Source organism: Synchiropus splendidus, chromosome 1, assembly GCF_027744825.2.
Source record: "Synchiropus splendidus isolate RoL2022-P1 chromosome 1, RoL_Sspl_1.0, whole genome shotgun sequence".
NCBI classification, from domain to species: Eukaryota; Metazoa; Chordata; class Actinopteri; order Syngnathiformes; family Callionymidae; genus Synchiropus; species Synchiropus splendidus.
In genome coordinates this window covers 17,706,218-17,850,396 of record NC_071334.1, presented here as the reverse complement: position 1 = coordinate 17,850,396, position 144,179 = coordinate 17,706,218, and the positions used below count along the sequence as shown (strand labels likewise).

Here is a 144,179-nt window from a genome sequence, read left to right as displayed (position 1 = left end):
ACAAATGCGCTTCCCTCAGCACAGTTTGTAACTGTGACTGTGTGTAGGTGAATGAAATCACCGTGGACAAATGTCAAGAAGTAATAGCAGCTTCACTAAAGGTTAGTGTGCAATAAAACCACTGTGCTAAAAAAATGATAAATTAAAAAGTGACTTTCTGCAAGGGAGTCTTTCAAAGAGAGGAAACATAGCGTGTGCGCAACAGTTAGTACTTTTCCATTGAATATGTAGTGTGGGATCCATGAAGCGAAAATGCAAATGAACATATTTACCACCCGCTGTCTGGATTATGAAGCCACTGCTTGTACTGTGGAAATTGTGTTTTTATTTAAGATGTTCCCTAGATACGTGTCAACAATTTGTGTGTCATTGTGCGCACTATGCGCCAGTTAAACATTGTGCACACAACTGTAGTAAACAGTTGACCAACTATGCAAGAATGTGAAATGTCAGACTGTTGTACGAAAAGCTGTGCCCAGCATTATATAATAGTAAACCAGTGTGTTTGAATTTAGGCCCAACAATTGAGTAGGACTGTGACTGTGGGAGGCAACCAGAGTGCACGGAGGAAACTCACACTCGGACAACATTCACACCGAGAGGACACAGATTTCATTCAAACACAAAGTTGTTGTCTTCAAACCCTGAACCTTTCACAGTGCTTCCCGCTCCTCTACTATTGCGTGGACATTTATATATGCATATATATTCATGTAATAACTCAAACATGGTTATCATGGTAGTTCTCTGAGGAGTAGTTCCAAATTCAAGGCAGTTGATGTGCCATGCTTTGCAGAGTGGTTATGATGCGTCTGGACCTCCACCTGACCTTTTGGTGGTGTTGAGATATATTCATTAATTCAGTTTCATTCAAGAAATATTCAGTTATATGTGAAGTGGCATTCATAACCCAGTTAGAATAATTCAATTAATGAACCAAGTTACTGGAACAAATGAAAAAATGGATGGAGTGATGTGATGGAGTCAGAGAGGCGTGACTTACAAAATGGTACTGTTTTAACAAATTACTCATCTTCATCAGTTTACTGTGGTAGTCAGGTACAGTGTGCCATTTATTCTCATTTATCCAAACCTTTGCGTTTTTGTATTATCGAGACTATGTCACCTTCATATCCACCTCAATAATATTTATTTTTAAAAAACAACAGTGTCATCACCAAATGACGTGAAGAATGTAAAGCACATTTCTTTCATTCCGAAGTTCCATCATTGGAGTTTTGTTGCATTAGAAACATCAACACCAAATCTGAATAGCGACTCCCTCCCTTTGGTGGCGGACAAACCGGATGTTTCGAATGAGACAAAGAGAAAGAGCACGGTAGACAAAATCCAAAAAGAAACGTGTCAGGTTTGGGCTGACTCTCTCCAGTTGTATGGTATTGTTTCCTTCAACATTGGCTCTGACACTTTGTATAACATAACCTCACAGATTTTCCCTACAGACCTGACGGCTGCTGATCTCGGCACTATTTTCTGCTCCAGACTGTTAGAAGCACTTGCTGAGGTCCCACCTCAATACAAACATGCGTCACTTGCTATAAGACTCTCCGCACAATTGTACACTGCAGATCTCAGGGCTCAACAAAACCATTATGCTGCTAAAAGAGGGATTCGTCTTCCTGTGAACCACGGTGATCATGTGAAAACCAATTACCTTTCCTGTATTAGATTCTGCATTGCCAGATTTGCAAAGGACGCCATCCACATGCTAAAAATAATCTTTGAACTTAGGCTGACTTTCTGCACTCTGCTGTTCATCGCAGCATCCCGCACTTTTCAAATTAGAGTTAATCTTCTTAGAAAAATTCTGTTTACATGGATTTTTGCTTGCGTTGTTACAGCAACGTGGATGTCTGAGCCTGAGGCACTCGGCGGAGTCAAATATATCGCTGATATGATGCTGCAAAGAGACAAACTCACTCAGCTACTGTGGGAACAGGCATGACCTTTGAACCCTGACCTCAGAGCGGGGGCCATCTCAGCAGGCCTGCCTGATCACTAACACTCACCTTGGGCATGATGGACTGTGATGGATGGCGCTGGACCAGGCACGAGGTCGAGCAGGTCGGCACCTCTGCAGACCTCAAGTAGGTGTGTTTATGTTGTCGAGCGTCAGCCTGTGGACATTGTACAATCAACCAATGTTGCAGAATTTTGAGAAAATCAGATTGCTGGTATGTTGCACTTTTTTTTTCATCCAGATTTTTACCCCATTTTTTGTCACACTTTTGCAATGAAGACAATGTTTCATCTTGATCATCATACAAGCCACTTATTTTTGATTTGTGACTTACAGTTTTTTTTCTTTTAGTGAATCACTTATCTGTATTATCTTCCGATTGTCGTGGGGGGAAATCCATACATTGTTTTTTAAATCAATTATATTTACAGTTTCGACTGTCAGTTTACTGACCTGCTTTTTCTTAAAGTAAGCCAAACATTTCAGCCTCAAATAAAGTTTTAATCTCATCGGCCTCAGTGCGTGTTTAACTCATGGCCTGGAGTTCCTCTTGCAGCAGCGCACTGCAGTATCTCTGTTCTTCAATATGCAAAGCTCAACGATGATATCTTGCCTGTTAATCTTCAAAGTGAATCCCAAATCTCATGAAAATGTCCCTCGACATCAGCCCCACCACCCTTCCTGCTCTGTTCCTTCACAAGTGAGGAGCTTCACATGGACCTCTGGGAGGAGGAGGACGTTACATAAGTAATTTGTATTAGATGGAAAATGTGGCAAGAACATTCCCTGCAGTAAATCAGCAGGAGGTGGACGAAACTTTTCCTTAATAATATGCTTAGAAATCAATATACGCACACACTATTCTCTCACATTTTTGAGTAGTCGGCTGCAATGATTTCACTTCATCTAAGTCTGCTTTTCAGTCTCCAACCACCACTGTCTCTGGCTGATGGTTGGTCAGTGTCAGGACTTTTTACTGCTCTGTAAAATGATCTTTTAGTTTTTATATTCTCCAGCTTTTCCTCTGTGATACCTGTGATATTCTGAACTTGGGAAATGGTGACAGCACCTGCATATACGGGGTCATCTTTATCGATGATGAAATGAATATCTTTTTTAATTCCACATGTATTCCTCCGAGAAAAAAAAAAACAACACTACCTGAACCCCTAAATCATAATTTGGCTGATATTTGTTGCCTTGTGAAACTTGTTTTAAAGAGCTGTATTTTCAGAGTCATTTCATTCAGTTTTTGATTCGCAAATACAGTGGAAGATCAAATCGCTCTTTATGATAGAAACCAGCATTTAAAGATACTTACAGATTTAAAACCACTTTTTCTATGCATGACATGGATCAGTGTTGCAATTGAGCTCTCAAAGGGGTTAAAAAGAGCAGTTCTCACCATTAAACCAGTGATATATGAACCAGTGAGCATTGCTGGTGTCAAAAACATGACTTACAGACACCTCTTCTATCACTATTGTTGATCAACCCGACTTCTGATGTCACAACACATTGAAAATAGACCTTATTTTCTCTCATTCAGTCCACTCTCAAATGGAACACCAGCTCAGTTCTGAGTCACCACAATCATTTCAGCGGAGGGTTTATGATTCATCTCCAAGAATGAGCAATTATTCAAATCAGCGGTGAAAGTGAGAGCACTTTTAGACCCTCAAACATGCTGATTGGAGGCGGCTGTTCAAAATGTTCAGTGAATCAGAAATAATGGAGCAGCAGGCATTGAAAACATGACTCATACGTCAGCGCACACTCGTGAGACTCACGCAGGGGGGAACATGTATGCAAGTACCGCAGTGGTTGAAGAAATAATATGAGGTTCAAGGGTCCGTCTTGGGTCGAAGGTCACATATTGAGTCTGTCCAGCAGCTACGTTCATCTCTGACACCTTTGAAGAGTGGTCGTACATCACTGTGGGGAGTCCTGTGTGTCAAAGTAAGACCTTGTATAACAAGGACCATCCTTCCTGTCTGCACCGTCTGCATATGATACTGAAGTGACTGGGTTTTCTAGATCCAGCCAAATTGTAGCTTCTTCCAAACGGTCTTGGGAGAGCCAGCTGGCAGTGTCATCGTGTGACAATGTGTGTTTTCTGTTCTCTTCCAACATGCTTACTTGCTGTACTAGTGTCTGTTTGCAGAACTGCCCTGACCTCTGCAGTAGACTATGCTCATCCTTTAGTAAATACCTGCTGTAGTTCTAGCGATCTTGGCAAGTAGCCCAGGTAAAAAAAATAAATCATCATCATTTGTAAATAATTAGAAATTTTGTGGTGTTTTCAAGCAAGAGAAAAATCTTTCTGTTATCCATGAGTTTTGTGGACCACTTGGTTCTTCTTAAGTATTTTATTCATTTATTTGGTAGATTGAATTGGACCCACTCACACGCGCTTGCATGCACACATGCAAATGTAAAAAACAAAAAAAAAGTGGAATGGAAGAAAACTGCCGGCTGTGATTTAGATCCAAATCAAAGCTTTAGTTTTAAGAGAGAAAATCCTTCTAATTGTCAAATAAGTTTTTCTCAAATCCCCACCAAACATCTGTTTCATGTATTCATTGTTGTAAATGTAACTGGAGATCAAAGTGATCCTGAAAAGGCTTTTTTTGGCAGGAAATGTACATCTGCTAGAATGTTACAAAGAATTTGGGCGTTTTAAATATTCAAATGAGGAACACGACATCATGCCCACTTAAAGCCACGAAAAACTTTTGTGGCTAATGCGAATGAATCTTTTACCGGTCCCTTATGTGTGGCATATCAGCAGCAGCTTCATCTAAAGTGGATTCTTCAATGTGACAAGATGTTGTGACTTACTGTGTAGTTGCAGTAGGAAAGTATGGCTGACTGTATTTTAGCAGAGCGCCCCCTGGGCTGTAACACACGGGAGGCATCCTTTCCTTTCAGATAAATTCAGATATGATGTATTAAAATACAATCCACTCCAAACCAGTGGCCTCTATTGACCTGATTTATTATGTTTGTTTCCCCATCCCATCCAGCGCTGATGGATGGGACAGAATAATTACCCCGTCTGCGTACTCCATCATTCATGCACTTCCACACCACCTGTCAATCACTCCGTCACTCTCAACTCTCAACGCTCCTCTCTCCATGAGTGACTTTGTGGATTTCGCTTCTCTGTTACGCAACCATGCTCCAGAGACAAGGGCACTTCGATCGATACGTCCAACTGGCCAGTCCCAGAGGACTCACCACCACGTGACAACAACACGAGGATGACGTTTGAAGGAGAAGAGGGACGGCCCACCAACTGTCTGCAGCCACCAGCGATCATCATGTGGAAACTGAGAAGGAGGACAAGAGCAAAAACAAAGATTAAACTGCACCACAGAGAGGAGGGGTATCAGCACAGGCACAGAGGAGCGATAAAAACACACTGGCTTTGGGATTCTGTCCTCAGGCCATTTATAAGTCTCATCAAGATAAAAGCCAGACATACAAATAGAAATGGAATTATTCATCAGCCTGGCTACCAAAACTTTATTTAAAGAAGCAGGACACACTTGAAGGGCCCTGGAGCGGTGCATCACTGTTGTTGTCCACATTATAGCTTCTCAGTGACTGTTCAACTGTGCTTCACCCAGCAGGAAGGTGAACCCTCAAGGCTCGGCTAATCCGCTACTGTTGCCCAGTCACTGTTATTTTAGGCCTCCTCAGCCACGGAGGCTTCATTTTAATTGTGCATTTCTCTTGGTATACTCTTGTGAGGACTCTGTGTCCTCCGAAGCTCAGCTAAGTGATGAAAAGGCTGTTTGTGTAGGGATGTACAGTAGATGAAGAGGATGAACAAAACTACAGACAATCTTTTTTCATATGGAGTTGAGACAAACCATTTTACAGGTTAAATCAAGCAAAAAAGAAAAGAATACATGAAGAAAACAATAACAAGGTCAACATGGACTGATGTTGCATATCTAATATTTCTGGTTACTATCTTCAATTCTTGATGTTACTGAGTGAATTAGCTCTTAAAACTGTATTATTCTTTCCACCCCAAGTGTAGCCCATCAACAACAGATGGATACAGTGGCCCTGGATGAGAGCACAATCCATTCACACACAAAGAGAGTTTTCAAAAAAAGCAAACAACAACACATATTTTCAGCGATAACCTGGGCTTCGCAGGACTTGTTTGTGGGAAGTAATCTCCACTCACCAGTCAGAATTAACTCTTGAAGAATGTTTACATTTTCTCTCATATCAATTACTGTAAGTATTTTTTTGGACAAACCTCATTTTGACCAGTAATATTGTAGTCATGCTAACCTATAGCAAGCAAGTTCCAAAATATTCTTTGAGCGAGCCACTGCAGTATTTTTTATTTTTTATTTTTTACGTTGATATACACAATTAAGATGTTTATATTACTAGCTCTTGTTGATTGAAATCGTAATGTAGACACTTGGTGTAATGGACCACGTTTTGCAACACAGAACAATAATAAAAATAAATAAATCCAATCTCTCTCTCTTGCTCTCTCGTTCTCATATATTTCAATGTTTTGTGGGGACATGTCATTGACTTTCATGCTGTCCCCAGCCTCCCACCATAAACATAACCATCCAAAACAAATTTCCTTCAAAGGTCCTTCACCAGGACCTAAACTAAAGTTAAATTCAATGATAATGACCCAGTTATTTTGAAGTTTTAGTCCTCAAATTGAGGTTAAACCTCGTGGGGACCAGCAAAAAGGACCCCACAAGTAAGGTGTGCTTCCAAGAATTGGTCCCCCCAAGTATACAGAAGCTAGACAAGTTGGCTCACGCACAACCAAGGCTGTCAGTGCCCCTTGAGTGTCCTCACCACCCCGAGCCATTCTTGACTTTGTGAGGTGTACAGCTTAATGCTCAGTCTAATCTAATTCAGATGACACAGCCCATCATGTAGTCATTAGCCCCGGTTCGGACCCGCTTGTTGTCAGTATGTAATTCGTTTTTCAAGGATGTTTTTCTGCTGCCTTTTCTCTCAATCTACATGCATTTGTTGTTATTTTTAATTGCCTCACGACATTTATGCCCACTCATGCAGAGACAATCAGCGGAGAATTAAAAGTCCCGTGTGTGTGTGTCCAGGCCAGAAACTCAGCCGCTAGCTGAATATTAACGCTTCTCTTGGAAGATGTTTGACTCCTCTGTTGTGCTAAATTGATAGAACTACCGCTCATGGTGACTGGAAACTTTTCTAATGGAACCTTCATGTCAAGAAACATTAAACAAGAGCGATTATCATAAACATAATTTGAATGTTTATTGTTTGGATTCTCAGTAAGACATTTGTGTGGCTTGTTTATTCAGACAGTGAAACATTATATCACACGAAATTAAAAAGTAAAAAAAAATACCTGCTGTAAATGAACTGTGAATACATCAAACACATTTGGTGATGGACGTAAAAACAATGCACCCTGGAGATAAAAGCTGGACGCCTGTCTTAGATTCAATCATCCCGTAGTATTGTAAATCCTGTGATGGAAGTAGAGTCAAGGACAATGACACAGTGTTCTTCCAAGTGATCTGGATGTTTATTAATTTAGGCACCTCAGACTCTCTGTGGTGGGAGCTGCTTGTCCTTTACTCCATGTCTCCCAGAGAAGAACTGGATGCCTCAGGGACAAGGCACTTCAGTGCCCAGTGAAACTTACACACAAGAGGCAAACAGACAGGAAATGATATGAGAAACGCTCATACATTTCCCACTGAACCTTTTCTAAATCAAATTGTCAAAGCAAAAAGAAGACTTCCAATGCCTGACTCGCATAATTATCGCCCTCGTCCGCGTCACTCTGCCTTAATTCCAGTCGTTGACCTCACGGGCCGATCAATCAGCACTGACCTGCGTGGAAGTCATTCATCACTGCTGATACTGAGGTGTTTGTGATGGTCTCCTCAGCATGTGCGGCCAACGAAAACCTCTAGAAGACATTTCACCATTTCAACATAGCACCACAACATTAGCTCTCCACAGCATTTATAAAAAAGCCATTTATATGAAATTGTGAATGTTGTTGAGTTTGAAACAGGACAAACAGGAAGCATTACGTTTTAATTTTCTGTGTTGCAATATATATATATTTTTTTTGTTGGACACTCATCCATGCCTTCATGGAGACACATGCACGAGATACACCGGCTCTTATACGTGACTTGGTGCTCCGGCCAGAGACGACCATAGAACCATAGCCGTCCAAAAATATGACTGAAAAAGAGGCATAAGGTTGTGTGTAGAGCGTGTCAGTAACCGCCGTCAAGTCTCTTCCAGTCTAATGAGATCCGTGTGTGTTTTCTCAGCGAGCTTAATTATCACAGATGATGCTCACAGAGCTGGGGGAGTCAGCTAAACTGTTTGCCTGCATTTGGTCCCAGTTCATTTAGCTGCAGCCTGCGGGACCAGAGCTCTTTATTATGAATGAGGCGCAGATCATTGATGTGCCTCAAAGTCAGGAGCTCATTAGAAGTAAACAGTGTGTGCCGGCCGAGGTTGATGACTCCAGCAGTAAGTATACAACCATGATGTCCGAACGCCGTCACTGCGGAGCTGTAGTTGCTGTCTGGCAGATGGGCGCCAGCTGAACAATATCTCCATGAAAAGCTCTCTCTTTACAGCTTTCATCTCAGCATTTGCTGTGGTTTATGGATCAGATATCGCTTTGAACATGAACAAATCTGAAGGCGCATATTTGCTAAATGAACAGCATGGAGGTGACAGTCAGTAGCAGGCTTTACTTACAGCTGAGCAGCACAAATCAATAGCCAGCAATGAGCCAGTCCACCGCAGGCTAATTGTTCAGGCTGTTACAACTATCGGTGATTTAATTCCCCGAGCACGCGTGCAGGGTTACATAACCTACCCCACAAATGCACGGTGAGTGAGTTCAGAAAAGATAAATAGGGAGTATTACTCTACTTTATTTGGGTCAGCAGATGTTTACAGTTCAATGAAAGTCTTCATTGTTACTCGGTTGACTGATGTGTGCTACGGCTCTCTTTGCTGTTTGCAGAACACAGATGCAAATAACACAGACGCATTTAGCAAATCGTTTTGCTGGTTTATTAAAAAAATCTGATATTTTCTAAGCTGGTTGTGTTGTTTCCAAATCTGTCATATGGTATATCAAATCATTGAATCAGCTGCATTAAACTGGTGTATGCTTGAATATGTCTTTTTGATAAATACAGACCAAATGATAAGGAACCTAGTCATACACCAATCATTATTTTCAAATATCATTTAATAATAATAAAGCTTTATTTATAAAGCACTTTGTAGAACGCAGTTCTAGAGAAGAATGGGGTGATCACATATTCATGTACTGTATAAACATGCACAGAGACGCAAACCATAGTGGAACAGAAATAAGTACAACATTTGTATTGGTGTTTGATATTACATAAATGCAAATCTGTGAAAATGAGTTTCTAACGGAATTTTAAAAGCTGGAGGTACATGTTGGAATTGGCAGACTGTTCCTGAGTCGAGGGAGCCCTGACAGAAAAGGCTGTCACCTCATGATTTTATCTCTAGACTGTCACTGTCTCCCTTCCCTGATCTGGAGGTAGTTGTTGAGATTCTCGGTTAAGAGATTTGCAATATTGTAAACAATCTTTCAACATGTTTGTGGAGACACAACGCTTACATCAGGACAGTGCGAGGAGCGGAGGGTGCTAGAGAGCGACAAAGATAGAGAATGAGGAATAGAGAGAGAGGAAAGTGTTTATGGTGATGGGAAGTGAGGTTCCACACAGCTCCCTGGTGGGTTGTTAACATGGTTCTATGTGAACTGTATCGCTGCTCTTCTTTCTCCTTCACTTGACTCATCGATCCGCTCTTAATTATGTAACTACGTTGCCTTAAAGCGTATCTATACATGTTCTTGCCATTAGCATCCAGCAGAACATCAATCGCAGAAGAGCCGGATAAAAACCCAGGTTTTTTATAACTTTGCTTTTCCACTTGGGTCGTGACGTTTGAAGAACGGTATGAAGAAACTGAAGAAGTAAGGCAGTGACAACACATACGCTAAACAGGAAAGTCAGTATAGTAATGCAATTTTTCTGCCTCTATTTATGTTAGGTTCCTTTCCCAATCCTCTCAGCGACACTAACCTCCACGTCTGGGTGTCGTCAGAGGACATCCACGGGAAAGGTTGAAGAAGGAGGGAGAGGTAAATGAGATCAGGAAATGGCGCACGGAAGTGGACGAGGCAGAAAATAACTGTGAATTCTGGCCCCCACTTGACAGGCCAGTGTTAAATACCGTCACCTGGTTTTATGTTTTTTAAGTGCACCATGTTCTACCCACGTCGATGCACATTGGTGGTCCATTATCACAAGATTACACGAGCGAGTTTGTTCAGACGGGAAAGTTACTATTGACTTTCAAAACAGAAAATCCGTCTCTACCTCCTCTGAGTAGTCACTCAGTTCAAACCATTCTCTCTTTTTCTTCTTAAGAATTTTCCCCAGACGAAATGATTTATATTGTCAAGTGTACTCTACTCAAACTCAAATTCCCCCGCAAGTTGGGTAAGTACTGATTGAAAATCCCTTTTCAGCTCCAGGTTATGTACACCAAACACACTGTGTGTATTGTGCAGAAATGGCACTCGCATTTGGAGTCATACTCAAGGAAACAAAGACATATTGTTGCAGATGCCTGCGGTAAATAAATCACTATTGTCAAAAAGAGGACAAGAATTTTACAGAGCCGTATTGAAGGCAGACCATTGTCTGAATGGGAGACAAGAGGCAACACTTTGGCTGCCAGCACAGTGTAATCCCAAAGTTTTGAGTCGAAGAAGCTTGTGTGGTGTAGATGCACTAGATCAGACAACTCAGTTTCCTTATCAAGCTTCTTCATGTGGGGCTACCCAATAAGCCTGAGGCTTTTCTTTGGTGGTGGTGGTGTCTGACTGCAGCCTTCTCTGTGTTCTGTGATTTGAACCCTAAAACCACCTGCGTTGACCCCCTTACTGGGAAGTGTGATGCTGACATGGCGCTGCCCCTGTTCCCTATGTGCTCCTCCTAAATGTAAATGTCTGTATACTTCAATGTGTATGTTCATTTCACTTCCTCCTGACATTGTGTTCTAGTTCATTATCATCTCAACTTTGCTGAATGAACACAATGCACAGAAATATGCATTTTAAAATGCATCCGAGGTGCCACACAAAACAGGAATTATTGACTGAAAACAAACTAATTTATATGGTGACTGATGGGTCAAATGTACCAAGTTTATGCGCCCTGGTACAGCAGCCTGAATATATTATTATTATTATTTTGACTTCACATTTTTTTAAAATATGTCAAATGATCACACCTCTGATAGGAGGGGTTTATTTCTCCAAATTGCCAAATGCCATTTCAGGACATTTTGTTAGGTTTATAACATAAGAACCATATTTTATTTATATTCTATTTTAAGGCCGACCTTTTACTTTTGCAGTTGCACTTTGCTGCATTGATCGCAAACCTGAAATAATCTCTAACTATAATTTCCTTTTTTGATGTAAAATGCAGGAAGTGGGAGCAAAGCTGTGCACCTGAATGAATCTCAATTGTGAATTGTCCATTTGTATTTGCCAGTAATTGATCTGCATGCACACTCTCACACACACGAGTACTTTCACCTAAAATTGAGTGACAAGAGAATCTATATGAAAAAAAAAAGTTTAAAAAAATCTCGCGTATCTCGTACCAAAATGAATAATGTCCATTTCATTCATTCAAATGAATACATTTCCTTCCGATAAATATTAACATCTAGAAGCTTCTGTGCCAAGACTGTGTCCCCATGAAGCCATAAAATCGGTGGGAGATTAAGGTCCGTCTGCCGTCATCAAAGGCGACTTTGCCACAGGGGTCTGGACTGCAAAGCAGTCGCTGTGCCTGGAGGAGGGGACGCCGACCACGGAGACTGAAGTGGTCTTCCTGTGGAATCAGTAGCACACAGGAGCAGCAACGCACACTCGCAACAGTCAGCCAGTAAAGGGACCTGCAGCAGTGTGATAGGTGGGAACAATGAGCATGTCAGCGGAAGAAGCATGAAATTAGAAATTTCCATGGCAGCAGACTGAGCGATGTAATGGCCAGGACTCAGTGAGCGAGTGCTGCTTCATACTAATGAGATTTTATGAACCACTAGCAAATGTTTTATGCAGTTCATATTTCATTTCAATTGAAAGCCAACTGAATTCAGCTGAGAGACACACTGTTTTTTTATTTTATTATTAAAATGGATGAAAGGAAATGAGAACATATTGTTATGGACTATATGTTTTTTTGGTTTTTTTTTTACAAAAATTGTATTTAACTGCTCAAATATTTTCTCTACTTCAGATGCACAATTCCCATTTTTTAGATTTAAATCAACTAACATTGATCGTGTTGTTTCCACACAAGGTGCTTGTGACATCACGTCTGCGTGGAGACAAGCGACTAATGTCTAATAAACGGCTGAGAGGATTACAGCTCTGATGAATGACTCCGGCTGTTAACATTCTTGTAAGTCCTGGTCATCCGGAGCATTGCATCATAAGCCCAATTTAATCACCCAAAATACTACGAAATGATTGGTTCAAAGCCAGCGTTCGCCTTTTTTAAGTGTGTTCAGTGTAACCTGACACCATTAGGCAAGTGTGGTGTTATAAAATACAGGGGGAATTCACGTGAATATATTCTGTTCAGTAAAAGGTTTATTTCTCAGCGTACAAAGCGTAAAAGTTGAAACGTTCTCCATATGTTTTCATTATGATTTAGCATTCATATTTACCTATTGTATATGCAAACAAACACACACGTCATCAAGCGAATAAACCATACGCTGAAAAAAACAACGTCAATTCCTGTCTCTCAGCAGTTTTCTTTAACACCAAGCACGAAGATTTTATCCTTGTTACTGCAGAATAAATAACAAAAGCCTGACAGCTGGATCAAAGCACAACTGATTCTTTTTTGTGTATTAGTTATTCTTTTTGTCTTCGATTTGTCAGTGACTTGTTTCTACTCTGTTCATTTCTACCAGGCTATACAGTATATCTGCGGGAGAAAGAGTGAGTGAAGGAGCGATATTACAGGCCCTTCCTTCCTGCACAATAGAAACTGCACGAAATAATTCAGAGACCGAACACAGTACCTGCAAATATAATTTATAACTTTGATGTTCGTGTTTTAAATGTATTTTAGTGGTTAGCACTATTGCCTTGCAAAAAGGTTGCGTGTTTGATTCCTGGGTTGGACCGATGGCCTTTCTGCATGGAGATCTGTGCAGGAGGTTTTCTCCGGGTACTCCGGTTTCCTCCCACACTGCTAAGACATGCTCACTAGGTTAATTGGACACTCTAAAATTGCCTCTATGTGTGTGTGCATGTGTGAGTTGGGTGTGTGTGTGTGTTCTGTGATGGACCTGTCCAGGGTTTGTTTTTATGATACATTTTTCTTGGTGTACATTTCAAGCATTTTGCTCTGACTATGATCAGTCACACCAACTCACCTTGAGGCACCTTCTCCCTTGTCAGACGGGGTTGTCAGGAATCTCTGGTTTCCTCTCACGGATAATGAGCCTGTCCTACTGTTGCGCACCTGTGGCTCCGTTCGAACACTCACTTCACAGAGTCCACAAGAACAGAAGATATTTAATCTGAATATTTTGGCAGTCAAACGTGATTGATGGCGAGTGTATAAATGCGAGTGACTGTTTTTTTCTTGACTCAAAGTGTAGTTTTTGGCACTTGAGATTGGACACATTTATCTTCATCTTCCGGCCAGCGTTTGCAGTGGAAAAGCAATGCTCTACTTCCCTCCTGAGACTCTGAGCAACGATTTGATGCTGAACACTGAGTCAGATGCTCCACACGCTCCAAACCTCTCCATCCCCAGGATTTTTTTTTCAATCTGTATTCGGCTCAGTCTCCATCCTTCCTTCCTTGGTCATGTACAAATGTCTCCCCCTTTGTTGCAATATGCCGCCGTGTCACTGTGACATTTGACAAATCGCTTAACAAACAAAACGATCCATCTTTTACACTCAGAACAATGATATTCGCACCAAGCTCGGTGTTTACACTGAAGCTGTCAAATCAGCAAACTGTCACTTCAGTGTAAAGGGCCGAGCCCTCCCTGACACCCGACTAATGAGTCCTCCTTTCCAAATATTAGTTTGCCAAATGAATATTGATTGCGCTTCTTCACCACAAAGCTGTTTCCCTGAAACGCACACACAAAAAGGTGTTTTGAAAATCACAGTGCTTGAGTTTAATCACTGAGTTCCGCAGGGAGACCATGTTGCCAAGGCACCAACCCAACACACGAGCTGTGTGTCCGCGTTTTTAGCAAGTCCAGGTGAACGGAGAGTGATGCAGCACCACACTCCATTGCTGCTGTGTGAAGAAAGACAGAGCCGGGGGACAATTACACTTGTGATTTCCAGATGCAAGTCTGACTGTTAGCCTGAGTAACTGGAAGACAGAAAGTGTGTGACGAACTGTCACTTTCTAACCTCTGGGACGCCAGGATCCATTTCAAGAACACTATGGAATTTAAATTTTCTTTTCCTTTCCAACCAGGATTGGTTCAACCTACTCCATCCCACCTCTTTCAAAAGTCAAAACATGGGCATATGAGGGTTGCTGGTGATGCTGGCACTGAGACACAACGATCTGAATCAAGGCACACGACACTTCCTGATACATATTCTGATATTCAGATCATTTCTGATCTGGGATAACTTTAGACAGCAATATCCAAAAAACAAGTATCATCATGATGGGGGTCTTACAACATATCAAGCATGCTAAAGTCAACTCCACTATATGCTGTGGATGTGCGATGGAGGATCAGTATTTTAAACACAAATGTTTTTGATGACAGTCCCAATACGGCAACAGAGGAAAGCTGCAGCACACTTGAAAGCAAGCAGATCAGATTCACAGTATATTGTCTTGACATAGGGTTTTGCTGGGCTTCCACTCACTTGCAGGAAAACCAACTCAGGCATTGCACCCTACTAACGGTGGGAAACAGTCGTCATGAATCAGAATAGAACTTCTCTGTTTAGCCCGTGTAAGAAGCTTCTGGACATCCATGATATGGTGCTGTATCGAGTGACTTGTGAGCACATGAATGCATCCGCGATGGTTATTCACTGACATGTCACAGTAACTTTTCTTCATTCTACTTCCATTTCCTTCACGTTTTCTTCAACATTCTAGCTGCCAAAATTCTTCAGATCTTAAGCTGCGTTGACACTTTTAACACCCTCTTGTCAGGGATATCTGAGGTTAAGACCACATTTATCCAGGGTTTGAGCAACTATTATCACTTAAATTTTGTGGGGGTTTTTTTTGACAGTCACCTCAGATGAACGTGTCTGCTAATGTAATTAAAGGCCCCTTAAGTTACAACTTTTCCCACGTGCTTGTTCAATAACTGAATGCTCAAGGTTCTCTTCTCCATCCAGAATCATAAAAAGAGTAACATTCAGATGCCGTTTGGCTTTTGAGAGAAAAACATGCTGCACCAACGGTCATCCATTTTAGAGGTCCAATAGAAGGCCAGGAGGGAGGACGTTTTTCTCCAGATGATGGAGGCAGCAGGGTTGTGCTGGTTTATTAAGCTTCACGCCGCATATTCAATAATCCAGCGCGTTTGTGTCGGTACCTTGAATTATGCATGCAGCCAGAAGAAGGCAGGAGACAAAATCAACATTTCCAAACCTGTGAAAGCAGGAAAAGGAATCGTCAAAACAAAAGTGTATCATTTCACTATTATTCTGTGACAGTCTGACCTGCTTTCCAAATCTGAATAATGTCCAAGCGTATATGTATAATTGAAGGAAACCTGCTGAAGATGAAAGGATGCAGTGAGGAGGTGGTAATAAGAGAGCGGAGCAAAAGTGTCGTGGAGAGACTGAGGAGAGATTGGTTTCACCTGCACCACAGTGTTTAGATAAACTCCAGCAGCAGGGAGTTGGACGACTCAGCAGAAAGGAAACAGGATGTAACTGGACTCAGCACTTCCTCGAGAACTTTACAAACTCTTTGGGTTAACAGTGTTAAGAACGATGTTTTATGGACACACAAGTCCAAAGCATTTAGTTGAGGTTTGATGAGATACAAATGATGAATGATGTTGTGAGCAGCGTGCAGGTGCGTGGCAGCTCTAAAGGTCAGTGTGAGCGGAGATTTGGTTGTTCACCAGTGCTCATCCATCAAACACAGGGCCAACACTGGCATATGAAGAACAGCCAATACAGAGCTTTTCTAAAGCTTTGGTCCATATGCAGTGCCACGTTGTTTGAGTCCAGCTGGTTGCACCATTCAAGGTGGACCAGCGTGGAGTTTCAGTCTACTTGAGCTTAATCCCTCAATATGTAGAGGTTTGGTCTGTGTCAATGATTCTCCCCCAAATCACACTCCAAGTGGGTGGGATTGGGACAGGCCCCTTTAAATAAAATCAAACTAAAAAAAAAACATGCTTCACTGTTTTTTTTTTTTTGTTTTTTTTTTTTTATTGCAGTTATTAATAACATCTATATATTTGTTGTTTTGTTTTGTTTTTTTAATACGTGCAAATGATATGTAAGACGTGTATATGTAAGGTGTGTGATGTTCAACATGTGAGCCACTGAATCATAAAATAAATAAAAAATAAATAAATCATCTAGTGACAGGATTGTCATGGGGAAGGGATGAGGGTGGGTGGAGATTGAGAGGGAACATGGACATGTTTGACCTGCAAACAAAGGTTGTTTCGGCACAATAATAACTGGACCATTAAGCGCCAAATCAATTCTGTTGATTTCAAAAAGTCATGTATGTCCGCTGACAAAAGAAGAACAAGCGCATCTTAATTTTGCAGAGCTAAAGCCCCTGTCATGACCTTGATAAACTGTGAGGCCGAAGTTAAGAAGCTGGATGATAACTTACACTGGTGCGCATCACAGCACACATTTGTCTGACACCAGCTTTGAAGCGCGGGTTCACATGGGTGTCTATTCACAATGTGATCATACTTCTTTTCTACTTTACTGTAAAACTCAATTCTCTTCAAAAGGGACAACTACTGAGTGTCTCAGACGCCGGAAGAAAACCCTGGACACTGATTCAGAGCAGTCTGCGTCAGAGGGTGACTCATGAGTAATCATTGTCAGACGGAGTGAGATGAGTTTGTCAGGATCACCTGTGGTTTCAAATCTCAGGCTTTACAGAGCAGCAGAGCACAGGAAAAGCCGAAAGGTAAACCACATCAGAGAGGCACATATAACAGCAGTTTTGTTGAGAACAAAAGCAGCTATTGTTTAAGAGAAACAAAAACCCCTCAATTAGAAAGCCCTAGTGCTAAAACAGTTAATGCTGTATCTCCATCTGCAACGTCTCATTATTTACTCAGATTATGGGATCATTCGAGGATATCTGGATACCATAGTCACTGTGTTGTGGTCAGAAATATGCCTGACAAATAATAACCAGCAGATACTGTACCAATGTCTGGGAGGACAAGCACTGTTTTTATAGAAATAAATGGTTAGACAGTCATAATTAAACAGAGCTTTTTCATTCCATACTTCGGTCCATATTTATGCCATGTATTAATAAGGCACCAACCAGGACATGATAATACTTGGTTTGCAACATACTATCAGGTAAAAAAAATAAAGAAAAACATCTGCCACTACAAGTCCCATAGTGTGCCACAACAGTAAAAGCTGTGACGTTTGCCTCACTAGAGATGTTTTGTCCCTTTATTTGTTCATTCTTTTGCACACTCTGTGATTGAGTTGGCACCTCTGACACCCTAGTTATAGTGAGTTGCATTGATTTAAATCCATTTGTTAAGCAACACTACTATATTAATGTCTGCATCAAAGCTTTGTTTGATGACACTTATCCAGGTGCATTGAAGCTCTTCCATCGTAGTGTCTAGACGATGATTACGAAACAGTTACAAGAAAGATGAAGGTGTCTCTATATCAAGATATATACCATTTTTTTTCTCTTTGAGCACAGTGGGAAAAGACCTCTGACTGTCATTAATAGGTTGACGTGGTATATTATTCTTCAGCCTTGCTTTTTAAATAGTCTGCGTCGTCGGGTGTTTACTCTTTTTGGATGATACTGTCCAACCAATTACAGAGAACAGATGTGCTGTCGATTATATTTTGCAAGAAATGACTGATAACTGATTTCCATGTCGTTGCTCTGAGTCCACCTGAGCAGGTTTGGGGAGTTTTCTTGTTTACCTATTCCCAGGCTCCGCCTCCTCTGCGCTGCTATTTCCTGCTCACCTGCTCTGTTGAAGTTGAGCTCACACAGCTAGCTGCCCACTCCACTTCAGGTTGGGAGTTTTCCCTAAGGACCAACAGCCAGGTAACATTTCCTCACAGCAGAGAAGCAGCCAATCAGTGTGGTCGGTGACTGGGACAAAGTCCTCATTACTGAGGACTCACCTGCTGCCAGGAAGGTGTAATATTACACTTTCAACTAGGATCTACCTGCCCAGGAGAGCCGCACAGCTGAAGGTTACCTTGTTAGCAAAGTAAGTACATAACCTCTTAATCAACCAAATATAAACACATTTAGGTTTTAAACAAAATTGACAAAGACAAAGATAAAGCTTTTGTGTTCCTCTGTGTCATGGAACCCACTTCCAGTGAAACTCTCTTGCCTGCATGTTGATACTTGCGTGTGAAAGGAAGTGGTGACTTTTACTTTTACATGTCACTGCTGTTCTTCGAGCTTGAGCAGATGCCTTATAGCTTTACTAAATCACTGAGCCAGAATGGTATTAGTGACACACATCTGCCAGCAGATGTTCCTGAAGTGGCTAAGACCTACACTCCTACCTCTGCCCACCTAAATAATAAAAGGACAGACATTTGGAGAAGTAATCCTCAGTTTTAGTTCTGTATGTAAATGTACATTCAGTTATACATTGTCTGACAAGTTTAAAAAAACTTGGAGCTTTAAACTGCATAGCTTTTGCTACAAGCCCGGACAAATCATGTTTGAGTGTGTAAGCTTCAAAACATGCTCCTAACTACAGGCTACATCATGTTAACACCAGGAATGGCTGCATTCAGACGATGAACACGGTGACCTTCAGTAAAGTTCCAAAACATTAGTTTACTGCCCTGGAAGAAAAAAAACAATTTCTTTTTGTGTAGTGGAGTACTCTCGTATCTTGGCAGCCGTTGCTCATGCACCCATGTTGTTCACCTGCTGTTCTTTGTTCACGCTTTACACTAAGTAAATACACAATTACAAATAGCCATTTACTGTAGTAGTGCTGCCTGTCGGATGGGTTGGATGTCAGAACAGAAAACCACTTCATAATGCAGCCGAAACAAAGCTTTGTGCTCCAAGTCTGAATCTGAATCCAATGACAACATTCATCACGAAAAAAAAAAAAATATGTATTTTGTTGTTGCTAGTGTTGGATGGTAGAAAACACCAAAGTGCAGCCCCACTGATTTCAACATCTGTAGGCTGCAAAGCTAGAGTTTGGATCACAACTGGGCTAGATGTATAGAACTGTGTCATACAGCGCTGAGTTGCCACTGAAACACATTTTATGAAAGTAAACTGGTTGATCAATGGCCCAGGTTAAGAGCAAAACACCACTGTATGACCCTGTGTACTGACATCACTGAACCAGAGATCGACCCCGTGTTACTTGGTTGCTCTTTTACTAAAATGTTGGAAAAGACGCTGACTTTGCAGAACATTCAATTATAATTAACTTTCTTAGACTTGAGGGCAACTGTTTCAACACCTAATATTCTGCAATTTATACAACTAACTCATGATAATCCAGGTAGGTTAAGAGATGACTTCAGGTCAACAAGATTTCACTTTTATTCACATTTGGGTGTCGGAATGACTGTTTGTGATTCTGTCTTTATTATATGAGAGTAGAACCCGCCTTCTCCGAGGTGTGTCAACTGCACCCATGCAAATGTGTGTGGAGGCTTGTGTTTCTCAGAGCATGTGTGCACACGTTTTACTACCCAGGAAGGTCTTCTCACAGTGCCTGATGATTATGGCAACATACCTCCTGAGTGCTGCTGATGTTTCGTCCATCACAGTGCTAGGTTTACTCCTTTGATAGTCTTCTGATGAAAGTATGTCATTTTCTTCCCATGGAACCAACTTTTTTGAAGAATAATTTGCAGAACAAAGTGCTACACACATCCATCAAATGCTGCCATGAAGCTTCTTTCTTTCTTCCTGGCCAGTATTTGCTCTTTATTCTCCCCCAGAGTGGTGATGAAAGTGCACCGCTCCACGGATCAGACTCGACCTCAGAAGCAGCAGGTGCCGCTGCATGTGATGAATCAGGGTTGTTAGCGTGTTGTAGGGCGAAAGTTCATCTTTGTTAAGTCTCCTAAGCCTTTGCCTATTAGCCTTGGTCATCTGACTCACCAAAAGGGTTACAGACGCACCAGTCATATTCATCTTACAAGAAGAGTTTAGTTCCTCAGAGGACTAACTGATTACATACTGAAAACCTGCCTCATTGTATCTGAAGAAAGGAAATTGCCAGGCTTCTTCTATTTCGGAACCCATCCCTCATAGTTTCCACTAAGATGTCTCTTTTTTAGCAGACAGTTCATCTGGTTTGAGAACAAGAACATTCATTATCCAGAAAAACACTTGCCTGTCCTGAAATCTGTAGCTCATAATGTGGATTTCCAGGTGAAACCTAAAATAGATTTGCTTGTTTGTGCTTCTGCTCATGATTGAGCCAAGACCTGGATGTGAATCCAGAAACAGAACCTTGATGGAGCACTGATAATATGCCAAGGTGATGTGTGTCTGACTGGGCCCACCTGCTCGTGTCCATGTGTTGAAGAAGCGAGCCTGTTTGGGAGATGACGTGGACCCTGGCACGCTCCAGCACAGTCTACACCAGCGCAGCTACAAAGAAGTGGCATGTTTGAAATGGTGCCCCACGGTGGATTAGCACTGTTTGCACTGCAGCGATGTAAATGACTTCACAGTCTCTACAGATCTGATTTGGACGAATGTTCCGTCGTCATTTCAGGGTGATGTGATTTTTCGGTGAGCCAGGTGCTGTTAATCAAGATTGCAACAATAAACTAAAAATCCTTGTTACCATTTTCACACCCTGTAAGCTCAAAACTCTGAGTGATCTTTCACGCTGTTTCCATTCACAGACGAGCACCTGCTGCTCATGGATCCCTGAATTAAAACCCAAGAAGTTTGACCGCAGAGATGGCCGAAGCGTCGGCTCCTCCGTTGTCGCCATCTGATTTTGGATTACTGTCTCCACCTCCTGACCTTTGTGCATCGTGTGGTCACAGCCACCAGCAGGAGGAGAATCACGAGTATCTCTACAAAGAGGAGGTGGACGACGACCTTGTGTGCCACATCTGTTTGCAGGCGCTCATCAAGCCATTGGACACGCCCTGTGGCCATACCTACTGTCAGGAATGCCTCACCAGCTTCCTGCTGGAGAGCGACTTCTGTCCGGTCTGCCGGGCGCCGCTCATGCTACAGAACTGCAGGAAACCCAGCCTGCTGGTGCACAAGCTGCTGGACAAGCTGAGCGTCGCCTGCCCCTTCACTGACCACTGCTCGGAAGTCGTGCCCCGCGGTGAGCTGGAGGACCATATCAAAAGCAGGTATGATGGCGGCAGGGGTGAGTGTGTGCATCACTTGTGTCCAAATTCTCTGGCTGCATATGCATAGAGCATAGTCTACCAAGAAAAGTGACACCCATATAGTGGGTTTATATGCCGCGTCTGGGATAAACGGGCATATGCTAACGCAGCAATGGGTCCTTGTTGAGATGGCAGTTGTAAATGAGTGGAATACTTTTTCCGCTTATAGCAGACACATATCGGATGTCAGAATTGAGGGGCCAAATATTGGTTGCACATACTCATGGTTGGCTTGGAATAAAATTCTATTCTTACTCCATCTGGTACAATGTCCAAAACCTGACCCTTCACAATATATGTGACATCAGTGTCCCTTTGACTGACAGCTTCCCAGGAGAGGTCACAGAGGTTCCATTTTCAGAGACAGTTTTCCTGCAAGGGCGGATTATGACTGTCAGCATGTTATCCCACAGTGTGCGAGGAGAGATACTTAATCCATTAGGACGATGACGGAAAAGCGAACACATGTTGTACGAAACAAGGATGCTAACGTTCCATAGAGTAAAGAGCTCATATTACACAGCAGTTAAAGGCAGACTTTTGAACACAGGAATCCACAAGGAAAAGAATAAAGAAAAAAAAGACTCGCCTTTCTTCTTTTGCACCTTTGCTTCTGCTTCTTATCTCTGCATTGTTCCACTTGTCTGCTCGCAGTGTTCTAATAGGGTCTGGTGCTGCAGGGGTCTCTCCCGAAGGGGACAAAGCTGCTCTCCACTAGTTAGAGGGTGTAATCTGTGGATCTATGAGGCCAGCACCACTGACTCTGGGCTGAAAGAATGTGAGAAAATGATAGAAAGAAATTAAAGGCAACCTGAAAAGGCTTTCGTGTCAAATCCCTCCACAGTCCCGCTTGAGGCAATCCTGATTTGGCGGCCAACCTTGGTCCTTATCTGGCTTCTTCCACAGTCCAAAAGACTTGCTCGGAATTGTTGTTGTGTGTGTGTGTTACTGGTGATGTGTGGTGGGCTGGATCTGCAGCCTCACAGCAAAATGTTATCAGTTCTCCCTGTATCCCACAGTTCATTTTCATTTTCATTACCATGTTCATTTATTAAGTGATCTGGATTGAAGGGACCATAGTCTTCAGAACATTCCAAATCTATGAGATGAAAGTGAGTTTTGTGCATGTGACACCAAAATCAATATCCAGTTATGTCTTGGATTCTAAAAGGCTTTCAATGAGTCTAAGAAGTGGGGACCACCATCATTTCGTGATTGAGTAACTGAGCCTGCAGTTTTAATACTACACTTTCTGCATGACATCACCGCTCTCTGCTCCTCCACTTGTAAATGTGTGACTGTCATGACAGCTTGTCTGGCTGTATGCTGAATGTCGCAGCAGGGTGGGAGTTGTAATGACTGAGACAACTGAGCCATCTGGTCGCTGTTTTTCTAGTGATCTAATCATCCTTGACCTTTATTAGCTTTTTGGAAGGGTGGAATTGTTTCAAAGACACTATCAAGAAAAGATTATTTTCTTCATCAGTGCTGTTTCTGCTCTGGTTTGTTTGCTCTGTCGTTCCTGTTGAGACTTGCTGTGAATTCCTGCTCCACACCCATGCTGGCATTTTCACCTTCGCGGTCGACTCGTGTGGCTACATGAGCATTTTTAATTTGGGAATTTTTGATGCTTTTACTTTGGTGATAAAATATATACACATTTCAAAAGAAGCACATTTAAGCACATAAATATATTTTGTGCTAAAATAACAAAAGAGGTTATGTCTTCTAACAGAAGTGACCCGATTAAACTCTGGGTTTAAGATGGATGATTCTGTTTTTTTCAGGAGCTAAAAGGCTTATTAACTACATTTTGCTTTGAAACGGTCCAATAAACCGTCCTCTATCCTGTTTGATTTGGCTTGCACATGCCACGTCTTTCCAATAGCACATATCCGATTCCCCAAGACAAACACTCACAATGCCATTTTCAGCTCAATATTTGGCAGCTATTTCAGCAGAATCATGCTTTGGTTCCACTTCCACACTGGCTGATGGATGCTAACCCAAAATACATGCTCAAACAGGATGGATGGATCTATAGTTAGACAACATGTAACTGCTGTGTTCTTACTATTTGCCAATTCTCATGGCTCTTTTTTTTTATACGAGGCACTGATTGAGATGTATTCATTGCTGCGATCACATGCTGTTTTCTCATAAGGCCCATTTGTTCAGCATCTGTTCCCCTCTTGCATTTTCATGTGACGTAGAAAATGGGTTGCGATTCAAGTCTGCGTTTTACTGATGTTCTGCCTTGGGCTGAAATTGATTTCTATTCCGCCTTATATTTATGAACGTCTGCGTCTAAATTGTACTTGCAGGAATTCTTCAAAGCTAATGCGAATATTTGCACAGGGAATGAGAGTATCTGGTAGATTCCTGTCATTTACATTTTTATTACCTCTGTACACAAGTGTCGTCAAATCAGGGAAAACAAGCTTTGATTGATATTACAAACACATTCATGGGAGTCGGCAAATCACACGCAGCGCAGCTGTACATGCAGTTGTCCTCAGTAAATATAGACCCCATTACGGTTGGTGTATCTTCTGTCAAATAATAACCCTGTTTTTTTTTTTTTTTTTACTTTGCGTCAACGTGAGAAATTGGCTGCTGTGGGTGGAAAATGAAAAGGAATGATGAGGTGAGAGCATGTTACCATTGTGTTTTTCCAAACGGGAGTTAATGTATGAAACGGCTCCTGTGGGGCAGAATGTCCACAAACGACATCCTGTCACAATCCAATTACATTTCCATTTCCTGTGTGCCCTGTGGTCTTTCTGTGCCTACTGTTCAAATACCACAGAACAACTTACGCCTCAGTATACACGCAGACATGCATTAGCACACTTCCGCACACTTACACACTGGCTCACACGGAGCAGATTGAGCCTGTAACCGCACCGTAACCACCCAATCCATAAAATATTTATCCAGGCAGAGTATTTACACCAGTCGGGTGCCTTTCACTTGTAAAGCTGACAACCTGAAGGAAGTTTCGTCGGAAAGGAAAAGTGCAAGAAAATGTGTTCTGGCTTATTAATGAATTAGCGCCATAACTGTGGGTGAAAATATCACTTCTTTTCTTTTTTTGGTTTTACATTTTTCTTTGAGAAAAATTTAAACCTGCTTTATAACACAATCTTAATTCGAATCTCCCCTCTGTGATAAATGTGCTTTTGATAATAGCTGCATGTCTGGTAACTTTCAAACAGCTTGCTTCTTTCTTTGATCACCATTGCTGTTTCCTAGCTTGTTGAGTATCTGGTCTCATCTAGATCTACATGAAATGGAAAATAGAACTTGAACATTGTTTTTCCTGGCTAAACACGGGTTGTCTTCCTCTTCTCTGTTTACCTGCCAATAAAGTGGAATAATAGAGTTGACACAATTTGGACAAAATACTTGCGTCGTCTTTAACTTCAACTACTACTGTATGTGGTTCATTTCCTGTTAACTTCAGAAGTGCTATTAACGCCTCATGTGACAATGGAAGATGACATGCCTGCCATGAATATGTGGCTTTAGCATGGGTTTTAAATAAGTCACTCGTACTATAAACATACATACAGTACAAAGACTATGCTCTCAGTCATTACATCAATAGAGGGAATGCTGCCAAGTATATATGTAAGAGAGTTGGCTGACCAGACGTCCATGTGAGTCACTACTGATCGGAGGCTTCGCCTTCTTCTCCTCGCGTCTCGTTCATCCCAGCATGTCTGTCATAACCTGCCTCTTCACTGCAGACAGAAATTGTCTATTGGAAAGTTTTTCACCTTCATCTTCTGCTGAGCTTGTAGTGTATCTGTGTTGTATTTGGTGACCCATGTGCCTCTTCGAGGATTTTGTTATCTTTCCAATGGAATGCAGTGAAAACTGATAAGGCACATATAAATAATCTGAGATCCGCCTGCCTGGTTTATGTAGATAAATACCTGACCAATATGGAATAGGTTTTTCTCGACATTAGCACAGAATGCTGAGCTTTAAAAGCCACGATACAAACACAACTGGTGTTTCACATTAGCTACTGTGGCTTCATCAGATAACCACATAAGTGTATGGAAGTGTCAGTGGGCCACAACTGGAAGATGCGTGTGGTAAAAATAATGTAATGACCTCTGGCATTCCAGGTTTAGGTAATCATTCTCACGTGGACTAAGAAATGATGAAAATAAGTTAAAATTGTGAAAAGAAAAATCTGCGTCTGTGAGAATACAGGAATGAATCAAGAGTAGCGTGTAATGTTTATCTGTCTGATGAAAACATGAGCTTGATGAGTAGCAACTGCAGTTGTGTTTAATCACACACAGATATATCGGCGTGTAATTACCATTAATATGTGTCTGGTTCGTTAGCAGTGCTGTTTATTCAGAGCAGCTGAGCCTTGAATCAGTGGTGGTTAATTCCTTTGTTGATCAACATGTTTGTTTCTTGCCGTTGTGAATGAATGAATCGCACCTCACCACAACACTTTTAAAGCCCTGTCATTTTTCAAATTCTTCAACGGGATCATGCAAACTCTTCTCTTCCCTGTTACTGGATATTGACTGCCAGTGTGTTTTGGTCCTGCTGTCTATTTGTCTCTCCACACATGTAGGCAGATTCTTCTCAGCGATCAGACCAATCTGCTGCACAGAGATCAGTCCATGTTGAAGAGGAGGGGTGTCTGTTCCGAGGAAAGGCACCCCTTCCCTTGTTGGCACCTTATTCCTCCTCTCCCTTCCGTTGCAGAGGTTGTGTGCATGTGACTGTGTTTGGGGCTGTGTGTGCATTTGGGCGCTTTGCTCGTAGGATGCAGCCACTCAACGAAGCAGCAGGTGCCTCCCTACCCTGGCTGTTTGGTCTGTTCCATCTCCCCCCTCAGTGGTTTCTGCTGCAGTATAAGTCACAGCCTGCGCTCTTCTCTCTGACATATACGCACACACATCCACACACGCACACACCAAGAGAGACAGACATCCACACACACACACGCATACGAGCGCAAATCCTCTTACTACTCGCCGCTGCCCAGAGCAGATTACGGGGCTGAACATCTCAAATTGTATTCCAAATGTGCCACCTTTGCATGGGCTTCCTTCCTCTTCTTCTTCTTGCACTTTCTTCTCCTGCTCCTGTGCTACACCGGGACTTCTGCTCTGCACCTGCCTCTTCTTACGCTCAGACTTCAACCTCTGGCAACCGGCCCATTTGCCTCTGCAGCTGAGATGACCGGGAGTCCGCCGTGAAGAAAAGCCTGAGCTCGCAAAGGTAGACAGGGAGCGCAGAAGAAGGTTAGCAGAACGTAAGCTGCCTGACCTGAGAGGAAAGACAGGTGAGGTAGTGGGGTCAGAACGGCCAGGTTTAGAGCGCTGGTGGAGGGGGAGGCGGAGGGGGAGGAGAGGGGCGACAAAGAGTAGTGAGTACAGACACAAGAAAAGGGGAAAAGTGAGAAGAAAAAGGCAAGAAGAAACGAGCGGCGGACTGACCATGAAGGCTCTGCTGCTGTTGGTGCTGCCCTGGCTCAGCCCGGCCAACTACACTGATAATTTGGGCAACTTGCACATCCTCTATTCAGAGCTGTGAGTACTACACGCCTGTATCCTCTCATTCACATCCCTTCATCCCTGCTGCCATCTGTGTACTCGCTGAAGCATTTCCACATGCTGAGGGTGTGTTTTGTGTTGGCGTAATGTTTTGACTTCCCGACGCTGTGGTCATTGGCTGTTGCTGTGGGATGGTGTGGGGCTCGCTCTGTGCTGTCCAGTATAGTTTGGGGCACTACAGGGCAGCACTGCAGCGTCATGTTTCTGTGTGACCAAGTGTTTGCTACCTTTTTCTGTCTGTTGTGGATGGAATTTTGGTTTTAAAACCCGGCGACTCATTTCACGCATCCACTGTGATTTTACAATGAAGTGTAAGTACCTTTGAGGCAAGACATGGCTGGTGCGAGGCCATTCTAAAAGGGTGTGTTTGTATGTCCCTGGTATGGCTTAAGAGACATACAGATGCATTTTGGATTGAGTAACAGAGGGCAGCATGGCTGGGCTCTCAGTGTATGATGGAGTAGGTGGTCCTTGAATGAGCGTCAGAGGAGAGCTGCATTTGTGGTGTAGATCAGCAAGGTAGTAAGGGTGTTAGGAGCCTTGTTGAGGGGTTGTGGCAGTCAATGTTGTGATGAAATGGAGCAGGATGGGGACAGATCGAGATCAGCAATTGTATGTGGGCACACCACTCCGTCAGCATTCAATATTTTAAAACAGAATTCATCGTAGTTATTGAAGGAAGCACACTTCAACTTTCAACAGGCAAGAGCCATGTAAAGTCTAAAGATCAAGTGCCCATCAGCCTCTCAGGACTTATTTTCATACATATTCAGAAGCTCTGTGTGAAGCCAAGACTCTGATCCCCAAACAGACTCCGCTTCTCTCCAGATAGAAAAAGTGTCCCATTATACAGCATGATGACATGGAAGAATGGAGTGCCTTACAAATTCCCTCACTTTTCATGATGTCTTCTCTCTTCTGGGTCAAGCTTTAGCTCCCGCTGACTCCAAGAGCTCATAGTGGGAGCAGTGGGTGCCAAAAAGAGGGGTGGTGGTGTGAAGGAAATGGAGAATGAGCAGAGCAAAAAGAAGGAAAGTGAAGTGAATGATAGTCAGGGGAAGTTCAGAGGAGATATGAGAGGTGTCAGCAGGGGATGCAGCCACTTCCTGAGCTCACCTTTCATCTACCAGATAACTCCAAGACACTGACAACCAGCGGGCTGCATGGTTTTTTTGACAGCAGCTATTTTCGTTCCTTGAGTGTAGAAATGGAGCCCACATAGTGTCCAATTCAGCTGATTATGACATGACAGGGAGAGAAAGCCGTAGCTGGCGATCACGGACCTTGTGTTTTTCTGCCTGGCTAGAGAGCAGTGGCACACCATTTATCTTTATCCACTCCGTTGACAGCAGCAGCCTCCGACTCACCTGAATGACCACCGCCTCTGTTAGGCTTCGTTTCTCCACTCATCTTTCCTGCGTCCATTGCTTTCTTGTCTCTCTGTCAATTTCAGTGATTACCACAGTGAGGTTTGATTACATTGCGTGGGGAGAGATGAGAGCGAGGAGCAATCTGTCTTGCTTGCACGTTAATGTGCACGCACACGCGCTTGTACTGACTGTCATGGTGAGCTACAACTGCTAACTGTTTAATAGAATTACAGTCATTCTAGTATCAGAAGTCATTAAAAACCTGCACAAAACAAGAGCTCAGTTTCAGTTTGTCCTTGGACGGTTGTGACAAGCATCAAGCGATAATGACAGTGACTCATTTGGACGGAATGAGGAACAAAGTTTGACATGAAAAAATGTATGAAGAACTGTGGTGAGGGTTAATCCATGTAATTCTTCTCTAATCATCTCTCACGAACACTGAGGCAATGCCCTTTTCATCCTGCAGCCCACACCACCTCCCTGGTGGTCGAGTCAGAAAGCAGTCATGATTCATCCGAGTCACTTTCTGGTTTCAGTTTCCGAAACACAGTGATTAGCTTAGCCCGTGTCCATTCCGTCCTCATCAAGGAGGTGTTTGATCACCCCGAGCCGCGTGCCCTCCGAGTGCTCCGGACGCCTTCAGCATGGGCGCATCCTAACAGGATTAGCCACCCTGTTGCCACGCGCTGCCTGGATGTGAACAATCTGAGATATCTGTTATTGCCAGGTTCGCCGCGGCGGACCGTGACCTGCCCTCGCTGCCTCATGACTTCTGTGTGTCTGCTGCCTGCTTCACTAATTAGACTTTTGTTTGGATTTAATATTAATCCTTGCGCAGCGATGAGGCAGCTCTTCCTGACTCGCCGTACTCAGATGCTGAGATGCGTTGACTGAGCAATAGGAGACTGGCTCCGAGATCGACAAAGATTAGGAAACCAACCTGCTTTGTTGCTCCTGCAAAAATCGCAGAATGAAATCACTAGGCTGCCCTCAAGTGTTTTATTTTATTTAGTCAGAAAATCTTTGCTTTTTGTCATTCTGTTGCAAAAGTTATTATTTATTGAATTAGCAAAGCAGTTTCATTTTTTGCTCATTGTTTACTTAAAACTGAGAGTTATTTGACGATCTTAAGCATAATTTTTCTCACCCAAATTCCGTGTGTGTGTGTGTGTGCTGTTGGTTTAGCTGTACGTGTGCTGACCAATTCTTGGAAGCACATCTGCTTGTGATGCAATTTTCTTTGTGGGGACATTTTTGCAACATTAAGCTTCAATTTAAGGGTTCAGAATTGGGTTTAAATTGGGTTAAGAGTCCTGGTTTAGGTTCGATTAGGCTGGGGAAAGCGTGAAAGTTAATGAAATGTCCACACAAAGATAGCACACGCTAGTGTATGTGTGTAACCTCTGTCCAAGGTCACAAAACCAATGGAGTTAAAGGTGTCAAACCAAGTCTTGGGGACCATTTACTACACAGTTCCAGTTTCAGGCCTAACATAATTATTATGTATAAAGACACATAGTGTATCGAGACACTGTTTTCATCTGCTTTCACATGTCTTATCAAATGTGCTTCCTCCTACGTCTTTTTTTCTTCTTCTGTATATTTTCCAGATTAGATTAGATTATACATGAATCATCTGAGATGACAGAGAACTGTCTGTGGAAGAACTTGAAGTCGTGCCAACATGCATTGGTGGTAGTCCTGTTTGAAGTACACTTTAAATTAGTACTGAATTGAATTTGCACTTTTTAAACTCTCTCGCGCCACAATGAATGTCTTCAGTTTGGAACATGCATGTTAGAAGATTTATCATAAAACATAATACGTTTGGAGATGCATTTATTTTACTTTTTCTACGATTGTGTCCAATACATGTGTTACCAATTCCAGCTAATGTGAGAAGATGCCTGTTTGCCAGCTCAACACTTTTTACAGTTTTTGCCATCAGTTCAGATTTAGAGCGCCATCTGGACCCACTTCCAAAAATGACTAAACATCTACTTCAAAAGTGACGTTCATGCTTTACGCCGGATGTGCATTGTAACCAAAAGTTTCATTTTTATTTGGTATTTTGCATGAAAACAAGAACTGCAGCTGTTTGCATTGTAGACACCAGATCAAAACTGAAACAAAGCAAGGACACCAGGCTGTAGAGGACACACCAACCTCCGCCAACAAACAAGCAGACCTGCATGTAACACGGCGCTTTAATGCACATGAAACAAAAATACCCATTTACATGTGTAAATGAACATGTGTGGTCTGCCCAGCGACTCACAAAAGAGCAGATGCATTATGTATGTATTCCTTTATTCATGAAGAGAACTGAGCAGCAGGTCGGAGTGTTTAGTTAAGCAGAGCATCGCTGTCAGATGTGTTGAAGCAGAAATGCTGCAAGGTGAACAGGAATTAGTGTCAGCAAGCCAAGAGGGTTTAAAGTCGGGATTGAGCTCAGTGTGTTTGTTGCTAAATGCATTTGTGCATCAACTTGAAAAGTTCTTTTTTTAACCATCCGCTACAGTGTAGCCATCTTAAATCATTTACATCAAGTGTCCTACTTTCTTGTGCTGTAACACTGTTGCGATTTGAAAATAGGTGTCCAGATTGCACATTGCCAAGCTGGGCGGATGTTGCGTGTCTTTGACGCTTGATGTGTTTAATATTTTTGACAGTCTGCAGCTGACTAATCTGTAGCAGACTTTCTGTATAGAGCAGCAAGCCAGCAGAGTGTAACGGACAACAGAGGAGTGTAATCTCTCGCGCGGACACCGCCTCACCAGGTGGCGGTGCTTTGGCTTGGACTCACCAAAGAAAGAAGTTATCATGGGAGTTGTGCCATGGCACACGGAGGAGAAGCAAGGCACGAGGATGGCATGGAGGCAGGGATATAGGCTAAATGTTGCCAAGAGGAATTTGGGGCAGCAGCCTGGTGGGAATTCTCTCTGAACATGTGCTGTGATGTAGAGGGAGTACAGGAGTCGTCTGCACATCAGTGAGCAAAATGTACGCTGAGTGTTTCACTGCACGCCAGGGAGAAACAGCAGCTGTTGAGGTGAACTTACTGAGGGTGTGTGCGCTGGCTGAGCACAATGTTTTCTGACTGCATGAAACCGGACACTACCACTGCGATCATGAGGTCAGGGCCCGACAAATGATTGTAAGTATTGATTGGTTGAAAAGCCATGACTCAGAGTTTGGGCTGCCTCGCCCTGACTCCTTGGTGCCTGGGAATCCTTCTCCCGACGCTCATGTATAGTGAGCACGCCAAACCTGCTGAGCCACTGCGCGAAAGCACAATAGGAAAATGCAACAAAAGTAATCTGTTGTGTGCGAAACAGAGTTTGCCACACAAGAGTTGCCACTCCATTTTGTCCTCTCAGTGAAATATCTCCCCTCAAGCAGCAGGCGCGCCACCTTTTCTTGCAGCAGTTGGCTTTACCCATCACAGTAGGCGCATCCAATCATCATGCCTCTGATCAACACCCTTCTGGTTCATCATTAACTGGATTACTACCGTCTGTCTTCATGTCACTCTCTCGTCCCTTCATTCAATCCATCACCATCTACAGCCACCCATTAAAATGTGCTTCGTGTCCCCAATGTGTGATAAAGGAATGATTGATCTTGTTTTCTATTCAGGCAAAAAATATTCAACTCAAGCATAGACTGACTTGTTTGGTTGCTCAAATGTGTGTCCACGTGTGAGTCGCTTGAGTATGTCCCCAGGTATAAAATATTGAAGTACCTTTGCCAAGAATAATAAATCAGTTTGACAGCAGTACTGAAGTGAAAGAAATAGAATCAGAAGAGTTAACAGCCTCGCTCTTTCAGGGTGACTGAAGAATTGGTTCTTGCATTGCTGTATGACTTACACCGCAGAGTTTGTACTGTCAAACAATTATATCTAAAGAGTACTTTGACAAAGTATGTCTGGTATGAAGGTTCATCTGATAGTAAGTTAAAACAGGCTAAATATTAAACTACTATTCTTATAATGTTTCATTCTGCAGCTCTGTCTAACACACATTCAATATGAAATTCAGGAACCACAGAGAATGATAGACACTTGCTCTCCTCTGCCAGGGTGTATAATATTTGCTCATTGCAGCTGCACACACAACTCTCCTGCACAACTTGTAATGAGGCTTATGTAACCGGTGCTTTTCGGTTCTTTGTCATTTTGCTGCATTTTCAGGACACGTTGATGCAGGAAAGATTATCACATCTTTAAATCATACACTGATATAGCTGGATGACAGATGAGAGAATTATTTCAGTGGGAAATGAACTTGAGTGCTAAACCCACAAATAGCCTGAACCCTCCCTAAACGAGTGACACACCTAAATCTAAAAACAGCAGTGTCGCGAAAGGACGTAATACAAGGACTGAAACAATGAGAAGGCAGACGTGGGAGTAGGTGCAGGAGTATTAATACAGCCCTCTTGGTCAAAAGTAAATTGATTCCCATTATGTATTTTTGAGGTCTTCACTGTCCTCCCTTTTTTAAATGTATCTTTAAATTACATTCATCGAACCAGTGATCCCAATTTGAGCCATAGTTGTCGTCGGATAACGTTCACAATGAGGCCACGGTGGAATATGCACTCATGAGGAACAAGCTGAATTGGTGACGGGTATTCCATTCCGTGAGCAGTCCTAACTGGTAATGTGTTCTAGACTTTCCCACATCTGCCTCTTCAGCCCAGGTGATTTTTGGTCTGTCACCCAGGATGATTGTCTTTATCAGTCGTATCAGGAGTCGGGAGAGTATTTGGGTTAGGAAGGATAATCCACTCACTCGAAAAGAGGATTGGAGAACCTCATGGGGCTTTGGGAAGTTGTGAGCTGGTGTTTGTTTTCACATCACAAGGCGACCGGTGCTGGCTGTCAAGGGACATGTTACGCCATGTCGCTTAATTGTTTTTCCACTGGCACGATCGGACGTTTGGCTTTTGTTTTACAATTGAGACAATGTGACAAGACAAATGTGTTGAGCTGTGTCTTAAAAGGTCATGAAATCTAACCTCAAAAATGTGAGTTGAATGGATTAACAGCCCTGAAATACATTGGAAATACATTGTTCAAATGTATTTTAAGCATTTAACGTCACAAAAATGCAAGCTGGGTTTTTGGAACTAAAGCTAATGCCTATATTGTCTTTGCATTTGGAGCTTTAGCCCTTGAGCAGATTAATTTAGAAACACTGCTTGCTGGCATAATTCCCACTCATTTACTTCACAAATTGCCTCACATTACTATGATTTCATTTTCCAAAAGACGACAGACAGCGGTGCCATGTCGTCCACGTGTCAGTTATTGGATTTTTAGTTTCTATATATAGCTGCTAGTCCACGTGAGCGACTAGACAGACAATGCAGCAGCTTCCAGCTGAACTTGACTGCTGATGGATGACCCTCATATGATTGACACACATTTGCCTTTAATAAGAGCAAATATTAAAAAAAAAAAAAAAAAAAGAGCATCAACAACTACACTAATGCAAGCTCTGTTCCAAATTAACATTGTGCAGTGTGCACTGCATAAAACGTGGTACCACCACACCCAATCATTTTAAGTTATTCAGCTGAAACAATGAATCAATATGGAAATATTTCCCATGAAAATAAGTGCTACTTAAGTGCCTGCTGACACAAATGGAAGTGGATCAGGGAAGCTGTAGGCATTTGAAGGAACACATCTCAGAGCAATAATCCTTTTGTCAGTGATATAAAGTCTAAACTGTTTTCTTTCCCCGGTTATGAAGTTGTCAGACCACCCTGGTGTGTGGAACAAGAGGTGACCGTCGGCCTCATTTTCTTTTAATCTCATTTGGCGTCAAGCAAACGCACAGACTTCTAGTGCCTGAGAAATGGCAGCACTTAAAGACTGAAAGAGTGTAAAGCATAGGACGAAGCTATTTATAGACCTGGCACAAGACATAATGTCTGACTTTCACGTCAAATTGTTTCTTTCATTCCCTTCATCGTGATGGTCCTGAGTATGTTTTTCATTGAGCGCCCTGATTTAAACCGTATCACGACAGGGCGCACCTCTTTAGCTACATCAGACACATCACAAATGACATGTAACAAAAGTTGTTGCTTTATTTTGGGTGGTAAAATGTTTATTATAATGGACAGAACTAGCATTTGCCGGCACTGCACAAAAACTAGAGACGCTCTGATACCAGTTTTTACCGAATCGAGTAATGACTCAAGAGCTTACCAATAAGACTGTACTTACACATATAGTTACTTTGAGTTTTTTTACTTTAAATTTTTTCCATATATAGTGTTATTTTGACAACATTCTTCAGTATATATTTTTTCTTGTACATGGGTTTCACTGCAGTACAAACAAATTTTGCAAAATTGTCATAAACTGATATTCCAAAACTGCACGCTGCCGTAACGTGGTATGGGTTTCGTGGTAACAGTGGCCATTCTATGAGTACAAATACGAGTACTGAAGCCTGGTATTGGTTGCAAAAACATTTAGCTAGCATCAGACATTGTCAAGGCTTCCCTCCGAAACACCTTGCCATCTCAACTTAAACCAAACAGTCATGAGCCATGATCATCGAAATAAAATACTAAATAAAACTTTTACTTTTCATGACCAAGAAAGAAGTGACTTTTAGATTCAGTGACAAAGGGAAAAACAACTAATTCACAGAAAGACACAATGATGTTGGATCCAAGTAGACATGACATGCAGACAATTTTCGAACAGCATAAATTATAAAGATGAGTGCAAAATAAATGGACTGCAATATGTTTTCTGCTTCTTAATGTATCCATCAATGACAAAGAACTCAACAACACTTGCTTCAAACACTGAGTTTTCTTTTGTGTATCTGAATGAATAAATAAACAGGAATTCGTCTCAAATATTTAGGAAGATAATGTCCGCCCAATATCATCACTTTACAAATGCATTAGCAAAGTTGAGTGGTATGTATGATGTAACTTGCAGCGAAATCCAAATTATTGCAACAAAGGAATGGAATCCTTTTGTGAGTCTGGTACCGACTGTTAAAACAGCTCTAAATATTTCTTACAAAAGTAAAAAGAGAGCATTCATGTCATATTCTGAACTAAAAGCAACATCCCATTGCATATTGCTGTATGCAGTGGCACACAAAGGTTTCCTCGTCCTCACTTGAGGATAGAGTTAAAGTAAAGTAATGCCACTGCAACTGCATTTGTGTGACAAACCTCTCTATGACACCTTGTGTTGTGATCATGTGATCACTTGATTAAAAAGGTGCAGGGAGTTTAGTTTGACTCAGTCACTTCTGAGGAATTAAAGGGTCATGAATGGATGTTGGTGGACGGACAGACCCCCCTGCATCCACTATAAATAGACTGCATTGCTTTAAAGTGGGAGTTCTGAAAGAGTTTTACCGAACAAGGAACAAGAAGGACAATCTGCTGATGTCAGCAGGTTGTACAATAGCTTGTGTCAGCTGGCTTTGAGCAGAGGTTTCTGTTTTTATAGTAAACTCTGCCGTTGTTTTTGGCATGACATGACTTCATTCGGGTTTCTTCTGAAAGCACGGATGAGGGATTTATATTACCCATCTTTTCACATAGAAGGAAGCAGTCATCTTTTAATAATGAGCTCTACATGGATATGCGCTGCAAATGCTTTATTATGGCTCAGTTCAACACCTATTCCACTTCCATTTCAGTGACTATCACTATCCGGAAAAGTCGATGCAGAAAATGTGCATTTCGCACTAGCGTTAAGTAACTTGTGGTGAGGTCGCTTGAAAGTTTAGTAGTGGTCGTGTTAGTAGAAGTACAGAGACGCACATGGACTTTAGAAACACATTGGTAGAGTTTATCTCTATCATGGAAGGACAGCTGCTCCAGATATTAATCCTGGGGTGTTGAAGAAATGTTTTATCCCAAGATATATTTCGTATGTGGTTAAAGGAAAGAAGTGCAGTAATGATGACTCAAGATGGAGCGATTCACTTAACGGTAATTTAAAATGTAATGTTCTGAGTATCATCACTTTCTTCTGCCTACATGCAGAATTAATTCACCTAATTGATAGTGAGTGACAGACGAACTCCTTTGGCCTCTTCTCACTGTAGCAGCCCACTCTTCAGTGCGTAATTGAAATATTGCCCTGTTCAACCACTTCACTCAGTTAAGTGCTATGTTGCTGCATGGACATGCTTGATAGCATTCAATTTACTAACTGAATGAACAAGAATAACTCACAGTGGCATTGCCTACACACAGGTATACGCACACACACACACGAACTCTATTGCAGTGTTACGTAACTATGTGACGGATCAATAGGTGCTTCACTTCTGTCTAATGCTGTTTCCTACCAAGAGGCTTCTCAGTGGCTGAGGAGATAAAGAACCCTCTTCAAGATGAAATGATCTTTCCCGCTGACAAACTGCGAAGGCGTAGGTCGGTTACTGAGAGGAAATGCTTGTTGTAATATGAAGGTCCACCAGGAGTGAAGACTTTCTCAAAAAAAAAAAAAACTCCAGCAGTAATCTCAGCTTTTTGTGGCTCTGCAATGATGGCCTCCATTTTACCTTGCTTTTTTACTTGTGACGGCCCATCCTGGTACACGGGAGAGACAGTGGCACTGTTTTGTTGTGCCATCCGCTTTTGCTACAGAGCTTGGTTTTGATCCAGCTCATTAAAAGCCAGTTAATGTTGTTGCTGATGGTTCCACAGAGGAAGAGAGAGGACACTTTACAGCTTACAGATGGAAAAAAAAAAACCACAAACCACAACGTTGTGTGAACGCTTTTAGTTAAAGGGAAATGAGCACTCCACACTTGCTACTAGCAATCGATAAATCTGTTGAGGTAGCTTGTTGTTTTCAAGGACGACGAACCAGATTTGGTTTGTTTGAAAGAAACTGTCAGCCAGCGCTTTTAATATATTCTTTCACCCTTATCACTCGTCTCTTTTTGAACAGTGTCCCATACAATATTTTTCAGAATATATGAGTCTCAAACAACAATATTATTATTTTAACCCTGTCTCTGCTTTGGTGTTGGGCAATTGTTTGGATTATGGAAAGACTGCATACTTCATACGTCTATAATATCTTTGTAACATCCAGCTGTTTCCATGTGTGCAGGTGCAAAGGAGCATCTCACTATGGGCTCTCAGCTGACAGGAAGCGACGATCGCAAGAAGGCGAATGCACGGACAGCACTTCAGAACTTACCATCGCAACCCTCCCCGGCGATGGCCCCACATCAGCAGCTGTGGCCCTTCTGTCAGACGAGTCCGGTTTGGTTAACCCTGCGTTTGACCCCAGCATGGAGGACAACAGTCAGTCCGGCAGCACGACTAACCTTGCAGCGCGCAGCAGCACCAAGAAGAGTGAGTGTGAGTGGGCGAACGGATGTTAACGTGTCTGTGTGTGGTCACGTTTAATATTAGAAAGAGAGGGAAATGAGGTGTTTATTCCAGGATGACAGATTGTAAATCAATAGAGGAGATAACTTGCACTGCATGCTTACAGTCCAAGACCAAAAGCCTGTGATCCTTGTTTATGCATGCCAACCTACACACAGCAAATCAGTCTCACTAATGCAACCTGAAATAGACTTGTTTTCTAATGGTCTGTGAAGGAAATTTTATCGACAAATTAGCCTTGTTTTTGTCACCAAACCATTTCTCCCTCTTTGAAAGAAGTGTGAAGTCACCAAGAGGGCAGGTAGAGGAGACAGTCAAGGAGACTTGAGAGGTTAAATATAGACTGGAGGCAGAGGTGATGACGTGACGACTGCACTCCGTCGTACCTTCCACCTGTGAAACCAGGAAGCAGTCATGAGCGTCAATCCTTTCCTCCATAACGGAGGCAGTGGGGACATCAAATGACGCTGTAGCAGCACTTTAGACTTAACCGACTAAGAGCCCACCACCAAGAGCACCATTAATGCTGAACAAGCTGTCAGCTTCAGAAGCGACTGGCGCTTTTAAAGAATAATGTGGCTGTCAGGAACCTTTGCATCTCCAAGGGCCCACGGAAAGTGGGAGGGATACTGCAGAGACCTGTTGCCCTGTGGTGAGAGAAGACAAACCAGGGACCTGGCCTCTCAGATTCCTGTCAGATGTCGTATTCACTCTGTGTAATATTACATCACTGAGACTTATGCAACATCGGCAAGAGTTGTATCATCTAGTCAGAATATTTCAGTGATGTTGGAACAATGGCTTGATGTTCTTATTCACGGACCCTCAATGGAAAGGGAAAAAAGTCTATGCTTATTTTAAATGAGGAATGCAACTGTGCCGCACATGTGACACACCAGATGAAAGTAAAGATAAGATAAAAAGTCAGATAAAATCAGACGTTTAAGACCTTGAAGAAGTCGTCTGTTTCTGCATTTTTAATATCAGCATTCCCGAATTGCTTCATTCCAAAATTCAGCACCATTTAATTGTTTGCAAGTGATTCCAGCTCTGAAGCAGCCTTTGTTGACAGCTGCAGCGAGGCGCTTGGTTCAGACATGTCTGGGCATGTTGAGGCTCAGCTCTATAAAATGCTTCTCTTTGGTCTTTCCAGTCAGAAACTTTGAGCGATCCTCAGTGAGGAGTCGTTCCTTCAGGAGGTTGAACCGAGCCTTCAGTGTCCTACGGCGAACCAAGAGCGGCACAGCCGTGAGCAATGAGACATCTGAGGAACGAGACAATGCCAGAAATTCCAGTGTGCCACAAGGAGGTATGGCTGCGGCTTTTCATGTGCTTTGTCTGTGGATATACTGTACCTCGATGTCGTGTCGCTGGATTTCTCACATCTTCTTTGCTGAAAGTCAGGGGTTACTTTTTATGAATAGCTGAAGACATCAGTTTTAGTACACTGGCGTATGAAATGAGCCGGTGTTTTCTTCATGTCAGTGAGGGTCACCTCTGGTCATTCCAGCTTCCTCCTACAATGTAAAAGCCTACAGAGGTTAATTAGTCACTTCAAATGATCCGCAGGACTGAGGGTGTGTCCGTGTGTGAATTGTTGTCAGTGATGGATTGGCGACCTTTCCGGATTGTCCCCCTGCTTTGGCCCGCAGTTGCTCTGACAGGTGCCAGCCTATACCGTACAGCCAACATGCATAGTGAAAAATCCTCAGCCATCAACACACATCTTATTTAAAAAAAATGTATTTACTTAGAAATGTATCAACACTGATGACCTTTGTTTGCTGTCGCTGTTTTCAATTTATTTCAGTATTTTAATATGTAAGTTCTTACACTTTACATTGGTCATTCAAAATACATGCCTTGAGATTTATTGATTATCACACACATTGTTGGCCTATGCCAGACTACACAGTAGTTCGATTTGTTCCAAGTGTGTGCTGGAAATATATCCTGGAAATTTACACATGACTGAAGGCTTTATTATTTATTTATTTATTTATTTCTGTTATAAATCCATTGATCAACATAAACCATACGTTTTCTTTAGATTAGATTAGTGCGGAAATTCAACATGTAACAGCAGCTAATGACAACAAAGTCACTGTCGCATACCACAGACATTAAAGATACACAACAAACATCAACGACAATCCACAAAGCACCAGCATTAAAAAAAATGTCACAAGCTATCAAATAACACAAGACAAATAAAAGCCCATAGTATATAAACATATATCATAACAAAATAAACGCATAAAATGTGCTCAATTATAAGAAAATGGATAATGCATAGATCATAATAAAGTATATGAGTACATTAGATGATGTATTAGATGTAGATAGTAAACAAACAAATGATGTGCCGCATCTGATTTTACAGTTGTTCATCCTGACAGCACTTGGAAGAAAGGTGCTTTAATAAGCATTTTATGATGAATAATTTGTGGTAGCACCATAAAGAAAGTACGCAGTGCTATAGTATGTCATGGTTTCTTTCTAGTGATAGAGCATTAATGAGCATGCAAGTTTGTTTAAAAGACTCTCTGGGCTGAATGACACTGGTGACACTTTTGCATATGTTGCTTCAATTATTCAGCAGCAGGTTGCTCAAGTCCTCCGGTGCTGCACATATCAAAGGAGAAATTGGTGCCTGAGGCACAGACAGGGATTGAGAAGGTCACTGAAGAAGCCGCCTGTGCCGTTGGCCAGGGTTTGAAGTTCTCCTGTTTATCACTTGTTTTATGATCAGCATTTATCTTCCTGTCCCATGTTATATTCTCACGCCTTTGACGTTCCTCTGAACGTATGTGGCAAGAACGCAATACGATGATGGGAGTAGATTCTATCCAGGGTGTAATAATAATAATAATAATAATACTTTTTTAATGTGGGTGGGGGGGGCATAACTTCAAGATGAAATGACGAAGTGAAGGAATGTGGCCTTGCATAAGTGAGTGCTGACGAATGATCATGAAGAAGATTATTCTCTGAGGCCATCCGCTGAGGAGGCAGAGAGAATAGATTAAATATTCATCGCCTGTGCTGAAGAGACAAAGATAGACAGAGTGAAGTAGAACTGGATCCATGAAGGGCTCAGCGACTACACAAAAATACAACACAGATGAAAACAAACACAGTGGAAGCAGAGTCCCCTTGGAGTTAAGAAAGCCAGATGACAAGGCAAAGAAAAGGCAGGTTAAAAGCAAGTGTGATGGACCAAGGGATGGGTTACATAACAGCATCAGGTCTCTCTGTTCATGTGTTCTCCATCCTCAGAGACATATGCTGTCGCACAGAACAATTTTGATTTGGGGATGGAGAGGATGAAAGAGACCCTATGAGTTCAGAGGAAAGACAAGAACAAGGAGCAAACTGCTGTCGTATTTTATTGCTGAACACTATGATAAGCACAATAGAGCCTACAATACGCATGTATTGGTTATATTTATTCTTTTTTTGTCTTTGGACTGTGGTCTCCAGGGAAATTGTAAATTAAGTCTGTTGGCGTGACACAGGAGTGAGATTTGTATTTTCCCAAATTACGTCTTTATTTGAGCTGCTTCCAAATTAGCAAAGTTGTCTGTGTTTCTCATTTAACGAAATAAAATCCCCATGAATCACTGGCTCCCACCTGTGTATGAAGTTTTTTATGGATGCTAGAAATGTAGTTTTTCTTCCCCAAGCATGGCCGCTCCAGATGTATGTGACTAATGATGCAAACATCAAGTGAGATAAGCAGCCAAGTAAATGTTCCCTCTTGGCTTCGACAAGTTTGTTTGAGTAACCTGAGGGAGCAGAGACAGCTGCTTCCACTGCTCCTGCTCTTCTCCACGCTCTACTACGCTCTCCCAAGACGGCTATCTTCTTCACTATGCAACACGTTTCCCAGGGCGCTGCCTTTCTCTTTACTGCCTTCGCTCACTTCCTCTTCTGCTAAAATTGGCCGTTCCTGACTATTTTCTTTCAAGCAATTACAATGATTGCCTGTTTCTTTTCCCTGTTCCCTCTCTCAGTGCTGGCGCTTCCACAGCTCCATCACCTGATCCCTGACGGTGAAATCACCAGTATTAAAATCACGCGGGCAGAGCCATCCGAACCTTTGGCCATCAGTATTGTTGGTGGAAATGAGACGCCTCTCGTCCGCATTCTCATTCAGGATATCTATAGGGAAGGCGTCATCGCTCGCGATGGCCGGCTGCTGCCTGGAGACATGATCCTGAAGGTGATGAATTTTTAAAGAGAACCATTTGCATATCATTGTTGGCAGTTGGCATTCATCGTTTATGATCAGCTAGGGCTGGCGATTCACTTTCAAACGTTATTTACAGACAGAAATTACAAATAAATGCTAATGAATCGATACAAAGTTTCTTTTTTCAGGGTCATTCCATTATGGAGATTAAATGAAATTGTCACAGATAATGCTGAGCTCTGCACTTTATGTAGCAAACAGTTGGCTCATCGCTGGAGCACTTCCACCCTGTTGTTTTTATGTTGGAAAATATTAGCACGTGATTGATTCATTGTAAAACCTCTCATTAACTTGATATATAGTTTTGCTGGCTGTGTGACATTTGTGTTTTGTGATGACAGGTGAATGGCATTGACATCAGCAATGTCCCGCACTGCTACGCTGTGGCCACCCTCAAACAGCCGTGCCAACTGCTACGGCTAACGGTCCTCCGAGAGCAACGTCACCGCTATCGCTCACACGGCCACCTACACGGGCACAGCCACGACGTCGCAGCAGGCCACCTCCCTCACGGCCTTCTTGCCCACCCCCTGAGAGATGACAGCATCCATGTGGTGCTGAACAAAAGCACTCGAGACGAGCAGCTGGGCATTAAGCTAGTCCGGCGGCCGGAGGAGAATGGCGTCTACATCTTTCACCTGCTGGAGGGCGGCCTGGCAGCACGTGATGGGCAGCTGTGTGTCGGAGACAGAGTGCTGGCTATCAATGGGCAAGACCTGCGCTACGGCGTGCCAGAACATGCCGCACATCTCATCCAGGTCAGTTTGAAATAAAGTGTTTAGATCACAGTCTGATTATACCACCGACCATGTGGTCATAGTTAATTGTGGTGGTTATGGACAATTAGCTGTGCAGTCTCTCTGCAGTTAATACCATTTAAATGTTCTGGGTCCCCTAATAGGCTCAACCTGCAGTCCTTCATGCTTATTCTGTTTGTTCAGGGGGTCTGTGACCAACAGCGCTCGATGTCTAGGCCTGTGCAGTCTCACTGGGGTCTTTATGTAGCGAAGGTGGCTGCTCAGTGCAAGCACTTTTGGCAGGGTTCAAGAACTGGCAAGAAAAATAATGTGTCCAATTGAACCGATAATGGGCCACCGTGGCTATTTCAGGAGTTGCTACAGTGCTGCGTAGGGCCCGGCAGGAAAGTCTCACCGGAACAACTGTGGACGGCGAGTGAGACGACGTGGCTGCCGGACTTGCGAGTAGCCAAATGTTTATGCAATGACTAGATTTGATTCTTAAATAGTGGCATCAGGAAAGGTCTTAGATGTTTATGTAGCACACGGAAACACAAATATGCGGGCAGATTTTAAACCATTTTGACATGATGAAAAAAATGACTTTCCTTTGGCTCCGCAGGCAAGTGAGCAGGGAGTTCACTTCATAGTGTCGCGTCAGATCTGCCTGCCGGCTCCAGACATCTTACAAGAGGCTCCATGGGGCATGGACGGCCCCCCACCGTACTCCCCAGTGGATATCGAGCAGACATTACTGGTAAGCTTCATATCTACAAAAAAAAGTGTGCTACCCTTGCTCATGCTACATGTGCTATTATTAGTGATTTAAAATTAGATGGCCTTTATCCAATCTACATATTAGATGAGAAATTGTTTTTTAACAATGAATTACACATTTGTAGGGAAAATATGTTCAGTTTGTTGCCACTTTTTCATTGTCATTGAATCTTCATTTATTGTACACTTTTTGTCCAAATAAAGAGTTGTGAAGTAAAAGAAAGATAGGATATAGATACAAGGGAAAATGATTCAAAACACACAGCAAATGGCACCAGTGTTGACAAAACGGAGGACGCGGCACTGGATTGGTCACAATAGAGGCGAGCTGCTGGTGGTGGGCGGAAGCCACACCAGTATACGCTGTAGTAGGATGCCACTAGCCCGGAAGTGGCATGACCCTCAGCATGATCACGACTGGCACAATGTGAAGGAAACACCAGAGGAGAGGAAAATATAACAATAACAGCAAGATTGCAAATAAAGACGATGGTTGGACAAAAACAATGGAACCAGTAAAATGATTAAGATCAAGTTAAACTATTTACAAGACTAAAAGTGGCAAGAGAGATCAAAATATAGTATGAAGTGTTTGGCATGCCTTGTGAAACCACGCGTCACATGCCACAGTACAGGTTATACTTTATGGTTATACTCCATGTGTGTCCGTTTTTTCATGTTTTCCCTCAGGCTATACGCCACGATTGTCTATCAAGAAAACAATTCATCTTACAGCTAAAATCATAGGACGTATGTAAAGGATGTGCAAACTAAAGAAGTGTAGGTTTTCTCAGATGGAAATGCTGGAGTCCAAGTCCTGCTCATGAACATCGCTGCCTTTCATACCAGATGGTCTTGTGCCATAAAGTAAAAGCAGTATGAGAAATTAAACTTACCAAACCACAAATATACAGTTTGTTAAGATCAGTTGTGTATTTAGAAGTGTCTATAAAGGTTAGGCATCAAATGGACAAATGGATAGATTAACCCTCATTTACCCTGTACAGAAATCCAGTTTTCTAAAAAAAAAATGACATTAGTCGACTGTCATCACAGCATGTCACAAGTGCCCCTCTCCACGTTTGTCGTTGAAGTATGTGGAATTATGTGTCTGTAAATCTCAGTAGCTAAAAGACATGTCTGCAAAACAACCATCTGCATTCCCTGCTTTGAACAGTACTGTGCAGAACAAGTGAGGTACCAAATACATGACTGCAGCAAAGTCAGCCCGGTGCCCCTGGAGTCAGTCATGTGACTGCCTGCCGATCTCCGGTGGGGGCGAGGCAGGAATGTGTGAATGCACCACTTGAACCGGCCCACCAGCCTCATGTGTCCAATTGTTATTCGTTCTAATTTTACTCTGTCTCACACCTCACACAAACACATTTTAATGACTCTCGTACACCCACCACCTCAATTACCCAGCAGAGGAACACCTCCAACTGCATATGTATAGTGAAGGACTGACAATTCCTCTCCATTATGACCCCAAAATGAAGAGTTACTTGAGCTGCATAATGTAATAACCTCCATATATTATGCAGAGCCACTTATGCTAATGGGGTCGCTCGGTAATTAGCAGTTATATCTATGTCACTGGGCTCGAGTTCCTGCTGCACATTTGAATTCCCCACAATTAAAAACTATCACATGTCCCAGAAAAGAGGCACTTATTAATATGCAAATGTGTCTCTCGAAATTAATTATAATCCGTTGTATTTTGAAGGAGACCTTGAAAGAAGTTTCCATTCTATTAAGTGAAAGTGGCAGCAACAAACAAATGGTGATAGTGATCCAAATTCTTGTTTTTTTTTGCTGGTTCACCCACGCACAACCTCTAATATAAACTTGATTTTCAGCTCTCTTCGGTTGATAACACAGTCTCTGAAGAGTGTGACTACTGTGGAACGATTGATGCATGTCCGTGTTTATGTGAACGAATAGATTGAAATGTGTAGTTTGAAGCAAAGATGCCGCTGCTATACAATGGAAAATCTCAGCAATTACAAACCGAAGCTGGTTTGTAACAGCCCATTATTATGCAAGCAGGTTGATCATCTGATGTCTTCTTTGAAGGACTCGTGTCAGAAGCCGGCCTGCTATGAAAAAACTGTCACCCTGACCAAGGAACCGTATGACTCTTTGGGAATGACAGTTGCTGGAGGCATGTCCAGCCGAGGGTGGGATCTGCCCATCTATGTCACCAACGTGGACGCCGATGGAGTGGTGGGCCAGGAGGGCTCCATCCGAAAAGGTGAACTTCCACTGGGGTTGAAGTTTTCTTATTAAAAAAAGCATGATTTTCTCCATTTGCTCAAAACCTCTTGTGCTAAGATAGTGCCAGGAAAGCATCGTAGCCTCCTCTGTGATGAATAATAGACAGACTGTTTGATGAACACTTGTCTAATTATGAAGGTTCTTCATCCAGCTGAGTAGTTTATATCGTGCATCTGGGGTTCAGTGCGTCACAAATTGGCTCTAACACGCTGAAGAAACAGTACAAACATTAGCAGCACTTAATGTGATCTGGAGGAGTGTTTGTGCAATTCATAATCGTTTTGATTTGTGAAGTCTGTCGGCTTTGAAATAGACCAAAACATGGCAGCAGTGGTGGTGGTACAGTTCAATGCCCAGGGACGGTCAACTGCTGACTCGGGCACATCCATCTAAAATACTGCCATATTAAGCCTGTAATGATGCTCAATCCTCCAGCTACAGGCGTCAGTACCAAAGTAATCTGAGAACATGTAGAGAGGAGAGCGCAACAATATCAACAGGACATCAAAATGGTCAGTATGGTGGTCGGCTATTCAAGGTGCACAAAAGTGTATTGTTGATTTAGATATAAAATAAATATTCATGTGTATTAGCATATTCTTGCAGAGCAATCGTGTCGGCTTAATTGTTTGCCAGCAATTCTGCACCGAGCCATCTGCTTTTCTTTGCGCCACTTTCATCACCGGGAGGCTTTTAAAAGCACAGGTGGTGCTTGATTTCCATCCCTTTGTTTCCTTTCTGGGAGGATGTTGAATATTAAAGAGGCAGATGATTAGACCTTATTCTCTGTGGTTCAGTGTCCACAATTATCTGGATGGTAACCTCGTGCTCTGCCGGCCACATGCTTCTCTGCAGGTGACATCTTGTTAAATGTGAACGGCATGGACTTGACAGGAGTGACGCGATGCGAAGCCGTGGCCAACTTGAAAAATACGTCATCACCTGTGGTGCTCAAGGTCTTGGAGATGCGTCCTCCAGAAGAAAGTCTGCAGGACTTCACGTTGCCCCCTTGCCTCTCCCCCTCTGACAGCACCAAGAGCCCCTTGCCCAATGACGATCACTCCCCGCTGTGGGTGTCGTGGTTGCAGCTACCCAGGTGAGCTTCAACTGAAAATTTCTCCCATGCACTGGATTCCATACCTGACCATTGACCTTCAGCAGCTGGTGCTGTCTCAAATTGTGACAGAAGCAGCTGGTGGGTAAAGGCTCATTAGAGTTCTCAAAGTTTCAACAACTTTCTTTTCAACCTCTTCTACATGACATAGGTGTTTGGGACAAATTCATGCTCTAGCTTTGTACTTGAGTAATTTTAGATACAGTGTTTAGTTTTAGTTTAGTTTAAGTGAATCATGTGCCTCATGTTTCCAACAAGCATAAAGACGATGGAGGGATTCAGGGTTATGCCCAGGAATTTTTCCAGAACACTCGGTGTCCCCTATGCTGCTAAAGGGCTTGGGAGAACCCTGGGAAAGAGGGCATGGGTCAGCATAGGAAGGAGTGCCCATGGACTATGATGTTTGCTGGCATCATGTTGACGTGTAGGGAGTGTCATGATAAGCTGGAGTAAATGTACTAAAGGTGGAGGTACGAGCTGGAGAGAAGAAGAGGAATGAAGGTCCAATGGTGCCAGGACAGACTTCGTGTGTGCATGAGGTCATAAAGAGAGATGGACAGAGATTAAGAAAGGTGAAGAGGAGGTGTGACCAGGGCGGTTGTACTAGATAGGCTCCGGTTTGATGTTGCAACCCATGACAAGAACTGCCAAGAGAAAGAAGCACAAAATATGAAGGGAACTCTAAATACTCGCTTCTCTTGACAAATTATTTTGTGATAAAATCTGAGTATAATTTATGCACAACTGTCAATTCAAGGAGATTCATTCAATGCAAAACTGTCAAAAATATGTAAATGCCCTGTTCTGTAATGTTGTTTCATGACTGTATGAAGCTGCTTGTATCCCCATGAACAAGAACCAAGGATGTCTCCCACAAGAAAACAGATGAAGTGCTTCAAATGTAGCAATTACATGACTTTCACTCTAATCCAAATGCCTTGTAATTCAAACACATTTTACTGAGAGAATCATCTAATTCTTCTGCCGTGATGGGATAAAACAAATGAATTGATTTGCTGTCAAAAAATTGCATCCAGAGTCACCACGGGACTGCAGTCTAGACCAGCAGTGCACCTAACTGGATTTGCATATATCTTCCACTTATTATGGTCTATCCTTCAGAGACTGAAGCAAGTCTCATTATTCTCACCTTCACTCACAGACCTTCTTTCCTTCGCCAGGAGATGATTTCAGCACTTTCAGCACTTTACCGAACACACAAACTTGTGCCGATGTACATGCAAATACACATAAGCACATGTGCACAACAGTACTGCGCGATGGATGCACAATGAATATAACTCAAAGATGCAGTGAACAGATTAATGATTTAATCTTCTCTTGGCTCATGCAGGCATCTCTACTGCTGCAAAGACATCGTCCTGCGGCGGAGCACCTCAGGCAGCCTCGGCTTCAGCATCGTTGGAGGTCAGGAAGAGGTCAACTGCAATCAATCCTTTTTTATCCGCTCCATCGTCGAGGGAACGCCAGCGTATAATGATGGCAGGATAAGGTCCGCTCCATTTGCTTGTTTCCTTGTACATATCAGCGAGTCAACCATGTTTAACAGGGTTAAATGTCTTAAATTAAGTGTTACTTAAATGCCATTATTGCTCGCCGTGCGGCAGTAATTGCTCAACTGGCTGGTACCAGCGCCTACAGAAGCCACCTTTACTTGACATCGCATGAGACTAAAGAAGACTTTAAGTGTTGGCCATATGGTGGGGTTCATTTGAATCGTTGTCAGACTTCATTATGGGGCTGCACAATGAATCTCACTTTTTTGCAACCAAATTTTGAGATCTTGCCTCACCAGGTGCCCAGGCACCACTCTTGCAACACATTTTAAGTTCATGCTCACGAAGTCACAGTCTAAATCCTAGAGGGCCATAACTGTTGTAAGGGGCCAGAAGAAAGTTGGACAGAGAATGTTTTTAACTTAAATTTTCTTGCCAAAATGTGATTAGGCAAGGATGAAGAAGGATGTTATACCCGAAATGCTATTTCTTTACATTAAATTTAATTATTTTTATTATTTATTCAATAATAAAATAAAATGTTATTATTCATGCAATGATTCTCTGTATAAATAATGAAAAAACTAAATTTAAGTGGTGAATATCTTGGTACAGACCTATGTTAGGTGTGTGTAGGCATTTAGCAACAAGAATGTCTGGGAAAAAAATGCGGAATTTCTCATAAAAAGAATCTAATTTAATGCCGCATTTTCAAAATCTGTTGCATGAAGTGGTAACACCACTAAGAATTCCGAGTTATTTATATTAATCGCTCCCAACCCCGATGCAATGTAGCATTGAAGCAAGCCGATTCAAGATTCCTGGCTTGGAGCGCAACCTAATCGATCAGTGGTGGGACAGAAAAATCATTGGGCGCATTATGGATTTTAGCAATATTTACTCCTTGGTCATGTCTGTCAGTGTGAAGTAACATTTAAGAACGTGTTAAATTATGTATTTTGACATATACAAGTTGTACCTGAGTATACGTGTAAGGAGCAGTGAAACTTTGAAAGAAAAAATGGGAGAAAAATAAGGTACTAATAGCGCTGGCCTGGGGAAGAAAATAAGCCATGTTAAAATAACAACAACAACAATAAAAGGGAAATAGATTGAGGCACTGGGACTGTGGTCGTATACTGTTATACTGTTTCTATTGAGATGGACTTTGTGATTGCACTCTTTAGTAGCAGAGTTAGTCATTAGTATATTCTAAGTTCTTGCATTGTATCATTTATTTATCATTGCTTTGTGTTTACGGTTTCAATCTGCATTGTTTTTATTTTAAGCAAAGCAAATGCATGTTTCAATATTGATCAAAATGATCCTGATGTCTGCCATTTTTGCCTACAGCCACACAGTCTTTAAAAGTCCACCACATTTGAAGCATGTGTGTTGATTTTGGATTTTCTTGTGCAGGTGTGGCGACATCTTGCTGGAGGTTAACGGTAAAAGTACATGGGGAATGACGCACACGGCGTTAGTGCGTCTTCTCAAGGAGCTTCGAGGGAGAATCACCCTGACCATCGTTTCTTGGCCGGGTAGTCTGCTGTGACATTGCTCCAAGCTGCACTGAGCTGCACTGAGCAGGGAATGAGCAAAACATGTTTCTGGACTGGCTGGCCGCTCTTTAGCTTTGTTTGTGGCCGGAGCTTACAATAGTGCTGTAGATGAATGGATACCGAAAACACCCTATGGACGACTGAGATGGACAAACTTGAGACTGGGTTGTCACCAGAGTTGGATTTGCCTCTCAGAGAATGACGCATTGGAGCGATTCAGATTCACGCTCGTGGACATGAGGATGTCTATCCTCACTGAACAAATCATCCAGTGATAAGAATGTGGATTCACATGGAGACACAACACATTGCCAATTGCAGTAGTAGGTATATATTAGGGAATGCATCAAGTTGGACTCATTCCTTTACTGTAAATGTTGGGTGTTTAAATACGTATGGATTCAAGCACTTGTAACACTTCTGTTTGTGGTTCCGCCTTTAAATAATAGGCTCCTGTTTGTGCCGTCGGTGGCTGTCATTCATCCATTGACCAACAGGACATGTTGCCAAGTAGTCAGTCGTCTGTGTTGAGGTTTTGTTTGATTTCTTTTTTTTTTTTTCTTTTTTTAATACAGAGGCTTAATTTATCAAATCCACTGAAAGAAAAAAAAATGTGGTTAAAAACAAAGTGTCTATGTGTTCATAAGATGTTATGATGTTTCATTAGGTGACTTTGTGGAGGCCTTAATCATTTTCTTACTTTTAAGAGAAAAAATACTGACTTGGTTTGTGGTCTAGGACCCATCTTCTGTGGTTCTGTCTGTCAGCCTGTGTAATATATCGAATGGTGCATTTGGTAAAACGATCAATAAAGTCATTTGAAAAGAGAAGTGGACAATGGATACTGATTAGCCTGCGAGCAGCAGACAAAACGATCATTTTTATTGTAAATGTAAACTTGTTTTTCTAAGATTCGGTGGCATAATGTGCCATGAGGTGATTACCACAAATGAAGCAAACCGATAACCAGGAACCTGATTTACAGTTTGTTTATGAGCTCCATTACTATGTGCTCGAATTTCACCATGCTGCAGTCATCATTTAGAACATGGGAGGAAGTGTGAGACTGTTCCAAAAACAGCAAGAAAATATTTGAAGACGATGACTCTAATACTAAATATGGACTTTGTGAGCTGGATGTGTCCTTCACACAGCATGGCGAGAGGCAGATGTGATGCCAGCAGAACCTGCTGCGCTTAATATCCTTGAGGGAAGAGCAGCAGTGGACTGTGTGTGTGTGTGTGTGTGTGTGTGTGTGTGTGTGTGTGTGTGTGTGTGTGTGTGTGTGTGTGTGTGTGTGTGTGTGTGTGTGTGTGTGTGTGTGTGTGTGTGTGTGTGTGTGTGTGTGTGTGTGTGTGTGTGTGTGTGTGTGTGTGTCAGATGAATAAAAAAGAAGATGATTCATACACCATAAGAGAGACGCCCAGCAGAGTTCATCAGTACAGAAAGTCCCTGTCGTACAAAGGGATGCAGCAGATGGATGTGGGACATTCTTATTTTGGATTGGAACAACGTGAACTCAAGGCTGAAGTGTCAAATTAGGGAGAAACTGACTGAGTCCACCTTGTGACCATCTCTATCACTGTGCACTGTGTGGGTACATTAAAACTACGTAGTGAACTTTGCTGTACATTCAGAAAATACCATCCAAGTGTGTGTATGTGTGTACCTTGTATAGCTATACTTCTAGGGACCAGTTCTTGGAAACATCACTTTAAGAGGATATTTTTTCTTTGTGGGGACATTTTTGCAGGTGCTCACAAGGTTATGCTTCAATTTGAGGAAGGAAACTTCAAAATAACTGAGTCATAATGACTGAGGTTTAAGTTTGGTTCAGAGTCCTAGTTAAGGTTAGCTGTTTGTTTTGGTTGGTAAGGTTTAGTGTGACAGGCTGGGGAAAGAATTATCAAAGATGGTGTGATAAACATGCATGTGAGTGTTTGTGTAGTCGAGCTACAGTCAAGTCCAGAAACAAAAAAAAAGTAAAATAAATGTTGTCACGATACGAGGACTACCATGTTCTGAGATATGCTCTTTAAATCACATTTATTGAAGTTGCCGGTTACAACAAGCAAGTTACTTTACACACTCTCCATTACTATGAACTGTGCTCCTCAGCACTCTGAACATTGAAAACCAGTAACCAGTGAATCTCACAGCGCTTAAACAATATATATTTGAGAAAAAATTGAGCTCAAACATATTCATTTGGACAATTGTTGAAGATATGTTTCGCCAGAGATTTGCACTTGACTGCGGAAAGAAACCGCCCCATTACTGCTGCATCTTTACACATGATGGAACCACATGTTAAATCTGACCAGACGGATATCCTCAGGAATAAAACATTTCAATTTCAATGTACAATTTCATCGGACAAATATCGGTGAGAGATGTAGGTCAGTGCTTCTGATAGTGTTTATGTCAGAAGAGAAGGTCTCACTGGCCTTGACAGCCCGCCACTGATGAGGTGAGACAGATGACGTTAGAGGTAAACAAACTAGCTGCAAATAAACCTTGAAAGGGAGCTGCTTCAGAGGGATGTGAGACAAATAATGAGGCAGTGCTGAATCCACTAGTCATGTCTGTCGGGAGGAGGAGGACGGAATGCCACTGATAAACAGGAGACATGGAAAGATGCTCCTGTCTATCTGCCTTATTTGGTCAGTGGTCAAGCTGTGGGGTCACCAGTGACTTCTTCATCCCCACCGTAAAGACTTGCTTTTATCACCACGTCCACCACATAAATGGATTGCTGTACTCTTTAAAGCTCATTTTCAACATTCATGTCACATCAACTGGGAGAGAAAAAATGGCAGGCAGGATCTATTTTTCAGCAAATGCTTTTATTTGTTTGTTTCCTTTCCATTGTTGCAGTCATATGATTGTTATCGAAGGAAGGGTAGGTGATCTTGAAAATGTTTTTTCTCTCAAATAGCTGTTGAGTTTAATAAGACATTCAATTAGCGGTGCATTTCACAGGTGATTAAGATGTTTTATTTTTACTGTTGCACATTTTATTAATTGGTTTCACAGCAAGTGAAAAATCATCCAGGAAAACATGTTTACTGTTTGCTTTTCTGGACAATTTTCTGAACTAAGAAAGAAATAACTTTTAATAACTCTTAATAAATGATTCTTTCCACCTATTTTCCCAACTACATTTAATGAAATACGCATTAATGTTTTCCATCCTGCATTCCTCCTCTGACCAGTCATAGCTTTGTTACTCGCGTCAAGGCATCAGCACACAGGGAGAAACTACACGACGGAAAGGGCCCACATTCACCTCAAACCAAGGGTTTCCTCTATCAGGTCTCCAACATCTGGTGTGATCATAAAGACCATGCGACGGGCAGATTGCATTAAGTTTGAAAGAATTCGTTTCAAGCCTTGAGCCAAGTGAGTCGGCCGGTATAAGAAAGTGAAAACATATGTAAATAGCAGTCTTCCAAATAATAATAACCCACAGCAAATTTTGCATTCGAGTAGAATAAGGTAACGAAGCAGATGAGACAAAGAATTAAATCCACCTCATCAGTTCTTAAATCACTTTACTCATGACGCCTCTCCAGAACTGAGTCACACTTCCAAAAATGCACTCAGCGCAGCAAGCAAATGACGCATTAATACACATGGAACGTGGCTGGGCATGGGGCGCCTACAAATTTGTTTGAGGCTATAAAATATCATTGTGCTCCTCTAATGTAGCTTCAGCACGCTCGAGAACAGCCCTTTTTAATTAGCTCTTCCTTTCACATTTTTGTAGTCAGCTAAACCCTGTGCTAACAACTAAAACTAACCTTGCAGCGTTAGATAATGAAAATTTTAGTGCACAGTTTAGCAGGGAGATAATGATCATTTTCATTTCCTCCACTCGGTGGGGCTCCACCGCTCCTTTATTAAACTGTGAACTCACCGCTGTGGATCAAACTTGCCTAAAGATATTGAAACAAGATTTACATATCACTGAAGCACATTAGATGGATGCTTTGTGTTCATGCACGCCGTGTAACAAGGGGATATTTTCTCACAGTGACTGGAGTTTACGTGCATGTTCATGAAAGGGATGAGTCAGAGCTGCTCCAGCTTGATGGACGTGAGCGGACTATATCATCCAAGATTTAGAGACAACCAGAGGCAAGATCGCTGCCAACAATATTCCAAACCTTAAAATCAAAATTCTATTTTAAAGCATCAAAATATATGTATTTGAAGATTCACTTTTTATCACATTTTGTCCCCACCATGAGAATTATTATCATTTATTGTTTACCTTCCAAGAACTGGAGTAAACTTAACATTTGAAGGAAAATTCCTTTTCTAACATAGTTATTCTTTTAAGGATCATGAACTGAACTATAGACAGCCTGCTGAGTACATTCTCAAATCTAGGTTGAGAAAAACAGTCTATGCAAGACCACCTTGTGGTATGTAAGTTTGGAATAATTAGATCACAGTTGCAGCAACACTAAACTCATAGGAGAGCAACTGAGTCTGACCCCTGAATCATCGACCCAAAAGTGCAAGCTAACACGTTCAATAAAACCTAATAGAACAACAACAAAGCAAGACCTCTGTTTTCAATTGCTCTCTCTTTCTCTGCCGCCCTCACTCACACACACACATCCCACACACAGTAACCATAAATCCTCCGGGAACTGTTCTAAAAATAGACCAGAACACAGTCATATATCAAAGTAACTGGAAACACATAACCTCTACACGTGTGTGTGAAGGTGTGTACGAGTGTGTCTGCGTGCGTGCACGTGCCCAAGTGCTTCGTGTGCAAGGTGCATTGCAGAGCACGATCATGAGAGCCGAATGTAGGACACACAACAACCTGACAACAGGACTCAATATATTCCTTTGTGACTGTGACAAGACGATGGGGAAAAAAAGTGTCTGCACCGCAAATGTGGCTCTGGTGTTGTCAATTGTACTGAGAGCTGAGAATCCCAGCTGTCCCCATGTCCCACTTTCCTCGTTTGACCCACAAGGATGATCTGATCTGAACATCCAGTAAGATGTTGATGGTCATGTTTTAGCTTTTGTCATGAAAGTCAGTCTTTCAAACTTGACTTCTTCTTCAACCTGTTTTAGAAGCATCATGTGTGGGACCTAACATATTGTATCCTGGAACAAGTCTTCTTGATGTGTTCCATGAACCCTTGGATGGTTGTAATTCAACTCTGCATGTCATCCACCATGATTTAGTTATTACATTATTTCATATTCAGGATGGCAATAGAGGAGCCACTTTGACATTTTGTTTAATAAAAACCCGTTAAAACACACAAAAATAATAATGGCAATGGAAAAATTCAGACTTACCGCCTTGTTATAACTATTGGCAATAAATGAACACCCATGTGTTCACGACTTTTTTTACATTTAATGATGGTTTTGGAATAAAACTCACACTTGAATAAGGCACAAATCAACATGCATCAACCAATAAAACAACAGATGCAAACAAACAAGTCACACCGCTCTAAGAAGCAACATAAAGGATCAGACATCACGCCGCGTTTTCACACATCTTCACCAACACATGGGACACTTGGAGATGCCTCAGAGCAAAAGCTTTCCGTCTTTCTTTTGTTGACTTCCACCCTGTCACTAACATCTGAACATTGGCATCATAATAAATAATGACATCGATTTGCTAGTTATTGCTGGCATTGAATTTCACTTCTTTTGTATTTAAACTGGCTCAGGCCACATAACTGACTTTGGCCTCAGTGCCTTTAGTTTAACACACATGGTCTACAGATAACTGAGCGCCACTTATTTTTGTAACCCAGTTGGCTTCATGTTGCCATCGGAAATGCGGCTCATGTACAAAGCTAGTCATTTGAGCTCAACAAACATTAACCACATGTGAAACAGATTTAGGGCAATTCTCCCACAATAATATTCCAACATTAGATGAGAGAATCGCAAGCATTCAACGCTCTATATTCAAGTTCAGCTGACATGCCTCCAATCGAAGATGACTGATCGACACATTCTGGTGACAAATGTTTTTTTTTTTTTTTTTTTTTTTTTTACAGAGACAAATCAGTCTTAATCTTTTACAACATCTAAGGAGTGTGTTTAGGAGTACCATTGTTCCTGTGTGTATTGTCGCTGGCAGCTGTCCGGGTTGATAATAATTAAACAGACGTCTGGCTGCAGGTCAGCAGTGAGTGTGCAGAAGAAATATAGGACAGTGTTTGGCTCATTCCTTCTGTGTGTGCATGGGTGTTGATGTAGACAGAGGGCAGTACTTGGGCTGTCAAACTGCAGGCTAGTAGGCCACTGAGGGAAACTTGGAGTGGAAATCAGATTAGCTCTTATCATCCGTGAGCCACGACATCATGCTGAAGAATGCACACTCTTAGTACTGCAAGATGCAGCCTCACTGGCTCGCTACACCTGAAGTAGTTCTGCCTGCGCTCGCACTAAATATACTGGTCTTGCAATAATTTGAAAATTTGGTCACTGGAATGCGTAGCTCTTTTGCATCAGCCATGGTTTCTTAACAAAAAATGCATTGCTGCACAGAGGTACAGAGAGTCCAGTGGTTGTTTGTAAGGCCTCTTAGAAGGTCCTGACTTCTTACTATAAATAATACTGTGTATACGTCATGCTGCAAGTTATACACAAAAAATGGTGCTGTCTAAACAACTAAATCTCTTTGATCTACAGCTAAAAGTGCAAGTGCTGTCTCAGTCTGAGACATTTAAAGCCCTGTTTATGTCTCTATCTCCAAACGTCAGGTCTCGATCTTGCTCACAGTTGAATAAAATGTTCAGTAAAAGTGTGAATCAATACTAAATGGGGACTGATTTACATTTACTCCCATTTGTACTGTATTTCAAATGACTGATTCCATATAGCTTAATAATTTATTATATGTTAATATGTATAATTTTTTGTTTATAATTTATTTGCAAAAAATATGAGCCTCTTCTTTTGGGGATCCCCAATCATCACCCACTTACAGCTATGAAACAGACAATTTTCAATAGAGAAGATAGATATGAACCAGAACAAAAACGCAGCACATGTTCTGGTCCAGATGGCGGCATCTGTTCAGCAGATATTTGTGCTCTAAATACTCCTTCTTGGGCACACGTTGGATAGCATGTGGTGGGGATGTAAAACTGTCAAAGATCAATGTATGGCATAATGAATCGAATTAGACATCGAGTAGCGCGCTGCACACATTTATTCCACCTTGCCAGCTAGTTCCTTCTGTGGCTTTCATCAAAATTAACTTCATCTATTTTTAGAACTTTAATGATGCAGGCATTCACTCTTGTTTACTGTTATTTTGTCAAGGTTAAACTCAACTTCCCTGGGAAGACAAAATATAATGACTGTGGAATACCAGGCCTGTTGAAAAATTGGGAATACGGGGGGAAATGATACAAAATAAATGATGGTATTTTTTAAAAATGGAAATTTTCGATGAAAATAAATGACTCCACTGTGAAATGTAACCACTCTAATGTGCCCATGTCTGCCCCAAGGGTGTCCTCCATGCAAGACATACAGGCCCCTAAACACCTCACAAGGAGGATTTGACTCAATACAGTACATTATTCACCTGAACTGACTTATGTTTTTGGTCGATGTCCCCATATTTCTTAAACTGGAGAAGGTCGTGAATAGAAGGAAATGGACGATCTTCCTCCAGTGTGCTGCTTCTCGTCCCCTCTGTCAGCCATGTTTGGAGGGTTTCTTTTATACACAAAACAGCTGACCAATAGGAAGCATAAAATGGTATGACACACCGGTGTCCACTGTTGTGTGAAACATTGACATTAAGACTGATATAGGAGAAAACAGCTTTTTTGTTGGACACTTTACTTTTCACCCAATGAGTCATAGTAGAAGAACACAAAGGTCGCTATAATTTATCTTAATCCTATTTGTAAACACAGAATAGTCTACAGTAACTTAAATCTCTCCAATTCCTCATTATCCAGGGGGGAAAGGATGAATGAATGAGTAAAAATTGAAAAAGTCAATGGGCCTTAAACTTGATCAAAGCAGTTTTGAGAATACACATCTGCTTCCCGACTGTTTGAAGTGACTGGCTGGTTGTCAAGGAGCAGTGATGTGCTCGCCAGCTCATGAAGAGGAGATGAAGGGCACATCATGCACAACATCCACAATTTCTGCCTGTGCATGTGGCCTGGACTCACCCCTACTTCTAATTGAAAACTTCCGAGGACACTCAAGGTTAGCTGGGTGTGTGTGAAGCCCATCCAGCAGAGGCAGTTCGCTCAAATCCAAGCACGGCATAACAGATAGCTTCGTGATCATGGTCATCATTCTCCAAACCATATCGTCGCCCTCCTTTCTCTCGCCTCAATTTTCCCTTCGACCTGTGATGTGAGGTGTATTTGTGAGACTGAGTCGGATAAATGAATGGAAGGTTTTTGGTTGAGTGAGCTTGTAGCTGTTGGAGTGACCCCAACAGGCAGGTAATAACTGTAAGCTTAATGATCCATAAACGCATTTTGGACTCATTGGTGCTATGGCTGAAGTGCATTTGAGGTGTGCCCACACCCGCTGAATGATGGGCGGCAAATACTTTATTATCGCATGTTAGTTTCAAGAAGAATGTATTTCAGGGCGCAGATGTTGTGGTAGTTAGCTGCAGGACTGAGAGGACACCCTGGACAATATGCCGCATCAGTTACCCTCAATAGTAGCACAAAAGTACACTTTCTTATCTAGACCATCATTTTTAGTTAAAAAAAATAATCCACTCTATTTTGATATGTCTAAGGCTTTAGCAGAACCTACTATAGGTATATTTGTACAGTATGTTTTTTTTACACAACTTGGTCAAATCATGTGAGGTCATAAATGCGCACTGTTCCAAGTACTCTGAGTGACGTGTGTCCAGTGAATCAGTTTTCATGTTCAAATTAAAACGGGCAGTGTGCTTCATAAAGCAGCCCGATGGTACCTGAGGACCGCTCAGATGTGGGAGCATTCATATTTGGGTCAGCAGGCATGTTTGTGGAAAAAGTGAAAAAGTATCGGCGCAGAAAAGTGGGATCCAAGCATGAAAAGATAAACACTACAGACATCAGAAGAAAACAAATGTGTCAGCAAACAGACCTTGAAAGGACGCTGCTTTTGGACAAAAAAAAAAAAACATTAGGGGAGAAGGCTTTTCATCTGGAGTTGTAAATAAAAGCTAAAGTTTGGGAGTTTACGGATGCTATGACAGAGGTCCCGGAAGGAGGACGTTCCTATCATAAACAGAAGACAAACTATGTCTGCCTTATATGGTCATCGATCTAGCTGGGCAGACATTGAGCAAACAGGGAATTCTGTAATGAAAGTCATTGCTGGTGTTCATAATTCCCATAAAGAGGGAAGGAAACAGCACAGAAAAAAAACTTCCTTTGAAGGTCTTCCAGCAGTGGAGAGCTTATGACAGGTCAACACAGATGGAGAGTCCACATCATAACGTGGACATTAAAACACCTCAGAAGACTCAGCTAGTGGAGCTTTTTATGGATGATGAAAGAATAAATGGGCAAAGAAAGGCTTTATTGCAGTGGCAGTTAATATAGTTTGTTGTTGTATTTGGGGGTTTTGTAAAGATAAAAGTAATTTTCAAGTTTTCTCTGAAGACATTTGAAACAAGGCGAGTGTTGTGCAAAAAATGGAGCTGCATCTAATTGAATAATGATCTGGAAAAGAAAAAGAAACACTCAACGAAAGAATGATTTTCTTTTCTCAAAGGACAAAGAAACAGCTAAAGAGCTGAGAGAAATAACAGAATCAAACACGTATAGCACAGTTAATGATCCCAATTGTTTGGGTGTCTTTACGTGACCAACACAACAACTTCTAAATGCACGATTTGTTGTGCTCTGCCGTAAACACATTAAGAGATTCCTTTGAAGAGTTTAGACACAAACACACATTCACATCTGGATACCATCTTTCGCAAAGCCACCCCTAAAGGTAGACTGTTCCAGTGTTGCTTTAACTCAACCAGGAAGACAGAAAAAGCAGAAACAGGGGGAAGAATAATAACAGTTTTTGGAAGTTCAATACTCAACATGCAAAAGGGGCAAACAGATCTGCCAAAGTGAAATGTAAAACATCGACCTTCCCTTTCAAATGTGATCCCTGCAGCGTTGAGAGGGTCTGTTCCGCTCACTGACCGAGCAAAGCCTTTGATACCAGGCACACCTGGGGACCCAGGGAACAACACACACATTCTCATGCTCACACACAGTCAAGGTGAGATGGAGGAAGTGTCACAAAATATGGTTGATCAAACCTCAAAAGTCATTAAAGCAGATGTTGCTGAGAGAGTGAACAGAAACACTAGAAAAATAATTGATAAAATACTACATTTATTTATCATAATAAATGTAGATGATTGATGATATTCTTGCCCAAATAATGAAAAGTTGAAAAGCCCCAATTATAAGACACAAATAAATAAACATCATCAGCCAGTTAGGTAAAGTAATAATTGTAATTTACCTATTAATAATCAGCATTGTCCAGCTCGAATGATGATATTAATATTGAATGATAACTGAAGTAGACACACACGTGCACACACACACACACACACACATGCATGCATACACACACGACTAGTGTGAAAAAATACTTTCAGTGAAATAAAACAATTTCACTTAAACTGGCATGTGGAAAGTCCGACGCCATCAGAGACGCACACAGCTGATGAAATCTTTTGTTTCTCTGGATAGACATCCAGATAGCGCATGTATATCGGGGCGTGATAATTGTTTCTACCTGCTCTGATCTGGTGCGGCTGTTTGATGATGGCTGGAGTTGCACGCTTGGCAGCGTATGAGAGCACTGACTAATTGCTGCTGATTGTGCTTGCGTGGCCCAGTCGCTCGCTCCGGCTAATGTTTCGCAGAGCTGGCCCGGCTGCTGGCCTGGAGATGGAGCTGATATTTCATGTCAAAGTGCATGCAGATGCACTGAACTCTACAAGCGCCCAGAGTTTTCTCACTCCTGGTAGATGGAAGTCATTAGTAGGCTCTAGCAACTAAGTCCAGCAACAGCTGTATTCTCAACACCTCGCTGCAGGTTTGCTCAGTGGGAGGCAGCAAATATTATGGCACAGACAGGAGATGCTTTGAATCTGGAACGGGGGAGTCGGGATGGGAGTGCAGTCAGGAATCGGCACGATTATGTCTGGAGTCATAGAGGAGATGTGGGTGTTGAGAGAGTTTCTAGTGTCCATGTTGTACAGTAAATACAAGGACCCATAGAGACAGGATCTTGCAACATCTGCAAGATCAAGTAATTGGTTCCTTTATGTGCTAGCAAACAGTTATGCCAACTTGTTTTGAATATGTCATCAACGTGTGTTTCATTGGAGCAGTGTGACTTAAGTACATACTAAAATATTCAGCAGAATTTATATTTACCTAAATAACTACTATACATATGAATATACATGTGTAGATACATATTGGGGGCGATTAACGTTTGGTTTGTGCATACTATACGTACATGGTTCTTCTTGCTGTAAAACATACAAAGTGCTTTGTCAATGATTTCTGTGCAACTCCTGAAAGGAGCTCAGTTTTTACTCTCAGTTTTGCATTTCTGAGGGCACTAAGTGCAAATTTTAAGAAAATAAATAAATGGAAATTGTGTCTTCATTTAGCCCTTTAGCAAACAAATGGATCACTTTTGTAGAATTGCAAGAGAAAATGAGACGTCTTGTCAATGAAAGATGGGGCAATGAAAAGTCCTTTTTCCCCATTGGAGTCATTACCTACACCACGGAGCTACTGTGACCATCTTTCTGTCTGTTGAGAGAATCTCTCAGAAAACAGATTTCACTTAAATGTTTGTGCAATGGTGTCATGATCCATTTATGGTTTAATTATGGTTTTATTTGGTGCACCCCATCTTCATCTTCATGAGCATGGCTGGCAATTGCACACACCTGAAGCCTATGTGTAATCGACTATCCTACTTGTTGTGTAAAAGCTTCCTGGTTCCAGCGGTGTGTGCATGAACATCTACATGCCCATGAAGTGCACATTTCATTGCTCCTTGTTCTTTTCTCCATGTGAGTTTTTTGACCACTGCTTTCTGCTCTTGTTTCAGGTCACCACAATTCAGTACATATTTCTCAGTGACGCTCTTAATGTTCCTTGTTTTTTGTATCATTTTTATGTTTCATAATGTGTTTTGAGCGATAAGTAATTTTACAATGGTGTTCTGAGTCTGTCTGCAACCTATTGCCAAACGCACTAACAAAGTTATGGAGTAGCCATTTATCTGTCTGCCCCTGGTCTTGCTCTCGACATTGGTCTTGATCTTGTCTTGGTCTCTACACATTCCGTTCTTGGTAGAATTTTGCTCTTGGATTATGTGTCTGAACAGTCAATTTTCATTCCATCATTTATAATAACTTGATGTAGAAAAATAAGATTATCAAAAAAATAATGACACTTTGATGTAAAACAATGTTACAGTGAAAAATGTATACGGCTAAATGCAGGTATATTTTATGAGAAACAGACAATTGAAGTGACATCAATTCCATCAAAAACACAAACTATCATCATTCTTCTTATTTTTAAACAGGAAAATGTCATCACAGGTTGAAATTCTGGTAAACAGCTATATATTGCTGCACCACTCATGCTGAGATTAGAAAAGTGTGACCACCGTGACGCACGTCGTCCCATAAAACTTTCTAGACATCCATTAGAACTGCAGCAGTTAAAAATGCATGGAGGGTGAAATAGCCCTCTGTCCTGGCCTCCCTGGTCGGTCTGTTCAGCACATTTCTTTTTTGCCCCAAATGTGCTGGGCCAGCATTTTTACCGGTGGCTATTTTTATCATGCTAGACATTAGCATCACAAAGGGGGGCAGGGCCAGAAACTTAAAAAAAGGTGTGACCGAGATTAAAGTCATGCAGATGCTTTTTTTAAAGCTGGCTGTATTCTGCAGGATGTCGGCTATTTGGGTTGCATTTGTGGCGCTGGCATGGGTTTAGCCAGGCCATGCGGCGCACACAGTGGGTGTGTGTGGGACAGGATGGGGGCCCTAAGCCAGGAGTTCTATTTTGGAACCTTTGAAGATGAAGATATGGAATGGTCTCAGCTGGATGTTTGGGCAAAGAAGCCTTTCCCGATTCCATTATTCATCAGATAGGAAGTCTGAAAGCCGATGGTCCATCGCACCTGGACAACTCTGCAGAACACCTACCTACATCTGCTGTTATAACACAGTAATTGACTTTTAAATCTGTCCTTCATCTCCGCACGATTATTTGTTGTGACACGTGTTGTTGCACCTTCACAAACACACACTTGCCCAGAATGCCATTGGTCATTTTTGCAGCTGCGTGATGCATGATGTGGCCCACAGCGGGTTCACTAAGAGGCCTCTCCAACCCCCAAATGTTGTTCCCGCCAGCGTCTTGACAGACATCTGTTTATGATCAGCTCCAGCTCCAGCTTTGTTTGGCGGGGCAGTTGCTGCCTTTGTGACTGGACAGAAGTGCCTCTTAGCATTATATTTCATCGAGGGAGAGATTGCAGAAACAACCACAGATAAAATAAACATGCACACAGGTTTTTGTTATTCACACTACTTTTATGTGTATTTTCATGCTCATCACCCTCTTTCCTTTATTGGACTGCGGAATATTTCATGCTAAGTTTCCTTACTTAAAGGTGGTGCGGGTAATCTAGGTATGCTGTGACTTTAATGTAACATTGGACGCTTTCTTTGGATCCTTCCATAACGCTGTACCATGCAAGGGATGTGGACAAATGGCTTAGCAAGATATAGAATATCATATCACCATCCAAACTTTTTGATCCGGTCAGTCAAAACAAATGGACAATATTTTAACAGTATTGCACATTCTGAACAAGAATAAAATGTTTCATTTGTCTGTTCATTAATTGCTGTGAAGGGGATTTTAACATGTCAAAAAAAGCTCCAAGGACAAAAAAGCTGACCCTACCTTTAACCACAATGCCCAGGCCTGCATTGATGAAAAAAAACATGCACTGCACAGTGCTAAAGAGACCAAAGAGTACTGTTATAAGAATGATACAAAAATCTGAATTTATTATGTGTAAGAGATGCAATTCAATTGGTCACTGATAACATTGGTGTGGTCCAAAATCTTACTACAAGAAGAACCTACAGTATTTTGCATGGCAATGGTGGCACATGCCAGGTGTGCACACGCACTTGTTTGACACTCGAATGTTGGAGTAGTGATGTTGTGAGTGTTTTGTGGTATTTGGAATTTTACTGAAGCATCAGTCTCTGTCATCAGCTCGGGGCTCACTTTAATTATATCTTAAATTGGTTTGGCTCACTAGACGCCCACTTTGCTGATATGATCCTGAGGTCATCTAATCACTCAAAAAGAGACTCTCGGAGGAACAGTACATTTTAATTAACAGCGGCATTACAAGAATATTTTGATGACTTTTTTTGTATTTTTTGTGTTCTTACATAACCACTATGAAAACAGGGCGGTAGATTGTCCTAATCTCTCTCGCCATGTCCTTACGACCACCCCCACCGGTCCATTAAAGCATTAAACACTTCCTTAACTGGGTCATCTTGCTGTCTTCTCATCACAGCTCTTCATAATCTTAACAATCCCCTCTTCAACATCACGTATGCACACACACACACACACACACACAGATGGGACCCTCTTCTGTCACAAGGACTTAATCAAGTCTTGAAGGGAAAAAAGGAGTTAAACAGAATAGCGACTACTGGCAGGGCAACACTGAGAAATTTACTTTGTGTTTCTTTGAGGATTTAAAATGTGTTCTGAATAAAACATTTAGCCTTGTTGATGGAAAGAGTCCCAGAATTCTCCTCCCATCATCCCAATTTTGCATTGAGACTAAATCTCTCTCACACCCCAGAGGGTAGCTTCAGCATGAAGATGAATGACAAAGGGATGCTCGCAAGCCCACTAACTCATGCTTCTTGAAAAATGATGACAATAAATGAAAGAAGATAAAAAGCACATTCAATGACTCACAAAGTTGCTGATGGAGAAAAGTTTTTCAAACTCTTAGTCATGTTTATTTTGGCCTTTTGCGGATTTCATTGGGTTATCGATGTGACATTCATAGCTTTTAATTGGCCTTGCTTTCCAATAAAACATGTTACAAATATTGTGCAGGCACTTCCAGTTATATTCCCTGGTTCCAATAGCACAACACTGGTCCTCATACGCTGACAGACCTGTCGATGAGGCAACAGTGAGGTCGCATTATTCCATGGCTGTAAAAATGAGCCATCAGCTTTTATTGTTATCCCATTGATTGCTCAATATACCACACGCTTCAAAATACATTAAAAAAAATGTATCAAGAATTAAAGGATCAGTTTGCGTTAAAATCATGTAAACACTGAGCAAGGATTCTTTGCGGAACAGCTGCCTATTTGAGGGTATTTTATTTTATTTTATAAAAATGCTTTCACACAGTCCCGCAGCTGTTTGTGGTTTATATTGTGTATCAAACCTTGCAGCATAATATTTCTGTACTTGTTTTGTTACTAAACCGATGATAAGCCTGCAAAAGCCTAATATGTTCCTGACATAGTTGATGTTAAGTTAGTAGAAATTATATTTCTAGCATAAGAATCTCCATTACCATGAAGCAGTACATGAGTTTCATTACGCAATAGAAATTTGAATATTAGGTTGAACTGGGACATTGACGGATCGCACACAAAATGTCGACTGCCTGTCATGTCCAAATGAAATGCGAATCATTTTGTGACACAAACCTGCCCTGCATTGTCAGGATGCCTTCAACAACAATGAGATCCAAAGAGCGAGAAGCAATAATTACATAGCATTGTCTCTGGGATGTAAAGGCTTCTTGTCATCCTCGCTTTGTTGTCAATGCCTTGATTTCATGTGTCCAATTAGTCTGAATAACAAAGCAGATTCATGACAATACCAAACACAGCTTTGTTGAATTATTGCTTTCTGTATGTAGTTTCGTCTTCAGTAGAGTCTGTGGTGGACTGTTTTGATTTTTGTTTTAACTAACCCCCAAAAAAAATCATGACATCTCTTGCTGTCTAAGATATCAATGGTCCACATCTCGAAATAACGTTGATGATACCAACACGTTGGTGTGTATTAAGAGTGTACCCGCAGTGACACAACAGAAGCTTGCCACTTCTTTGTCTGAATCTCTCTCTGGATCTTCTAATTCATGGTATTATGATGTTTTTCAATGCAAGTCCTGGTTTGCCGAGTTCATTTTAGGATCACAGGGACAGATGGCGACAGCAGACAGTTGACACCAGCAGAAACAACCAGCTGCTGGCAGCTTAAGGCGCTGAGTTTGACACAGTTTGTGAGTGAAGATAACACGGACATGCAAAGTAAGTTATGTGTGATCTTTTAATGGGAAACTGAAAGACATGGACACCACCCACCTCATCCCCAAGCCCAGTCATGAGGTTTGATTTGCTACATTGCTTCATCGGAGTTATTTATAATTTTTGTCATGTAACCTCTCTGAGTGGTTTGTGAGACTATGATGTCAGGAGGTAAACAGTAAGTAATTACTTGCAGCCTGCATATCTGTACTTGATAAACATTGGCATATGTATACAGAGCACAAAAATAGTTGCTGCAGGTTCAAAGTATCAGCACTTTCAGTTGGTGCTTTTTCTAAGACATCCCTTGGATTTTGTCCAGTGCGTTAAAGCCAGATCTCTTTATATGAACAGCTGTGAAACATTTGAAAGGATACCAGCTGTCTAAAACAGACACTTCAGCATTGTGATGGAAGTATTTGCCAACCACTTTAATGCAGACGGTTATTTATTCATTTTTAATGAGGCCATGGGACACTTTAAAGCACAAGATGTCACTAACGTGAGCTGACAGACAGTAATGAACCTGACACTGTAACGTGTGAAGGTTATCCAGCAGTCCTGGAACTATGAAAACTTATATTTTAAGCTTAATGTCTGAGTCAGCCGAAGAAGGCTCTGGTGGATTAACAAAAGACTCAACAATGGAAACATGCACCAATCTGCAGAAACAGAGTGACATTGAGTTGGATTTTGTGTTAATGTGCGACCACAAACCAAAAACCATTACGACCACTACCCACTCAATATATGAAAGAACACTGGCATTTTGGAATCACTTTCCAGTGTTGATGAATTAGAGATTAATGCAGACTAAACACAGTGTCATAAAGATGCTTCTGTGCAGTGAAAGGCCCATATCCATCAGTGACACAGAGCACTAAAGAAAAAAAGAACTAATGGTCTTATTTTATTATAGGCTATGAAAAATGTTGGTTAAATTATATTTTCAATCTTGTCTTTTGGACTTTAGACATCATTAGTAGAACATGATGTGTCATGATCATATTGTGATTTGCAATAAGGTTAAGGAGGAGATGTAGGAGAAGCTGGTGAGGTGACAGAACAAGCTGGAGAGAAGAGGAAGGAAGGTAAGTTGAAACAAGAAAGAATTGCTGTGTGAATGACAGAGAGGCAGGAGGAGCAGTGATGATGCAGCTAGCAGCGACAGTTACAACATATGAGTTCATCCAGATTAATAGAGAGAAATCCAAGGAGGCGAGGAAGTGAGTGTACGTTGGTTAGGTGGAACAGGTGGAGGCAACTGGCAGCCTGACAGATGAAGAGGAGCACCTAGAGTGACACAGAAGCTTGACAGAACAGGCACAAAGACAGCAAGAAGCGCTAGAAGTGACAGGTGATGCTTGATTACTCGGAGGGACAAGATTCAATTTGTGTATAAGGGACAAGTCCTGTGGAAATTTTTGACAAGGGACATGATGGATCGAGAATGGAGAAGAGAAGAGACAACCAAACATGTTTGTGGTTGAGGAGGATATAAAGAGAATGGGTGATGGCTTGGGATGATGGCAGGTAAATAGCAGGCAAAGGTGTAAAGGTGAAATACAGAAAGACAAAGAAGAATTAGCTCTGCTGTGGAGCGGTTTTAAAACAAACCCCCTATAATATACTCATAATGCAGCATATTATCTATTTTTGTGCTTTCCTAAACATAATCCTTGTGTTTAATCATGTAAAATATTATATATAATGTTGCATTTGCACCATTAGACATTTGTGTGGAATGTCATTAGTTGCACAAAACATTTATATATTTAATTATTTTATTGGTATAATTAACCTCACTATATATATATATATATATATATATATATATATATATATATATATATATATATATATATATATATATATATATATATATATATATATATATAAGCAACACTCCAAAAGAAAATATAAATCACACTGTCGAGTGTCATAACTCTTTCCTCGTTTGATGCCATAGCAACAAAAGAAGTCTGTTGTGACGTCATTATCTTGCGCCCGTTCATTGCCACGTCACCTCTGAGAGACAGGAGTTTGTTTTGCTCGAGCTCCGTTTGGGATGTGCATATCGCTGCAGTTACGCTGTATTTAACGGCAGTGTTCCATAAGCGAAATGAATTTGACCGAGGAACTTATGCATTTACCCTCCCAGATGTGGGACAAGGTGCTGTCGAAGGTGAAGAAAGCGGTAGTGTTCATGGATGACAGGTGTGCGCAGGCTCTCCACTGGAGCAAAGGTGGTGCAGCCGCGATGCTGGACGCTGGAGCCAGGAATATAAAGCCATTTTCCAGCTTCGAAGCCTGCGCCAAGAACGAACCGAAAGCCGTTTTCGTGGTGAGCACGATGTTAAAGGGAAGAACAGTCGACATTATTAAAGATATCATATCGATGAGCCACTTCCAGTACTGTGTCGTCTTCACCACCGTGGCCCACTCAGTTCACCTGTTTGCTAACAACGTCTCCACCGAAATGGAAGGAGTTCCTGTGTTCGAACAATTTGAAGAGAAGCTGTGTGAGTGGATGGGGAACATGAATTATACAGCTGAAGTCATGCATGTCCCCGTGGTTTTCTCCCTTGTTTCTCAGCAAATGCTTCTCACACCCACGTTTTCTCATCTCTTCCCCTTACTTGTGTCCGACTTGGAGCAAATTAATGCGAAAAGACCTGAGAAGAAGAGATTTGGAAGCCTGTTAGACGTTGACATGAACTCCCTCCCAGCTGACCTGCAGATTGAAATTAAGTCTTTGACGTCGTCTTTAAATGCAATGTTCGAGGCCACAGGAACAAGGGAAGAGAGTTTTGCTGTGGGTCCATTGAGTCGCCTCATTGCAGGAGAATTGTCCAATCACCCTCAAGCTAGAAACAGAAGGAAGACAGCCCAGAATAAAGCATCCATCATCTTTGTGGACAGAACCATGGACCTTACAGGTGAACACAACCTTTCTAATTTATTTGTCACATTAAATCACTTAAGGTCTGATATAAGAGGGACAATAAACACTTGACATTGATATTTTGGCTTTATAAAGCGTCAACTATGAAGTACAGGAAATATAACTAAAAGTGAAGCAACACTGTGATTTTGTTTAAATGCACCGAACACTCTTTGTATTTATTTTCTTGACAATTTGCAATGGCAATCTCTCCATGCTAATGAATTACCTTTGGAGTACTTTATTGTAATTAAACTCTATTTACAATCCATTGTATTGTGAAAAGAGCTACATCTTTATTTGAAATGCATATATTCTTAGGAGCTGTTGGTCATCATGGCGATAACCTGGTGGAGAAGATTTTGACCTTACTGAGACCACTACCTGGTCATATAACAGATGTCCAAGTGGACATGCTTGAGCTGACAAGTCAGCAACGGACCCCTCACTCACAAAACAACCTGGCGCCTGGATGTTTGGCACAGACCCAGTAAGTGCTTTTTTTTTTAACTTTTTTTAACTAGCTACATATTGTCTCTTATATACATACATTTTCTCCCGATAAACAATTTAAATGTAACATGACAGTGATTTTAGTTTTTGTACATTTACAATTATATTTTGAACAACTCAGAAGTGCTTCGGATTGTCTTTTTTCTTTGGTATGTGCAGCAAAGCAGCAGTCTGTCTTATCCTCTCTCTTTTTACTTTACACTCATTTGTTGTCAGTCAGGTATAATTCAGCCATTAAAGAGTCTCTAGTATCACACTTCCATATACAGTGTTACCTCGGTTTTCGAACATCCCGGACTTCGAACAAATCGGACTTCTAACAAAAATTTAGAGATTTTTTTGCTTCTGATTTCGAACGAAAATCCAGAGCTCGAACACCCCCGAAAAAAGCCGGAGAAAACATAATGTGCGCGGACCAATCAGCTGACCCACATCGCGCTCTGTTATTGTGTATAACGCAGCCTCTGTATGCAGACATGTCATGTATGCAGCTACATTTGACTGTTTTTTTCTTCATATTGAGGTGTAAAACCTTTCCTGTCTCCGCACTGGAGCGTGGTAGAGTGTCACAGGGGAGGTGCTCCTCGACACCTCCAAGACTGGAGCGCGCACTCCAGGGTTTTATGTGCTGTTGTTGGATGGAGCCTTTTTACATTAATTGTAATGGGAAAAAATGATTCAGATTTCGAACAAATCGCTTCTCGAACGGCCATCTGGAAGGGACTGTGGTCGAGAACCGAGGTACCATTGTAGTCTGGAGTTGTCCATCATGTCAAAGGCAATTGTAGCAGAGCTCGGATGGATTGGCGTTGATACAATTTCCCCTTAAGTGTCATTAAATAAATTATTCATTGAATGATCTTTTTTTTTATTTGGGGAGGATGTTGGGAGCACATACTTTATCAGGGCATACCTCTCGTTTATTTCTACACACACACTAACAGGAGCACATACTGTACACACTGGCACATGATGAGCATTCATGCCAGAAGTTCAATGAAGCTTGCCACTAGTCTTGACTGTGCAGCTGTGTCTTGTGCACCCATGGTGAAGCTGTTTTACATGGCAATGTTGAATCCTACCTTTAATCCTCCTACTTTGCTGTGGTTGCCAGAGGAAGAGATCCAAGGGAGAGGAAGAATATTTTGGCTGGCTTGGTTGAGAAGTTTGTTTCCCTGCTTTGAGTTCATTATTTGGGCTTAATGGGAGGTTCCGTTGTCTGGGAAACAGCCTTAAATCCTTCAAGGTGTTGAACAATTTGTGCTGTACATGTTATGTGAGCACTGTAGGAAGAGGTTGTACTGACCTTTTGATGAGAGTCAAGACAACCGGATTAATGGGATGGTGGTAGTACAAATCTTCCCACGCACAACGTTAATGATTGGCTGTTTATGTATATATTCTTATATATGTTTTGCGTTTTGCCCAGTAAGATTTTTATTTGCAAGACACTTTTTATGCTCAGAGTTGGTCATTTGGAAATGTTTTGTTTTGTCTTTGTTCTCCTTGATCGCAGTGTGTCATCATTTTGAGTAAATCTGTGGGTCAACCACACATGTCTTCCAGACATGTTCCACAAACAGCATGGCCATTTCATAACCATTCCTTAGACTTGGGAGGGTAAAACAAACTGCAGTGAGGAAACATACTATCCTAGTTTTTTGCCATTGCTAGAATCACTTAGCAGATAACTGAGCTTTATGACAGATGTTAAGCAGATTTAAGTTCCTTCTGAAAACTTGATATTTCTATGTTCATGTCTCCACATGCTACCCGTTTGATGACATTCTCTACTTTCCTTGAGGAAATACTTCTTTCCCTCTGAGATTTGCAGGTGTTATGTCCTAATCTGCCTTAATTCTGTAGAAGATGGAATAACACAACCCTCAATGAATTTGTTTCCTTTGCATGATGTGGACTACACACCTCGGACTCTGCCAGCTCTCTGTCGTTTACATAGTCTGTATTGTATTTTTAGCTCCAACCACATCATGTTTTTGCGAGTGTTGGTGCTCAGTCCTTTAAATAATAGGTCCACACCTAATTTGAACCTTGAGTGCAATATTTCCTCCAATAATTCCAGGATATTTGTACAGATCGCCATCATTTAAACATTCTGCAGTGGTGGGGGTTGAGGTGTCGTGGTTGTTGATTCTAGCTCTACCAGCAAGACCCCACACTTACTTTGCTATGATGGCTGTGTTGTGTTTTGAATTCGTGGTTCCTTTTCCCTTATCCTACAACCTGACTTTCCCTTTGTGGTTGCAGTAATCATGCTCAACATAAATATACTTTTTTCGTGTGTGGGTGTGTTCTCTTTTCATGGGTGGGTTGTCTTTGTTGTGTTGACGCCAATAGACAGCGTTTTTTTGTCAGCCATTTGAAATGGCCAAAATGTAGTTAAGATGAGCGTTTGAAGTGACATATCCTATGATAGTCTGTGGACTGTTGGGTCTCAAACATTGCATGCAACTGTGTGAAATTCATTTTACTTGGCAGTGCAGTTCTTTCTATGATCGTGGGTGGGACACATGAACCCCATTGAGAGAGGGCACAGAGTTTCCTTTCGTCTCTGACAGAACCCCCACCATTTAGCTGCCTTGTACCTTGATGATGTGGTGGGAGTGTACATGTGGGCAGAACCAAGCATGGGTGGCCAAGGTGCACCGAGGCTACTCTTGAAAGTGCTGAGCTCGCGCCAAGCAGAACAGCCAACCACACCCAGCCATAAGAAAACACAGCAAGGCTGCCATCTCCACAAAAAGTGCCCAGCAAATCATGCACATGGACCACTAAAGGAGAGTGAACGCACCTATTTCTGTCACAGCTGGGAAAGTGAGCTTGAAACAAAAAACATGGCGCATTAGGTTGAGTTTGGAAATATGACAAGAGCAACATTAAAAGCAAAGATAATAGATTCTGTGGAGAAAACTGAAGACGAGGTTGGACTCCACACTTCTCTTCCAGGGAAAGAAACCGGCCACCACTTGTGCAGGGGTGGCTGTTTATGGGAGGGTTGTTGTCTTGCAATGTATTATTTTATTTTGAAATGAGTGGTTGATGTGACTGTGAAGTCAGACCAGCTATTGGCAAAGACTGTTTTCACACAGTAAAAAGGCTGCTTTGTTTGAATAGGAACAGAAGTGGTGCAAAACTTTGGTGTGCAGGGTGTTGATTCTGGCTGAAAGTCAAGCTTTTTAACAGTTTCTTGCATTCCTTTGCAGCTGATTCACATGTCATACCACCAATCAGACTCATCGATTGTAAATAAAAAAAGCAACCAATAATAACATAATAATAAGATTTATGCTATTTGTCATAGCATCTCTGTTATCTCGACCAAGTCTATGAATGTAGAAATTAGAGATCTGATAACATTAGCAGAAGATAAGTGTACAGTCATACATACAGTTAATTCACATGGTTTACTTAGAGGAGGGAAAAACAAATAAATAAGTAAAAGTAACTTGACAGCAGAGTGATCAAATTATCTGTATTATCTGTATAATCTGTACACATAAGCTTGAACATCAGGGTGGATGTGCTCCAGTGATGAGCGAACTCTGCTGCATAGAGTGCACAGAACAAGATGTTGTTTAAGCTTACATTTTTAGTCCATCTCATTTTGTCTCCTTCATCATGGATGTTTTAGTTGTAAAGCATTTAATGAAAAGCTGCAACAACTAGTTGACATAGTCGACTACAGTGGGCTATTAAATTGCGCTCAGTGGTCCTAGCAGCCCTAGCATGATGTATACTAACATTTGCAGTGAAAACAGTTTAATGTGTCTAATTTGGATTTTTGAATCTTTTTTGAACATTTGAATTTTTTTTGTGTGATTATTTTTTCGGAATGAACACATTTAAGCCCCAGCCCTAAAACACATTTTATATTGTTTCATTGAACTATCATCATATCTGATTCTATAAAAATGAATGCAGGTGTTGGGGAATGTACATACATCTCTGCAGCCAACATAGATGCATAAAAAGATAACCGTATCAGTAATGCACTGTCGCCATCGTGGTGGAGACAAGTCCAAATATCTGGATGCCTTTGAATCAATAGGTAAAAGGAGTCAGAGATTACAGACTGTCATGTTGGTCCTCATTTCCTGTTTGAAACCATTTCATATTTCATGCTTGTCCTGAGTCTGTTATTCATGTGAATGCTAAAATCATCACCATAGAAGGCCCTTGATATCCTTCCTCCATCACTTCTTCAAAGAACCTCTGCGGATTGTGCTCAGTAAAAATATTTTACCAGCCAAAAAGCATAAAGGAAGTCTCCTGATTTTCCCCAACACAGATATTACCATTTCTAACCTTACTTTTCAGTCTCACAATCATTGGGATTTTAGAGCAGATCCAAGTGTGTTTATACATGACGGGGATCTGGACATGCGTAAATGTAGATTAGTACATGTGTTGAATTGCATTGCTTGTCTTAATGAAAACTCTCATTGCATTTACTTATGACCACAGTGTTCTGAAGCTAGCAAAAAGAAGCTCCTACTGCAGCTGTGTTTAATTTTTATTTGTGCATCCCCTCTCCTTTGCTCACTTCCTGCTCAAGTCTCTCCCCATCTCCCTGGCCATAAATCTGCCAGGTCATTTGTCCCAATTGCCAGGACACGTAGACACTCAAGGCCAGGTCTGGTTTTGTTTCAGCTCCAGTCCTATGTCATGTCATGTAGAAGATGTTTACTGGAAGCAAGCTGTGTTTTTTCACCATTGCGGCACTTGATCTTCAAGCCAAGGAGGAAGTGTAGAACATGACTTTTGTAACTTAGACATGTACAAAAAAGATTTTTTTAAATATCCCCATTTATGTTTACATTGAACATGTGCAGACAGGAATTATCTGCTGTAATTTATTGATCCTTTGTCTCATGGCTCAATACATAGAGAGGTCTCCTTGCAGTTATTGACCTGTTAGTGTAAGTCCCCGTTCATCCGAAAACCCTGAATGGCGCTGAAGATTCTTTGCAAAAGTTGTAAACACAATTTCATGGATTAATATGAAGTATGCATCCTAACTAACTAACTGCAACTGTTTATTTTAAGAATCAACTCACCTTTTAGTCTTTTTCAGCATTAATTCCCAATTCAAATTAATGGATTCAAAATGAGAACTGATTGCATCTGTTTATGGGCTTCTCAAAGTGCATAAGCAAGTTGCTCCTTGAACATCTTTGAGCTGTTATAGAGAATAAATTAATCCATAAAAATAACAAAAGGGCTAACTCAAAGAATATATCCATATGCGTCACAATATCTCAGTGAAAACACAATGACTTTTAGGGCTCTAGTAGCTCCTGCAGTGTATAAATGGAGCCGCATGTGTGTTTTTTTACAATGCTTCACTGAACTCTTGGGACACTGCAGCAAGATTGCAGGAGTAAAGTGGATGCATTTATAGTAAAGGAATAATTTCTTCTTGTAATAAATATCCCTTGTAAATATTTTAAGACGCTTCCAATGTGAAATGTCAGAATTCACTGTTTGCGCGGAGCAGTCTGGTGTCATCTCTAGCTCTTCTGCGCGTACACAAGGCAGACAGATATCAGTGCAGACGTTTCGTTTTCTCGATCGCAGTATTGACATCATTAAGTCAGTAAAACGTATTTTAGACACGACTCAAACTGACAGTCCTCTCCACTAAATAGCATTTCAGCAGACATGCACGCCTGAACTTTCACTTGTTGACATGTGCACTTCGTGATCATGTCTTGCCACTGACTTCTCACTGTGCACACTTTCAGAACATGATCAACGTTTCATAGATATTAAAGGAGACTTTTCTGTTGTTATTGGCAGCCAAGCCGCCACGCTTCAGACTACGTCTCTGTGACAGTCTTTCTGGAACCTCCGCTCCATGCTAATCCAACTTTTTTAATAAACTCGTGCTTACTGTGTTGCGTAACAATTGAGTATGACACAATTTATTATGCATGTGTAATGAAAAGCCTGACTCACAGTTACTGACCAAACCCATGTGGCCATCGTTACTAATTCATACTATTAAGTCTTAGAAATATGAAAGCAGTGCTTTAAATTCCTTGAGGACTGTGTACTAAAATATAAAATTGCAAAAGTAACATTACTGTTGTAATTTGTAATTGTAAATTGTATTGCAACAAATGCATCTAATTAATGAACACATAACATTAAACTCTGGACCGGGCCACCTGAGGTGTTACATGTGTTAATATTCGCGTGACGAACATATAGATAATACTCAAATGTGCCGTGTTTCAGTCAAACAGTGACTTTCATTTTGCTTTTTAAAAAGGTAAATTCCATTTTCAGTGGGTGTTGAAGTCTTGAGAAGGGTTCTCTGTGAATGAAAGGGTCTCATACCCCCACTCTCTTTAAAACCTTCCCACTAACCACTAAAGAGATAATATACAAATATGTTTATTATAACGGTCTGTGTCATCATGTGACTTACCCTGAATCATGCTGTATGTGCTTAGACGTGGAGTGCACTCTCTGTGCTTGTGCAACTGAAGACTGAACTGCGCATATTCAAGTAATTAGAAGGGGGCCCCAGGAAGACAAATAAATTTAAGAAATCCTGAGTCAGATCAGTCAGAATCATTCTTTTCCGCTGTATCACCCACTTCCAGGAACACTTCCCCCACTCTCCACCCCACACTCATTACTGCTCGGAGGAGGTCAGAGGTGTTAAATCCCAGAAACAGGCCCTGTTTTAGGGTCTACTTTTGGATGGTGAGGGATGTTTTGGACATTGAAACTTATAACACATTCTTTGGAATTTACTTTGGGCTCAAACACCCACGCTCTCCAAACACACCCACACAGCCTGCCAAGTAAGCCAGAGAACACTCACTTAATGTACAGGCACATCAAGTGCAAGAGTGCCCCCTACAGTCTGCTTGTAAGGAGCATTTCCAGTGTGGCGAGGCTGTTTGACACTTCATGCTTGCGTGCAGCCATTCAGATGGTCTCACTCAGACAATCACCCCCACTTTTCGAAACAGTGTAGTAACTCAACTCAGTTCCTGACTGGTTATGGAGCTTGTCTCGCACCCTGCCAGTATAAACCTCACCCCTCGTCCCGTCTCAAATCCCCCACCCTTCCCTGACCAAATGGCCCAGAGAAAGCGTCAGGGGAGTGGGGCAGCGAGGAGGTTTGACGGGCACAGGGCCAAATTAGAACCATATTTCTGCCGAGGTCGTCATTCTTCTTGGAACACACACAGATGCAGTCTTGTCCACAAACATTTACAGATTCATCGACATCCTCGCACTCGGGGATGATCACATATGGCCCTGTTCATTCACAGAATTGTTATTTCAACCATGTCAAGAATGCTCTTCTTCCTGATTGGTTGTCCACTGGAGTTGTTTCCCACAAATACTATGATGTGGATGTTGACCAAGCTCTGTATTGCATTGCTTCCCACAAGACATGGCAGTTGTTATGAAATACCTGATTTATCACCTCAAATGTTTCATACTGCTTTATTCTCAAAAATGAGGCTCATGTTCTGGGCTGTGTCGTGTTTGCAGCTCTTTGTGTCTGTTTCCACAGTGAGTATGGCGGGTGTCCCAGTGTGAGCCCCTCTCCTCCTCATCCAGCCCAAGCCCAAGGTCTGGAACAGATTACATCTGATATTAAACACATGGCAGCAGTTAGAAAGCTGAAAAGTCAAACGAAGAAAAAGCTTTTTAAAAAAGAGCAAATAAAGAAAAAAATAGTGGATTTGTCAACTAGTTCCCGCCCACATTCTATCACCGTCTCTGGTTTCTGTCCTTTTTGATTTGTCTGTTTGACTTAGGTCAGTTTTGCAAAAGATTGTGTCTCCTGGCTGCATACAGAGAGAGATTATCTCTGCCAATGTGGCGCCAGATTCTTTGTAGATCTCCGGCTCGAATTCAAATGTAGGGCTAATATGATTCTAATCTTTTTCTTCTTACCTGGGGCTTTATCTTCTGACTGTGGATGAGTCACACAGAAGAATGGGTATGCATTTTTTAATGTGTCTTAATGGGTCTGAAGCTTCGAAGAATATCTCCCTGATACCTAATGTCTTGTAGACATTGAGTATCTGTCATAACCTTCCTGTAGAATTTTCATGCAAGAGGGGGTTTGGTGTGGTCATCATGTCCTGAGTTTATATGTGGTCACCAAACACAAATACAGTATGTTCTAACTGGCTTTAGAACATTTCACAATGTTCTGTCTGCTAATTTTTGTTTTTTCCTGACTCGTCCCATCAGGGAGTTCCCACTCCCAGATGAGGCTGGCATTAAACACGCTTTCTTCTGTCTGTGTTACACCGTTGGGATGCAGCAAAGACACAGCATTTTTTTTTTTTTTACCAATAACCAATTTATTTTGTGTGTTTTTGTTTCTTTGTTTTACCACACGTACAGTGGTATTGTTTAACTGATGACATCATTAAAATACTGCATATGATGGAAAAACAAAAGGTGTTTATATATAATGAAGTCCAACTGTGATAATATTTTGTACTGCAAAAATGGAAACTTTACCTCAGTAAAAGAACTTTGAGGGTGCATAATGTCATTTCTTTTCCCACTTATGTGGAAATATCCTGTTTTGAAACTCTGCAGGTCACCTCCTGCTCAGACTCTGTGGGAGAACATGCTGACCAGTAAGCAGAAAGAGGGAGTGATGGAAGTCCGGCGACAACTGGTGGAAGCAGCCAGTAAGGAGAAGCTACCTGTCAAGATGAGTATGGGTCAGTACCCCACAAAGGGCACTGTTTTATGAATGAATTTGTATTCATGTAAACAGAAGTTTTAGTTTGATAGTTGTTAGCTGGAGTGCAGAGCCACAGCGCCTCCCACTGGAACTCTTTGCAGTCTTTGCCCATGTTGCCTCAGAGGAAATCTGTACCACATGTTGGCTCAGTGAGGCACACTCACACTTACACACATGCTCTGACACACACACACCTTTTTGAAAACTTTTGTAGTGTGTTAATGAACCAAAGGGAGGCGTAAGAGAGGGAAAAAATATGTGTGAGCATGCTGTGAAGGCAAAAAGAAAACATTAAAGGTTCAAATATTGAGTGCTTGCTACGCACTTTCACCTTTATGCAACTTTGTGCCTTTTATGAATGGTTATTGTCCGGCACACATAACTACTCATTAATGAGTGGAATTTTGCAGCAGGAAGGAGTTTGATCCTTTGGCTCCCATAAGCTACAGCTTGAAACTACAACGACTCAACACCACTGCTCCGTGTTGCATTTGACAACAAACATTCTAATTTTGGATGTCTGCTCAGTTGTGGAAACTATTTTTAAATCAGGAAAAAACAGCCGTTAAACAGTTCAAAAGGCACATTAGCAATTAGGGTTGACAGACATAGCAAGTAAGCTTGACATTTCTGCATTAAAATTGCTGCTTTCTGCTGACTGACAGTCTGCAGACTAATGTTTTTGCTGAGAGAGAAAAAGAGTAAAAGGGGGAGAGAGGGGCACTGTCAAACTCCATACACTGGACCATTTTCCCCTGCTGGCAGAGAACCAAACTCTTCCAAGCCTCTGGAGCTCGAAGTTGAGCCCCATCCGTTTTGCTAGTACCACCAGCAGAGTTCTCAATTCATCATACTCTTATGAGACCAACCCGAAGACTTGGCACCAGTACCATCTGTGCCCCCCCTTGAGAAAAGCAGAAAAATGACCACTCCAAACACTACCAAAGGAGAACCCTGTATCTTTCCAGCAGGTCTGGCTTCTCCCATGCTAACTGACCGGCTTAACACTGCACAATCAATAGGGGAACCTGAAAGGTGACGTTGGGTGGGTGTCCATATCCAGAGTGAGGTTGAGATGGTAGCAGTAAAGATGTTATCGGAGAGTATGGTATAAAGGTATTCTATAATGCCGCTTGTTCCAGAAACTCAGTTAGCTGAGTACATACTTCTTTTCACAGCTCTTATACTGTTAACCTAACCAAACAACTGTTACTTTTTTGCATAATCAACAAATGATGACTGTTTTTTCTTATTTATTAGATTCAGACCACCAAGCAATTTTTCAGTCATGTTCCAACAATATGACTGGAAACTCATATCACAGCGAATGACCTTCTGTATAACAAGTCATTGTATTTTGTTGCGTTGTTTCGTGTCTGTCAGCTCTCATTACCACACCATTTGCTGCTGATTATTTTATATTAATTTACGGCTGTTCGTCGATTGTCAACTTAAGGTTTCCAATATGCCTCTTAGAATGTCACTTTCTGCTCTATCTCACTACAGTAAGTGTGGACAACCTTGCCATGTTCAATTGATTCTTCTGCGAACTCACTTGACGATTTCTCATTGAAACAGTCCTTTTTCCTCTCATCTGTGATTCAAATTAGATCATCCATGGTCAGTTTTTTTTCTCTGTTAACTCTGTCATGTTTGAGGGCACACTAGCTTATGTACTCTCGTCAGATTTCTTTGAAATGCTGATTAATCTCACAAATCATTCCAACTCTGTTAGAACCTAAGACTTTCCAACTCCGTTTTTCAGACCTGCACTGCCTAGGCATTATTTTTGGAAACATGATGCGTCTAAAGTGCAAATAAAAGCTCCAGGACTCTCCTCATCTTTATGCGCACAAGTGAGGGTCCCTCAGCTTTCTTCTGTCCCCCCCATCATTCAGAGTTACTCCTGAGCTTGTCCAGCTGCTGAGGCAAGCCACCACTCAACTGCTCGCTGACATCAGAAATCACTTAGCCTCTGAGTAACCCTGCGCACCTCGGACAAGAATCATCTTCCAGTAACTGGACAAAATCATGGTTGGCCCCTGCACTTTTATGCATTGCTCATCATGTCTTTGATCATGACTGAGCATCAGCTGCCACCTCTGCATATATAGCTACAATGGATAGCAGCTAAAGCCATTGTAAAAGCTCAAGTTTAGCACAGATTAGTAGTCCCTGTGATAGATATACCTTCAAGAAGGTTGTAAGATGTGACACAAGCTGTTTTCCATTTGCTTTTATGTTCTGATGTAGAACAACAATGAGACCATGTGAAAATGTGCATATTTTTATGTTAATAGATATCTTAACTAATACCTGATCGGCCATCGGCCTCCTAAAAGAATGGAGAAATGCATATATCCACATGACCCAATCATGCCCTTTTAAATGTGCAATGAAGATGTTCTATATGCCCCTGAGCCTCACCTGTAACCATCCCACATCACAACTTAAATTGTATCAATTTACAGCTTTGTGCAAATTTGAGTAGCATAGTTTTTATTAGAAAGTAGGTCTTTCCAGCACAGACATCAATACACAAAGACTATGGTTTGAAACTCAAGCATTGCTTCCAATGAAATTTACATCTGGCAGCAATGTGTCTGAGGATCATGGATTACGCTTGCAGAAAGCTTAATGTCAGAGAGTAAAGTTGAACCCGAGAAGTAGAGCTTGAGTGTGTCACAGACAAACCTACCTTTGTCAGTTTTTCCTCCTTTGCCATTTTCTCCATTCTTTTCCAATTCATTTTGGGCCACTATCTTTTGTAGTCTGTCTGAGCAGTTAAGTCTGATATTTGTCTGAAAGTGCACCGTTCTTAGCCACCTATTCACTGGAGAAATTATGGTTGGCCCTTGCTGTGATATATTTCCTTTTTTTCTGTGCTGAATTATAGCTGGCACATCAAGGCCAGTGTAGTCTGGACACTGCCAGAATTTTCGAAGGTTGGAGGTATCACAATGGAGCTTTTCAGGATCTAAAAGATTTGGAATCATTTTCGGCACTTCATTTTCCTAAGTGCAGTTACTCTTTATTTAGTCTTCCTAGGATGACTGGGTCTTTCTCGGTGGACCAGTGTGCTGTACTTATCAGCCCTACTATAAATTTGTGTTGTTTTTTTGACCAGCAGGTGCTTGAGTTATCTAGCGCCACACCATTCCCATTTTCCTAAACCATTTGTAGATGTAGTAAAAATTAACAATGTTCTGCTGCTGCAATAAAGGCACATCCATCTCAATATTTCCATTATAGAAACCTTCAGTGCCCAGAATGTGTGCTGTAATAACTCTTTCCTTAAGTCTTGGTTTTTCAGGCACGAAAAAAAAAAAACATTCAATTTGGGGAGAGATCCACATCATTTGTGCAATCAATTCTGGCATTCGGTACATAATATACATACACTTTCAGGGTGGTCAAGGGTTAGAATGTGTTGCTGTCACCACCATTGCCCTGGTTAGGTCAGGCATTACGTTTTCCTTCTTAAGTTCATATTCTTTAATTAATTGCAAGGTTTCCAGTTATTGCTGCATTCTTTCTGACCTTTCTTTATCTACACTTTTTCACACTTAAACTTTAGTATGTGAGTCATTTTTAAATGTCGTTTCCTGCAACATTTTCAATTAAGTCGTTTATTTTTTCCTTTAGAGTACGTTGACATTAGTTTTATGTATGAATAAACCTTTTTCAATAATGTCCAGTTTAGTGTTTGTGTATCCCAATTGTACGGCACCCCTCCCAATAATGGTGTGACGTTTTTGTCATTAGAAGTCATCCAAGAAGTCAGCACCTGTGGCTGACAGATTATTTAGCTTACTCCCCTATACGATCCTTCATCCTCATTGCATCTTCATCATGTTACGTTGACACCAAGAGAGCCTCATGTATTGTTTTTAGAATGATGGAGCCTTCTATTTTATTTGCCCTGTCCTTTTTTTACCCCAGTCATGTGTTTGGCTCCGCTAAGTAAACACTGGCAATATAGTCCAACAGGAAATACTTCCACATCTGGTGCTGGTTCTGAGCATCAACATGAAGCAGTTGTCGTTATGGGGAGTTAATGTTCCCCCCCAGTCACATAGCTGCCTCTTACCTTCAGGGCCACCCTTAACACCCACTCTTTCTCTGTCTCTGTGAATCCCTGCTTAGTGTTCAAATAAAGAGGATTCTAAACACCTAAGAATTTGACATTATAGACACCAGTCAAACTCCTGAGGTTCTGTGACAAAGAAAATGTAAATTGCTATTCCTTTGAGATCTTCCAGGGCCATCATTTTATCATGGTTCCTATTATACTTAAGTACACTCATTTGGGAAAAACACTTATTGGTATTCTTCTTCCAATGTATGGCAAAAGCTAATTCTATGTTATTCTATCCAGGTCGTGTCACACCTGAGCAGCTAAGCGCCTACGCTCAACTTTTTCGGAGTAATTTCGGGGCGCTGCAGAACCACTGTGGGATTCTTCAATTGGGCTTGGCCACATCGCAAACTCTCCGTCACCCTCACATGGCTCGCTGGGATTCATGCCTGGCCTTTGAGAGACTGCTGCTGCAGGTCAGTTCTCGCTTTAATTTGTTGGAAAGTTAATCAGGAATATAAGCTTGTTTCGTGTATATATAATACAGAACAGGGTTTCTGCCAGGATTTTTTAAAAACTGTGGCGGAGCAACACTCACTCTGCCTCAACAGAATGCAGTCAGTCAAGAAGAGTAAGATAAACAAGGAAGCATAGGGGAACGTTTTGGTGATTCTCCAAATAAGTGACAATAAGAGCCTTACTTTTTCATCATAAGAAGTCAATCTCTCTCCAATCTGCAGCCGTCCTCACGAGGTCCGTCTCTTCCGGGATGCGTGACTTGCATTCTGCAAGCAACGGACAAGTTCCTGTCATTTATTTATTATGAAGTTTCTGTTGGGATTTTTCAGTTGAAAACATGCCAAATCCCACCATCATCATGTCCATCTCGATGATACTTTACGTGTTATCTGCTTGTTTCGATGTTTCCACTGTTTTAATACGTGATGTTTCATCTTTGAAAAGTGACCATTTTTCTGAAGGCACAGCGGCACTCATTTAAGCTGCACCAGTGCGCTTGGACAATTTGTGCTAGGACAATTTATGGTCACTGACTGAACTTAAAATAATCCCTCCAAGTCTGTAAATGATTTTTTTTCTGTTTCAGCTATTGCATGGTTCAGTATTCAGTAAAATCTGCCTTGATAAACAATGTCACCCATATGAGTTGAAAAAAAAACATTAAATTCTAGTAAATATTATTTTGAACTCCTCAGTTTCTGGTAAATAAAAAGGGTCACTGTGGTAGAGTGGAGGAGCATTTTGACCCCTCTGTGGCTAATATTCTTTTTAATGTAGTATTTAAATGTTCACGTTCCTCTTCTCAAGGAGTCTCATAAGCTGTCTAAGAAGCAAGTGGATACTTAGTATTTAGGAAGTTTATTACAGTAAATTATGGAAAAGAAGGCCATCTAGCAGCATTGCCTCTTGCCAAATTGAAATATATAAACCACATCATAAATCATGGACTTCAGCTGGAGCTACTGCCATTTTATTAAAAATGGAAGAGGACTTTTTGTACCCAATGAATCTGCTTTCATCCACTCCCCTTGCTTCTGTTGTGTACTTGGATGTTTAACGGTCAACCTTTTCACTAGCTAGTCTTTGATATAGCCCCATGAATACCAGGCTTTCAGGTGAATTCTGGTCATTTAACTGATGACTAAATATTTTTTTTAAAGCACAATTGCTGTCACCAACTGCTGTTTTGTAACAGTACACAGCACTTGGCTAAAGCTCAAAACAACATTCCTCAACAAATCACTCTCTCATCCAGGCCTTGAGCTGTGGTTAGAGATGGTTTTGGTAATGAAAAAGTTTTATTGAGGCATTAAGGGAAATGAATTGTTTGTTCTCTGTGGCTGCCCTTCTCAATTTCCATTTGACGCTGATGCTATGGCTGTGCTTGGACCGACTGAATTTAATTGCTTTGCAAAAAAAAAAGATCGACATGCCTTTAAGCTTCGCCTGGCGGTTGCACTTTGTTTGCTCTACCTGAGTATGTGAGACATTCTGTGGGTGTAAGTGGGTAGACCTGGAACCCCCATAACTTGCCCACAGTTTGAGTTCATTCAGGCCAATCCATCTGTGGTGGGCTTGTAGTGGGCAGTAGTCTCACTCAAGCAAAGGGCCATTCAGTTCAGGGTTTAGCCCACCAGACTGTTTGCCTGCTCACATGAAGTAGGTTATTTTCCATCCTGCATTTTACGTTTTTAGCACTGCACGTATTCTCAAATTTTATGTGTAAAATGTAAGCATGTCTTAAATCCCATAGAACATTTTTTGTCAATCTGGTAATTTTGAACTACTTTCAGCACCAATGTCTTTTAGGCTGAAACCATTGGAAAGTCAGATTCATGAAGTTTGAAGCCAGATAGTATTTACTATGACAAAGCGATTGAAGGAAATAATAGTTTAGAAGAAGTTGCTAACTCACAACCATTTTATATGTCAGTCCATGTTATCAATAAATATGCTATCTTGGCAACAAAGTGGTTTTCAGTGCTAAACTTTTCTGGTTGTTGCATGGTCAGTTGACAGAACTGCTATTTGAACCGTGGGCTGAAGTGCAGTCAACTTTTCATTGAAGTAGTATTATGACTCAAGATGCTGCAAGCTCTTGGTAAACAATTGAATTCAGATTATTTTCTATTCTTCAAGGAAAGGCGAAGTAGTTGTCAAAACGGCCTCTGTAGGTATGAAGCGCTGCATGAAACAAATATAACATGACAAGCAACTCTGTAATGACAGAATATTCATTTCACAGAGTATTCCTGCAATGGATTGCAGGGTCTTTTAAAGTGGCAAGCGCTGAGCCTTACATTGGTCACTGACATACCAGACTATGTTTGTAGTTGACCCACACATTGCATATAATGGTGTTTTTTTTACTGTATGTCCAGCATATGCTGTTTTCATTCATAGAAATACTTACGTCTGCTTACTGGAAACTCTACTTGTTGATTGCACAGCCTCATTGAACATTGGTGTACAGGACATACCACTGTTGCCTGGTAGACCGTAATTGAACTGGAAACTTTTGGATCCACCACTGAGTCTGGCACATGTCTGTAATGACCACCTATCTTCTTGGCTACTCTTACCACCCTGCTTGTGCTGTCACCCCCCGACTGGGCTCTGGCAGTCTGGCATATGACCAGTTCATGGTGAATGGATCAGATTGAGTATTCTTGGTGCAGCTCCAGCCCACAGCTACAGAATGTGTATGCTAAATGTGGACAGCACTGGTGCAGCCAAGGTGGCGCTTAACAAAGTCAGCCATTCTGCATTTTCCTGAATATCACAGGGCCACTATGCTAACCTTCCCATCAGCAATTTCAGCAGAGCCTTGACTAGACTAATCCAAACATGCACACAGCGCCTGTACCCTCCAGAGAGCATGTTTGCTTAAATGATGCATCAATGATTTAATAAGGTTTCTAAATTGTTATTGGTCATGGTACATTTTACATTGGTTGTACAAAGTACTTTCTCTTGAATTTATATTTTTAGATAGTGTATTAGTTTAGTTTGTCCACATTACAATTAAATTATCTTAATCTGTGTTTTTTTTCCATCACTGTTCTCTGTAAAATCCAAATTCGGAGGAAACCAGAAACCAGTCCTCCGCATATACATGGGAAATTGTTGTTATTGTGGCACCTCCATTCATTCATAGTTCATAGCTGTAATCTGAAATAAAACTATTGTGTGATCTGTTGTGCTTTGACCCTTCTGGACATATGGCCTGAAAATACTAAAAATGCAAGCATATTTATTGTTGACACTAAATTTGCAAGAGTCATTGTTGTCCAAAGCATCTGGCTCATTTAATTTCTTGTCGCAGCAAACAGAAAAATGTTGATAAGGCACCAAAAACAACTTTCATCTTATCAAAGCTGCATGACTCAGACAGAAAGCCAGGGAGCTCTAAGCCTCTAATTGGCCTTTCCCTGGGGTATGGAGCCTGTCCCTACATCCCAGACATTCCCCATGCTACATCTTCACTGTTTCCATGCTGCTTCAACTGGGGGGAGGGGGAGGGGGCCGTACCGTTATGCTGAAGTTTGTAACAAAGGGGTGTGAATGACTTCAGGCCAGTGCCCTGAGATGTCCAACAGTGACCTTCTTTAACTCCCACTGTTTAACAGCCTTACATCTGGACAGACTGTCTCCTCATCCTCTTCAAACATCTAGCTCTTTTAGACCTTCATTATCCTCCATGCTTCCTGCATTAACTTCAAGTGACACAAGGAGCTAATGTACGTCCCCAGCTCATCGTTCCCAAACAGTTGCTCAATACATTACACATTTATTAATGACTTTCCTTCTGTCATATACAAGCAATAACCTCAGTGATGGAGTTGCCTCCAAGAAACACCTTAGTATAATCCTTCTCTCTGCGTTACTATGCTGAGACGGCTGTGTTTACATTGGTCGGCTGAGCCCAGACTTAATGTACTATCAGTTTAATAAGCAGAGAGAGACATGTTTATACAGGGGGGCCTTTTTAACAGAGGTTATGGGTTGCTGGCCCAGGGGGCAACACCGGCTCATCGCGTTTCCTGTTATCATTACCTCTCTTCTCTCAGACTGATAGGTGCTTGACTTACTCTACTCTGTGTATTGCTTCCACTTGATCAGCTGGACGTCCTCAATTATCTTGCTGTGTAAGTCTACCGCGAAAAGGTATCTATATATCTCCAGTATCTCCAGTGTTACAGTTTTTCGATGATAGAATCGTGATCACTCTCTGTGAGCGCAAATTCATTGTTTGACTTTGTTGTGCTTTTGCTTTATTGTCATGGTGGCGGTGGTCTAAATGACTTGTTCAGAGGAGCTCTGGGAGTTCCCACTCCGTCCCCAGTGAATCAAGTCAGTGTGGTCTGCTTTGGTCTCCTGGCGTCAGACTTCATTTGAGCATATTCCAGAAAGACACCACAAACTGGGAAAAAACCCTCAATGCGAAGCATTCACTGTTAAGAATGTTAACAGACTCAGCCATAGAAAAAATAATTACCATCAAGCATAGTACAGTGGTATAAGGGCCATAACAACGGACCCCTGTCCGACTCAAAGCTCCATAGCCATTCAACAACTTCACATGATTATTGCTAAATACCTGATACCTCCATTTAGCATGCCATTCTTGGGGCATTCTCAATTTTCCTTGCATCTAAAGTGAATGCCAGGCAGTGGAGATGACTGTGCATGTTAAGCCATGTGTACACTCACTCAATCATGCATGCGTTTCCTTTAATGTGATTCTTTTGGCAACAGTGTCTCAACTTCCTGTTGTCACAAACAAGCTCTGTGTTCAGACCAGAAAAGCTCCACCTGAGGACAGATTAACTATCAGGTCATTTGTTACTACCTGCCGAGCTCAGGGCAGCGAAGGTCATAAGCAAGACCACGTCTTTGTCTCCGCTGACCTGATCTGAAATCGAGACAGCGCAGCATTCCAGAAACTTTGAGTATCCTCCTCTGACCACAACTCTCTCTTACTGCCAGATAAAGTATTTTTTGTCAGAAGATTTATTCTGGATCTTTTGCCTGTAAAAAGCACTTGACAAACTCATGTGCTGTTCAAACTGCATGTTCTTGATTGGCATGCATTGCTTTTTGATAATAAGGTACGTCCACTTACTCTCAAAACCACAATTTCCTATTGACCTCCAAGTTAATAAAAATGATGTTCCTACTTCAAATTTAAGATGTGCCACTGGCTGACAGAGAAGAAAGAATTGAGGTGGCAAAACAAATGATGCCCTCGGGTGATGTGAAGTGAAAGGCCAGACAAAGAGTCCCCTTTGCTGCAGTGTAATTATACCCATCTAAAACATCAGACAACAACTCCCTCACATCTATATCCCCAGCACGCCATTCTAGTATGCCCACTCACTGGCTTACCTTGTTGCCCCGGGGACTCAACCAGTCAACCTTGTAGAATGACTGACCAATCACCATGGTTATAAAGCAAGAAGGGTCACACTAGGTCAATCGGAGACAGGCTCTTGTCATCTTTGTTCTGTCATTAATAACCAGCAGTTCCTTGGGGCAACTCTTGGTTGCATCTGCTCAATAGCCAGATGCAAATAGTATGCATGTATTATGGAATGAAATGTTAGCATTTGTGTCTGATTTTTTTTTTTTTAACCGACAGTCATCTTTCAGCTGTAAGCTTTTTTTTGTACATGCTGTACATACTACTCTTCTTGCTCGATGTCCACTTCATGTTTCATCAATGGCCTTAACACATTAAATATTTGATTCCCTTCCTGTTTTCATGAGAGATTAAATCTTCATCAGTGGTCTTCTTTATGCACATCAGAATATCACACTGTCAAGTGGGATTGGTCATCAACTGCATTTAAACTAATCTCACTTATAAGAATTGTTCTTCTCATCCCCTTAGTCCAACTACTGCCTCAGTTGACATGAGTATTGTGAACCAAATTGTTAAACCATGTCTCCTCCATTAAGCCAGATGATGCTGAGCGACCCCTTTAAAGCTCAGTTGATTTTCAAGTCATTTGGTGAAGAGGTGGGAGTTCACTGTTATAGCTCCAAATGTCTATTTCCAAGCTTGTTCTCATATCTCTCATAACTCTTGCATAAATAATTTGATTTATTCTTCATTGTTTGATGTCAGTGTACCTTATACGTCAGAGTGTTGGTCACCCTTCTAAGGATAAAAGGGTAACCGAGTGTTGTCATGAAGTGATGCAGACTGATGTGAACATGTGTGCAGCAACAAAATATTTATAAGTGGGTTTTGCTCGTGGTCTTAGAACGGTTGCCAAGGCCTTGATTTGTTTAGTTCTAAAATGTCTTGATTTCCCACATGTTGTCAGGATACAGCAGAGGGTAACAACTGCAGAGTGCTGGGTGAACTCATTTCATTCTTCACGATGCTGTACATTAAGATGAGCATTTAGCATTCAGTTGATTTGTTTCTAATGTCTATCATGCCTGCTACATGATGGTCCCAAAGTTTAGCCTTTTGAGTTCTTGCTTTGCCAAGTGAGAAATCAACTTGAAAACACACTACATAGAAACCTCAATCATTTCTGTGGAAGCTTTGATCAACAGGCAAGTCATCTGTGCTTGTTCACCCGCCTATTGTTTCAAGTCTGGCTTAACATGGAGACACATCCTCTGTCTTGTTTACATGGAAAAAGGAAAAGGAATGAAAGTAGCCAAAAAATGAGGGGCAACACTGAACTGCACCTTTAAATGAGAGGAGAGGATATTAGTACATGTCTCTGTATTGTTGTTGAGACTGACAGTTGTTTGTCCTCTCTCACTTGTCATCCAAAAAAAGCTATGCCCTTTTGTTATTTATCACATATAGTAATGGAGGATGTACATAAACATAGGAAAGTAAGTAATGGTGCGAATTGTTGTTGAGTTTTTCCAGGTTGGGTGGCCGTTTTAACAGTTGACATGTAGCTTAACTATTTTCCAGTATACGCTTATTGAAATTGCTATGGGTTGGTTGTAGGGAAAATGAAGCGTTGTCTCAAATGACACTGTCGACACATACTGCACATCTGGATGTTTGGATCAGCAGTTCAGACCCAGAACTAACCACTTCTCCACATCCTGCCTAAAACATAATAATCTGGAGGTCAAGCTGTCAAGTCAAATTTTCATTTGTGCAAGTTAGCATGATGTGATCTACCATTGGCTGACTGTGCAAATGCTCACATCCTAACAATTATAATATAAGAGAAAATCAGAAGAATATCTGCATGTTATTTTATCCATTAACTATTCCAACAAAAAGGATGGCGTCTCATAAATAGTTTTTATTTCTTGTGCTCAGTGAGTGTCCTTTCCTTAAAATAACAGAGAGAAACTATGTTCCCGTCACAAAAGATAATGCTTAACATCTAAACTAAATGCAGGAGGATATTGGTTAGCACCAGACAATTTTGAAGATTTCTCAACACCTATCTGGATAAGCTCCATGCCACATGCTTTCGTGGAAAAATCAAGGTTTAATTCACAATATATTGAGCAGGACCAGTACAGCAGGGCAACCTTGTGATAAATAGGAGCATCAACTGAGTATTCTGTGCTGGTGATTGATTTTCTGCAAACATTGCAAAATACCATTATAGAGAAAAATCTTGTTAACAATTGTCTAGTACCAACAGTGGTGGGCTAGCAGGGCCAGCAAGACCTTCTATGCTGGCCTAACATAACAAGAAATCCTGAGCATATTTATCATAAAACTTCATTGTTCATTTCAATTGTAATGTACATTCACTGTATATTCTCAAAATAGCATTTAATGTACATTCCCAAAGCAGTATTTACATTTGGAGTTAGTCAAACAACTTTTCAGTCATCTGTATGTGACTGAAGGTTGCACATTCAGTAGGTTTACATGAGAGTCCATATGTCAAACTAACTCATTTATGATAATAATACTGAAGTCATGTGAATAATGTGGCAATTAGCGGCCAGAGAGGAACACCCGAGGAGAGACTGGTAAATTATTAAAAGCACGAGTAGCTCACAGCCTTATTATTGGAAAACCAGCTGTGGGTGTAGGTGCTGAATAGATGGAGATGTTGGTTCTTGCATGTCAAACTCCAGGCCCTGGGGCAAAATCTGGCCTGAGATATAATGTGGCCTGCTGCATTTCATTTCTGTTATGGCTCATCTGTAAAAAGCATTCCTACCACTCAAGTCCCACAATGCTCCACAACTGTGTTAATAAACTTTTTTTTTCCTCTCCACTTTGATTGTTTGGTTCCACGTGGATGAGGTGAGTGATCCAGCAACTAGTTCTTTCCATCAGGAACAAGAACGGAATCTGGTCCTTCTGTCCAAGAGTCTGTCCCAACAATCCTGTTTCTCATATTGGAAACTGCAGTCCAACTGTCAACTCGTCTTTGGCTAAAGTGCTCTTCATCTAGCTTAATTTGTAACTTTTTCTCCTGAAATGCTTTCCATTTTTGTCCTTATCTCTAGTTCCAAACAGTCCTTTTTTGGTTACACTGCAGTGTCTGTGTTCCAGTGTTTCCAACTGTAACCTTTGACTTCAGCAGCTCACCTGGCCATTACCTGACCAAATTTTTTTCAACTACAACTGAACTAGACAGTCTAATGTGGATCAAAAGGAAGTCGCATTTGAGGTGTGTTGGTTTCACATTGTCTTGGGTTTTGACCTCAGTTTTCTATTGCTTATGCCCATGACCAGTTCACAGTTGGCAGGAGCCTCTTTTTAGAGTTGTCACTGATTTGAAGCAGGTCTCTGTCCTGCATCAACAAAAATCCAAACAGTCTGAGGTGTGTTGTCTTCATGAAGACAAACACAATGAGACATGAAATAGGTATCGGGGAGAAAGGTATTGCCACATGAGGAGAGCGTGTGTCAGGAATTTCTCCCAGCCTGCTGAGACCATGTTGTTCCTCCTCCTGACCCAGAATCAAGACATAATCCCATTGGAAAAGTTTGGCAATTTTGATTATTCTCTAAAATGAGTTTTCATTTCACCGGCCTGGGATATTCTTGGAGGCTTTTATCGTCTCAGGATTGTTATGACTGTTTTCTTTGGCCCTCGCGTTGTAATGGGGAAAGAAAGAAAGGGAGGGTTTTGGCAAAAGGAATCTGAAATAGACAAATAAAGAGAGTCCTATGAAAAAAAAGACATGTGGGGCTGCATTAATGGTTTTAAGCTAGCCTGATCGCCCCTCCTGCCAGTGTTCTTTAGCTGAGCTGTGGCTTAAAATTCTGGGAATGTTTGTGTAGTAAAAGCCCTGGGTAATGTTGTTTGTATTCTTCTTTTCAGCTTGTCTGCTGAGCCATTGTCAGCAGACCAGAAATGTGTTTTCATTTCACATACACATATAAAAAAAGAGTCATTCCTTTACTCGGTGCCCTGTCTGTCCACAGCAGCTTCTGTTAAGGCCTTTTCTTTTTTCAATATTATTGTCCTATATTGTGCAATACTAAAGACAACGTCTAAAATGAATGGTAAATAGGACCATTCTTATGTTGATCGAATGCACCGGTTTGATAGTCACGCATGTGTTCTGCAGAATCCCTGCCCCAAGTCTGTGCTTTCATGAGCCGTTCACCTTGACATTTTAGTAAGCACACGTATAACACATTTACTTTCTGTTGCCTGTCCTCATGCTTGTGTTTGCTCCACTAAGACTGGATTTGCAGTGAAGCTAGTCTCCATGCAGCCAGTGTCAGCAGTGGCACGCTAGCATGTATCAATAACAGAGGGCTGCTGTGTGAGCTGATGTAGGAATAGAATGCTTCCATGGTCTTGGTTCTTCTATTGCTTACTGAAGAAGTTTTCTATCAAGCTGTTGACTAAGGGTGAAACTCTTAACATGCTATTATGTTGTAATTGTAGAACTTCCTGGGTCCGTGTTTTCAGACACAGAATAGAAACATAGTTAAGCCCATTAGAATCTTAGCAATAAGAGGACCAGAATTTCAAAAGCCATTGATTGGAAGTCTTTATTTTGAACTCTCAAGTCACAAAACCAAAACGATCACAAAACCTGCCGCTGGAAGAAGTCGAATCATTAGGTGTCACAGGAACATTTTTCATTGCGTCAATTCCAGGTTAATCATATGTGATGTCATGACCGAAACATCCATGATGAAGGAGACTGGATGAGATCATGCTGATGGATGCACAATCAAAGTTTAAAATATGACTTCAAGATCGAAGCACTATAACTGTCCCGTGCACTTTAGGCAGCAAAGAGTTCGCAAGAATAACACAACCTTCCTTGTTTGTTTAAAATGAATTAAAATGCTTCCTTGCTTCTGTACTTTTGTCACCCTATCTATTGAACTTGTGTGTGCTCATCAGGCCAAAAATTAATATTAAATTCATTATGTGCTGGAGAGACCCGGGTCCTCCTAGAATTAAGATATAAAAATATCCATTAGAGAATTGTTTCTTGCTGACAACCACAGTGAACAATAGAAAATGCTAAAAGTACGTGTTACATCAGACATGACATTTGGTGAGCTTTATGAAACAGGCTTAGCTGCCAAGCAGACTACTTAAATTCAGAGAGTACATTGTTATTTGATTATGTCTCATCCCAGGTTTCCCTCCCCCTTTTAAGGTTTAATCAGCATTTTTACTCTAATCGGGATTTAAGTCATTCAGAGTGAATGGTGTAGTACAACTGGAAAACGTTTTTTGTTGTGTTGGTCAATAGTTTAATGAACAAACGGAATGTTGATCAGAACGTGCTCATACTTGCTATTTTAACTTCCTCCACTTTGTCTTACATGTTAATCTTGACCTTGGGCTTCCATCCATATGTTGTGTAAGATTGTGTGTGTAAGTTTTCTCTCTGAAACAATAATGGGATGGTCCTCAGAGGCAGAGCGCGTACCTTCTGACCTATGACGCACATCAGAGCAGACTGTCAGCGACCCAACTCCTAGCTTATTCATGACGAATCCCATGTTTTATTCAAATGTCACCACAGAATCTCCCTACATGATGGAGCAGTCTCTGTTTACTGGAGTGTGGATTAGAAATGACAGCAAGGAGAGGTGGCATCAACAGTCTGTAGCTTTCACTTTGATCATTCGAACATGCAGTTAGTCAATAGTTTGAACGCACTCAACACCTCATCCCCACCCTATTTCCTGCTCATTGAAACTTTCTCTAATGTGGCAGGAGTTTTGGAGGGAACTGAAATAGCAGTTCAAGCAGTGCATGCGAGAGCAAATCTTTGTGGTCTGCTGTGGTGCAATAGTGCCCCCTTAAGTCGGTTTTCTCCCAGACACTATGTCTCGGACCCCTGTTCTTATGTAAGCATGTTTTCCTGACAATGTGAGGTCATTTTAATGCAAAATTTAAAGAAAATATAAAAGGAACTTGCATTTTCTTTCAGCTTTCTGTCTTCAAATTCTGAATGACAGTTAAAAACAAAGATGTTTATTGAGACAGTCTCAGGTTTGGAAGGCTTTCATGAAAAATGTGGCTAAGATGTTGTAGTCATTTGTTTTTCTTTAAAGCCGTGTGATAAACTAAGGTTATTACAGTCTGCCCGTCAAGAAGACTGTGTTTACCTCAGGATGTTTTCTCCCTGCTGGAGCCTCCTGAGCCAATTAGCTGTAGTGTGTGTTAGTGCATGCATGTGTGTGTGTGTGTTTTAGATGATGATTGTGTATGATTCAGTTGTTCTCAGTGTGAGCGAAGTGAGGGAGGTTTTTACATGGCCCTGGGGTTTGCGGCTGCAGACCTTCTCTCATCTAGTGAATTACGCCATAATCTATTGCAGGCGATGTGGCAAAATAAAATCTCACACACTTTTTCTCCAACTATAACCGCTTTTTTTTTTTCCAGTTTTCAAATCCATTCAGAAGTATCGAAAGCTACAGTTTTGGCTCTTGAATGATAGGGAAATAGATTGCTGTATGCCAGACTCAATTCCTTGCCACAGTGACCAATATGTGGCTGACTTGTGGTGACAGGGTGTGTTGGAGTCACTAGTTCAAGGCCATGTTTCATTTTAAATTACAGCTGTCGGGCTTTCTTGCAGCCAACCTTTGACACAAAGCTGAATGAGAGAAGTGCAGATAAAAGGATGTGAGGTGCACACTGCAGACTGATATATGGAGAATTACTGTAAAAGCTCTTTAAAAGCCTTTCCATGTTTTTAGCATACGGCAACAATTGACCTCCTGTTTAGGACACAGTTGATTTCTCCACTGTCTTTTGGGCAGATCTGTGTTCAGGACACTTGGTTGGGCAGAAACAAAACAGACCCACCCCACACATTGTGTGGTAAAGTAAGCCTCATTTAAAATGGAAGATTTATGCCCTGATCTTTTTACAAATGTTCATAGTAGACCTAAACATGGAGTCACCTTACTGTTAAGAGCTTTTCCATCCGCTGTTCTGTCAATTGTTCCTTGTTTACAACAATATGACAAAATGTTTGAAGTGGTCATTGTTTTTAAAGAGTAGCGGCCAAAAAATCCAAGTAAAATGGTGTAATGGTTATATTCAACTACTTCAGAGAGTGTGAATGTAATGTAAAAGTAGAACTATACACAGTAGGTAGATAAAAACAAAGAGTGAGCTAGTAAATATGCACACCCATTTTCTTTGTCAGTCTGAGGATTATTATCACATCCTGTGTGCCGATTCATTCTCTATATTGTTTGAAATCCCATTTCCGCCGCCCCTGTTAATGCAGGAAAATGTCTCCGCACCTTTTTATATCAGGCAGGTCGACGACTATAAAAAGATTGTCGGAAATGAAACCATTTATTCCTTTCCTGCTTTCCAACTTGCTATAAACAAATCAGAATTTAACTGTCTCCCCTGTCAAAAGATACAGCTGACAATAGCCATGACACCACTCTGAACGAATATTTGCCAAGTCGCCAAAAGATGTTCTAGAATTTCTGTGTGAAGTTAGGTATTTTCTTTCTATTTTGTAATGAGTGGATTGAATCCATTCTTAACAACCTTTCACAAATATTAATAACTGAAAAATTATAGAATTTGTATAGAACTCAATGGCATTTTAAATATTAAGGCATTATTAGAAACCTTCCATGCCATTGCAATTGTCTGAATTTCTCGCCAGTTATTAAAATGTTATTAAGTGATGTGCTGTCATTGCAATCTTTTGGCCATTTCTGCAGCTTCTGATAATTTTCTGATCTATGAAGGCTGATTGTGGGATTTTTTCTGTTTCATGCATTTGTTCACGTTCTGTAGCTCCAGAATGTGATGACATGCTCTCAAATTCATGCATGTGTGGCTCTTTTTTCTGGGGTTTGTATGGTACCAATGCCTTGTCCATCATGCCCATAGGTTGACGCCCATCTCCATTTTAGTGGAACAGCCGACCCAAAGTAACATTTTCTCTGGCTCCCATAGGACCCTTACCTCCTTCAACGCCCCGCCCTTTGCCGCCAGGCACAGAAAAAGGTTCATTGTGCAGGCAGGGAACGATGCAAGTGAGGCCTGCTTATGGTTAGCATGCAGCACAGCATCCATTACACCTACCGTCCTTCAGGCTTTGCATCTGGAGTTGGTTTCCTGTTGAGGTCGTGCTGAGCAAGGGCGGAGTTTGGCTGCTGCTTTCTGATTGGTTGACTTCGAGCATTTCTGTTACTGAGCACAGACAAGCCAAATAGCTGTATGTCAATCACTTGTGTATGTCTAAGGTTGAACAGTTTTCATTCACTGTTGTGTTGGAATGTTGTGTAATACCGTCAACATCAGGCACACGTAATTGGGGAGCCATAGTCTGGGCTATACATATAGTACTCATACTGAATTTCATGCTTGGTTTTCCTCTCCGTCCAAGTGGCATGTTGACAGGGTGACAGAACTGTGCCATTAGAGCCACTTGTGTCACACAAAATCAGGATTTAGAACTCTCAGACAACTCTTCTCTTGCAGTTTGAGTTGACCATCATTATCATAAGGCTTTTCATGATGTTTCTCCTCTTCATTGTAGTCGTTTGTTTGTTTTTGACTTTAATGTGTGAATTGAAACAAGTGTGTCATATCTTTAATAGCCTGATTTTGTTCTTTGGAAAAGCAATATTGGTGCTTGGTCTGTGCTCTTGGTTTAGCCATGTGGAACTTAACTTTTCTACCACATTGTGGGGAGGGGAGTGCATTGAAAAGAATGTGGGTTTGTGCATGTTAAAATAATTTCTTAGTCTTAAAAGTTACATTTAGAGAAAACCTTTCATATGTAAGCAGAAGTCCTTCATCTTTCCTTGCGCAAAAAGGGAAATATCTTGAAGATTGTTTGGCAGTAACGCTTAACATAACTTGGAGAGTTATTCCAATTCCCAGCGTTTAAGAGGAAAAATGTGAGGAGAGACTGAGTTTAAAAAGTCTCAGAGGGAGAATATCTGGCTGGTCCTGTGGCAAAGAGAATGCTGCTTAAACATGACCTTCTTTCCTCCCTGATGCATACAACCGTTTTAGAAGTCACCTTGGTCAATTTCGAGAGTTCATACTCAGTTAAATTAGTTTTGCAAAGATGTTCCACTGGACTTCTTCCAAGCGTTAATAAACATCTTCTGAGTGATGGAGTTTGACCTTGTTTTGGCAACACACTCCTTCAGGGACTTTCATTGAACAAAAAGTCACCTCTACAAAAGAGGCCTGGACTCACTTCTGGAGCTTTGATTGTCATTGTTGAGTGTAATTGTATTGAGTCTCTCCAAATCAACTGCTCTTCTGGGTCAAACACATGATCCCCCTCTGTGGGCCCACCACAATATCCAAACCTCCTCACTTGTTGAAGCCAGAGCGGCTGTTTGTCTTGGTGAGAGGAACACAAAGACGTATCTCATTAAAGTGAAATCCATCCTCAGAGAACTTTAGAGCCCCATCTGAAACAAACAGTGTCCCCGCTCAACAGTTGACCTTCCTACTTTTATCTTGAAGCTTTCTTCTTCTCATAATATATTTCCAGCTTTATTTTTGTTTTCGCCTTTACACACTGCACTCCATTTCCTCCCTCAGAGCCATTTTTCATCCAGTTTTCGTCAGACATATCAGCTCCACACCCTTGTTTTATGGTTCTATGAGCTCATCCGACTCATGCAAATCTGCAGATTGTGTCATGTAGAACTGCTCATCCGAGTCACCTATGCATTTAAGTTGTTTTTAGTAAGTTTTTAATTTGTAATTTGTAACATTTCTGTTTTACAATATTTGTCATTGTAAAAACACTGGCAATTGAAATTTTAAGCTGTTTAAAATGAACAGTGCACAGTGAAACAACTTGACTAGATAATGGGAAGATACCACAAGTCCAAATATTGCATTAGAAATCAAGTGCAAGGAGAGACTCCTCAGTGACTCAGTCTTACTTTGATGATCTGCAGTTCTCATCTGACACCAAACAAACACGTTCAAGGTGAATGGCTGCGCTCACCCTTTGCTCCTCCAGATGTAGTTCTCAGTCTTTGGAACAATACAGTTCTCATGAAAACTTGCTCAGTTACCTCTCCAAATAATGTTTATTAATTTTGCTATGGAAATAGTCTTGTGCTGAGATCAGCAGTAATCTTGGCTGTCTCTAGCAGCAAATTTCCCCCAGACTCTCGTCCATTCGGATGAAAACGTAATCCTACTTGACTTTCTACAGGATGTGATCATTTTATTTTGACAGCGCATTAAACATGCAGGATAATTCAATGCATATACTTCATCATGTTTCAAAGCCAAAACTTGTCAATCTCAGCAGTGTGAAGGGATTAGCATAATAATACCGCTTGTAGTGTTTTTTCCATTTTGTTTTAAATGAACAAAAGTTTTGGTTTGTGTTTCTTCACAGGCTTTGGGAGACTCTGAGTTCTCTGTCGTGCTGAGGCAGCTGCTGCCCTTGATGAAGCCCCGCAGAGATGAGGCCAGTACCACGTCAGGGTCAAGGTTTGCAGACGATGAATGTGGCCTGGATGAGCTGATCCTGCTGTTGGTCTACCTGTACTCCCTGGCTGATGAGGCGCAGGACATCCAGGAAGATGAGCTGGAGAAGCTGGAGAGGGAACTCATCGGTGCTCTCACCTTGGTGATCAGTCAAGAGGCTGAATTCAGCCTGTTGATCCAGAAACTCACAGGTAAGAAGTGTTCTTTGCTGCCACATGCACAGTCAAATTTGTATATTTCATTGATTTTGTATCTTCATACGTATTTGTTTGCCTTTTCTACTATGTGATGTTACACGTTGCTGCAATTGCAAATGTCTAACTTTCTCACTCCTAGGTGTCAAATCGTGTCTATTATCACATGGACCTCTGCGTCCCAGGCTAACGCCACTCCAAAGTCAGCCCTGTGTGTAGCATGTTGACACATTTAGGCTTTAGATCACGGCTCACCAACCTTTTAGAAACCACGAGGTACTCCAAGGGCACTGTGTTACCCCAAGGGCTACCATTGGTTCAATACACACTTCTGAAATCATGATTTATATAATGGATTATAAATAATATTCCAGTCAAGCTCTTGTTTTCACAATAATTACCAATGGTGTAACAAAACAAGGAATCACAAAATCAAATATAATAAGATGGTTATTACATGAACGGCCCCTGGGCTACTCCCATGGACTCAGGGAGCTTCCTGGTGCCTGTGGGCATCATGTGCGTCACATTGAAAGAAAGGAGGTTGAGGTAAGAGATCCTTGAGCTCCTCTCACTCTGCATACTTGATCCCCATTATCAACCCCACCTCCTGTGAAAATTGATGTTCTTTGACGCCTTGGGAGGAAGAATGGGTTGGAAAATGCACAGCAAAAAAGCTCCTTTCTCTGTCGAACCACCAGCGTTAGCATGAGAGAGATTGAGTTTCAGTCTTCTCCCATTGGCAATAGTGCAGAACATGATTGAGATTTGGGAAGACAATGTGTTTGTGTTCTTTGTATCATGAAAATAAACCAAGGAAAGTTACGTCTTAGTTTGTGGGCTTAGCCCGTGCTAAGATTTGAAGTGCAAGGTTAAACTGATCAGCTCTTCTGTAAATGAATTGTCTATATTTCTGCTGCGGCCAGCTGCACCTCACCAAATAGCATCTTTAACCTTGGGCCTGAACACACACCGTATGCTCCGCTGCCACAGAGTTAACAATTAAGACTACTTTTAGCTCTCTACCGAAGCACACGCCCTGCAATAATATACCACTTTTGGTGTTCTTTTTCACATATCGCCCTTCAACTCGTATATAATATGAGGGTAATTTAATGCAGGGCAGTAATAAAGGTTGTTGATCCTTCTTTTTTGGATTCACTCCCTCTCTCTTCCTGTTCGACTTGGCTAAGTGCAGTTTTGAGCAGAGGGGCCTCTTGGCGCAGACTGAGATGTTAAAAACCTGACTCTCTGTTATAAACACTTCATTGGAAATTACCCTTGTTATTCTCTGCCAGGTGCGCTTTAGTTAAAAAAAAAAACTGGACTCGTGAGCAAACGTCGTACACCTTCAGAGGAATTTGGGACAGCGTGCACCTTTTCTGTGCACGCAACTGTGCTTTATTTTTATGAGGCCCTATGAAGTGATTTGCTGAGGTAACATGAGTCGGTGGGGCTTCTCTCCCTCCATTTCATGAGAACAACATTGATTGTGACATTCGGCCCAATTAAAGGACCCAAATAGAAACCAGACGGCGAATGAAACCCTATTGCCATGAGAATAATGTTTTTACAAATCTTTCTCTTCTGGTACTCTTGGCCAGAGGACGAAGTCAGTGCTCAGTAAACAGGACTTCATCCTCTCAGAAACAAATAGTGTGTATGCACAAACCGGGTGAAAAAAAACACCAGAGCAGCATACACAGAAGAAGAATACCAGAGGAAGCCATTTAATCCTGCAAGCTGCTTCCCTGTGGGAGCTAAATTAAAAAGGATGTTCAACAAACCTCTCAGACCACTACTTTGGGCTTGATTACTGAGGACTTCTTCCAGAACACTTTCGTTTAAATTGTATAATAGTCAATAAATGGCAAAAATGGTCTTCTTTGATTTGCACACGATGCTTGCGGAGGGCTGTCTCTGTACCTCTAGACACAGTATATCTCAAAAGGCAAGCTGAAGTTTGCCTAGAGGATGTTGTGCCACAATGTGCCTCAAAGAAGAAGTCAACAAAATGTATTTTCAGATACTTGATTAAAATTAGTATGGACCTTGATTTGTCTCATGTTGGGACAGGAACAGCTGACATCCCATTATAGTTGTTTTTTGAGTCCAGTTTGTGTAGCGCAGCGTTTCATTCAGAATTAGGACTGTAGTCATACCACTTGAAATGTGTTTAACTCACTGTTATTTATTTTCTTTCGAGGAGTCTCTTCAAGGATAGATATGGATTTTCCCAAAAAATGTTTTCAAATCAGTCTGGAGTAGACTTCGTAGGTAGCTGAGGTAGTTTTTGTTGTTAATCTGAATAATTGGATTGACATGAATCCTGGATGACAAATGAAAGACCCTTATCAAAGAAACACTTGTTCAAAATGTCCCTCTCGTATTTTGATATTAGATAGGGGGTTCATTGAGCCATCAAAGAGTCAAACGTTTATTGAAAGAAAGGTGATGTGGTTGAATTTCGGGGATGACAGTAAAAACCCTCAATTACTACTGCGAAATTTGGCCAAAACATTTTTCTGTTGAGGAACAACTATATTTTTAGACAGAAATAAAGGCATTCAATAGCATATTTGGACTGACTTGACAGAAAGGTCTGCTGTTTTTGTTCATATGCTGAAAACAGAGCTCATTAGTAAAGGCTGTGATTAGTGTCATATGTTACCAGGATTTGATAAGTAATTTGTCTTGATTGAGCTGAGGATTTTACTGAGTACAAAAAATGAAGCGTGATGTCATCAAGGCTGCAAACATACACGTATCCCCTTCATGGGGCTTCTCAAAACAACAGTATGTAATAGTACACTCTGTTAAACTAAACATATATAGAAGCTCCTTTTGTTAGCAGTTTCTTTAAAAAATAGATTTGTTTTTGTTGTACAAGGTTGACACTGGGGTTTCACTTTCAAAGCCAACATACACTTTATGTGTTTCAACTCCTGTGTTGTTATTGTTGTGAAAGCCTTAATATTGCAACATTCCTTGCAGTTTAAATTCAGTAAGTTGTCAGGTGAATGGTTTCAATTAAAATGCTTCAACAGTATTTGCCTAAGAAAATAGTTATCCTTATTGCAGGCTGGGAAATGGGCTCATAAATGAAATGCCCCAAGCCAACACCACATGTGAAAACAGCCAGATAGGTCATGGGCAGCGTCTTGATGGGGGGACAAATCGTTGGACTGGGTACTGAACTGCGTCATGCAGCCTGCAGTTTGATTGGGTGCTGCCAGCTAGACTGTGGTGAACATGGCTGTGTGTGTGTGTGTGATGTGTGCAGGTTGTAAATAGCTCCAAGCAGTGTTAATCTCTCTCTCACTTGTGGTATAAACTACACTGATGCCAGCTAAATAGCTGTACAGAGCTCCTCAATGTATTTGTGGTGGATCTCGCTCTCCTTTGGTCAAACCGTCTGTTTCCTCAGCATGCCAAGCCAAATGCTGTAACTCTTCACCCCTGGACAGAACCAGCTCAGTGTGATGGAGGAGCAAAGTCTGTGTTTATGTGGGTGTGTGGGTCCAGTAGTGAGACGCCCCGCATGTCTAGATTGCAATAGTGGTCATTTGCTAACTGCAATGACAAATTAAAAGAACTTCAAGGAGTGAATGATAATTTAAAGTTGTGGTTCTTACACAGCCTGTCTAGATGTATACCAAGCTTTGTATTTATCCTGTCAGTAGGATGTGCACAGGGCAGTGAAGACACAAGCTGTGGGCGAGCCAGACCTCCACATTGCTGCTGTTTGGGTTGGCACAGTCACACAGGCCGGTTCAGGGACATGAAAGGAGGAGAAAAAAGACTGCAGCCTTCACCACTACGTCTGTCTAAAAACATTTCTTCTCTGTTTTCTATTTCCATTTTCACATCTTTGTCCTATTTTGCTCCTCTGCTTTCACCATTCTGAGGACCTTGGGTGTGTGAAGTTGCCCCATTACTGCCCCTGGTTAAATGCATTTCCTTTTTGAAATTATTTTCAATTAATTTTAATTAGTGGCCGCTTTACTTCCTCTCCTCTGTTTCACAAATACACGAGCCCACTCAAGTAAACATGAGGTGAAAACGTCCGTCCCCCGGGTGAGCAAAGCAGCCAATGGCGATCTACGTCTCAGTTCATCAGATAAGTTGATGACATGGAGACTCAGGCTTGAATTAGCAGGCGTTCATCGGCTCTTTACTGCCGGGCGAGACAGGCCTGGTTAATGGGCCTGGCCACACACAGAGTCCACTACCTCGGCTCAACTAGGTGTCCTCCTTGGATTCTGGGTTGTTTTTTTTTTTTCCACTTGGCTCTTAAGTTCATGCAACACTGGCGGCATTGACAGCAGGAAAGTTAGTCATTCAGTAGTGCCAGCTGAATTAACCGAGTCAGAGCACTCACGGTGCACTCTTCCCGTATACAGTACATTTTTTTCTGTTTGACCTGTGGACTGAATTTAAAAAATCACCTTATCTAAAAGAAATTCATCAGATGTATCACAGCATTTGGTCGTCCATTAATGACTACAACCTGTTAAACAAGGGCCATTAGATGTCATGCACTTGCAAAGAATCCACACAGCCGGAAAGCATCTGTCAACCATAGTTGGTAAAAATACAATTTTCTATAGGTGTGAATGTAAGCATGTAAAAGAAACATCTCATCAGCTGTTTTTATCAAGATCTGTCCATGGTCCACGATTCTACAAACTCCAGGTACATGAGGAGCATGGCTTTGTAATCTATTATATGTTTCACTTTGTGAATGATGTTCACCTTGTAAAAGTTTTTAAATGTTTAAAAAGGATCACAGGCTAGCTTCTTGGCACCGCATCATTCTGCAAGTCATCGCAGCTAACCTTTTTAGCTAACCATTTTGTCCATCACCACATTGTTCTGTATGTACTTGTTATGTATTTGTTTCTTAAATACTCATTAATAGAAAGAGAGCAACAGCAAACTCATTTAAACAAAATCACGTCTGATCTTTGTGTGGTAGGTGCTGTTCCCAGACTCCTTAAGCTGTGGAACAAAATGGTAGGTTTTTAGATCATGAATTTTATGATCAAGTATGATTTTATTGAATGCAATATACAGCTGGTGGCTGTAGTCTTCTGTATTTCTTCAAATGCCATGTTTATACCCCTTCCCTTGTCTTCTCGTCAGCTCTCCTTAGAAAAACAACTTTAATAGAAGGTGATTTGTCTCATAATTGTGTGCTGGTCAACGTACAAAAAACTGATCTTATGTATAATTAAAACCTATACTAGAGACAATCATTGTGATCTACTATACTGTATATAACAAACCAGCAACATTTCAGTCTTGCAAGGAACTGACTTGAAATGGCTGCAGAACTTTTAAAGTAATCCAAAAATGACAATACATTAATGTAGTTCAGTCTCGTTTGCCGGACAGATTTCACAGAGCTTGCTGGGTGAATAGTTTGCAGCTCTCTGCGTCTTTATGCGATGTGTTAGCATTCAACAGAGAATTCCTGCCTTTCTTATTTATGGCAGGAAGTGCACGTCATAAAAGGCTCGTAAGCACTTATATCTCCAGTGGGAATAGAGCTTGTCTGATGAAAAAACGGAGAGGATCACAACTCCGCACAGACTCGCAAACACATAATGCTTGAGTAAAGGCAAGGGCAGAAATGCATACCACAGACACACACACTGGCTCCAGTGGGACCCTAACAGAGAGCAGCCTCTGCACCCTACACACGTGTCAGTGCAGACTCGGGTCAGACCACGACCCTTGAATGGAGGGTCAGTTGAAAAGTCCAGCTATCACACTGTTCCCGCTTGCCTGTCTTCCCCCACTGGGACATTCCACTGCGCATCTGGGATCTGGTTCTACACATATCTTCCTCTCTGCCTGCAGGATTTAGAGGGAAGCAAAATTAACAGCAATACAAATATATGTCTTCCTTCCCCTATTATTCCTAAATGGCCGTGTAAGTGTTGTAAACTGTGCATATTAGTCCTTTTTTTCCTTTCCGTCCAGAGTCCCATGGTTTTTACGGTGTATCTGCGTTTTATCTGAAAGTGCGGAAGAACATGTTTACGTTTTGGATTCCAGTCAGCAGTGACAGATGACTAGTCCAAATGTACCCTTTTTCCTCCCCAAACTGTCCCCTCACTCACTTTCTCCCCCTCCCCGCTCTTAACATTTTAACTGCAGTGCTGTCCCACTTTCCATAACATCGTTCTCTCTTTTACCTTTTTCTCGCGGAAAATAAATAATAATTATAAAGAGTATGCCTCATTAAAAGTCATTTCTTCAGTCATGAAGACCGGAGACCGGAGATTCTTGTCTGCACTGCGACATCACAGAGCTCACTGAGAAGCAAATAATTGATGGAGTGATTAAACATGAACCTCCGACAAGCACCTGAATGCATCATTATACATTAGATGGCTATTAACTCTTCCAGTTAATTTGCAATATGGAAATAGTGCTCGACCAAAAAACATGTATTTGAAGAGTATTTTGTGCAGCAAGGGAACTTGTCTTTTAAGGTGCTGACTGAAATGCAATGATGTGCTCCTACAGATGTGCAAGTGCACTTCCGATGCGCTAAACTCACTTGTGTCTGTATTGGACTCATTTCTTTCATATAACAAGAGGTACCATAAAGTAAGGAAGAGGTTTGCAATGGATATCAATGGAGTCTACATAAAGCGGTTGTCTTTATCATAACTATAGTCTGAATCTTTATCATCATTAATGTTGACACATAGTTCACCTTTGAAATGAGTGCGTTTGTATTGTGGCCATGTGTTTTAGATTCATCAAATTTTCAGACTTTGTCCAGGTATCCTGCAGTTATCAGTATTTCATTTGATTTTTGAAAGTGTGTTTAATGTGAAGACAAATCAAGAGATCTTAAAAGTGAAATTTGTTCATTGAGCTCTTTGTTCTTTTCTCCTGGGTGGAGAATTCCTATACGGACTCAACACCAGATGGAAGCTCTCCTGGTGATGTGAGCTGGCCGGGTCATTTCCTGTCAAGAGGCCTGGTGTTAATCAAGGCTTGAGCCGGTGGGAACGCCCCCTAACTCCCCTACCTCTTTTTTTCCTACTTATTTTGTATAAAAACCCAACTCTGAGAGGCAAAAAAAATGCATATCTTTTCCTCTCCTTAGTGTCGTTATCTTCCCTGGATTCATCCTGGAGAGGGATATTAGTCTTCCAAGAAAAGTTTTTACAAGTTCCATCTTCTTTGGTCACTTTCTGTTTTGTCTCTTGATGACTTAGGTTGTGTGGTGGACCCAGTGGGAGATAGTCTTATCTTCAGCTGGGCTTCCACTGAGGCTGTCTTCACTCAGTCTTTCCCCCTCATAGTTTGCATAGCTAATGGCCAGAGTTTAATGGTGAAACCACTCCTGGATTTGTTAATGCGCACAATGCTCATGTGTCCAGTTTTGCTTTAATACCAGTTAAATAGGTGTGAATGCATTTGGTCAAACAACTGAATACAGCATCTGAAATTGCATCCAATGTGTTTTTAATGAATTAATGTCATTATATAAACCAATGACATCTTTTCTCAACCTCCCATTTTGGGTTAGTAGATTCCAGTATCAGTCTTCTCAGCCAAAATGAATTCAGTCATTTTCAGCGTATTCCTTCCTGCTGCAGCACAACCTCTACACCATTGATGACCTGAAAGTCAAACCTGGGTCACTGTTTACTTGTGATGTAACCCATGACATGGCCGTAATGGCAATCTCATCATTCAAAATGACAACACGTCTGCCATCGTGAGGAGAATCTGGTCATTGTTCATCCTGAAACTTGCTGATAAGTCTGTCTGACTTGTCATTACGTTTTAAGGCCTTATCCATTATCGTAAGCAAACAACCCGCCTTCAAACTGGTTTATTCTAACACGTTCAGGTTAGTGAAATGTTGTGACAGCAAGTACGTCATTATAATTCAGATATTTATTTCTTACTATTGAGTCGGTACCACCACTATTGCGGGGTGACGTCTCATGTGTTCATGTCCGTGTCGAAAAACATCTTTGATCATTGTTAAAACTCATATTCAGTCAGTGTGAAGGTGTCAGGAAACAGCGAAGCGCCTCATTGCGATCGCTCTGATATCTACCGATGTCGTAAAGGTTGTCCTTATCACCTCACTCTTATCTCCAGAAACGATTACCCCATCACTTTTTTCCCGTCTGCTTCTCCATCATCCTCATTTCATCTTATCTCCTGCGTGGCCTGTCTGTTTCTTGATACACACACACTCTTTGATGTTAACTGACGCTATAGGCGCTGCTGACTGCAATCGCTTGAGTCCAGGTAAACGGCTCTCCCGCTGCTGAGATGGGGATAATTGCGTGAGCCCGCGGGGTCTTTCACAGCATGAGAAACATTTTGGTGAAGAGAACAGTCTTTGCCACTTAATCCACCATCCAACCAGCGTGGGCGTGTGCATGTAGTGTGTGATAATAAGTGTCTATAGCATGGATTGATGCTGTGAGGCCAGTGTAAACTTGGCCCCCCAGAAAATAAACACATTAAAACTTAAACATACACGCGCACACATACACACCACCCTTATAACCTCCCACCCTTGTTGTCCATGAGGTCCTCAGTTCAGCTCGCTCTTGGTACTTCCTGACCTTGAATACACATACTTAAGTCTCCACGCTGAAACAATCACTTATAATAATCAACACACAACTATTTTTGGTCATCATATCATTTCTCATGGCAAACCTAAGCAATAGAAATCCTAACATAACCTGTTCTTATGTCCAGGATGGGATGTTTGGTTTCAATTAAATGCTTCTCCTGTTTTGTTCCCATCACTGCTCATTCATTACTTATCCATCAGAATATCTTCATATGCCTAGAACTGCTTCTTATACTCATCAATGGCTTGGCGACACAAATAGCACAATTCATAACTTATATGCATTGACGACTCATAACATACCGTGTGGATTCAAAGTGTGCCTTTGGAACTGGCGAGAAAAATAAACAAAAGCTCGTAGTAATTTGCAGTAACTTCATGATTCTTTCTTCTCTTTGTCTTTCGGCACTTCCCATCCACAGTTGCCACGGCAAGTTATCCTCCCTTACCTTTCCTACCATGATCGTCTTCTCAAGGCACACATTACCTCTTCATGTCTTTATTTACAGAATCCCCGAACCTCATTGGTTCACTTTATTCTTTTCTTTTTCCTGGTACCTCCATCGTCTAACTTTCTTCTCTCATGACCGTCTCTCCTCTCTGTGGGTCCAAACCATCTGGTCCTGCGCAAATATTGTTGCATTTGATTGGGTCTTGGACGTATGTGTGAGAGGCATCAAGGGAAGCGTCATCTGTGATCTCAAACCAGTCACATCTAGAAACTGTCTCACGCACTGTCAGTGCTGTTTTCTTGGATTTCAGTATGGCTCATTTCGTAAATGTTTTCACTCCTCACCAGCCCGTGTGTGACAGGGCTAGTGTTTACGTTTTGTGGGAGCGCATTAGACTTTTGTGTATTTTGAATGACAGGATTATCAAGTTGTCTATTTCCTTTGGGTCAGAGTGTCTGGCCTTCGCACGATTTGGACATGAGGATGAAAATCAAAGTGAGCAAGTTGTTTTTTCTCCTCTTGCCCTTTCTTTTTAGACACGTCATTCACACCAAGCATCTTAGTTGTTTGTCTTTATTATTTTTGTCTCACCAATGGTGTCTCAGATTTGCAGTAATCATCACACACTATCTTAATGCCTTACTATATTTAATGTGAGAGTTATATTTTAGTTTTTCTTTGTGAGAGGTTGTTTTGTTTTATTTTGTTGTGTTTTGTTCTCAGGCCAGTGGGTGTTGACGCGCAGGGATAGAAATAATAACTGGTATTTTTTCAGATCCACATTCAGCCATCCTGTAATCCACACTGATGTGAACCTCAGCTCCACCAGATTGTGATGTTTGTGTAGGATGTCTGCCTGGGCTGGCAAGTGTGTGTATGTGTGGACTCAGTGTAGCGCCAGCTTGTTTCTGGATTTCTCTATGAACCCTCTGTGTATCTATCTGTGTGGTGCTATCCACTTCAAGTGGCTGCAACAGGAAGTAGAGCTGTGATTAGAAGGAGCTGACATTTTCAAAGAGGACTTTCCTGATAGGAGGCTTCCTCTGAGTCTGTGGGACTCATCCCCTTATCTCCTCCCTCTCTCTCTCTGGTATTGATGACCCTGCCATATAGTTCACTCTACTTTCACTCTTCAACTCCCACTACCAAGTATGCCAAGTGCCTGTGTGCTGCTTTACTCATAGGATTGAAGCCAAGCCTTAAAATGGAGAAAAATGATTATGATGATCCAAGCGGGACTGTTCTGACAGAGCAATATCAGCAATATAGCGGTGGTCTGGGCACATTCAACAGGGTGGAGGCCCCAGGACAGTCCCAAAGGAGCCATATCCTGCAATGTTGATCTTATAGTAGGACAAACATGAGGAATAACTTTCACAGCCTGTCCCGTTGGTCAGAAAATTTCTCACCAGCAGTTGCTCTCCAATGTTTAAATAGCTTTTGTGTGCAGTTAATTTGACTTTGTAGTCCTCAGCATGTTTTTGATGACTTGAATCATTTCGGTTCTGCACTACTCTTTAGTAGTCACTGAACTGTTGCACCAAGATAAACTCATTCCAATCCATGTGTTCAAAGCAATGGCATGAAGATTAAAAGTTCCTCTCCAGTTGTGGTCCTTGGACTCACATACTGCTCCACTTAGTTCTCTTCAGCTTCAGTCTCCACTTCGTAAGCGTATCCCTGCCTAACACCTCATCCCTCTCTTGTGTGGACACTTGCAACATCAAGAGTGTGTGTGAGTGAGTAACCCACTCTGCATCACAATGACCTGATGAGTGTACACACAAGTACAAACAGGAACAAATTATGAGCTTTCCCCCCTTCCCTGTCTCCCTCTCTCCTTTGGCGACTATATGAGTCAACTGCCTACTTTCTGGCTTTTTCCCTGAACTTGATTTTGGAGAGAAAATAACATTCCAGATTAATCAATCAGAGTGTGTCGTGTGTACTGTGCCTCAACATATGGCTTTAATTTTAGCTTTTTGTTGCGTCACTCCTACTATTACCCTTCACATTACTGGCTTCCCGCTAAACTTCTTGCACTGAAATGCCAAATTTTTTATTTTAAGGAGGACTTTGGTAGAAAATGACCCATTCAAAGTAAGCTGGTATGAAGTTAGGATGTGTCCTTAGTGTTCATGCTTCTGTGGTATGTTGACTGATGAGCCTGTAAACAGACCCAGTGGCTCAGATATCAGTAAAGTTTATTGCTTTGGGTTCAGATGTGGCAGACGGACTTGTTTATTTGGCTTTCAGGTATCAAATGAAACCCGCAACTTTCCCTCTCATAATCGCATGTGTATCCCCTGTGTGGGACTGTGCAGTGGCGGCTTTGCAAAGACAATAAGCAGCTACGGATGAACTTGTTCATGCAAATACACAACTCATTGTCCAGCATGTATATAATCTAATCCCTCCATTTTGCTTTCCCACAGACATACAACCACCCTGGTTTCCACTCTGCTTTACTGACCTTTGCTGGTTTTCTTGCTCTGGTATGGAGTTGGTTGCCTCAAACATGTTTGCATGTTTGTATGTAGTTTTAGATTATGGTAAATTGAACACACACAGGTCTGATTTCCTTTATTAGCCTTTTCGTTGTTTAGTTTCGTTGATCGATAGAAATTAAATTAAATTAAAAGCAGAGTTAGGTCATGACAAAATGATTTCCCAAGCACTATGGTGAATTATTATGATAAGCTTTTTTTTTTTTTGTGGTGAGATGAACCAAAAATCATCAGCTGAAAGTTTGTATTTTTAGTAGTTGCAATTCTCCTGTCACCAAATAATGTGTTTTTAGTGGCATCATTACTGTGTCCATAGATGCTTACTTCCGAATATTGTTTTATTTGGCCACTCGACCATGAATTCAAATACAATTTAGTTTAAGTATCTGTGTTAGAGATGACTGTCAGCAACACCACACATGGATGTTTCGTTCCACATCAGCCTGCTCTCCCGAAGACTCACCAAAATTCTGCCTCTGTAAATATGAACAGAGCCCAACTTCCTTCTGCTCACTTCATCAGGTCTTCAGGATTTATCAGGAGATCTGACAAGCGTCAACTTTATCTGTGTCTGCTCTCTTGAGAGCAGCTGATCACATAGCTCAGCTATCGTTCCGCCTACGCGCAGACACACGTATTTGCTCATACTCTCCTCACGTTCTGGGAAATGGTCGCGAACACACATACTTAGAGTGAGTAGAGATCAAAGGTTAATCGTGTCTTTTCATCAGCTGCACCACCCTCACGTCTATCTGTCCTGCTGGCTGATAGGGTGTCTGAGGGCAGAAGTGTGTCTGCATGAGAGCAGTTTTACAGGACTCTCTTTCAACCTGTTTTATAATCCACAAATGTTCTGTCTGTTTTCCATCTGTTCCCAAAACAGTTAAATCCTGTATTATGTTTGTTAGTGATTTATAGCAACTGCGTGTTTTTGTTGGAGTTGTAAAGTTCTGTATTGTTTTGATCGACTCTGCACTAAATCTGTGCGATATAGGCTCCTCAACAACTGAATTATTAGTTGGAAAGTAAATATTCACTTTTTTTATATGACTGCACGTGAAAAAGACATCATTCGTGGATGTCATGTCACTGCAACGCAGTCACAATTGTTTGAAGTGAATCTGCGTACAAAGGTTCTGATCTGAAGTCTTCCACAACTTAACAGTAGAGCTGTCAATCAATTTGAACAATAAAATATGCATATGAAATATTCCAATTTATTCATGGATTAAAAATTCATTTTACATTTCATTTTCAGAAACCTGGACCTAATGGAATATATGCAAATAAAGTTAATACCATTTAAAACTTTGAACGTTTAAGTCATCCATGGACTGACCAGCTTTATGTAGTTTTCTTAAAAAAAAGAAAAAAAAAACTCTATAACTTGGAGACCGGATTTAATATTCACTGCAGTGTAGATGTTTACTTGATCCTGGGGGTTTAATTTTTAGAGTGAGATCAGGCAATTTTTTTGGAGGGAAAATAGATTCTGACATCAAGTCGAGCTGGGTTGCTCCAGAGTTCATTAGCGATAACCCCAGCAGTGCGTTTGGCCCGCAGCCATGCCGCCCCTCCAGCTCTTTGTTGGCATGCTGGTAGATCAGGCAAAGAGCTGCCAGGGAAACTCTCTGGGCATGAAGAGCTGCCATGCGCATTATCACATTATCATGCTTCCCAGTGTGGGGGATTGAACGTTTGCCATCAGGCTTTTAAGCACTTTCACCCACTGCACTGCCACTCACTTGAAGAGTTTTCATGTCTTCGTTGAGGGAGTTCTGTGGGTTATTTTCCTCACTAACTTTCCATCAGTCAAGGGTGGGCAATTTGCATCCCTTTAAAAGTTTCTTTTTCTGTAAAAAAAAAAGAACTACATATGAAACTTTTTTTATTTTTTCCCTTTTGACAAGTCACCCCGTGAACATGGAGACTACCACTAACATTCATCTCAGTAGACAACTAAAAGTCACCAAAAAGTAGTCCAACGTCTTATTATGAGGAGCAGCTTCAACTCTTTTAGCCTCTATCTTCTTGCTCTGCTGCTTGTTATTATGCTAAAGCTTTTTCTTTTTTGTCTTTCTGAGCGATTTGAAAACTTGGGTTGTTTGTTAAATTGAAAGAAGTATGGAACCAATGTAAGAGTTCCAGTCTGACATGTCGCTGGCTCATTATCGTCATATGACATTCAAAGCTAATCAGAAAAATATGCGTAAATTATGCTTCAGTCCATGTTTGCAGGCAAGTCGCTGAAGCGTGAAAGTGAAACTGGCAGCGGAACCTCATGTCACACTGCTTCATGAGCATAACCAATTACTCGGTGTCTGGCATGAAAGATATGACACCGCAATGTTAATGCGGGTTTAGTCTAGATGTGTTTCCTTCACCAGATCTCAACCAACACCCTGCCACACCAAGTGCAGGGTTGGTTCTGATAAACAATGTGCATTCAGAATGTGCAAAGAATAACCTTGAATCATCAGTTTATTTCAATACAATTAGCGCATTGTTCATCTGTATTCACCTGGTTGAAGCTTAATTCAAGGCAATGTATATGCATCTCAAAGTAGTGTGTGGTGGGTGACTTGCTGTTGGTGCAGGAATGTGTGCAACAAAATGAACTTGAAATTATGATTTCACTGAGTGACAATTGTGGAACACTGACAGTCTTTATAGATTGCTACCAGCTCAAGGGCAAATACCAGTCTCATTCACCAATATTGTGTAACTTCATCCTTCCCAAACTGCAGTCTTCATTGGCATGTTCCTCAACCTTTGTTCCTGTTATCTCTGGGTCTGGTCTTCCATGTTCATTTTGATGAATTAATTGCAGACAAAAAAAGTCATTGGTGCAAATAACACAAGAAGAAACACAAAGGATCTCATTCTCTTTGTAGCTTGCTGCAGCAAAATGTTCACTCATCACAGGTGCACTTACACGCTGATGTTTAAGCTTATGTGACCTGAGATTCACTCATTCTGGTGTCAAATATTGAATTCTATTTAAATGTGATGAATTTATTATTAAACTTCTAATTAGATTGATTTTTCTTTTGAGTCCTTCTTCTATTTACCTCCTAGCAGCAAACCGTTTTCCCTCCAAGTCTTCTCTTAGTCATGTTTATAATGCACACGAAACAAATGTGATGGCCTCTGACTTCTTTGAAGATGCTTCCAGAATTCAATTTCCGTCTTCCTTTTTGTCCCCAAAGCTGTAGCAGGCGAGCAGTTGAGTTACGTGGTCATTAGAAATGGGTTGTCCCTGCACCAGTGTCCTATAATTTCAGACAGCCTTTGCTTAATAGATTCACAAACACTTCACATTTTTCTCCCCATTGAGACTAAAATCTTTCACTTGTGGAAATATTTTGTTCTGCTCAATCTAATAAATACTCTGTAGTTATTATTTCATGAATTAAGCAAATTAATTAACCAAAAACCCTGAGGAGAACTGAGATATCAATGAAAATAATGATGAACACCTTTGACTTTCATCCACTGCTAGTCTTTTACAAGTCTCTATTTCAGAGCGAGGCACCACACCTAACATGTGGGAGAAAAACACTGTACTTCTAACCGCCCCGAACATCACGCCCAAGTGTGAAATGGTTGTTGAGTAGTAATTAGGAGAGAGGGCTGGAGTAATGAGCGAGACTGCGGGATGTAGGGTGGTGTCACTGCTCAAAACATCTCATCTGGACCTTGGCAAGGCATGTTGTGTTACTGTCATCTCTTCATGCTGTAGACACACTTTTGTTCTGTTAACTTGTCATTTGCCTGTGTTAAAACAACTCCTTTCTTGAATGGGCTGGAGAAACACAAAGAAACAGAGAAGGGGAGTAGTGGCTTTTTTTTTTCTTCAGGTTCAGAGTTGGTGCCTCACATCTGGGCCACAACCTCCCGTAGTCAAAAAAAAAAGACTGATCCCCCTCAGGAGAACAAGAGAAAACAGCTCAGTCGTGGCAGCGGTGTGACTTATTAATGTGCGAGGAGGAAACGGTGTAACAGTGCAGCTTAGCGGCCATGTTGGTTACTGCATGTGGGTTGCGATGTGGTAAAACCAATTAGGCATTACTCATCATCGCAATGATCAGGGATGGCTTTTTATTATTATTTAATGGAGTTGTGGTGGCAACCTTTTCATGCAAAAATAAAATGTAGTCAAACAGATTCATTTTAAAGTGCCAGTTCTGCAGTTCCAATGATGAGGAGATCATGGCTCAACTTAACTTCCTTGCATTGGCAGGATTCTTCATTTGAAGGCATGTTAGCACTTAACATGTTGTTGAGTCCAGTCGGTGTCAAGGGACAATTGAGTTGTCCGTCTTCATAATGGCGTGGACAAGACAAGTTTGTATCTGCCATGTCCCCCTATGGCGACATTCCTCTGACTTCCTTTGAAGTTCTGTGGTATGTTCACGCCGTCTGATGAGGCAACATGGAATTTGCATTAACTCTGAATTATAGCTGCATTTCTTAAGAAGCTCATGTAGTGCCCTTTTTCATGCCTTGTTTTCGCAGTCTTCTTTGCTTGTCTTGATGTTTGTGTATGAGTGTGTGTGCATGTCTGACTGGTCACATGTGTTTATGTGTTCCTATGCACCGGTGCAGCTTTGTAACTCTATCCCCAGCATGTTGCGCAGAGGAGCACCACAGATGTTCAGATGTTTTCTCTCAGAAAACAAACAGAACACGGGCCATTTTCTCCAGGACGTAGGGAGTGTCAAAATAAAAGCTGACCCCCACTGATGACTTCTTCAGCGCCAGTGACAGTCAGTGCTACAAAGTTCAGTTCCAAGCAACCATTGCCTAACCACGACCCCCTGCTCCCCCACCCCTTGATTAATGTCGGGAACCCCACAGAGTGGGGCGGAGGTCCAAGTGTATTTAATGGGGCCTACAACTCGGGATCCCTGTAAAGCAAAAAGCAGGAAAGTGTATTGTTTTCCATCTAATGCAAGTATTATTTATACAACTTTAACTGAAAAAAGAGGAACTTCAACTCAAATACTGTCAGGAGAGGTCAGTTGTTGTTGTTGTTCAACTTTACTGAGAGTCAAACAAGCACAGGAAGAAGATCACCTCATACTGGATTTAAACATATTTCAATATCGTGTCCAAGACACGCAGCTTATTGAGCATCCAGTCTGGTGGTCTAGAATGTCGGGGCATCGGGATCTGGTCTACGGGTGAATACTTTGTATAAAAAGTAAACAAATCTTTGCTATTCTTATTTTTAACATATTATTTTCATATCACATGTTTAACTGGAAGAAAATAAGCGTTATGGTATATAAATTTAATGCAGCAACCCAAAATAAATTGTAAGGCTGAGTATGGGAAATACCATTGCAGTTAAACACATATCAAAATCGGTGGAATGGACGCTTGGGAACTCCCAGCCAGAAACAGTTTGTGTTCTTTTTGTGTCGTAATGGTTGTTTGGTTCCAGTTTCCCACCACTGGTTGATGTAATATTTTAGAGCCACAGCTCCATGAGCTTGTTTCCTCTGGGCTGCATGTCCTTGGTGGAGCTCCACAGTCTCAGAGCTCAGCCATGATGACAAGTCCAGGTGCAGATCGTACTCGCTGGGAGGAAGTCCTTGTTTACTCATATTTAACCCTCTGTCTGACCTCAAACTTCTGGGGGCCATGTCTCCCTAAAAACAGTTTCGACTGTCAGCTGAAGCACAGCCATCACTTCCATTTCTGTATATTCTGTCATTACCATTGTTATTGCAATGTTGTTGTTGGAAATGTGGCTCAACTAATCTCAACATCGATCATCATAGTTGGGTCTTATTCCTCTTTCCATTTATTAAAAGTCAAGTTTCAGAAAAAAATATATATAATCAGCGCCATTTCAAACTTAATCCTGGGCCCTTCATTTGCTATGTGACTAATGTGATTCCAGCCCCTCTGATCAGACTTGGGAAGGGTGTGTGTCCCTACATGTGTTGTGTCCATCTGGAGAAGGTGAAAGACCAGATTCAATAAGTGTTGGTGGTGTGGGGTACAAAGCAGCTCTGTACACACTGACTTTTGATGTGTTATAGATTAGTTTGCCAGACATTGCCTCGTGCTGTTGTAGATCCTGGTTTCGATGATAACAGTTCCTAGACATGTCCCTAAGATTTACCGACAATTATAAGTACTGCTTTCCGAGTGTCAGATGTACTTATCCTGTATAGGATTTTTGGTTTTGTAAATTTGAAGATCAAAACCCTGGTCTCATGCCATTTTTCTGCAGAACTTTCTCGTCTCTATTGGTGCTCTGAGATATATATATCATCGCAGACAGTGAGGCAAACACTCTTACCAGTGTCTAAAAGTTTTTAAGCTCTATGATCTTTAATAACTTTTTTAATATGTTAAGTGGGGAGTCCACACAGACTCTCCTAATAAGGAGTGCTTGAAATTCACCATTTATTTCTTCCGTTTGATTCATTTATCTTTACTGGTCGGATGTTGCAGTGTCACATGCTGATGTATACGGATTAGATTAACTCCTCAGAAACATGTTTTGGGCCAAGAACGGAGATTCCGTCAATGACCCTTGTGATACTCTTTGCATACAGCAGGGGGCACTTGGTTCTTAAACTACACGTCTGGGTTGATGTCGCAATTTAAAAAAAGGTGGAGAAAACTAATTAAAGGATTTTGCTCCTACTCACGATGTATGTATGTGATATAAATTACTTCGTATCACCTATGTGGAATGTGCTATATAGTCTCTGTTTTATACAGTCTGACAACTTTTCCCCTTGTCATTCCCTTGAAGATCCAGTAGAGGGCAGAATAGTTCAACTTATTTTTACTGGCGCGTGTTAAGGCTGCGGGATGTGTCTTGCAGTCGACTGTTGACCTTTCGATGTTGGAGTTAATTCCATATTGCTTCATGGTAACGTTAAGTTGTCTGCCGGATGTTTTATTGCTCATGCAGTGGATCTTAGCATGCTGCCAGAAACCTAGAATTAACCATGTGAGTTATTTTATAGGAAAACATAATGTCTACATTTTATGAGACTCGCGCTTTCAGAATGCTCAGCTCAACTCCCTCACCTCATACTCTCGCCATATATGTCTGCTTTCCATGCAGTAATAGTGCTGCAAAGCCAAAGCAGTAAAAAGCCATACTTTTTCCTATTTACTCTTAAAAAGAAATAAAGACGTTTTTTCCTCAAGCTGCACGACATGATTATTCACCAGTTATGTAAGGTTTCTTTTTTTTGTCCTCCTTAAATGTTGCATAACACATTCATGGCCATCTACTAGCTTGATCAAATACCCCAGACTCATATCAGGTAGCCCCTGAGTCGTCCTTTTAATTAAACTATATTCTGTCAGTTCATTAAGTAGAAAGATGTGTATGTGTGTTCTACAGACTCTCGCTTTCAACAGCCTTTTATTTGCAAAGGGGAGGTATTTTAATCAGCCCCAGTCAGAACATTCGACTCAGCTGTTGTGGTTTTATGTGGACTCATCAAGAGCAGAGTCTGTGGGTGTGTTCCACAATGCTGTTGGAGGTGAAAGAGGAGAGGAAGCCAGCCAATGAGGTTCATGCATGAGGATATGAAGACGACCGATCTGACCAAGGTTCAGGGTTGCTGTGGCAACCCTTGACGGGAAGACCCAAAAAGTTTTCATGATGAAACAGACACAGCCACAAAAATACTATACTAATATTTTTGCGCCCCAGTTCCAGGTGCACCACACTAATATATAGAATGTGATGTCATCACCAAAGCATCCATGATGAAGGAGAGTAGAACAGGATGGATGAAACATTGAAGTTTAAAAAAAACTCCAGCATAAAAATAAGTCTTCTTCTGTGCACCTTATGTGGCGAAGAGTTTTCCCAAATCTGGAGCCCTTCCACCTGATGTTTTGTGTATGTGTGCAGGTCCTTTATGGGGTGAGAGGTGGCGGGTTCAATCCCTGCTCCTGATGTGTTTGTGTCGTTGTGTCCCTGAGCAAGACACTTAACCCTGGTTTGCTGCTGATGGTTCAGATGGCGCGCTGCGTTGCAGCCTACCGCCATCAGTGGGTGAATGGGTGACTTAGTGTAAAGCGTTTTGGTTGCTGGATCAGCATGGAAAGTTATAGAGCCATTTACCGTTTTTTAGCTCCAGCTGAAATTTTGGTGTCAAATATTATTGTGTGATTCTATAGTTCTAAAACGCACTTTCACTGAGTCTCACCTCACAAGCGCATCCACCCACTACAATACAGAAAGTGACAGCTTCTACTGAATTGAGAGAGTTTATGACTATTTTTGCACATAGCTGTCTTTTTAAATTTGCTAATAAAACATGAGTCATGCTCAAGGACGCATCTGCTGATGTTCTATTGAAACCAAAGATTATGTTGGTGAAGTGTGTGTTGTTCATACACTGTATCTGAACATCAGAACATGGTTTGGACAGGAAAACCGCCACAGGTGGTTTTCTCCAGCTACTGATGTGTCACTCCTGAACACACATGGCCCATGCCATGCCCATGTAAGATGATGAAGAGATGTCCAGTACGTCTACTAACCCTGTTATGGTTACACACATGGCCTTCTTTCACACACCTGTGCTCACTCTCAAACTGGTGGAAACTGTAATTACAGGATTAAAAAGATCGTAGAATCATCATAAAACAAGTATCGTAAGGATCACTTTCAAGGTTTGGGTTAGTGTCCGTGTTAGTGTGGCTTGTTGTGGCGTACAGTCACACACCAAAAACCCTCAACACCACGAATTTGATGAGACGCTTGGCCTCAAATCACAGAATTTGAGCGCTACCAAGAAGCTAACTGAGCTAAAGCTAACCTGTGCAAACCTCAGGTAGTCAGGCAGCATTCCGGTGCTTAACAAGTGATAGTGTGTTTGACGTTTACCTTGTGGATTTGATCTGTCCATTGAAAAGTGAATGAAAGTTATTTACATTATATTAAGCACTTTGCGTTTTTGTATTGCTTTAAAAGTCTTTTTTAAGCAGTGCTTGGCATTATTCTTATTTAATAGGTTGGTGTACAGTAATTGATTTGAAACAATGAATTGAATTTAGTTGTGGAAAAATATAGAAATAAAAAATTGTTATCAACCGGTTAGGACTTGCACTGATTATCAAACAAAGATGATCAGTGCACCTCCACTTTGAAAGGGAGTGTGAAAGTGATAGTTGGAAAACAAAGAGTTCTGAGATCCATCACTTGTGTACTGAAATAGGTCGAGGCTCATTGGTCCTCTTGCATCCTCTTCATCTTCTGGTTTATCAGTTCTAATTTTTCTGTGTATGCAGCGGTACTGTAACACAGTTCTGCCTGTGTTTATCAACACATACATACACGCAGGGCCTCGCACACACGCAGCTTGGGTTCTCTGATCCAGTTACAGCATGAAACACGTGTAACCTCATTCTTGATTCATGTGTTCAGATACACCCGCTGAATCGATTTTTGGCAGCATCAAGATGTCTCCCCTTCAGTGGCTGATACATGCATCCCTGCTGTTTTCCAAACAGTGTGACACCTTTGGATCTTGTTGCCAAACCAGTGAGCAACCCACATGTGCTTTATCGACACAAGTGAGGTGACAGCAGCCAAGAGATGGTGCACGTGTCTGTGTTCTCTTTACCTCAAAGTATCATGTTTCCATATTGGCATGTAATTACTGAGGTGTGTGTATGACCTGGGGGAATTCTTTTTTTTTTACAGTTTTTTTGATGAACAGATTAAATTCATGCTATAATCTATACAACACTGGTTCAGGAGACAATCCAATATTCTCATTTTCAAAAGAGAGTGCAAGTTTCATTTTACTCCAACTACTCAAGTTGCAGTTTGATTCCCCAATCTGTAATGGCATCATATTGCCAATAAAAACACATAGATTAATATTGTTATTTTCTTACCTTTGGCAGCCATCTTATAGTTGTACCCCTGAAAAGACAAGTCTATATTCTGACTGCTGCCAACTATTTATCATGATATTCTTGTGCTCATTGACACTCTGGAATGGAAGTGCATGTGGTGCTGTTCAATCTATTTATGATGATGCTAAATATAATTCTCCTCACAAAAGTGTCTTTTGCATCAATTGTTGAACCATACATTTTTAAGTCTGCACTGCCTCGGGGCAGCACCTGTCTAACTCTGACATAACGCAGGTTTATGTAAATAACTGACATTTTCTTCACCCAGAGTATTCACATTGAACCAAATTGATATAATTTTTGTGTGTCTGTTGATGCCAGTTGTTTAATTGACAAAGTTCAAAATCAGTCATTCTAACAAAGTGAATATGAAACACAGTTCACTTGCTTAGTAGGTGTCCTGTTTTGCTTCATATGCACCACTCTTTGAACACTGAGTAAACTATCATGTGCAAAACCAGTTGGTAAACCTACTTATTTCCTTTATTTTTAACTGTATGTGTAATAGGTTTGACTGGCCGACAGCTTCTTCTCACTTCTCCTCCACACCTTCTGTTAATAAAACTTCTGTTTGATGGCTAATCTACTGAATTTCTCAAACATACTGTCAGGTATTTTGTTGCTTCTGTAAGTAGCTTGTGTTAATCAGCATGAGGGGAATTATTTGTGTCTGAGAGTCGAATCAGATTAGCCAGTCTTGTGTTTTCTCTTGAGTGTTCAGCAGTTCGTCTTGTTTAAACTGTAGTGAGGGAACCACAGGCTGCACAGAAACTGCAAAGTAAATGTCTGCAATATCAACATGGACCGCAGTGAAGTAAAACGTTTCTCAAACTTACATATATCCAAGGGCAGCAATTGAGTATGGTGAGGTATGGCAGCAGCCATATTTTGGCCACTGGGGGAGATCAAAATGTTCGTTTGAAAATGTGAAATTACTCTGTGTGAGTTTGTATCGATTATTCAATTTTTTTATACATAGAAATTAGCTGTAATTCAGGCTGTTTACATTGTTAACTAACCTGCTATTGAGAGAAAATGATACATTTTATTTGGATCTTTTTGGATTGCTGATTGGTTGTTAAAGAAAACCGCAATAAATGGCCTTGTTTTTTGTTTGATATTCTGAAATGGCTCATGGTACAATGCATTAATAAAAAAATGTGCACAACAAACAAATGCTGGACACAAACCAGCAACTTTGCGAATCCTGAGGATCTGCACGATCAGAGAAACTGCAGTATCAAAGAAAGTTATTAGCCACATACGGCCTACATTCACCCCACTTTTGCAGTAGTGAATTTGCTAGATGTGTTTATTAAAAGAGGCAATTGACTATGCAACTGGAGATTATAAAAACAAGTCGTTTTGCTGTTGTTTTGTTTGGAGAACATTTTGCAGAAGCTTTTACTGGATGCAAATCTAGTTTAATTTGATCGTGGAGTTGCTCATCATGTGAAAGCTGTTTTCTTTCTAGACGGCAGCTTCTTTTCTACATGAATTAAGTTGCACACGATATTTACATTAAGTTAAAACAAGGCTTTATTTGGTCTTAGACTTTGTTTGAAATGTCTTATTTTTAATCTGTAATCTTTAATAGGGATAGTGCTGTACTTGTTTAGTTTGTTGTAAAGGCATCCTGATGTTTCTAAATTCATATAATACTTGTTGGAAGCGGGGTGTATTCAACCGAGTTGTTGAGATACATCCTAGGCAGAGGAGGACTGCTTGGGCAGGTCACCATCATCAAATAGCCTCAGTGTGCATTTCCACTGTAGGTCAGAACCAGAGTAACCAGTGGACACCTCACTAGGAAGGATATGGGTTGCCAAAATCAGAAGTTGAGGTCTCACAATATAACCATGTGTTTACATATTTTTCATTTTTTACGTCTTTCCAATTGAGTGGATTCATATTTAAATTGAAAATATAGCACGTCAGTGAATCCCTGCACCAATAGAGCTCCTGTCCCAGAGATTATTTCATGCCAAAACGAACTCATACCATCAGCATAAATCACTCTGTCATCCTATATTTTATCCTATAAAGGAAACGACTGTTTCCTTTTTTGCATTCCTGGGTGGATTAGCATGGCTGATACAAGCTCTCTAAGGGGAAAAAAAATAGCCGTTTCCTTCTCCTTTATCTCCCCTTCTGCATGCTCTCATTCTTTTTTTAGACCAGAATAGAAATTTTGATCGGGTTTCAAAATAAGCCCGGATATGTATAAGTAATCTTGTTGTCTACATTCCACCGATAAGTACAGGGCGATTAGGTGTGACGGCAGGGTGAGGAAGCTGAGTTTCTGCTCTGTTTGGAAGGTTGTTGAGGAAACGCACGCTCTTGTAATCTTCCATGTCATTCAGTTAAATGTTACGAGACCTGTTAGCAGGATGGTTTGGTTGTTGAAAATAACACTCGAGCAATTCCTTATCATTCGTGAATAATTGAAATACATTATGTAGCTGACCTGTGTTTGCTTTTGTTTATCATCAACTGCCGTGCCATCATGCTATACACATTCAATCTATGTTTAATGCAGTTATAATGTCAGTGCTATATTAGAACAGCTGGATAATAAATAAAGCTTACAACCATAATACTGCATGTACAGTCATGCTCTACAGAATTTGTTATTCTGTAAAGCATGACAGGTTGGATCACTACAGTGGCAGCCACACAATACCAACAGTCAGAAGGTCACAGCTGGAATAATTTCCAGTAAACAAAGAGTGAAAGACTGTTTGATTAAACCAGTCAAAAATGAAGTGAACAGTGTGTGGGCATTGCCACTGTGGTGAAGTAGGTCAAGGCCCATTTGTCTCAAAGAGAAAGGTAGGTGAAGTTAGTCATGCATTTGTCTTTCACTTGAGTAAGTTATAGTAGTTTTAATAATAAGGGGCACAAATAATTGTTTCTCTTCTGTTTCTTTATCTGCATAAAACAACTATAGACAGTCGCTCTGTATGTTAATGTTAAATGAACTCGCTCAGCTCCTCTTGTTGTTGATCACATTATTAGTTTGTGGTATAAAATGATGACACCAGACCCCAAAGCCTAGATACATGGTGAATGTCTCCACAATTGTTTGGTTTGAGTAACCAGCTCCTCACGTTCGCATATTGAAATATCTGAATCTGTTCACTAACTTGTTAGCTTTTACAATTTGCTGAACATGTTGGTAGCTGTTTTGCATGGCTATTTTGAGATGATAATTTAATGGCGTGTGCATTAGAAGCATCTGCTGAGTCACAGACATGTGCTAACGTGTGGCCTCCCATCATTTGGGCGTGTTTCACATCTGTAATCAAAATAAGCCCTTTAATTAGGAGGAGAAAGAGTGAAGTTATAATTAGATGGAGGCAGGGCGACCTTTTGAGGTGCAGGCATGTTGGTGAATATCATGGAAGCGTCGCGTGAGATGGCCTGACGTGCGCAGTCTTCAACTTCAACCAGGCTTCGAACAACATGGGGGATCGCAGATCGCCCCAAGGCACCTGCAGCTCACCACAGACTTGACTGTGCTCCTGCAGAGAAGGAAAACTTCTGCCAGGTCCTTCACAGCAGACACGCAACCGTTCCAACTGATTAACACGTCCTCTCCATCAGATCCAGACCACCTCTATCCAATGTACGTCCAGTGGAGTGAATCATACCAGTGTCCTTGTTGTCTAGTGTAGAGTGTGAAACCAACATGAAATACTCATTTATTTCTTTGAATAGATCTGTTTTGATATCGACCAGAGGTGCGCAGATAGCGGGTTGTTTTTGAAGAAGACTCTCTTTGATGCGGGTGTTTTCTTCCAACCCAGAGCCGAACGCTCAACAGTCCTGAAAACAGAAAATGAAAACAAAGACTTCACACGAAAAAAACTTGATACCATCTACATGCTGCCAGGAAAAGGAACCACAGAGTACAAATAACAGAGCTTAAGGCCGAACAGAATTAGGAGTGTTTGCTGAAGTTACCTAACACGATTGTGCACTTATATGGTGTGTTCCAAGGATTGTGTGTCAGGTACATGACAATCATATCTTTCTTTAAGTCCATGTCCACAAAGGCTTTAATGCATTAATTTCAGCTCCGGTGAAGGCCAAAGTAACTGTCGTCTCAAGATCTTATCGATAATATTTGCACTTGCTCTCATATGAGAGGGTTAAGTTGGGCGTTTTTCTTGTGTGATCTCATGAATGGTTATGTAATCTTGTAATGGGATCTTAATTAGATTTGCAGCCTTTGATGATAATCTGAGAGGTGCAACGGTCCTGCAAAACCAGATTGAATTAGTCTTTCGAAATACGGATGATGTGCACTGTTTAAATCTCTGTGTTTGTGGTGTGACACTGTAATTCAATAGGTCTAACTGTGATAGTATCATTTCTGTACGTCTCAATTTCTCTGGGAGCCGCGGAAACAGATAGAAGTCACTGCAGCAATTTATTAGCATTATAATAAATAAAAAAAATCCTTCCAGGATTTTAGATCTCGCCGTCTTTCAGGAAATATATTTTAATTGATCCTTCTCTATCCAGAAATTAGAGGTGGAACTAAAATTGGTCGACCAATTGGAAATGTCCTGACTAAAAGGTAACCATGTCATTGGTCAATGGACTACATGCACAGGGTGCTTCTGGGCAACTATTAGCTGGCTCACTTCCTGGAAGTAGAACAGACCAATGGCAACTGCTGGATGTGATGTCGGCGCTAGGACACATTCAGACACCAGGTGGGAGGTATGGTGCCGACTAGCAGCAGCCTGTGCACTGTCCATTGCCTTGTTGTTATTTTATTTTATTTTATTTTTTGTCAGCACTTTATTCCAAAACACTTTCCTAGTTGGTGGGCTCCCCACTGACCATGGCAATAAATTTGATTCTGATTCTGATTCTGATTCTGATTCTTTTCTCCTAATGCATTTAAATGGGCACAGCTTTGTGATGGAGCATCTCAGTTTAAAATGCTGAAACTCAAATGTTAATTCACTCCAGAGCTAAAGAAAACAGCATCACATTCTGTTGACATTGCACATGAACGTTTTAATGTGTGTTTTTTAATGTTTTCTGTTGACGTTCGTTCAGTTCACACTATTTAAAATACTGTAGTAGGTGTCTGGGCTAGGGGTCTCACACTCGATCTGGCAGGGGCCACCAGAGGCAGAGATCCCTCTGGGCTACAGATCAGCGTAGGTATATAACATGAAGCCAAGTAGAAAAAATAAGCATTAACCACTTTAATGTCAATTAAATCAGTTAAACAGGCCCCTTTAAAAAAAAAAAAAAAAAAAAGACCACCCGCACTAGATGATGTTCAACACCAAGAAGATACCACATTGAGTTCAAGTATAGATTGCACTAGCACGTGATGTCCTTGTATTGAGGCATCCCAGCATGCATTGCAGAACTGAAAGGTTGCACTTCCCGTCAGTTTGTATGTCGGATCCGTGTTAGCTACATACACCAAGCCACACTGCACTACAGCGCCAAAATTAAAAAGAACTGGCTCCTTCAGATTTATCTTCCTTTGTCCTTTTTCAGTCTTCAGGACCTGGCATTGAGGGAAGTTAACAATGAATGTTACAGTAGGTCACCCATGGCTATACAGAACTATTTCCTAAGAGGTTGTGTCAAAATTTAAGGAAAAATATCATGCCCCCTCTTCACAAACTGTGAAAACATATTGTCCTTTCACTGCTATGACAGCCTCTGGGGTTTCCTAGCGAGACGCATTTTTAGATTAATATGATGCTGTTGTACATATTACACCTCTAATGAAAGTTAACCACATTCCTGAACCACTGGAAAGAGCGGAGGTGCACATTCTGGCTCTGCCAAAAGCTCTGTAATCTGGCATTGTGTATATATATGTGCGTGTGTGTGTGTGAGCAGAAGCCTTACCGCAAAGTAAAACCACTTAGCTTTTTCTTCATTTTCTGCAGTTTTCTTTTCACTTCACAGCTAGTCTTTGCTTCTCTAAGCAGTTCTTTGCAAGGTGGGGAACAGTTGATGATTAGACTGCAGAGTCTTGTCCTCTCGTGTCCAGGCAGTTGCCATGTAAGTGGTTTCAGTTTACAACCAGCTGTGAAAAATACCCACAAAAGAACAACATGCTACAAACAACTGGACAGTTTTGCTGATGTGAATATTCCTCTCATACACGTGTTACAACTAAGTGAAAATATTGGTGTATAATTTTTCATTCTCCGTTGTTGTAGGTTGTGAAAACCCAAATGAGCTGACCACTGAGAGGGCCCACAATGCAATGGAGGAGATGTTTAGGACCCTGCGTGGTTTGAGTTGCACCAGAGACCACCTGAAGCAGCTGCGCCACGTCTACAGTGCCAGCGACGGAGTTCACCAGGTCAGACACTTTTACCGTGTTCCTCTAGCTATTTCTCAAGTATCATTCGGATGGTAATAACGTCTGTTAACAATGGCCTGCAGTCAGACAGTTACACTGATGAGAGTTTAAATCCAATGTGCATTCCATTATGTGAGTGAATAAAATGAAAGATTGACAAATGGCAAAGAACTGTGTCACAAACTGCAGTCAAAAAAGTGTCGCAGTATGTGCTTGTTTGCTTGCAACCAGCAACATTGCTCGCTAGGAAAGGTTTCAGCGGAGGAAAAGCTGTTTGGCTGGCTGGATTTAGCTTCATTGGTTAAAGTGGATGCATGCTGAGTATGGAAATGGGTTTGTGGATTTCAGGCAGCAACTGATGGAGATCACACTGCTTTTCTTTTTATCTTGAATTATTGAAATAAACCCACAGGAAAAGAAGGAACTGTTCTGCTCTTTGCCTTTCAGCAAAACACAACATTAATCTGTCTGTTTGTTTACACAAACACTATGAATGAAGAAGCCCAAGAATTTGGGCCAATGTACGACATGTCACGGTCTGGGGTCTGTCATTAGATCTGTCTTCGGTTTCATCTTGACCTGAGAAGCTTTGACTGGAGCACGACCTCTACAGGGTACATTTGATACTGGTTTGTAGTGACATCTAAGTGCGTCTTCAGGGCACCAGTTCTGTCACCTGATAATCGTAGTTAATGAACAAATTAACTTCTTCATAAAAACTTTCTGTTACTATTTACAGTATGTCAAAACTCAAAAACACTGCCTATATCTGAAATCTTTTTACTACTGCTACATCCAACTTCAAGGGGATAGGCTATGACTCTGACTTACGATTTAACTCCCAAAATGAAGAGATAAACAATAAATGAGATCAATTCAAACTTGAGTAGCTTTTTGTTGTGCATCAAATATGTCGAAAAACGGCAGCAATATTTCTTGGTTAAGATCAGAACGTTCCCTCATGTACAGAGAAAATATCCTGCTGTGACCGTCTGGACATTGGACAGTTTCCGGGAAGGAAACCAATCAATTAAATCCAAGGGAGAAGAGGTGTTTTGCAATGTGTCAGCATCTCCGTCCTGTAAAATCATTTCAAAACTCTTCTGCAGTATTCAAGATGTTTTGTATCATGGAAATAATCTTTCCTATCAGTGCATACCATTTTTTCCAGACCTTTCTTTAAAGTTTAAAGTCCCAGTTTTTTCTGCAGTAATCAAATCTCACATAGTAATAGAGAGACTAGAGAGATGACGTTGTAAAGTTATATTTTGTTAAAGTCAATCACCCCGTTTTCGACTGAAAGAGTGACAAGAACTACAAAAATGGCCAATGTGCCACGCCCACACGACGCTGTTCTGATTTGAACTGATCAAAAGTATCAGTCACCAAAGCATTTGAGGAGCTTTACCGAACCGCAAAAACCTATAAAGGATCATTTGGAACCACAATAATCCGATTTTAAAGTGGTGGACGTCATCAGTTTTTTACCTGGTTTTACAGATGGATTTAAGGTGAATGTTGTTTGTGTAGCGCTGTTTGTTGATTTAGAATATGCATTTTCAGCCTCAATATAATTCCAGGAAGGTTGTTTGGCAGAGTGATGTGCAAATGCATATTTGGATGTTATTATGACACTAATGTGTGACTGTGCTTCATTAGGGTGCTGTTTACAGTAGCATGCTAATGGAAGCTTTTAGGTATTCAGACAATTAGGTGTGTGTGTGTGTGTCCGTAGGCTGTTGAGTGTTGGCTCTCCTGTGAGAAATGATTCATCTGTTTACAATTACTTTATATGTGACCTAATGCCGTGGTGCTGACATTAGCATTTGTTTAATGCAGACCGCAGAATTTTCCTGGGGAAAAGTGGATCAATGTGGAAAGCTGTTGGTCCTGTTCCAAAAGGATGGCGAATTTGTGTTTTATACAGAGCATTTTTGCCCTAGTGGTGATTGGAAATGACCCAAATGGGACTGAACTGAAGGTGTTATTAGGTGTCGTGCCCCTGACCTGCCCCTCATTAGAATGCATTGATTGAAATGGACAGGATTTTTAAGCCTGTCTTTTGTGGTTGGTTTACTGTAGATAACACCCCCCTTATAGTTTCATCTTCGCCCCATCAATTTCCTTCTTTCCCAGAGAAGTATCAATATACCGTGTGTTGTACACAAATCACTCATGGTCATGGTCATGGTCATGGTCATGGTCATGGTCAGTCTGCCATGAACTGAAGGAGAGGTGCAGCCAGGGCAAGGTGCTCATGAGCAGATCAGTAGTGTATAGCTGGATTGGTTTTCCATCAGCAGATTGCTGTCATTTCTTTTCAAAGATGTTTTGTCGCCCACCAGAGGTTCAGAGGAGCCATGTTGCTTTAGCCAATTAAGTTGTTTCAGACTTCAGACATCTAGCAAGGTTTTCACAGCTGGAGAGCGTAGGGCAGATCCAGACTCAGGTGGCGAGATTCATCTCCATATTTGAGACTATCTCATTCTGCCAATACTCAGTAAAGTATCTGAGTATTGGCAGAATGAATTCAGGAAATTTGTGGAACTCATACACTGGTGACCAGGCGTGTCAGGTTGCCTCTCAGATGTGCCTGACTGCTGCTGATGTTGTGGTGCATTTCCTATTTTACAAGACTAAAACTGCTTTATAAAACGATGACTTTTGAAGCACAATATTTTTGCGGTCCCGTAGGAATTGACAATAGCTGGTGTCATTACGATCAAAAGGTCTGTGCATTGACACATATTATGCCAAACAAATTACGACCAATCACAGTCTGCCATGTCGCCATACAACCAACATACATCATTCAACAAGCAGCGATTTCAGCTCCCTGAGATGGTTTGAGGCCCCAAATACACGGGTATCTACACGTGGCGGTAAAGGTGCTTCTTTGTGTTACATAAATGACAGTGCCTGATGCTCAGTTGGATCATGTTTTATATTCAGACAGTGTGTGTTTGGTGCTGCAGTGTCCTTATCCTCCCAGTCACTCTATAAATTCATCCATACTATTTTAAGATCTTAGATAGACCTCTTTCAAGTCTTTTCTAGTCTGAATCATCCATTCCACCCTTAATAGAGCAAAGGTCTCTGTCGTGATCCATGCCACTGAAAGGGAAGGTTCTGCACCTGTTGGATGAAAGCATATGTTGATCTTTTTTTCTTTGTGAGCATGTAAAAGGCACAAGCTAGTGAGCTTATTGTAAGACATTTTTTAACATGATCTTACATCATGTGTCAATGAAAGGGTGTTTTTGAATGTCGTCCAGCTTCAGTAATTTCATTGCTCGTGTCATGAACGTGTTACATGGGCACCTTTTGTTCCCTTACAAATGGCTGGTTTCAACTGTTTCAATCTGACACTTAAATTCATATTCATCACCTGAATTTCAGTGTCATGTCAGGATTGTGCCCAAACAGGTTTTTGATTATTCTCTCTCTCTCTGGTAGAGATTGTTGTTTTATGTTTTTTTTTTTTTGTCTCATCAACGATTTGTACTACAAATTATTGAAGTATATCAGATAATTCGAAAATGTGCATATATACTGTAATTGGTTGAATATTGTTTTTGTAAAGAAATATTTTTTTCAGCGTTGTTGATTTAAATGGTTTAAATGGTTATCATGTAACTAATGAAAGTGTTTTGAAATCATTCTGTTTTTCACAGATTTAGGATTGCGTTGTCTCTAACTAAGTCCCCCCATTTATAAAGCCAATATATCTTAAATCAAATGGGATGAGATATTTTGACTAAAAATAGGGCTAAATAAACCTTGACAGATTTTGAGTTTTTGCAGTGCACTGACCCTGTGCTCACCATAACTGTGTGTGGTTTTGGCGCTTTGCAGGCAACCTATCGTCCATTCCTGCGTCAACTCCTGGAGGAAGTGTTTCAGGGTGGCAAGCATGAATGTCCTGACATCGAGTATATGTCTGGAGGCCTCACAGATCTGCTGAAGACAGGATTCAGCATGTTCATGAAGGTCAGTCATCACTAATCTTGCTCTCAATTGTCAAAAAGCATCTGGACCTGATAGTCAAATGAAATATAAAGTGTGATATATTCCACACATTTGCGAGCTTGCATTCACCTGTCAATGGAAGCTGCTTCCGAAACTATTTATAAAACCTGGTCACTGTCACACCCATAATTGAGGTCAGATTTGGCTAAGAAATGATGGGTTTTGAAGGACGATGTTGACAAACACCCCAACAGTGAAGGGTATAAGTTGTTTTCTGGGCTTCTCTAGAAGCAGAGCAAAGTCTGAGCGCGTCTTTCAACTGTAGAAAAACAGGTGAAATGAGAATACCTGTGCCACGCGGCATCATCAACAAGCTTATTTATTCACCATACAGTACATGCATTACATCTTTTATTTACGCTGCATTAACTCAATGCCAGCTGATTGTGATTCAGGCAATGTGTCCATTCAGAGTTTTGGCCTGGACCTGCAGACCTAAAGGGTTATAGAAACACTCCAAGTGCAGACATAACGGTTAAGTCTCGTGGGTAATGTATATCCACCACAGAGCTGATAGTGTCCACAGTTTTGATTAAACCACATCTGGCTCTGCTTTAACTCATGATTGCCCTTGGGGAGGAATTAGACCGGTTGTGTAACTGTGGTCCACAAATGAAGATATTTGGCCCATAAAACACCGACTCAGACAAACTAGAGCAATAAAAACAGAACTCGCTGCACGCCGTAGGCGTTTGCTGAACTTCCTTAAGACAGTAAAAGTTCTATTTTTAACAGCACGGCCCACTGTGTACTTCATACTGGACCCTTCTGTCTGAGCCGTGTCCCACTTAAGAGACTCTATTGCATTACCTCAAACTGCTTATTTTTAATAGTGCACTGAGGGAGTGTTCAGTATCACACATTTATTTAAGACACTGTTGAGTTAAGAATCCCATGTACGTACAGTTGCTACTCTAGTAGACCCATCAGTGCAGATGTATGACATTTAAGAAGGCAAACTCTTCTACTGCTTTTATAAAAGGCTCTCCACACTGTTTTGCCATTGAATCGCACCACATAACATAATGTTTTGATATTTAGTGAAGGATTGATGATGCACTACTGTTGGGTACAGATCAGAAGTTTACTTTTTTGGCGCTGTGAGCAGGTTCCAGGTTCTACTAAAAGTGAAAATTAGCATCGCCATCCGAGTAGCAAGCTGCATTGACCCTGGATCAAGTGAAGCACAGTGGACCTATACTAGTAAATGCCATGGTTCTCAAACCTTCCGAAATTCTTTGTCTCTCCTGTCTTTCTCAGATTCACCTCTATTTCCTAAGAAAGAAAGAATGAAAAGATGGTTACTTTCAGGTGAAAAGAGGACTTTGTGCCACATAATAACAATCCAGTTCTTTTTTGTCTTTGTCCAGGTAGAATAATAGCAAAGGTCATAGATATCTGTGACCCAGCAGCAGTCCAGTCTTCATGAATCTCCCACTTTAGAAGTCACAATGCTCCTAGTGTGTAGTTATCACAGTTGCTTATGGACCTTTTTGTTTGACTTTTTCTTACCTTACAACTTTCTGCTTCATCAGCGTCGACCCTCTGCGTCCCGCCCTCCTGTGCAGAGTGTTAATTATCCTCCTATTACGTGTGGCCTGCCATCCCAGACCGACAATTAAACGCACAGGAAGCTTTTAATCATCTTATTTCAGTATGACACCTAAAACTTAAAAGAAGTCGTTAGTTATACTGAACTTGGGGATTTCATTTGCCGCAAGTTGTCATCCTCATATTCTAAATTTGATTACAACATTGCTTACAGCATACAGTGGTATGCAAAGGTTTGTCACAACTTGGGAAAGTGACTTTACTGCAGTAACGGCCACGGGACAAGAATCCAGCCCCCACATAGTTCCAACTTGATGACCAACTCTTGAACATTTTTCCCTGGATTCTGTTGACAATTTCAGGCTTTTAGCAAGGAGGGCGTCTGGGCGTCCGCCAGATTATGCTGGTATTTGGTGGCATCTAGCGGCCAAGCTACGGTCGAGAATGGGGCGTCCATTTTTTCATGTTTTGCAGACGCCCAGATGCCCTTCTAGCTAAAAGCCTGGTTGACATTGATGAATTTGTTTCCCTCAAGGTCTCCGCTACCTGTCCTAGCCATGCAGCCCCATACACGTCTGAGGGTACACCAATTTTCACAATAGGCAATCAGGAACCCAATGTGTTTTTTCACCATGCAGACTTCCACCTGGTCTGACTCAATAATTCATGCACATCAGCCTCTGGATAGGAGAACAATGAGCAACAATGCCACCAACTGTCAGGTGTCGCCTGTGGCTTGTCCGTGACCTTTCTTCCTATCCTTCTCTTGCGGCTATCATGTACTCTTCCCTCCCCCCGTTTTTAAGTTGGTTGACTGTGGTTTAAAATTGTATTGTTCATTGTAATAAAACTAGGTCATTGTACTCTAGAATTGTCACACAAAAAAATATTTTCCTTATAAAGGAGGAGCACAATATCATGAAATCTAAGAAGAGTGAACAAACTTTTGCATTCCTGCATTTTCTCATACTAATCCTTCGTTTTTACTTTGGAGTCAATATACCTTGCATATGACCGTGAGCTATATGATTCATATGAGTTATATCATACCGCCAATGCTAGTACATGGTCGTCATATTGGAGTGAATCACACTGCAAGTGGATGCTTTTGTATTTTCTCCAGAATCCTTGAATTTTCTGTCAAGGATTGTCATGTAATAGCTTTTGTTACCATACAGTATGTTCCTTATATGATGTTGTCAAAGGATAACAAACATAGTGCTGCACTGTCTTCATCTTCATCTTCATCAACGCTATGTGACCGCAGTGACACATTCTATGGGCAATGTCAGATGTCATGACCAAACTGGTCGGCAAACTGAAATATGCAAAAGAAAGTTTTCCTGGTTTTTGTCTATCAGCTACTGTATTTTTATCATTCTGAATTTTCTTTTGGTACATTTACAAAGAGGTTACTGAAAGGCTTTTTCTGATATTGGAAATAAAAAAAATATTGTTTCTATGGCAACCCCTTCCACCCAACATATATCAAGCAGATCATCCTTTACTTCGGTTTTCCAGTGGCTTGAGAGGGTGCCACACAAGATAATAAGATCGATCTTGCTCTCCACTCCCACTGTTTGTTGCACACCGGGAGTTCCTCTTTGGCGGGTTAGTCTTCATCTAACCTTTCTATCTTTGCCCTTATATCTGTCTTCAGCTCTCCTCTGTGCATACTTCTGTTTATTATTCGAGTCACTGGAATCACTGTCAGTTCCACTGTCATCATCTCCAGATGCAATATGTATTGTTATATTACATAATGGGACTTCATTTCTGCTGCAGCATCATTCTCACTGAAGATAATTACCACCAATGGTTATTGTGCTACACTTCCCATCAGCCATCACGCTGGCTGGATTAAATGCTTTCCCTCCAAAAAATTCCCTTTTTGGGGTGATGACTGTGTCAATGCTGATTGCATGAGAAAATAAGAGCAAGTGGGCCCCCAGGTTTTTCTGGCCTTCATGATGCCATACTATGACACTGATCTCATCATTATTAGTTATTGATCTTTCATTAATTTTAAAGCTATTTTACTGGTGCCTCCAGTGTGCTTTTTTTCACTTCATCACAATGTTACTTGAATGAATGTTGCTTTAATTCTACTTTCGTTTACTTTCCCAACAATTTTGATTTATTTTTTTGATAATATTATGTTACGATGCTTGTTACGTTGAAAATGTTGAATGATGAAATAATATTTTCCTGCAAAAACTGTAGCTATAAAATATATAAATATTTCCTTTTCTTCTGCCTGCAATTCAAGGCATGCAGTACTACTTATATTCAGAAATATTAATAATAATGTTTCTGTTGTACTTAGGAGGTTAAACAGCACCCTGATATTTGATTTTCTTTAACAGTGTTTGCGTTTTAATTTTTCTTCTCACATGCTTAAAAATGTATATCATTTTCTATATTTTTTATAATTCTCCACCATAATCACACTTATTGACATTTTTATGTCAAATACTGCTCTGATTCCTTCAATCAGTGCTCTGAGACACGTTGGCAGCTTTAAACGTCATTTGTGAAAGCATTTACTTGAGTGTTTTTCTCTATATATAGTCTTGCACATCAGCTGCTCAAACATGCAGGAAGAGCTCCTGATGTGGCACCTATAATAAAACCGATGCTTTCATCTTCAAGTTTCCCACTTCATCCACACAACTTCAAGGACAACGTTGAATGCAAAGGTGATGTAACAAAAGTGGTGGTGAGCTTGTACCAGCTCTTGCTGATTTCAAACGTTACAGCACATTTCATCTAAACCTGCTCTCTCAAGCCCCTTCTTCCCCATTGGCCCCATGCCGGAACACGTTTCACACACGCGTAGGTGCCCATGTGTTTGCACGTGGAGTTCATGTTTCCTTGAAATCTACCATTAAGCCGATCCAAAATATGCAAACATGCTTCCTTGAATACACATGAAATGTTTGCTGGGTGATCTTTCCGGTGAAACACGTTGAATGATGCTTGCCATGCTTCAGCCCTGCCTGTCAGCAGTGCACGTGGACTGCCACTCTCTTCCTTCCTGGGTCCGCCCCCTGCAGCTCTGATTGCATTGGTTAGTATTCACAGGCAGAAAATGTGTCCTAAATACAGCCCAACAACCAGGAGGATGCTTGAAGCCCCACGCAGGTGATACACCAGACCTCGCCATGCGGGCAAACTCACCTTTTAAACTTCACTCGTAACAGCAGTCATGTAATGCTCCATCTGGACAGTGAACATTTGAATCTCCCAGGGTATTTTTAAAGCCTATTCTGACCTTTCTGCGCATAACTCTCATCCAGTAGTTTTTATTCATTTGACAGGAAAGCAAGGTTGAAGCAAGGTTGAATATTGAATTTAATAGTGAAGCTTTTTTTATCATTTCAAGTTTGCTAAACTGAAAGAAATATATTCTTAGTGCTTCTCTAGTTATAGCTTCAGCAGTAGTGCTATAAAACCTCTTCTCTGGTTTTGAGAAAGGAATTCAGTTACATAATAATCTGGACATTTGCATATCAGTCCAGGCAATAGGTATGAGCAAGTTTTTATTTTGAGACACGTCAAATCTTATCTCATGGAGGGTCTCCAGAGAAGGTGCATATCAAGTGAAATGATAAAAAAGTCATGTCATCACAGTGGGGTGTTTTACTGCTCCCTGCAGGTAACTAACTCAGACTAACACTCTCTTCTCATATGCAGGTGAGTCGTCCACACCCCAGTGATAACCCGCTGCTCATTCTCTTCCTGGTGGGTGGAGTCACGCCCTCAGAGCTTCGCCTCATCAAGGAGCTTGTTGCTGCAACAAGTCCTGGGATTCAGGTGAGTTTTCACAGTCATTCACTCGACAACGTAATGTGCAGGTATCTGCTGGATGACAACTATAACTGATGATGGCAGGCATTAAAATAAAACTGCTCCTGGTTTAATCTAAATAGTGGTAATCCATTCAAAGTGGTGTGACTGCAAGTCAGTGCGGAATGAACTTGGTGTTGGCTTGTGGCACTCTAAAATTACCCTTGGGGGTGTGTTTGACTAGTGTGTGTGCCCTGCAATGGACTGGAGACCTCTCACCCAGTGACCACTGGGATAGGCTCCAGCAATCCCCGCAGCCCTGAACAGGAATAAGCTCTTGTAAACTGAAGATAGATGCATATGTACAGTACATTACACAGGTTTCCCACCTTTCTGTTGTTCCTTCCTTCCTTCGCCCCCTCACAACACTCCCTTGGGAAAATTTGTTGCCCACCCCAAGTGGTGTCTCCATCACCTTGGCAGGGTGGCTGTGGTCAGAAGAGGAGCTGTCCAAATCCATGTTCAAGTCAAGAAGAACAAAGAATATAATTTTAAATATATATTTATGGAACCATTCGCTATTTTAAGAAAAGAGCGTTACTACACTGTCTGTCATTGCCATGTGAAAAGCATCTGAAATGATCTCCATCCTCAAAGTCATTCCATGAACAACACCTACCCAGGTGACTTCTTCTAGGTGTTTTGTGATCAAACAAGTTGACACAATTGAAAGTTGTGTATATAAGTCATTAATATTATGTAACGACAACCGCCAATTTTGCTTCTCAACTTTCATTTCCAGCCTTCTGTGAATTTAGGTCGGGTCCTGAGTAAGGACTGCGACATTGGCAGAAGTTACGCAAGTTCTCAGCTGTTGATGCCGAGGCCGTCTGTGAGTCATGTTGCATAGAAATTGCTGCTCTGTGCCTATTTTCAATGAGTTTGAAAAAGCTGGAACTTTCAAAAGGAGACATATTTTAAGGAATAGAATAAAAAAATGTGACCTTTGCATACTGAATTCTTTATATCAGTGTGGAAAAAGTGGCAATATGAATCATCAAAACATGAAGTGAGTCTGTATTAACTCCAGTCCCTCATGAAAAATGATCCCATGTTAAGCCTGAATGAAAGAGGATAGTTCAGTATGCTGCGTTGTCTAAAATACTGACGCCGATTCAAATTAGGGGTGAGACTCTATATAAAAAACAATCTAATTAATTACAGGTTTTACTATTATTGATTGTCATGATGAATTACATTTTAATATTTGACACCAGAATGATCAATTAAATATAAAATACATGACTATAAGCTTAATTAACAGGGTGGAGGTGCTTCAGTGGTGAGTGAACTCTTTGCTGCATCAAGTGAAAATAAGTTTTTTAAACTTAAATGTTCCATCCATCAGCACATTCTTATTAGCCTTCTTCATCATGGAATACATTGTTAAATGGCATTGGTACAATGGCACATGCATATGGTGGATTAAGCCACCCTCTGATCCAAGAACCTCCATTTGTTTTTCTTCTTTGTCTGGATGACAGTGTTTTTCCAACAGCTTCAGTACGCATGAGGCACATCTGGATTAGACCAACGACAGCAAATCCATAGCAGAAGTATTTGATGCTGGATTGAGATAAAAATTCATACAAACTTGAGCCATACTCAAAAAAAAAAATAGCTGTTGTGCAATGAGTCTTCGCAGTGGCGACTTGGTGCTCATGACAACCATGAGCAGTGACACACATACACAGGTGGCTCCTCTCAACTGCAGAGGTGATAGCATCAGGGCGGTATAGCGGTGATTATACAGAAGGAGCCGCTGTCAGAGAGACACATGCAACGGAGCGTTAGGTTGAGGTGAGAAGGCGGCGATGCAGCGGGTCAGGCTGGGAGACCAGCGTGGGTTTGTCTTAATAAAAGGTTTAGAGTGGGACAATAACCACCCGGAACAGGATCAAAGCGCTTCATCTGTACTCAGACAAAACCAAATAGAGTCACCAGTGCTGGCCCACACACTGAGCTCCAGCCTGACCTGCGAGCAAACGTCTGCCTCCAAGTAATACATGCTGAAGGCTCAAACTAGACGTTTGATCTGCACACATTTCATTCCACCATCACAAATAAGGCTCCTGCCAAACTAAACGATCGGCCGGTTAAAAAACAACACCGCTGCCAAACGACTTAGCTGTTGTACACATGAAGAGTCCTGATCATGTTGGAGTCCTCGAGTCATTACATGCTCAACATGACAGGAGCACTCAGATACATAGGATCCAAAATAGTTATTTTGACTAGGAGCCATTTTCTCTCCTCTCTAGTTTCATAACGTGTGACCTATTTTCATCGAAATGTGAGTGCGCTGCCTCCACCTTTACTTTTACGATGTTTAACTAAAGACTTGTTTGACATTCCCAGTGTCGGTCCAGTCTGAATGAGGGCAACATTTTAGTTTTGCTTTAAACTTTATTTGGTATGTGGCTCTGCTTTGTGATGTGCAGCACAGTTGGTTGTGCCCACCGTGACCCCTGCCCACAGCCTAAAGTTACAGACATCACACCTGAAACAGTGTCTCATTTAAACCAAGCCAGTCCATCACTAGCTAGTATGATTCTTGGTGACATTTACAGGTTGAGACATGAGCTCAGCTCATCATGACAGCTCACTCGTCCGGTTCCAATTGCTCTGAAATGATCAGAAATAGTGGCATGAACTCCTGTTCAAACTCCTTCAATAAAGACAAGCTCACATTGGTAGAACATGAGTTCTTCGGCCTTCTCTCTGGTCTGTCATTTTCATTTTCTTGTTGCCATATTGAAAAAACTAAGCAATTTAATAATATAAACCAGAATATGTTGCCATTGTAAAGAGGTTCATTATGTCAACAATCCCGGAATGTTGACGGTAATAGAGTCCATGGGTTTCAGGGCCGTGTTTATGAATAAGGGACTAATGAATGTGACAACTGTGCATCAACCACCTCTTTCTTTGCTCTCAACAAAGACAGTTCAGAGCGTAAGGTCACAGCGACATCACGTCGCATGTACGTGGGAAGCTCATCTGCATGTCGTTCTGAGGGTCACCGGTGCAACATTTGGTTAACTTAGAAGTGTCACACACACTTCCAACAGCTCCTTTCTCCAGTACTTGACTTCGACATTTCAATAGAATTATAAAGTCCCTCTGTGACTAATGAAAAGGCTGGGGCCATTCGCTTCAAGGAACTCTGTGATAGCAAGTGGGAACAAGGAGCTTGTTTGTTGAAGAACTAGATCCCAGTTCCTGCAGGGAAGGATTTTAAACTGTGGTTGTACACTCTCATTCCTGTTTTGGCATGACTGAAGCTGAATTTGCTTTTCTTGAATCAGCAGGTGTTTTTATTAGCCTTAGTGTTATGAATGCATTTTAAAGACAATCTTTTCAAATGTACTTCCCTTTGTATGGATATTGTTATATGCTGCTTCATGACCAAGTGTTAAATAGGTGTGTTTGACTGCAACTCACAATTGTGTCCATTAAACCTGGTTACCCTTGTCTAACCTGCAGTGCTGTTGTCCACAGGTGCTGGTCATGTCCACTCGACTGTTGCGACCCACGGACATTCCTGAACTGCTCTTTGCCACTCAACGACTGATGCCTGATATTGGGGTGTGAGTTGGATGTGCACCTCAGGCAGCAGAAAGTGTTTATGAATAAAGACCAAATATAGAAACCTGGTGGCTCCACAGGGAGGAAATATACAGCTTTTCTGTCCTCACAAGTGTGGAAGTTATTTTCATGCCCACATTAAAGAGTAATATTTGAAATACTCACAACTACTTTCTTCTTCTGTTTTGACTAGGAAGTGTTAAAAGCAGGTTGTAGGTGTGAAATCTTCATGAAGTGTGAACTGGGAGAAGCGTATTGTGGTGCTGGTGAGAAGACACTTTTATTTCACCTCCTCCCATCGTGTGGTGGTGGCAAATGCAAGGCAGGTCATTATCTAGCAGTTTAACGATGTTTGCGAAGAGCATCACCTTTCACTGAATTCACCAATTTATTTCATTATCTTTCTTTCATTTGCCATCTACCTGAGCCTGTTTGCAATTTAAGAGTGGGGATTTTTGAGGAGGGAAAGATGTGCAGCTCAAATGAGATGCTTGCTTTTCTAGTACAGTACGTGGTGTTTGTGTTAAACTGGAATTAGTAATGATGCTGAAAATCGATGTCACAGTTTTCTAATTCATGTCCCTGGATGGATTTTTCTAACCGCAGTCTTTGTGATACTTCATTCAAAATCGTCTCGCATCAGCAGGAGTGACGGAGTCATGTCTCATCTCTAGCGAAGGTCGCTTCACATTGTCCCCGCAGCCTCATTCACAGACATATTCAACACAGTAGGCAACCTCAAATTCATCATCCTTTTATTGTGATCCAAAACGTGAGTCACTAACAAATAAATATTTGGCCCTTTGGACTATTCTTTTTCGATAATAAAGTGCATCAGTGATAACCTCATCGCATGCTACATTCCGCTGTCACACTTCACCCTGTCACTTATGACATGTTCATGCACCGTAGCAGTGCAAACAAATACTACAAAACGGTTACAGACAAGCTCACTGCATCCGCACTGCAAGTGGTTGTTAGAAGAACACCACGGTGGGCAGTGCCACCACTGCAGCTGAAAGGAGCTGCCTCAAAAGCAGCTTAAAATAAAGGTTCATCCGCACCACAGTCTCCAGCACAGGATTGCATGCAGGCTTGCTTTTGCACTGCTGCTTCCTCTGTGCTCACTGAGATCTTCCAGGACTGATGCACTCCTCTGTGATCGACCCCCATCTGCTCACGTCACAACTCTGGACCAGACCTGGGAGTCTTCTCTTGTCAACACTTTCAGCTTCAGCTGCCTCCTCACACAGATGTGACTGTCCTGACTTTGGCGGACAGTGCCTGCTTGAAGCGCCTCTTCAGATCTTGCATGTTTGGCGACTTGGGTCTGGGGATGAGGGGTGATCGCTTCTTCTCTGCGACAGCACTGGAGGAGTTGGAGGTGGGCTGCGGCTGCCTCGCCAGCTGGCAGCAGACTCGGTGGAAGGCTTCGTGGACCTGACTGTAGTCCTCGCTGGCTGAGACCTCGTAGAAGGAGCAGCTGAGCGTTTCTGCCAGAACCACCCCTTGCTGGGAGTCCACTCGCCTCAGGTGAATCAGGTCTGCCTTGTTAGCCAGCAGGATGACAGGGGGCATGTTGGCACCGCCTGCACGAACAACCAGCTGGTGCAGCTGACTGATCAAGTCAAAGCTGCAGCGGTCAGTTACCGAGTACACCAGCACAACGGCGTCGGCCCAGTTAATGGAGCAGGTCACATGATCTGGCAGCCTGATGCCATTGTCAGACATCTGTAGGAAAAAATGTAGAATCAGATGATCAGAATGTGCATTTTGGAATCTTGCAAAGACAAGAACTTTTCTCCAGGCGAAAAAAGAAAAAGCGAGGTGTCTGTGACACAGACGGCGGGGTATCATTTACTCTCTTTCAGTCAGCCATTAGTGGAAAAGTGAGATTAAACAGCCAGACGCAGGAGCTCGACTGGCTGGACTGAAATATGTAACACACACTCATTTTGGGGATTGGACTAATGCCCAGACACTCTATTAGATAATGGCAGCTTTGTACCGCAGTGGCTGAAGCTCTCTAACACATTGCAAGTGTTGAAGCCAGTCAGCTCCTTTTTAGGGATCCAAAAAAAGATATACACATTTTAAGAAATCTTACCTCCACACCCGGAGTGTCCTGAACCTGGATGGTGACTTGATCCCCGTCCACCTGGACCTCTCGAGAGTACAGATTCCCTGGACCAGAACAAATCAACTGTTAAAACACTGGAAAGGAAACATTGTCGTTTTTGTTTCTCCCAAACTCACCAGCATTTCTCTCGTAGTCTCCGATGAAACGCCTCGTCAAAAATCTCACGACGAGTGCTGCAGCAAGAAAAAAAATATGTTTAAATGACAGGAATATTCACTGGACTTCTCTCGCTCTTAATATGGTTAAATCGGTTGCTGTTCCGGGCACAATTCTTACCGGTTTTGCCGACTCCACTCCCCCCGATCACTGCTATTTTGATGGCTCTATTCGGCTGAGAGTTCTCCGGTGCGGCGCACTCCGCGATAGTTGCCATGTTCTGGATCAAACGCATGGCTGCTTCGTCTTGTCAGTACAGTCCAGGGACGGCGTTAAGTCTGCTAATAATAATTGTGATCCGAATCTCACGGAAGTTAGTCCTTTAATAGAGCTTTTCTCCTCCGCACTTGACAGGATGAAGAGTCCTGAGACCAAGTGCTGTGTTCAGACTGGAGCGCGGCGCACGCGGTGCTTTATACGGCTTCAAAAGTATCGCGCTCTGATTGGTTGATGTCGATCTTCCACTATGTTGGCTCCTCCCCCTCATACACGTGAACGAGCATGGATGTCACACGCCTCATATTCAGATGGAGAGTCGACTGGACTCGTTTCATCTGCAACAAACGCTGACTTATAGGTAACTACGTGAAAATAAAGGTGCTCTGATTTATAAAATAATAATAACAATAAACAAAACGAAAAATATACATAAAAATATATAAAATTAAAACGAATTGATAACTAAAAACAATGTCATCTAACCAAATAAAAATCAAATATTCTAATGTGTTTAAATGAATTCTGAAGATGCCTAATTGAGACCAAACTTAGAAATCCAACCGACAGTCTATGAAAGTGAACAGAATACATAAACAAACATACACAAACAGAAGAGAATACTGCCAGCTAGTTTACTGGTCAGCAGCATCATGTGACTTTTTTAACAGGAGCAGCCACATTATGTGAGCAGCAATTTGATAGTCTACTCTAAAGTAAAAGGGAAAACTGCTTTGGTTTTTGTTTCTTCAAGCTTTCATTGTAAATTTCTATTTCTTTCCTTTTTTTTATTTAGGTCATGAAGAACACCTTGGCACTCATTGCACCTCGGTGAAGGTGCGAGCTGGAGAATGGTCTTGGTGTCATCCAGTATTATTTATAACTGTCCTAAGCTATTCACGCAACAGACAGGTCTTGAGGCGACGATACTTTCTCTACAAAGCCGCAAAATAAAATACATGGGATCATTTTTGGAAGATGACTGTAATTAAACGAAGATTACAGAGTAGGTCTGACCGAAGTAGCACGGCATGAGTGTCTCATGGGACACGTCTTGTTGCCTAGAAACCAAATCAAGAAAGTAATAGCTTCATCACATCCTCAAGGAGAACATGGGTATAATTTAGCTACAGGAAAACACAAT

General features: G+C 41.4%; 3 protein-coding genes across 7 annotated transcripts; 2 read left to right on the top strand and 1 right to left on the bottom strand.

Moving 5' to 3' along the window:
* Positions 1–18,336: 18,336 nt before the first annotated feature.
* On the top strand, positions 18,337–51,522 carry lnx1 (ligand of numb-protein X 1). 4 transcript variants are annotated; one of them, XM_053877565.1, is made up of 11 exons: positions 18,337–18,561; positions 21,203–21,670; positions 37,801–38,054; positions 39,238–39,393; positions 42,101–42,309; positions 42,681–43,097; positions 43,699–43,833; positions 45,930–46,107; positions 46,986–47,226; positions 48,599–48,757; positions 50,181–51,522. In XM_053877565.1, exons 2-11 carry the CDS (start codon positions 21,261–21,263, stop codon positions 50,314–50,316), a joined length of 2,295 nt encoding a protein of 764 aa, XP_053733540.1. In that variant the 5' UTR covers positions 18,337–18,561; positions 21,203–21,260; the 3' UTR covers positions 50,317–51,522. The 4 variants fall into 4 exon arrangements, with proteins under 4 accessions (XP_053733540.1, XP_053733542.1, XP_053733558.1 ...); XM_053877567.1 differs by having other exon boundaries at positions 18,338–18,561; positions 37,801–38,048; positions 50,181–51,521; XM_053877583.1 differs by lacking the exons at positions 18,337–18,561; positions 21,203–21,670 and adding an exon at positions 26,629–27,279 and having other exon boundaries at positions 37,801–38,048; positions 50,181–51,518.
* A 17,245-nt stretch (positions 51,523–68,767) lies between these two features.
* scfd2 (sec1 family domain containing 2) lies at positions 68,768–141,884 on the top strand. Of its 2 annotated transcripts, XM_053862008.1 has the most exons (9): positions 68,768–69,682; positions 70,009–70,177; positions 78,808–78,935; positions 83,337–83,512; positions 99,360–99,642; positions 127,361–127,506; positions 131,362–131,496; positions 136,783–136,902; positions 140,437–141,884. In XM_053862008.1, exons 1-9 carry the CDS (start codon positions 68,866–68,868, stop codon positions 140,527–140,529), a joined length of 2,067 nt encoding a protein of 688 aa, XP_053717983.1. In that variant the 5' UTR covers positions 68,768–68,865; the 3' UTR covers positions 140,530–141,884. The 2 variants fall into 2 exon arrangements, with proteins under 2 accessions (XP_053717983.1, XP_053717993.1); XM_053862018.1 differs by lacking the exons at positions 136,783–136,902; positions 140,437–141,884 and adding an exon at positions 132,796–133,204.
* On the bottom strand, positions 141,270–143,211 carry rasl11b (RAS-like, family 11, member B). Its single transcript, XM_053862032.1, has 4 exons — positions 142,940–143,211; positions 142,780–142,836; positions 142,631–142,707; positions 141,270–142,254 (listed from the first exon to the last, which is right to left on the bottom strand). Exons 1-4 carry the CDS (start codon positions 143,052–143,054, stop codon positions 141,769–141,771), a joined length of 735 nt encoding a protein of 244 aa, XP_053718007.1. The 5' UTR covers positions 143,055–143,211; the 3' UTR covers positions 141,270–141,768.
* Positions 143,212–144,179: the final 968 nt, after the last annotated feature.

Excerpts from the sequence above, each read along its gene's own strand:
- rasl11b (XM_053862032.1), bottom strand. The coding sequence starts at position 143,054 with ATGCGTTTGATCCAGAACATGGCAACTATCGCGGAGTGCGCCGCACCG. Across the intron at positions 142,837-142,939 it reads GAGTGGAGTCGGCAAAACCG|CACTCGTCGTGAGATTTTTG; the intron begins GTAAGAATTGTG and ends TTCTTGCTGCAG. Across the intron at positions 142,708-142,779 it reads AGACTACGAGAGAAATGCTG|GGAATCTGTACTCTCGAGAG; the intron begins GTGAGTTTGGGA and ends GTTCTGGTCCAG.
- lnx1 (XM_053877565.1), top strand. The coding sequence starts at position 21,261 with ATGGCCGAAGCGTCGGCTCCTCCGTTGTCGCCATCTGATTTTGGATTA. Across the intron at positions 38,055-39,237 it reads CAGCACCAAGAAGAGTGAGT|TCAGAAACTTTGAGCGATCC; the intron begins GTGAGTGGGCGA and ends TGGTCTTTCCAG. Across the intron at positions 48,758-50,180 it reads TATAATGATGGCAGGATAAG|GTGTGGCGACATCTTGCTGG; the intron begins GTCCGCTCCATT and ends TTTCTTGTGCAG.
- scfd2 (XM_053862008.1), top strand. The coding sequence starts at position 68,866 with ATGAATTTGACCGAGGAACTTATGCATTTACCCTCCCAGATGTGGGAC. Across the intron at positions 69,683-70,008 it reads CAGAACCATGGACCTTACAG|GAGCTGTTGGTCATCATGGC; the intron begins GTGAACACAACC and ends ATATATTCTTAG. Across the intron at positions 83,513-99,359 it reads TTGAGAGACTGCTGCTGCAG|GCTTTGGGAGACTCTGAGTT; the intron begins GTCAGTTCTCGC and ends GTTTCTTCACAG.